Here is a 127,026-nt window from a genome sequence, read left to right on the forward strand (position 1 = left end):
CCCTCTCCACGCTCCTGGAAGCCCAGGTCTCTGGGGAGTTTTATCTGGGATGGTGATAAGGAAAAAATAGGGCTCCGGGAAGAACTGTTAAAACGAACAATTAAGAGTTTTGCACTTCTGATCTGAGACCTGTGTGGATAATAAATAGAACTTACTATAACCAAAAACAAATTTCTTTTTCCAAGTGCAAGTTTCTTGCCTGTTGGGAGAAACTTGTTCTCAGGCAAGACAGGCCCTCACCCGCTCCCACCCCAAGACTGCATTCAGACACAAAACAAAGCTCTCCTTCCAGCCCCGCACACCCGGGACCGTCCACGTTCAGGCAGTCACCCTGCCACCGGCTGCCGGTGCCACACTGACGCGCAGAGACCTGGGGAGCTTCCTGGCTTCTGTCTCCGTCTTCCCAGATGCACTACTTCTATTTTTGCTTTCTTGGTGATTCTCTTTTACCCTCTCAATCTGCCTAGAAGTCACCTAGGGTTTCAGAGGAAAGTACTTTGTGGCACAAAATGCAGTGGAAACTGTATGCGAATCTAGCTTTTTGATCCTATAAAGAGAAGGAAAATCTAAGTTGCTGCCTGCCTGTTTGATTTTTTTGTCTTCTTTCATGTTACTTCAGGACTCCAAAGCATCAGCTACAAATGAGTCTTGTCACAGAACCAATAGAAGACAACTTTCCCTTTAATATGGAAAAGCAAACATACGCACAACAGCTCTTGGTGTTGAACATGCTGCAGGCCTGTGGGAGTCTTTTTACTAGTGGTAGAAATATAAATGGTCCCTGTGATGAGTAATTTAGCAGTAGGTGTCAAAAAAAATCTAACATGTTTTGAACACTCACCAATTCTACTTGGAAAAAAAATTTAATTATACGTTAAAAATGACATGTATACCCCCAAATATGTGCACAATATTTATTAAAGTATTGCTTAAATAGTGAAAGATTCAAAACCATTTGGAAATCCAAAAATGGACTCACTAAATATTTTATGGTGTTTTCTTATAATGAAGGAAGTATGCAATCATTTAAATCTGTTGTTGCAATCATTTAAATACTTAACCACATAAAAATATCACTGACATATTGTAAAGTTCATATTACAAAATAATATTTATAGTATTGTTTTTATAGAAATTTATATTATGTGATATGAATAAAGCAAAGACAAAAAAAGTCCCTTAAAAACTAAAATGTTATTACTAGTATTCCTAGATTATGAGCAATTAAACTTTTTCTCCTTTTTCTAAAATGCTCACAATGCATTTTGTGTCTGTATTGTATATAATTATAACTTTTTAAAAGAAATTCACTGGAGGGCCAGTTACAATATTTTTATTTTTAAAATACCTTTTAGTATTTTGTTCTTCATCACAGTGTTCTCTCCAACATAAAGCCCATAGAAGGCAGCACAGTGCTCAGTTCTACAGACTTCGTTCAAACCTGAAGAGTACACTTCACAGAAATGAAAACCATTTGTTTCACACACCTGTTGTAAACTGGAGGCTAAAGATAACAGCTCCTGCTGAATGCAAAATAAGTTTGCAAAAAACAAAAACAATCTCCTTAAGAAACAAACAAAACCCCCACCATCTACCACATACTCTTTCAGTGAATGTGAAATTCATTTTTTCTAGTTGATTGTCCAGTTTCTCCCCATGATTCTTCCTGTAAAATGATCACTCAAACTGGACATTGATCACTGGCAACATTGAAATCCAAGAATGTAGAAACTGCACAAACCTAAAACCAAACCTGCAAAGGACAACTGAGAAGATGCCAACCAAAGGAACTGCATGCATACAGAAGTGTCATTTCAAAATATAAACTATATATACGTTTTTCTTTAAGATTCTTTATAATGCATGTGTATATATATATGCATGTATGTACACATAAGAAAACGATCATCATTGGAGTGTCTTAGTGAAGTAAGAGGGAGCTCTTACTATATATCATTACATTACTATTAATTAAGTTTAATTTTTGGAAGAATGAACTTCACAGAAAGAAAACCACTTGATGCTGCAAAATGGAAAGACCTAATGAAGCAGCATGTGTGTCTGACCTGAGAGGCAGCGTCTCCGCTCCCTGCTCTGCCTCACCCCTGCGCACCAGCGTTTCCAGGAGAGGAGCTTCTATGCTCCTGGTGACCGACTCTGTGCAGCTACCACCCAGAAGGCCCCCTGATTCCCTGGCTCTGTAGGCCAGGAGGTCTCGAGTTCCCGGGTCCCATGAGACTGTGACAACTGGAAGGGCAGTCCTTGGCAGACACTGCTCCTAGGGCACAATCAAGACCTTAGGCTGAAACACACCCCAGTCTTTCTGAGAAGGAGGCCTGTTCAGCTTGAGGGGTGGGCTCTGGTTTGCAACATTCCCAGGGACCTGCACAGATGCTCCCAAGGAACAGAGACTGGCGAATACAGTCTTCATACTCTGCTTTGCCCCAGATCACAGCATCTTACAGAGAGAAGCTTACACCCTTCTCCAGAACCTTGATTTTTGTGTCTACTGCCAGGGACACCTGTGCTTTTCCTGGCTCTAACGTCGAGCAGGACTTTTGCTTCCAGGTGCCACAGGACTATAACCAGTAGCAAAGAATACTTAAACAGCTACCACCCCCAGGACACAGCAAGAGGCAACAGACCCAGGAGTTCAGTCTTTCCAGGCAGAGGCCTTTTAGCTAATCCTCGTAGCTGCAGTTGGAGGGGCTTCTAATTCAGCACACGTCCAAGGGCTGACTGTAGAGTTTTCCTGATACCTCCGAGGGTGGGCACTCGGCACGCTCACCCTCTGTTGAATGCCAGAGAGCCAGGGAGCTTTGACACATGCCAGGTATCCCAGGTTTTATGTCTACACCTGGTGGTTTTTGCAGCTGCCATTCAGGAGAGGCCCTTTTGTCTTACTCTGCTGGCCGGGGCTTGCATTCCTGGGCCTCACAGGACTGCAACAATCAGAAGGAATGTTCCAAGAAGGTTACACCACTGGTGCCCTACACAGAGAGCAAAATGACAGAGGCCTACTTCCTTGTCCTGAAGCTTCAGCTGTAGAGGCAGCCATACCTGGATCTATGGACAAGCTTGCAGGGGACCTCGGGTGCGGGTGCCATCCCCGTGCTCTCCCTCTGCCTCACGGCAGCTCAACAGGCTCCCCAGAACAGAGCCTGTGCACCCACCTGGAGCTTATCTTCCTGCGGCTCATCAGACTCACCCAGAATGGAGCTTGTGCACCCACCTGGAGCCCCAGCTTTGGCAACTGCAGCCCAAGGAGCAACTCTGGATTGCCTGGCCCCGGGGCCAGCAGGGCTCACACGTGTGGTCACACAGGACCATATATATTTGCATTATTTCAAAGCTGCTACCTGATGGTCTGGCTTCCAGACAGCCTAGTCTAAGTGTTGACCAAAGTCAACACTGAGCAGTCATGGCACACATTCAACTACTTGGAGATATTAAAAATAAAATTGGTTGTGTGGACAGTCACAAAGGTTTGAAAGACACCCAAGGGCATGATTAAATGACAAGGTTCTCCTGCACAAGGCCAACCCTTTAAGACTGGGAAAAGCAGCTGTTCTAATTAATGTGTAGAAACTAACACAGGGAGTCAAGCAAAATGAAGAAGCAGTGGAGTGTACCCTGAGTGAAAGAACAAGATAAAACCTCAGAAAATCACCTTAATGAGACAAACAAGTAAATTACTTGATAGTGAATTCAAAATAATAGTCACACAAATGCTCTCCAAACTTGGGAGAAAAATGGATAAACATAGTGGGAATGTCAACAAAGAGATAGAAAATGTTAGAAAGTTCCAAATATATGTCACAGAACTGAAGAATGCAATAACTAAATGAAAAAAAAAAAAATCACCGGATGGATTCAACAATATACTAGAGGAAGCAGAAGAAAAGATCAGTGAACTCAGAGGCAGGGCAAAGGACCTTATCCAATCAAAGAAGCAAAAAGAAAACAGAATGGAAAGAAACAGTGAAGACAACATCAAGCAAACTAACGTTTGCATTACAGAAGTATCAGAATGAGAAGAGGGAGAAATGAGCAGAAAACTTGTTTAAAAAAACAATGGCTGAAAACTTTCTTAACCTGAACAGAGAAACAGAAATCCAGATCCAAGAAGCCTAGAGATTTTCAAAGAGATTTACCTAAAGAGACCCACACCTAAACACATTATAATTTAAATGCTGAGAACCAAGGGTCAGGGAAGTAAAGAAGCCCATATTTCAAGGCTAAGCAGTCAGTTAATCTCAGAGCCAGAGCCAGGGTCTGAGTCTTCTCCTTTCTAGCTGAGGAACCCTCACCTCTGCCACTGTCTCCTAGATCACATCTCAGAATAGTGACACAGCTACCAGTACCTGGAAATGCTCCCCTCTGCATCACCTAGGCACTTGAGGCTCTTGACTAAGTACTGCTGCCCAGGAGAGAAAATGCAATGACTCAGGGAGCAGGCACATCACAGCTTAGAGTTTGGAGTGCTGAGGAATCTCAGTGAATATAATAACCTCCCTACATACCTTGAGTTACCACGTCATCATTTCAGCATCCAGTTCAGTGACTCATTTCTTTGGGCAATATTATGAACAATGGCTTATAACTTTCTGTTATTTTAAAATCCATCTATTGGTCTCCCCTGGTTGATTTCTCTGTGGCCTTTCACCTCGAGTTTAAAAATAGTATTAAAGGACCTCTCTGGTGTCCCAGTGGATAAGAATCTGCCTGCCAATGCAGGAGACACCGGTTCAATCCCTAGTCTAGGAAGATTCCACATGCTATGGAGCGGCTAAGCCCATGAATCACAACTACAGAGCTGGTACTCTAGAGCCCACAAGCTGTAATTCCTGAAGCCAGGGAGCCTAGAGCCTGTGTTCTGCAGCAAGAGAAGCCACAGCAATGAGAAGCAATGAAGACCCAGCACAGCCATAAATAAAGCTAAAAAGAATTATCTTTAGAAAATCTTATTAGAGACAGATATTCTTATACTTGGACCAATTCCAAGAACTGTGTTTTCCAGAACAGAGGATTAGTAGGGATTGCTTTGGCCTAAGCAGAGCTGAAAGTGCAGTGAAAGTGTTAGTTGCTCAATTGTATCCAATTCTTTTCAACCCCATTGCGACCCCGTGGACTGTAGCCCATCAGTCTCCTCTGTCCATGGGATTCTCCAGGCAAGAATACTGGAGTGGGCTGCCATGCCCTCCTCCAGGGGATCTTTCCAATCCAAGGATCAAACCTGCATCTCCTGCACTGTATGCGGTTTCTTTATCATCTGTACCACCAGGGAAGCCCTATATCTAGAGAAACAGCTCCTGTTATTGGCTGTGCCACTGGCCAGTGGTTTGTCTGTCATCACAGAAGGGAGACATCCAGGATAAATGTTTCAGACCAGCCTCCAGGAGATGGGAGAAGTGGAGGAACGGAGGGAGATACTCCTCTTACACATATTTTCTTCTTGTATGCTCACGGCAGCCTGAGCAGAAAAATGATGATCATCCCCATTTTAGAGAAAAGGAAACAGGGGCTTGGGGAACTCATAATACTGCAAACAGAAAGCCAAGGGTCAGGATCTGCCTCAGCCCACTTAATTCTGATGAGAGCCCACTCTCCAACAGGCCCGGGAGGTCCAGGGCCAGGGTCCATGATACTTTGAGGACCCACAAAAGTAAAATCAGAAGAAACAATAAATAATGGTATGGGTATAACGTTGACTCCAACCAGGACTTTGTCATTGCATCAACACAACCATAAAACAATTTTCCAAGCACTTATATGTAGGGACGCCACAAAGGCCACGGTGCCCTTCATTGCATCTCAGAGGACGCCTGCGCTTAGTCAGAGGAGGCGATGGCCCTGGACCCAGTCCCAGGCCCTAGCAGTTCCTGGGTGCCCAGTCCTGCCTCGTGGCTTCCTCATCATGGTATCATGAGTTCCCCAAGCCCCTGTCTCCTTCTTTTCTCTAACACGGGGATGGTCAACAGTCTTCTGCTCGGGGCTGCTGAGGATAGAAGAAAATACATGTAAGAGGAATAACACCCCCACCTCATCCCTCAACTTCCCCCGCTCCTGGCAGGCTGGTCTGCAGCATTTGTCGTGGATTTCTCCCTTCTATGATGACAGACAAACTGCTGGCTAGTGGCACAGCTGTTAGCGGAAGTTGCCTCTCTAGGTATCAGATCATTTTCCTCCCTCTGCTCTTGTCAGCACATTCAGGGCATCCCTAAAACTTCCCTGTGATGATGTCCACTGCGCCATAGAGGATTTCATGTCTCCCAATTTTTGCACGAACACAAGCTAACCTCCTGTATTTGATAATCCACCTTGAACACGTTTTTAAAAATTAGCTACATAACAGAGTTACTTCAACAATGAGAGACAGAGGAGAAATATATGTCCAATTAGTGGTGAAAATAATCAAGACTGACACATTCTGTAGTATCCTGAGGCCTGTCTTGCTCAGCTATTCATTTGTCATAAATATTTGTGAAAGATTTTCAAGTGGGGAAAAAGTGGGTGAATATATGGTGCAAGTGATTCTTGTTCACACAAATGCAGTTTAATTGAGCCCTTGTTAACAAAGCAATTGATCATTGCCCAAGAGAAGAGCAGTTATAAGACTATTTGCATTGTATACTATTCATTTTATAGTTCCTCATTCCCTCACTATCTAGTTCTTAGAATTCTCCCTTGAACTGGTTGTAACATCTTACTGGTTCCCTTATTTAATTAATGAGTTCAACAAGATCTTTGGTACATGTTCATTTTGTATTGTATGAGAGTCTCATTTTATCTTTTTGTAAAATTATTGACATGTTTCATCAACATTGATGAAATAACTCTTGCCTCCTTTACACAATCTTATCACATTCTGGGAGAAGGAAATGGCACCCCACTCCAGTGTTCTTGCCTGGAAAATCCCATGGACGGAGGAGCCTGGTGGGCTACAGTCCATGGGGTCGCGAAGAGTCGGACACGACTGAGCGACTTCACTCACTCACTCACTCATCACATTCTAACATGGATCAAAGTCTAAAACAAGGTCTTTAAATCATAGGCCCATGATAGGCCTAGACTATCTGAAGGAAGGAAAAGGTGTCAAATTAAAAAAAAAAAAAGTTTTACAAGAGGAACGACCTCATTACGAGACGTCTGGAAACCCTGATTACTGGTTTGAGATCATCAGATACACATACTCTGCTTTGATAAATGTTAAATGTATGTATGTGTGTGTTTGGCTGAACTATGTGAAATTTCTATCTTATGGGTTGAATGGTCAAACATAAGCACATTCACAGCACTCAGTCTCATATCTATGTACACACATAGGTAGTCACAGCACGTATTTATACAGAGTAAAGCCCTGAATGGCAGTGGAATTTCCTGGGCTGACTTAGGAAAAAGCAGAGAACCACATGTCTTTGTGTTTCTCCGTTTCTTTAAGCTCTTATTTCTGAAACTTTCAGTGAAATGTCAAGAGGAGAGGCAGGATAGTATTGTAAGAAGCTTATTAATCCAGGAATTAAAAACTTTCAGTCTAACTCTTGCTTGAAAATGTATTCATTCCATTCGTACACATCACCTTAGAAAAATTGTCTTTGATACTGAAAGATCTTGCAGTTTCTCTGGAGTACCATTTTGATAATCTGTTTTCCCTGACAATCTGGAATGAACAGGAAGTAAAGTAGAGCTAGAGCTTGAAATTCTGCTTTACTTTTGGTTGGTTTGCCTCAGGTTTTGAAGAAGAAGATTCTTCACATGAACTTTTGTTCTGATTGAATTCTTTCTGCCCGAGACGAGAGCAGCAAACACAGACCCTAACAGAGACTCCTTTTAGCAGGGCTTCGGTGTTCTGAGTTTGACGCTCCTGTATTTTCATATGTTTGTATGGCACACTTGCCCCATACAAACCCACACTCGCCCACACCCATCACGGTGAGTGTGCCCCTCAAGATGACAGTGACTCAGGTGACAGGGGAGGACCACGTCCTGCTCATGATACCACAAGTGGCCTTGATTCAGTCATGGCAAAGACTCTCAGAGTCATCTGCACCTTCTCCTCAGCAATGTATGTGACCTTCAAGCACAGACCTTAGAAAAAGGACTAGGTCGAGGGTAAGACAAAAGAGAACGAATAATAAGCACTTTTTTATATAATGGCTTTATTGAGATATTATTCGTATACCATAAAACTCAACCTTTTCAAGTATTATATCCAGTGATTTTAGTGCATTGAAAGGGCTGTGTAATGATAGCCACTCATTTAGAACAAACCTCTCTGACTCATTAGTAGTCACTCCTTGTATTCTCCTCCCCCAGCCCTTGACAACCACCAATCTACTTTCTGTGTCTATGGATTTGCCTATTCTACACATTCTATATAAGTGACTCATACAGTATGTGGACTTTTTTGTCTGACTTCTTTCACTTGCTGTGTTTTCAGGGTCCATCCGTGTTGCAGCATGTATGAGCACTTCATTCCTTTTATGACTGAAAAATGATTCATTGTGCAAATAAACCACATTTTGTTTATCAATTCATCCATTGATGGACATTTGAACTGTTTCCATTCTTCACCTATCATTTTAAAAATGCTACTACTATGAACTTGTATATATAAACTTTTGTGTAGGTGTATGTTTGCATTTCTCTTGAGTATCTATCTAGGAGTGGGATTTCTAGGTCATGTGAGAACTCTGTATTTACTTTTGTGAGGAACTGCCAGCTGTCCTTCTGAATGGCTGCTTCACTTTATATTCCCATAAGTGAGGCAGGAGGGTTCCAGTTTCTCCGCAACCTTGCCCACACTCATTACGATTTGCCTCCTTGATCATAGCAATGCTGACGGGTGTGACGTGCTCTCCCACGGTGGCTTTGATTTCCATTTCCCTGATGGCTAGTGATTTGAGCATCTTTCCATGTCCTTGTTGGTCATTTATATATCTTGTTTGGAGACATGTCTATTCAGATCCACTGTCCAGTTTTTAAAAATTGGGTTAGTTTTCTCTTATCATGAAGTTATAAAAATTCTGTATTTATTGTGAACACAAGTCCCATATAAGACATATGATTTGCGAACAATTTTTTCATTATATGGATGGTTTTTCCACTTTGATGGTGCCTTTTGAAGAACAAAACTTTTAAAATTTGATCAATTCACCTATTTTTTCTTTCTTCACCTGTGATTTGGTATTGTATCTAGGAAGGTTTTGCCTCATTCAAGGATATAAAAATGTACTCCTAGAATTACTTCCAAGAGTGTTATAGTTTTAGCTCTTACATTAAGCTTTTTGACCCAAATGGAGTTAACATTTGTATATAAGGCAGGAGGCCAACATCATTTTTTGGTATGTAGATAACCAGTTCTCTCAACATTATTTGATGAAAAGATTTCTCCTTTAAATTATTTTGGCACCCTTGCTAAAAATCAATCGACCACACAGTGAGGGTTTATTTGCAGACTCTAAGTTCCTTCCATTCATCTCTGTGTTTGTCCTTATGCCAGCACCACATTCTCTTGCTTTCTGCTGTTTTGTCATAAGCTTTTAAATCAGGAAGAATGAGATCCTCTTTCAACTTTGTTCTCATTTTACAAGATTGTTCTGGGTATTCTGTGCCACTTGATTTCCATATGAATTTTCTGCCACAAAGGAAAGCCAGCTGGGATTTTTATAGGCATCACATTGAATCTGTAGATCAATTTGGGGAGTATTTTCATCCTAACAATAGATATTGGGTATTCCAACCCAAGACCATGGAATGTCTTTCCATTAATGTAGGTCTTATTTCATTTTTTGGATGATGTTTTGTAGTTCTCAGTTTCCAGATTTTATATTTCTTGTGTTAAATTTATCCCTAAGCATTTTCTTCTTTTTGAGACTACTATAAATTGAATGATTTTCTTAACTTCATTTTCAGATTGTTAATTACTAGTGTATAAAACCAATTATCTTTTATATATTGATCTTTCACCCTATAATCTTGATGAACTCATTCATTAGCTCTAATATTTTGTTTTGTGACTTACTTAAGATTTCTATGTATAGGATTACGCCATTTGCAAATAAAGATAGTTTTACTTATTTCTTTACAATCTGGATGTCTTTTACTTCTCTTTCTTGTATAGTTGCCCTGCCTTGATCCTCCAGTACAATGCTGAATACAAGTGGTGAGAGTGGTCATTCTTGTCTTGTTTCTAATTTGGGGGGAAAGCATTCAGTCTTTTATTATACAGTGTAATGTTAATTTTGAATTGTTTATAGAAACTCTTTATAACATTGAAAATTTTCTATTATACTCTTAGGTTTTTGGATGCTTTTCTTATGAAATAATGCTGAATTTTTAAAAATTCTTTTTCTTCATCTATTGAGATGACCCTGAAGTTTTGTTATTTTTTTATTATGGTGTATTACACTGATTGCTTTTACAGTGTAAACCAATCTTAGGTTCCTTGGATAAAACTTATTTGAATTAATCCTTTTTATATGTTACTGGACTTAATTTGTTAGTATTTTGTTGAGGACTTTTGTGTTGGTATCCTTGGGGAATTACTGGTCTATAGTTTTGTTTTCTTTTTTTGTGGTGTTTTTTGTACCAGTGCAATACTGGCTTCATGGAATAACTTGGAAAGTTATGGAATAACTTGAAAGTTCCTTCATATTTCGTATTTTGAAAAGTTTGTGAGAAGTTGGAGATAGTTATGCTTTAACACTTGGTAGAATTCATCACTGAATACATCAGAGTCTGTGTGTCCATTTTGGGGAGGTTTTTTAAATCACTAATTCAATCTCTTTGCTTATCACATGTATGTTCAGATTTTGTGTTCCTTCTTCTGTCAGTATTGGTAGTTTGCGTCCAGTGCACATATGTGAAAAGAAAAAGCTTAATTTGAAACCTCTTTCTCTACCTCTCATCTACCTTGTTAATTAGGTTCATCTCCCCTACAGTGACTAGAAAAAAAGAGAAGGGAAACATACTGTTTAAATATTGCAGATTCCTTTAGATTTTGCTGTGGTTTCTCTTCATATACATGGCCTTCTTTTAGCTACTGTTTCTTGTCTTGAAAACTACTCAACTACAGAGAAGCAAAAAAATTGGGGCAGGGGAAGGGGAACCCATGGTGGGCAAGTGACTGCTCCAGTAAGATTTGAGTCTATTTGCCTTAGCCACGTGGGTAAAAAATGGGCACATCGGATTTTACTAATAGGCCAGCCCACACAGGCATTTTAAAGCTATTACAGTGAGTAACTGTTAGAAAAGATGTGATGATTCATAATTTCAGCAGAATTGAGAACATGAAATTCTATATTTCCTTCCTCCTTAGAATTGTCCAGAGGAAGAGAATACTGCTTCTTCTATGAAAGTTAATTGTAAGTTCCTTTCCTTTCTTTCTGAATGAAATGTCACATTTATTGATGGTGAATCACTTTCACAAAGAACTAGGTAAAAGAAGACTACAGTTCTCATATAATATCAAGGTAATTGAGCAAAGAGGCCTTATTAGAAGGAGATGAATTATTTTCCCCTTATTGCACCTTAAAAAACAAAAGCTAACCACTACCACCACCAATAAATACTCCTTGAACTTGTGTTTAAACTGCAGTGAGAATAATTGTGTGTGACCCTAAGATAAATATTCATTTTTAAACTCAATTCTATAGTTTCTCTGACACTTTTTTAAAGCTGCCACTCTTTTACAGTTATAAAAAATAATGTTTACTATGATGTCTAAGTCTTTGAATGAAACTTTCAAATTGATTGTCAGTCTTGTTCCTTTGGCATTCTGATGCCTGTATTAAAATTTTGCCTCATTTATTTACTTATAGACGTTACTTTGAAATCAGTTCAGATTTACAGAAAAGTTGCAAAAATAGCTCAAAGGACCCCCATATTTCCTCCACCAGATAAACCCAGGTGTTAATATTTTACCAATTTATTTTGCCTATGCTCATGTTTTTTAAAAAGCAGTAAACTCTAGGATGGATTATGGAACACAGGTTCTCACTTCATCAAGCAACAATCAACTACCAACAAAATGTAAAGCATTAACAAGAGAGTTTGGCTGCTATTCAGAACTCATCTCCAATTTTCCTAATCAGTCGTTTGTTTTTTTTTTCTTGTTTTCCTTTGTTTGCTTCTTGAACCCTGTTTCCGAAAGTCTGAGAACACATGTTCTCATTCATTTAATACACATCGCAGGACCTGAAAATGTCTGTCCTCAATTATTTCACAACTGAAACTAGAGCAAGTTTCAGCCTGTCAAGCTGACATTGTAAGCTACACACAGGAAGTCCACGTTTATTGTGGAATGTAAACAAGGTGTTATTGTTTCTTGTATTCTACAAAATAAGGCTAATACTCACTTATCAGCATGTAGATCTTAACTCAGATATTAAACAAAATAAAGAGACCTATATTTTCTACCTGACAGTGACAAAGTGATTGTCACAAGAGCTAGAATAACAGTAAAGCAAAGATATTTGATATGTCATAAGATGTTTATTTTCAAGCAACTATATGCTAATAAAAATTCAAATAATAAATTTCTTTTCCTTTAGGTTAAAAAAAAAGATGTCTATCTCCTAGTTTGAGAGAAATAAGGACACTATTTGGAGACCATAATTACTCTTTCTTTTCCATTGTCTTTCTTGTCCATGGACGTTATCTTCACAGAATTAGATTATTCATAATCCTTGGTTCATGACACACTCACCGTTGGTGCATATCTTGTTGCTGTTGTTTAATTGCTAACACATGTGTGACTCTTTGAGACATCATGGATTATACCCCATCAGGCTCCTCCATCCAAGGGATTTTCCAGGCAAGAATACTGGAGGGGTCAACCATTCCCTTCTCGAGGGGATCTTCCCAACCCAAGGATCAAACCTGTATCTCCTACATTGCAGGCGGATTCTTTACCACTAAGCCACCAGGGAAGCCCTGGCCCATATCTGGCTCTCTTTTGTTAACTTACTCATTTATGTACTTTTAATTATGTAAAAACACCCATGGTACCACTACCCATCACCACCAGTACAGAAGCTAGTACTTTGGCAATAGTATAATCCTAGTGTTCTGGCCGTTTTAGGAATGGTGCCACCATCCTAAATTCTTTGTTTATCATTCCCTTGCCTTTCTTTTTAAAGTAAACTTTTTCCTTCCTTCTCTTGATTAGCAGGTCAACTTGTTTTACTTATTTTTGAGTTCTTCCTAGGTTTCACTCAGATATGCCTTTCACATAATTGTGTGTGAGAAAATATTTTTGTTCATCACTGTTGAAGTAATCAGTTCTTCTTTTATTCTTATGACTGGCAAGGGTAGAGGAAAAACCCCATCTCACTGGACGATAAAACCAGAAAGCGCTTCTGTGAGTTGTTCTGTTACTTTGTGTTGGGTCTGCTCATCACACATCAGCTTTGGGCAGCTCCTCCTCCCACAATGAACAGTATCTGTGGCTAGCCAAGCTCAGAGATGGTCAACTCCATGAATTTCCTTTTCAGGAGAGTTTCTATATGATGGCTGACTTTTGAACCCACACTGAGGAAGTTTTAAAGGGAGGCTGATTTGGGGGGCTTTTGTCTGTATCATCCACTGAGGTCAGTGGAGGTTGGCTCAACAGGAGGGAGTGTCACAGAGTTGTGGAAAGAACACTGGCTCCAGAGCCTGGAGATTGAATTGTAGTTTCAGTTCTGCTGCTCACTAGCTGTGTGACCTTGGGCAAATGGTTTTTACCTCTCCAGGCCTCAGCTTCCTCTTCTGTAGAATCAACACTTACATCAGATGATTTCTAAGGGCCCTTTCAGAGAAGGAACCTGGAGAAGGAATGGTAAAGTAAGCTGCCGAGAATCTTGAAGCCCTTCCTTGCAGAGTCAACATTCAGCCCCTTGAGTTTCAACAATGTACCAGGAACACAGGGAAGAATAAAGCGCTGTGGCTCCTGACTCAGGAGTTCAGAGTCTGGCCGCACTGGGAAGTATTGTAAGACGTAGTTTCCAATCTGCGTTACTGAGCAAAGACCTGCTCATGGGCAGGACGTCATGTTAAGACTCTACTGAATGTGAGCAATAGAAGCACACTGGCACTACCTTAATCAAAAGAGGATGCTTATGTTAAGAACACGGGGTATGGACTGCTTCATGAAATCATTAGAATCATTCATAGAAATACAATTTTGGAGCCAGAAAAAGACCAGAGACATCAGCTTGGTTGTGGGGGGCACCCAGGAGACCACCTCTGTCCATCTTTATCTTCAATTTTCCTGTCAGCCAGCTTCTTTCTTCATTTTTCCAGTAGCTGCCACTTGACAGAAAATAGCTTTGACAATCACCCTGTTTTATATGGAAGGAGACAAGCCTATTTCCTCTAGGTCTCAATTCTGAATTCCTAGGAAAGAACTGTGGTGGCCCATTTCCATCCAATCTACTGTGGCCAAACTGGAGTGGGGCTTACGGACGTTATATCACCCAGGCATGCCTTGAGTTCTTCCTCCACAAGGGTAGGATGTGGAGACACACCTGGGAAAGGCCTTCTGGCATCAGCTCTGAGATAGGCCCATGATCAGTGCTGTCACGCACGTCTCCATGGGGCTCCAGCCCAGAATGGGTACTCACTACATGCTTTTTGAATGAATGCACAAATGAATGCTGTCAACTAAAAGTAAAATTTTAAGGAAAGACTTACCAAAAGAGTCTCATTTTTTTGGCTTTAAAATGAAATTAAAAGAATGTCAGCCTAAGAGAGCAAGCCATGTGATTCTGAAATAGAAGTTCCTAAAAGGCGGTGAAACTGGACACTGCACACGTGGAATATTGTATGAATCCATGTAATGGAAAGAAAGGCTGATCACGACCCTTGGGACAAGCATGTATTGTCTTAAAGGCACCAAACAAAAAGGAAGTGGGAATAGAATGACATCATTTCTGAGATTTCAGTGATTTGGAGGTCTTTCTCAAAGCTCGTTACATTCCTTTAAAAATGCAGATACTGAAAAAAGAACAGCCAAGGTAGACAGGGAAGCCTTGCAGCTTGTCTTCTAGTGGTTATGACCTTAAAGCCCAAAGGAAGCCGCAAATGGAGACCTGGGGCACTTTAGAGCTGAAATGAGCCCAACCTGATGTCTCATTCTTTGCCCTAATTTTATAGAAGAGACTCAACTACTGACTGCCAGCTAGTGGCAGTGACCCAGCTTGGTTTTCTAGACAATTAGTCTTTAGCAACCACTGGTGTTATGTGTGCACAGTACTTAACAGCTGTCCTACTACTCAGAGTGAAGAGGAGAACCAAGGGTAAATGCATAAACAAAGGCTGTTATGTTAGCAATTCGGTTGTTGCTGACACAGTCAACAGAAGTCTAGCCCTGACCTGGACATGCTCAGAGCTAAGCATCATGTTTGCATCAAGTTACTTGCTGTGTATTATCTATATTGGTGCTATTACGATGTAGTCAGACACTACTCAAGTGGCTTGGCATTCATACTCATACTTGAGTACTCTCATTCTCCCTGGCCTGTCTAGCAAATGCTTTGTTAAAGCCAGACCTGAGCCCTGTGAACCCCTGTGCAGGTGCTCAAAGAGGGTCATGGGTCAGCATTTATACAGCCAGCCAGCTGGTCAGCATACGAACACACTGTGGTAGGAGAGCTGCAATACTGTATGTTACATTATATTTATTTTTATAGATAGATATAGATGTGTATATAGATGTATGCTTGCATAACATATTTATATGGGTGTATATATTAAATGTAGATAAAGATATAGATACAAAAATATATAGATATACAGCTTGTGACAGGGTACCCTTTCCCCAGAATGTATCTATTTTGTACCCATGGGGCCTTTTAAATGGAAGGAATATTTGGCATTTTATTTTTAAAAATTTAAAGCTAATCACCTTAAACTAATAATTTCAAAGTAACTTGGATCTAAAATTCATTGGGGAAGGAAGCTCATGAGAAATGTCTCAGCATGAGAATGCTACCTGTGTTTTTGAAGGACAATATACCCATTTACAAAGTCGACGTGTTTTCCTCTAGAATACTGAAAGTGTTTGCAAAAAACACATGTCATAGAGAAGCGGTTTCCTTTTGAAATTTTATTTTATTTTGCTCCAACTGAAATTAGTTGACTGATGTGTGAGAAATCTCCCATTAGTGAGATAATTCTGACTCTGATGCTGCCACCACAGGGGAGAAAACTTCTAATTTCTTTCTAGGAGGGAGGGAGCAAGTGCCCAGGACAGAGAATCACTCCCCTGAAGGAATATCATCTATTGGTCAGCTGAATTTGTTGCCTTAAAAATTAATTTTTCAATGCTTAAAAACTGAAACTATTGCTATAATTAGTAGATACAAAACAAAGACTATATTCGTAAGGTAAGCATGGAAAGCAAATTTTATGGAAATGGAAACAAAAGGTGTGGGCCACATCTTTTGAAAGCAGCCCAGAAAATGTTCTATATCTTAGACTGTTGTAAGAGTGTAGACTTGTAAAAGGGCAACTGTATTACATACTTGACTTATGCACATAGTATGTAATTTATGTCATTACATAGTATGTAATTTGTATCTCATTTTAAAAGGCAGAACAAACTAGCAAGCCAGCTAGTGAGGCGTGTAGAGAGCTCCTCTCCACACTTAGGATGAGCTTCAACCAAGCCCATCTCATTTCTGCTCCTGGCTCCAAACCACCCAGGTATACAGCAACTCCACTTTGACAGCTGTCTGAAGGCAATTGGTGGGGTCTGCACTGCTCTTGTTCTACTTTTATTGTAGAGGGGAAATGATTCTTACCCACTCCTGAACTGGTTCCACCCCTCAGGTGACGGAACTTGGAAGGGGACTCTGACCATGTGTGCTGCGGCCCTGCTGCCTCCTTCCTCAGCATGAGGGGCTCACTGCAGGCCCCTGACCCCCCTCCCCATGCCTGCCCCCACCCCTGCCCCTCCTCACTGACTGTCCTGCCCCAAGAGGAGGACTCTGACATTGCCTGGGATTGGAGTGGGGGTCCACTCTTGCCTGCAAACACAAGCTGTTTCTTTATTAATATATCAGCTCCTCTATCTTATTTCTTAATTGGCTCAAGCCTAGCTCCTCTATCTTATTTCTTAATTGGCTCAAGCCTCAGGTGGGAATGAAATGGGCCAATCATCATATTCCTGCAGAGCCCCTGACACTTTTCTTCCAGGTGAAATGAATGAAAAGCTCCCCGCTTCTCTGAAATGAAAGCTGGCATGCTGGATTTGAGCCTTGCTAAAGCCTTGTAGAATTATTACTTAAAAGTACCGGTGTTTAAATATCTTTCATTTTTGAGGAAAATTGAATCCACTATTGTTCCTGATGTTTGAGAATGGGACTATATCACACTCAATTGACAAACAGACACAGAAGCCAGATGTGGGTCAACATGTTGGCTTTGCTACTGGTAAGGCCAGATCAAAAAGATTGGCTTGCACCTAAAGCCCAAATGTTCTTCAAGTTACCACATACCCATAGGCAGAACAGCTGTGGCCTCCCCCCGCAGGGGCAGCACCTGGTTCCTTGGGCTTGCCCCAGGAGGGGACGACAGGTGCATCCTGTGGCCGGGCTGTTTTAAAAAATGTTGAGAGAGAGAAAGAGATGGGTGGGGGCGGGGGGAGGCGAAAGAGCAAGAGCACACCAAGGGGAGGAGAGCAGGGAGAAGAAGAGAACTATGTATGCTGAACTTGATCTGTAATGGGCAGCACCAGCAGTTATCATTGTTGAAGAGTTAGGAAAGGAAAAAGAGCAGAGGGGGAGGGTTCTTTCCAGCACTTCTGAAAAGCTGGGTTGAGGCAGGGATAGGTGGGGACAGGGAGATGTCTCTCTTGATTGATGATTTCAGTAGGTCACTGAGAATGTTACTGTGGGCCAAAACTGAACCTAGGCTTTGCCTAATACTCCTTTGCTCATGTTGCACCAAAAATTGAGAGTCCAATAAGAGTTTTAAATAATGATTAGAAAAGACTGTGCATGCATTTAAATCCTACCTCCAAAATAAATATTCTGCCACCCACACTATGGCCTCGGCAAAAGGGGTCATGAATCCAGATCCGGCCTTGGGCCAGCCTGGGAGCCAGCAAAGACCGCAGGACTGGAGACCAGTGTCCTTCTGTGGGCGTGGAGAGTGTCCCTCTTCTCCTCTATGTGCCTTTTCCCTGCTGCACACCCTGCCAACTCTTTTGATTTGAGGAATTTCCCTTGTTGCTAGTCTCTAACATCAACATTGGTAGTTCACAAGCTGAAAGAAGAATTCCATTCAAATGTTAGAATTCTTTCAGCACTTACCATGTGCTATTCTAGGTGCTAGATATGCTACACTAAATGAAATGGTTTACATTCTAGTACAAGAAAACAGCAGTGACCAAGAGATTAATCCATGGAGATAGTTTTGCTTGTATACATTTGCTTTTTATATGCTTTCATATAAACCAGTACATTAATAAGACATGTTTCATTTACTCTGAAGATATTCATTGAGACAGTTCTTAGAGGAGTAATTATGGTAAAGAGGCATGAGTGACAAATCACAGACACATCTGTGTCTAGCTGTGTCAACACATAAAAGTTGAAAGATTTCATATAATCCAGCTGCTCTTTATAAGCTAGACACACATCTGTGTGTAACACAGATACACACAATTGAGTTATTGGCCATTCAGGCTGTGCAACAAACACTTTCATTTTAAAGTTTACTATGTTTTGGGAAGTATATTAAAACCACAGACTGGTTCCTTTTTAATGATGGACAAGAAAGCTTGAGCTCACATCTCTGCTTTGTTTTATTCAGATAACCAAAAGGGAATAGTAAAAGATTTTGGCCTTTTTTTTTTTTTCCAGATAAGACAAGTTTGAGAGGAAGATGTTTCAAACTTATTTTATAACCAAGTCACTGTATTGATCTCTGTCCAGTGACAGCTGCTTCTTGAAGCCCACTTCCTCCTGCTGCCTATGCCTTTTGCCCTTACTGGCTCTTTATAAACAACAATTTATTTTGTAATCCAAAGAAAAGACACTCGTCATATCACAGCCTGCTGTGAGTATGTAGATTTATAGACTCAACATGGGAGGAGCCTGAGACTCATGAGGTCCAATCTCACTTGCAGCACAGCTGAGAGATGGTCATCTGTCATACGTGCTGCTGCAGGTCCCCAGGGGGCAGCCGCACTTCTGAGGGGGAACGACTATTCCACCGTTGTCTAGATGTGCTTGTTGGGAAGTTCCTCCATATGCTGTGATTAAAATCAATGTCCATGCAGCTTCAGCGTGTGAGTTAACTCAGACCTACGTCCTCTTGAGCACATGGACCCTTCCTAACGTAGCAGAGGGTGCAGATTGGCGCTCTTGGGTGCTCCATTCTTCCTGCACAAGGTTTACCTTTTAGAGTAGTTGCCAACACACACAAGTTGAGGGATTTCATATAATCCAGCTGCTCTTTATAAGCTGGAGAATCAGGTAACCCCAGGTCTTCAGCAAGCTAGAAGAAATGGATAAATTCATAGATAGATTCCTAGAAACATACAATCTTCCAAGACTAAATCATGAAGAATTAGAAAATCTGAATAGACCTTTTATTAGTAACAGAATTGAATGGGTAATTAAAAAACAACTCCCAACACATGAAAGTCCAGGTTCAGATGGCTTCACAGGTAAACTCTACTAAACATTTAAAGAAGAGCTAATACCTATTCTCCCCAAATTATTTAAAAGTGGAAGAAACACTTCCAAGCTCATTTTATGAGGCCAAAATTACCTGGTACTAAAACCAAAGAAACCACACACAAAGAAAATTACAAGCCTATATCCCTGATGAACACAGACACAAAAATTCTCAACAAAATATTAGCAAACTGAACTTCAACAATACTTTAAAAATCATATATGATCATTAAGTTGGATTCATTCCAGGGATGTAAAGATGGTTCAACATTGACAAATCAATCAATGTGATATACCATGTCAAGAAGTTGAAGAATAAAAATCATTTGATCATCTCAATAAATGCAGAAAAAAAGCATTTGACAAAATTCAACATCAGTTTACAATAAACTCTCCAGAAAATGGGTTTAAAGGGAACATACCTCAACATAATAAAAACCATGCATTATAAGCTCTTAGCTAATATCATACTCAATGGTGAAAAGCTGAAAGCATTTCCCCTAAGACCAAGAATAAGAAAAGGATGTTCATTCTTACCACTTTTGTTCTACATAGTATTAGAAATTTTTGCCATAGCAATCACATAAGAAAAATGAATAAAAGGCATCCAAATTGGAAAGGAAGAAGTAAAACCATCATTGTTCACAGATGACATGATACTATACTAATAGAATCCTAAAGATGCCATAAAAAGCTACTTGGACACAACATTGAATTCAGTAAAGCTTCAGGATACAAAATTAATATACAAAAATACACTGTATTTCTGTATGCTAATAATGAACTATAAGAAAGAGAAATTAAGTAAACAATTCTGTTCATAACCACAAAAAAGAATAAAATACCTAGGGATAAATCTGTCTGCCACTTCCACTGTATAATTGTAAGGGATTTGATTTAGATCATACCTGAATGGTCTAGTGGTTTTCCCTACTTTCTTCAATTTAAGTCTGAATTTTGCAATAAGGAGCTCATGATCTGAGCCACAGTCAGCTCCCGGTCTTGTTTTTGCTGACTGTATAGAGCTTCTCCATCTTTGGCTACAAATAATATAGTCAATCTGATTTCGGTATTAACCATCTGTTGTTGTCCATGTGAGAAGTCATCTCTTGTGTTGTTGGATTAGGGTGTTTGCTATGACCAGTGCGTTCTCTTGGCAAAACTCTGCTAACCTTTGCCTGCTTCATTTTGTACTTCAAGGCCAAACTTGCCTGTTACTCCAGGTATCTTTTGACTTCCTAATTTTACATTTCAGCCTCCTATGATGATAAAGGACATCTCTTTGGTGTTAGTTCTAAAAGGCCTTGTAGGTATTCATAGAACCATTCAAATTCAGCTTCTTTGGCATTAGTATTTGAGGCATAGACTTGGATTATTGTGACATTGAATGATTTTCCTTGGAAATGAACAGAGATCATTCTGTCATTTTTGAGATTGCACTCAAGTACTGCATTTCAGACTCTTTTGTTGACTATGAGGGCTACTCCATTTTTCTAAGGGATTCTTGCCCACAGTAGTAGATATAATGGTCATCTGAGTTAAATTCACCCATTTCAGCCCATTTTAGTTCACTGATTCCTAAAATGCTGACGTTCACTCTTGCCACCTTGTGTTGGATCGCTTCCAATTTACCTTGATTCATGGACCTAACATTCCAGGTTCCTATGCAATATTATTCTTTACAGCATCAGACTTTACTTTCATCACCAGTCACATCCACAACTGGGCATTGTTTTTGCTTTGGCTCCATCTCTTCATTCTTTCTGGAGCTATTTCTCCACTCTTCTCCAGTAGTATATTGGGCACCTACCGACCTGGGGAGTTCATCTTTCAGTGTCATATCTTTTTCCCTTTTTCATACTGTTCACGGGGTTCTCAAGGCAAGAATACTGAAGTAGTTTGCCATTCCTTTCTCTAGGGGACCAAGTTTTGTCAGAACTCTCCACCATGACCTTCCATCTTGGGCGGCCCCAAACAGCATGGCTCGCAGTTTCATTCAGTTAGAGAAAGCTGTGATTCATGTCATCAGTTTGGTTAGTTTTCTGTGATTGTGGTTTTCATTCTGTCTGCCCTCTGATGGATAATCATAAGAGGCTTGCCGAAGCTCCCAAGTATCCTTACTATAAAGTTACCCCTCTCTTGTCTTATTCTTCTCTTTGGGAGCAAGCCATCAAGCAGAGCCCATGCTAAAGAAGAGTATGGGGCAGAGAGGAAGAATTAATCTATACTTCCTGGAAGGCCAAGTGTCTACATAAATTTTTTGTCATTCTTCTATGTATATGTAAGATTCTTTTTCTTCTTTCCTTCATTTATTTCTTCAGTTATTCATTCATTCAACCACTTATTTATCTTAGTATGGACTCACAGATATTTATTTTACACTTTGGGTTATAGTCCAATTCTATGTTATTTATTCTGTTGATCAACATACTCCTTTCCTAATTTTGAGCCAGTCAATTGTTCCATGATTGGTTTTAGCTGTAGCTTCTTGACCTGCATACAGGCTTCTCAGGAGGCAGGTAAGGTGTTCTGGTATTCCCATCTCTCAAAGAATTTCCAACAGTTTGTTGTGATCCACACAGTCAAAGGTTGTATTGTGGTCAATGAAGCAGAAGTAGATATTTTTCAGGAATTCCTTTGCTTTTTCTATGATCCAGGAGATGTTGGCAATTAGAATGGAGATAAATAAAATCAAGAACAGAAAAATAGAAAGTCAACAAGATCAAAAATTGTTTTTCAAAAAAAATGACAAAATCAACACACATTTAGCTATACTGACAAAAAAAAGGGGGGGAGAAGACACATATAACTAAAATCAAAAGTGGGGACATGTATTTTACAGAAATAACAAAATTACAAGTGAATACTCTGAACAGTGGTAACCAACAACTTAGATAACCCATACACAAAAATTTAATTCAAAATAGGTCATGACCTAAGTATAAGGGTGAAAATAACACAAATTTTAGAAAGAAAACATAGGAGTAAATCTTTGTAACCTTGAATTTGTTAACGAATCCTCAGATGAGACACCAAAAATGCAAGCAACAAGAGAAAAATAGATAAATTGAATATCAAGCATTTTAAATTTGTACATCAAAGGACATTATCAAGGAAGTAGAAGACACGCTACAGTACGGGAAGAAAATGTTTTCAGATCGATATTTGATAAGGGATAGATATCGGAATATATTAACAACGCCTATGACTCAAAATCACAAGAACTGAAGAACAAATAAAATGAGCAAAAGGCTTGAATAGACATTTTTCCAAAGCAATACGATATAAAGAAATACAACTGTTCATTCAGTTCGGTTAGTTCAGTCACTCAGTCATGTCCAACTCTTTGCAACCCCATGAACTGCAGCACACCAGGTTTCCCTGTCCATCACCAACTCCAGAGCTTGCTCAAACTCATGTCCATCGAGTTGGTGATGCCATCCAACCATCTTATCCTCTGTCTTCCCCTTTTCCTCCTGCCTTCAATCTTTCCCAGCATCAGGGTCTTTTCCAATGAGTCAGTTCTTCACATCAGGTGACCAAAGTATAAAAGCAAATCAAAATTAGATACCACTTCACACCTACCAGGATGACTACAATTTAAAAAATAGAAAATTACAAATTTCAGCAAAAATGTGGAGAAACTAGAACACTTTTACATTGCTGATGGTAATTTATAATGGTTCAGCCATTGTTGAAAACAATTTAGTAGCTCTGCAAAAGGTCAAATATATTATAGAATTACCACATTATCCAGGAATTCCAGCCCTAGGTATACACTCCAAAGAATTGAAAACAGGAACACAGATAATTTATGCCAGTGTTTACTGTAGCATTATTTACAATAGTAAAAAGGTGGAAACCATTCAAGTACCCACCAATACATGAATGGATACATAAAATGTGGTATATACATTCAGTAGAATATTATTTGGGCATAAAAAGAAATAAAGCTCTGATTCATGCTACAACACAGATGTACATTGAAAACCATATGCTAAATGCAATGTCAGACACAAAAGGACCAAAAAAAAATCACATGATTACTCTTATTTGCAGTATCTAGAATAGGCAAATTCACAGAGATAGAAGTAAATTAGAGGTCATCAAGGGCTGAATCAGGGTGGAGAGGCAAAGGGGGTTATAGCTTACTGGGTTCTGTTTGGAGCAATTGAAGAAGCTTGGGAAATAGTGATTATGGTGGAAGAAAATTGTGAATGTAATCAATACCATTGAACTGTACACCTAAAAATGTTTTAAATGACAAATTTTATGTGTATACTTTCCACAATAAAAAAAAAAGGAGAAGAATAAAAAGTGACCTCAAAAAAAATACAGTGGTTAATGTGTCATTTTTCCACTTATAATTCTCAGCTGCTATTTGTAGTAGAGGTTTTAAACAAGCAACACATATTTGCTTATATATGCATATGCAACTAAAGTGTACCTAGGGCTACACACAAAATTTGAGGACATGGGTTGTTCTTTGAAGGGAAGCTGAGTAGAGATGAGAGGAATGCTTTTCATTATATACTATTTTGTTTCTTTGAATTTACTATTTGTTTCATTTAAATACAAGTGGATCACAGTGAAACTATTGAAAGAGACGACTACCTTCTGAGCAGTAAAGCATTAACTTAGCAGGTCTGGGTTATCCAGACTTGTACTTCCCAAAGGAAGGTCCAGCTACTGCTGGCCTCCTGGGAGATAACTTTTAAGCCCCGTCAGTTAAGACTGCCTGAGGCATCACCAAAGGGTTTATGTTGATACTCAGATTAATAGTTGGGGCCTTGAAACATGTGGTAATAGCTTGACCTCTGGAAGGAATGGTCATCTGAATTAAACGCACCCATTCCAGTCCATTTTAGTTCACTGATTCCTAAACTGTCGATGTTCACTCTTGCCATCTCCTGTTTGACCACTTCCAGTTTATCTTGATTCATGGACATAACATTCCAGGTTCCTGTGCAATATTGTTCTTTACAGCACTGGACTTGACTTCCATCACCAGTCACATCCACAACTGGGCATTGTTTTCACTTTGGCTTCGTCTCTTCATTGTTTCTGGAGTTATTTCTCCACTCTTTTCCAGTAGCATATTGGGCACCTACGACCTGGGGAGTTCATCTTTCAATGTCATATCTTTTTGCCTTTTCATACTGTTCATGGGGTTCTCAAGGCAAGAATACTGAAGTGGTTTGCCATTCCCTTTTCCAGTGGACCACATTTTGTCAGAAGTCTCCACCATGACCCATCTGTTTTGGTGACCCTACATGGCATGGCTCATAGTTTCACTGAGTTAGACGAGTTGGGCAAATTTAATTCAGATGATCGTTATATCAACTACTGTGGGCAAGAATCCCTTGGAAGAAATGGAGTAGCCCTCATAGTCAACAAAAGAGTCCAAAATGCAGTACTTGGGTGCAATCTCAAAAATGACAGAATGATCTCTGTTCGTTTCCAAGGCAAACCATTCAATATCACAGTAATCCAAGTCTATGCCCCAACCACTAATGCTGAAGAAGCTGAAGTTGAACAGTTCTATGAAGACCTACAAGACCTTCTAGAACTAACACCAAAAAAAGATGTCCTTTTCATCATAGGGGACTGGAATGCAAAAGTAGGAAGTCAAGAGATACCTGGAGTAACAGGCAAGTTTGGCCTTGGAGTACAAAATGAAGCAGGCAAAGGCTTTTGCCAAAAGAATGCAGTGGTCGTAGCAAACACCCTTATCCAACAACACAAGAGATGACTCCTCACATAGACATCAGTTCAGTTCAGTTGCTCAGTTGTGTCTGAATCTTTGTGACCCCATGGACTGCAGCACTCCAGGCTTTCCTGTCCATCACCAACTCCTGGAGCTTGCTCAAACTCATGTCCATCAAGTCAGTGATGCCATCCAATCATCTTATCCTCTGTCGTCCCCTTCTCCTCCTGCCTTCAATCTTTCCCAGCATCAGGGTCTTTTCCAATGAGTCAGTTCTTCATATCAGGTAGCCAAAGTATTGGAGTTTCAGCTTCAGCATCAGTCCTTCCAATGAATATTCAGGGTTGGTTTCCTTTAGGATGGACTGATCTGATACCCTTGACGTCCACGTGACTCTTTTTGTGACCCCATGGACTATATAGTCCATGGAATTCTCAAGGCCAAAATACTGGAGTGGGTAGCCTTTCCATTCTCCAGGGGATCTTCCCAACTCAGGGATTGAACCCAGGTCTCCCTCATTGCAGGTGGATTCAGCTGAGTCATAAGGGAAGCCTCACATAGACATCACCTGATGGTCAATACTGAAATCAGATTGACTATATTCTTTGCAGCCAAAGATGGAGAAGCTCTATACAGTCAGCAAAAACAAGACTGGGAGCTGACTGTGGCTCAGATCATGAACTCCTTACTGCAAAATTCAGACTTAAATTGAAGAAAGTAGGGAAAACTACTAGACCATTCAGGTATGACCTAAATCAAATCCCTTACAATTATACAGTGGAAGTGACAAATAGATTCAAGGGATTAGATCTGATAGACAGAGTGCCTGAAGAACTATGGATGGAGGTTCATGACATTGTACAGGAGGCGGTGATCAAAACCATCCCCAAGAAAAAGAAATGCAAAAAGGAAAATGGTTGTCTGAGAAGGCCTTACAAATAGCTGAGAAAAGAAGAGAAGTGAAAGGCAAAGAAGAAAAGGAAAGATACATCTATCTGCACGCAGAGTTCCAAAGAATAGCAAAGAGAGATAAGAAAGCCTTCCTCAGCAATCAATGCAAATAAATAGAGGAAAAAATTGAACGGGAAAGACTAGAGATCTCCTCAAGAAAATTAGAGATACCAAGGGAACATTTCACACAAAGATGGGCACAATAAAGGACAGAAACAGTAAGGACCTAACAGAAGCAGAAGAAATTAAGAAGAGGTGGCAAGAATACACAGAAGTACTCTATAAAAAAGATCTTAATGACCCAGAGAGCCACGGTGGTGTGATCACTCACTTAGAGTCAGACATCCTGGAATATGAAGTCAAATGGGCCTTAGGAAGCATCACCATGAACAAAGCTAGTGGAGGTGATGGAATTCCAGTTGAGCTATTTCAAATCCTAAAAGATGATGCTGTTAAAATGCTGCACTCAATATGCCAGCAAATTTGGAAAACTCAGCAGTGGCCACAGGACTGGAAAAGGTCAGTTTTCATTCCAATCCCAAAGAAAGGCAATGCCAAAGAATGTTCAGACTACTGCACAATTGCACTCATCTCACACACTAGCAAAGTAATGCTCAAAATTCTCCAAGTGAGGCTTCAGCAGTATGTGAACCAAGAACTTCCAGATGTTCAAGTTGGATTTAGAAAAGGCAGAGGAACCAGAGATCAAGTTGCCAACATATGTTGGATCATTGAAAAAGCAAGAAGATTCCAGAAAAACATCCACTTTTGCTTTATTTACTATGCCAATGCCTTTGATTCTGTGGATCACAACAAACTGTGGAACATTCTGAAAGAGATGGGGATAGCAGAGCACCTTACCTGCCTCCTGAGAAATCTGTGTGCCCATCAAAAAGCAACAATTAGAACCAGACATGGAACAATGGACTGGTTCCAAATTGGGAAAGGAGTACATCAAGGCTGTATATTGTCACCCTGCTTATTTAGCTTATATGCAGAGTACATCATGTGAGATGCAAGGCTGGATGAAACACAAGCTGGAATCACATTTGCCGGGGGGAAATATCAATAACCTCAGATATGCAGATGACACCACCCTTATGGCAGAAAGCAACAAAGAAATGAAGATTCTCTTGATGAAAGTGAAAGAAGGGAGTGAAAAAGCTGCCTTAAAACTCACCATTCAAAAACGTAAGATCATGGCAACCGGTCCCATCACTTCATGGCAAATAGATGGGGAAACAATGGAAACAGTGACAGTCTTTATCTTTTGGGCTCCAAAATCATTGCAGATGGAATGATTTCATGCAACCATGAAATTTAAAGATGCTTGCTCCTTGAAAGAAAAGCTATGACAATCTAGACAGCATATTAAAAAGCAGAGACATTACTTTGCCGACAAAGGTCTGTCAATCAAGCTATGGTTTTTCCAGTAGTCATTTATGGATGTGAGAGTTGGACATAAAGAAAGCTGAGTGCTGAAGCAATTGATGCTTTTGAACTGTGGTGTTGGAGAAGACTCTTGAGAGTCCCTTGGACTGCAAGGAGATCAAACCAGTCAATCCTAAAGGAAATCAGTCCTGAATATTCATTGGAAGGACTGATGCTGAAGCTGAAACTCTAATACTTTGGCCACCTGATGGAAAAGACCCTGATGCTGAGAAAGATTGAAGGTGGGAGAGAAGGGGATGATAGAGGATGAGCTCGCTGGATGGCATCACCGACTCAATGGACATGAGTTTGAGTAAGCTCCGGAAGTTGGTGATGGACAGGGAAGCCTGGTGTGCTGTAGTCCATGGGGTCGCAAAGAGTCGGACAGGACTGAGAAACTGAACTGAACTGAACTCATCAGCAGTCACTCCCCATTCCTAATTCCTGCTCCCCAGCCTGAGGCAGCCACTAATTTATATTTGATCTGTAGATTTGCCTGTTCTGGACATTTCATGTGAATTGATTCATACACTATTTATCCCTTTATGTCCCTTTATGTCTGATTTCTTTCACTCTATGTAATGTCTTCAAATTGTTTTCTTAATTCCCTTTTTGGATTGTTTATTGCAAATGTATAGAAAAGCAAATTATTTTTGTGTTGATTTTGTATTCTGCAACTTTGTTGAAATTATGTATTAATTTTAACAGTTTTGCTTCTCACTCTCTCTGTATGTATGTGTAAAAATTTTAGCACTTTTGACAAATAAGATCCTATCATCTGTGAATAGATGTTTTACTTCTTCCTTTCTAATTTGATTACTTTTATTCCTTTTCTTGACTAATTGCTACAATTATATTATGAACCAAATGCTCCCCCCCAAATTCATATGTTGAAGCCCTAATCCTTGATCTTCTGATATTTGAGAGGTAATTTGGTCATGAGGGTGGAGTCCTCATGAATGTAATGTATATCCTTATTTTCTACAAAAGGCACAAGAGAGATTCTCTCTCTCTCTCTCTCAGCAATGTGAGGAGGCAATCTGCAAACCAAAAATAGAGCTCTCATCAGGATGCAAACTGCCTTTGATCTTAGATTTCCCAGACTCCAGAACTATGAGAAACAAGTGTCTGTTGTTTAAGCCACCGGATTTATGGTATTCTGCTCTAGCAGCCCAAACTGAAAAGAAAAAAAAATTAAGAAGGCTAGAACTTTCAATACTCTGTTGAATAGAAATGGTAAAAATTAACATTCTGGTCTTGTTTCTGTTTTCAGAGGAAAAGCTCTCAGTATTTCATCACTGAGTGTGAGGTAAGCGGTGCATTTTTCATATATGACCTTTATTATGTTGAGTAGTTTTCTTCTGTTCCTAGTTTGCTGAGTGATCCATGAAAGAGCGCTGGATTTTGTCAAATGCTTTCTCTATGTTATTTGAGATGATCATGTAATTTCCCCACATTGTGTTAATAGGTGTACTGCATGAAGGATATTCATATGCTGAAGCATCTTTGCATTGAAGGAACAAATACCAGTTGTCCATGGTGTATAATCCTTTCAGTATGCTGATGAGATCAGTTTGATTATATTTTCCTGAAGACTTTTGGGTCAATATTCATGAGGGACCTTCATCTGTAGTTTTCTTTTCTTGTAGTGCTCTGTGGCTTAGGTATCAGAGCATTGCTAGCCTCTCCCTGATAGCTCGTTTGGTAAAGAATCTGCCTGCAATGCAGGAAACCCCAGTTTGATTCCTGGGTTGGGAAGATCCCCTAGAGAAGGGAAAGGCTACCCACTCCAGTAATCCCATGCTCTATATAGTCCATGGTGTCGCAGAGAGTCAGACAGGATGAGCCACTTTCACTTTCATTTCGAGTAGGTCTGGAAGCACTCTCTTCTAAATTCTTTGAGTTGAGGAGGACTGGTGTTATTTCTTCTTCAAATGCCATCTGGTCCTGGGCTTTTCTTTGTTGGGAGATTTTTTATTACTGACTCAGGCTTCTCACTAGCTACATCTCTATTCAGATTTTCTATTTCTTCATGATTCAGTCTTGCTCAGTTTTGTGTCTCCGGGTTTTTGTCCATTTCATCTAGGTTATCCAATTTGTTGATGTGCAGCTGTTCATGTGCCCTCTTATATTCTTTGGTATATCTGTAGTTTGGTAGTAATGTCCCCACTTTAACTTCTAATTCTAGTGATTTGAGTCTTTCTTTTTTTATTTACTCCAACTAGCTTCAGGCTTGTCAATTTTGTTGATCTCTTTGAAGAACCAACTTCTGCTTCATTGAATTTCTCTATTGTTTTTCTATTCTCTATTTCATTTATCTCTGTTCTAATCTTTATTATTTCCTTCCTTCTGCTAGCTTTGGGTTTAGTTTGTTCTTCTTTTTCTAGTTCCTTAAAGAATAAATTTAGATTGCTGATTTGAGATCTTTCTTCTTTTTTAATATAAGCATTTATAGTTATAAATTTTACTTTTTGCAGTGCATTCACTGCACCATATCAATTTTGACATGCTATATTTTCATCTTTATGCAATTCTAAGTATTTTCTAATTTCTTTTGTGATTTCTTCTTTGACACATTTCTTATTTAAGACTATACTTTTACATGATTACATATTTGTAAATTTTTTTCTATTTTAGTTCAGTTATTAACTTCTAATTTCAACTTGTGTTTAGAAAAGGCATTGTATGATAGCAATCTTTTAAAATCTATTGAGACTAGTTTGTGGTCTAGTGTATGGTTTATCCTGGAGAATGTGCCATGCGCACTGGAGAAGAATATGTATTCTGTTTTTGTTGTTGTTAGATGAAGTGTTCTGTATACTATGTTTGTTAGATATAGCTGGTTTATTGTGTTGTTCAAGTCTTCTCTTTCCTTATCTCCTATCAGGTTGTTCTATTCATTATTGAAGATAGGAAATGAAATCTCTATTATTGTAGAACTGTCTATATCTCCCTTCAGTTCTGCCAGGTTTTTCCTCATATATATTTTGAGGGTCTGTTATTAGGTGTGTAAATATTTATAATTGTTATATAATCCTGCTGTATTGAAACATTATTATATAGAGATTTTTTTGTTTCTTACAGGCATTTTTGATTCAAGCTTATTTTGAATGATATTAGCATATACTCCCAAGCTCTCTTGGTTTCTATACATAGAATATCTTTTTCCATCTTTTCGCTATAAATCTTTTTATGTCTTTGAATCTAAAGTGAATTCCTTGTAAGCAGCATACAGTTGGATTATTTTTAAAAATTCATCCTGCCAATCTTTGTCTTTCATTTGAGAGTTTGATCCATTTACATTTAAACTATTTACTAATAAGGAGGGACTTGCTTCTGCCGTTTTGCTGTTTATTTCTGTAGGGTTTATTTCTTCTTTGTCCTTCATTTCCTGCATCACTGTATCATTTTGTGTTTGAGTGAAACAGTTTCCTTCCTTTTCCAGTTTCCTTCTGTGCACACACTACAGCTATTTTCTCTGTGGTTACCGTGGGGATCACATTTAATACCCTAAAGGTCTGACATCCTAGTTTGAGGTTGTGCCTGTCTGGGTTTAACACAAAGCAAGCCCTCCGCTCCTGTGCCGCTCTGCTCTGAGCTCCTGCCTGACACCCTTTATTTCAACCTGGGGGGTTTCCTCGTCATTTCTTGCAGTGAGGTCAGATGCTAATAAACACTTCCGCTTTTGTTTATCTGCAAACGTCTCAATCTCTCCCTTATTTCTGAGGAAGAATTTTCCTAAATGTAGAATTCTAAGTTGACAGTTTTCTTCTTTCAGCACATTGATTATCTGAACTCATTGCCTTCTGGTCTCCAAGGTTTCTGGTGAGAACGATGCTAATGTTGTTGGGGGTGCTGGGTGTGTGTGATGAATAACTTCTCTCTTACTTTCAAGAAACTCTCTTTGTTTTTATCTTTCAACAGTTTGAGTATAACTTGCCTCAGTGTGGGTCTCTTTGAATGTATCCTGCTTGGAGTCCACTGGGCTTCTTGGATTTGTAGATTCTTATCTTAGTTCAAGTTTAGGAAGTTTTATATCATTATTTCTTCAAATATCTCTCTGCCCCTTTCTTCTCCTTCTGGGATGATGCCTCTGTTCCTTTTCTTGATGATGTTCCACAGATCCTTTAGCCTCTATTCCCATTTCTTCAACCATTTTTCTTTCTGTTCCTCAGAACTGATAGTTTCAATTGCCCTTTCCTCAAGTCTACTGATTCTTTCTTTTGCCTGCTCAAATCTGCTTTTGAATCCCTTTAATGGATTTTTCATTTCTGTTATGCTTTTCAACTTCAGCATTTGTTTTTGTTCCTTTCATGCTTTCTGTTTCTTTATTGATATTTCTATTTTGCACATACATTGCTTTTCCTGACTTGTCCATGTCTTCCCGTAACCCTTTGAGCGTCTTTAAGAAAGTTGCCCTAAAGTCTTTGTCTAGTAAGACTGGCATTTGGTCTTCCTCAGGAATCATTTCTATCCATGTATTTTGTTTCTCTGCATGGGTCATACTTTCCTGTTTCTTATAATAATGCCTTATAATTTGATGTTGTTGTTGTTGTTGACACCTGGATATTTGAGTCTTATTACATGGTGACTCTGAAAAGTAGATTCTCTCCATTCCCTAAGGCTTGCTGTTTTGTCTTTTTCCTATAAAGAAAAGAAGACAAACTTTTGAAATATTGGGAACACTATATGCTAAGCACTGTAACCTTTATGTGTGACTTTTTATTGCTGAAAACTATTTGCAAAATGGAATGAGATCTTTTCCTTATGTTAAAAAAATGTATAGTGTAATAAATCCTTGACAGTTGCTAGATTATTTTGAGATATTTTCCATTTCCCCAAATTTGCAACTATCTTTGTATCATGGCAGTTGAATTTCTTTGGAGGTCATCTCACAAAGAACAAAGCTTTAACCTGTTTATGGTGATGAGTAGAGTACAACAAACTGTAAATGAAATTTGTGTGCTTATCAGTTGTAAAGCACACATATCAACTAAGCAACTTGGTTCTACACATTGTAAAGCAAAAATGATTCAGATTTGCCTCAGCAAAATTGTACATGACCATGAGTCAAAGACCTTTGACATCTCTCATGTTTAATCTTTAAATCCCATTGTACAAATGTTGACCATAAATAGCATTTATATTTTTTGTTCATTTTAGTTTTGTCTCTCTCCCTCCATTCCTCTGTTCTTACCTCCATTTCTCTTTCTTTCTCTCAAAATAAATAATAATAAAATAATAATCTGAGCTGCTTATTTAGGACAAGTTCTATCATCGTGCTTAATTTAAAAAAGTCATGGCAGCCTTAATAAATATAATAGAATCCTTATATTCTATACATAAAAACAACTACCAAGTTCTTACCATGTGCAAGACACTGAATTGTTTAGATGTCTCTTTGACCTGCATATGCAGTGCAACCACCCAGGGAATCTTTTAAAACTCAGATACCCAGGTCTAGGCTTAGACCTGCTGAACCAAAGGCAGGTAACCAGTGGATTCCTGAGTTCCTAGCTACACCAACCACTTTCATACATATCACTTAATTCTCATAACTGTGTGAGGTTGTATCTTGCCACACACTATGCTCGAGATGACTGACTCTCTTCAGTAAACTGCCCAGGGTTGCAAGGTGTCCTTTTCTTGTTCCTGATCTTAGATAGAAAGCTTTCAGCTTTTCACCACTGAGTATGATGTTAATAGAACTCCCATACAGGTAAACAGTTTTGAGAGGTAAATCAGTCATTCAGTTCAGTTCAGTCGCTCAGTCGTGTCTGACTCTTTGCGACCCCATGAAGAGAGGTAAATAGGTAACTGTAAAGGTTGCCACTTCTGAAATATTAGTGTAACATGTTATTCACATGCTTCATAGTTTTTGTAGCATCATCACTATGCATTTCTAGCACAGAAACTGTAGTTCTCATCAAGTGAGTTAAACGAGATGTAAACATTAGTATAACTTTGAATATATTTCAATGTCATTTGGTAAAACTTCTGGTACTGCATTGTGTTGGCCATCAATATCACATAATAAAACCATGATACAGTCATCTAGTTAGAATTTCAAGTTCAAGTTTCACTCATGTTTACTTTTTTAATGTAACAGACATCACTTGACTAAAGGTTATCCCATAATTAACATTTCTCTAGAATAGTCTTCAAAACACAAGGTTAGATTTCCAGGCATATTTCATCTACACTAAATGTCCCTGATTTCAGGGTCATGATTAATAAGCCCAGGGTACGCATCTGACCTAACATGGGCCAATCAAAGTTTTCTTCCCAGGCAGTTAAAATCTGGAAATGAAAACCCAGATGTTAAGTGTTGCTGGAGGAGAGTTACATTATTGCACTATCTCATGAAAAGTTCACAAATTCCTATTGCTCAGGAATGCTCCTGTTCCTTGGAGACATGCTGGATATTTCTCTCCTGACTATTGGTTGCTTCAATTTTCCTTTGAGTCTGAGATAACTCATTGCTCACTGCCTAATCAAGAACCCTCCCTCACTCTTCTTTGCTTAAACCCCCTAGATATCTCTCATGACTGTTTCATGAGATGACTTATAATTGCTCTAAGGCTTTCCAGACAATGTAGTTTATCTCTACCAGATATTCTATTTTTTATCCTTTTTTGCAACAAAGGTGGCCATTTGACCCCATACTGACCAAAGATATGTAAGAAAGTTTGAAGGAGAGATTCTATAATAATTCTCCCTCTTTTTTATGGCCTTGAAAGCAGACACAGTGCTTGGGACTACAGCAACAGCAGCAAGTCAAAACCCTGAAGATGGTGGAGTAGAAAGATGGAAGAGACTAATTCCTTGATGGACCACCCAAATCCAATCTCACTGTATCCAGACTTCATTTTATTGCAGAGAAATAATTTCTATTTATTTCAGTTGCTATTAGTCATGTTTTCTACTTGCAGCTTCAAAATTTTTGACTGATGCTCTATGGCAGGCAGAATAAATCAAATATGTGCACATCCTAACCTATTGTGAATATGTTGCTTTATACAGCAAAATGCACTTTGCTGCTGTGATTAAGGCTAAAAACTTTGGAATAGATATATTATCCTGACCCAGCCTAAACATGTAAACCCTTCAAAGTGGAAGAACTGAAAGAAGAATGTTTCAGAGAAGCACAATGTGCAAAGGACTGACATTACTACTGCTTTGAAGATGGAAGAAGGAATCCAGTGATCCCCAGAAGAGGAAATGGCCCTTTGCGTACAGCCAGAGGGGCTTCCCTGATGGTTCAGATGGTAAAGAGTCTGCCTGCAATGCAAGAGACCCGGGTTTGATCCCTGGGTCAGGAAGATCCCTTGGAGAAGGAAATGGCAACCCACTCCAGTATTCTTGCCTGGAAAATCCCATGGACAGAGGAGCCTGGCAAGCTACAGTCCACAGGGTCACAAAGAGTCAGACATGACTGAGCGACTTCACTTACAGCCAGAGAGAAAACATGGACATAGGTTTTACAACTGCAAGGACTGAATTCCGCCAACAAACCAATGAGGAGGAAACAGATTCTCCTCTACAGTCTCCAAAAAGGAATGCCTCCTACCAAAACCTTGATTTCAGCCCAGTGCAACCCAAGTCAGACCTCTAACTTATAGAACTGTATAAGTGGTAACTTGTTAAAGCAGCAGGAGATAACTAGTACATACACACAACATCTCAGTAAATTCAATTTATCTCCCCTAGAACTAAAAGAATTTTTGTAATTCAAGAATTTAGATGCATTAAATTAAGCCTGTATAGTCTCTGAGTTAGAAAGAAAATATGCTCTCCCAGTACTCTCGGATATGTGCCCAGTGTAATCATGTTTTTGCTGTTGTCACTGTTAGTCTGTACTCTAAGACAAGGAAATTTCTATGTTGCTTTCTGTTATTCTTCAGAATTATATCTGGAATTGTGGCTCCTCTTTGCTGCTTCCTCCATCAACTTAGATACACTCAGCCAATCAGAAACAAATATTTAGCAGAATTAATTAGAATCACAGTAGATGCCTAGAAATACAAGTGTATGAAATGAAAAACAACAAATTCTAATCTGTGATTATGTTATTCAGCTCAACATATGGATAATTCATTAATATTATTAAAAATAACTTCATTATTTAAAAATGGTTGTTTGAATTCCATGTGGGATTGTTCAGTAGTTATCTCTAATGAAATGCAGAGTAAGCATGCATAATACAGAGTTCACATTGGAATAACAGTTGAGTGCTGGCCCCCTGAAGCCACACCGCCTGATACAAATACCACTCTTTCCACTTACTCAGCACATGATTATACAGAGTTAGTCTCTTTTAAGGCTTCCCAGGTGGTGCTAGTGGTGAAGACCCCACCTAACAGTGCAGGAGACATAAGAGATGCCGGTTCCATCCCTGGATCGGGAAGATTCCCCTGGAGGAGGGAATGGCAGCCCACTCCAGTATTCTTGCCTGGAGGATCCCATGGACAGAAGAGCCAGCAGGCTACAGTGCACAGGGTCGCAGAGAGTTGGACACAATTGAAGCAACTTGGCACTCACACACCCTCTTTTAACTTTAGTTTTTGATCAGTTAAAATGGGAGTACAGTAAGTGAATCATAGACCTGTAGGCATCAAATTAATAACCCATACTAATGCTAAAAAATTATGTATTGTGTATGTAAAAGTAATTTTTTTTTTCTGACAACCCTACCCACACATGATCTACCAAAGATATGCAGAACAATGTGACTCCCTGGGAAGCGGGAGAAGCCCAGTCCTAGAGTGCCAGGCACACTTTCTGAGACTGACACTGAATCAGGATGACAGACATTCCCCTGTTTTGAATCCAAAGACACCAAGCATTAAGGAACAAGACAGAGTTGTCTACCACTGGGAGATGACATATTTACAAATTTTTTAATTTTTCCTGTGAAACTCAAATTTAGCTCTATTTTTATTGCTAAATCTGGTAACCCCATGTTGCAGTCCCTTCCGTCTCCCAGTGGCAGGAGATCCTGGGCAGGACTGTCTTCTGTCCTTCCCCCAAAGATAGAGGGCTTTATTTCTAAACTTTTCCTCAGACACAATGCATGTTCACTGGTGCCCCAGGACTGACAATGTTTCAAAGCTCTCCCCATGACACAGATCTTTAATCACACAAGGAAGGAGGATCTGGATGGGGCTTACGGTTCTCCTGGAGTGGAAGCGGCCCCTCCTCCATGTCCGCACCCCCTCGGGGAGAGGGGGCTCTGTCAGTCTCCTGCCCCTCCCGCCCCCACTGCGCTGATGGCACAGTGGTAGAGTCTGTGCCGGAGCCTGTGGAAGGGCACAGGTGCTCCCCACGTCCTTTGCTGCCTTCCGTTACAAAAAGCAAAGCCCTCAACTACCTGTCCGGCGCCTGACGTCTTTCCTCTGTGTCCCACCACTGGTGGGCAAGCGCTGCTGTCCTCCCACCCTTAAAAGGGCCCACCTTTCCTGGGACTCGGAGCTATTTGGTTAACCTATAACCTCAGGTCTTTGATGGGTTCAAGGAAGTTATAATTGTACAGTTTATCTAGATCTCACTTGTTAGAGTAGGAGAAACACTCCTTGTTTTCTGGATGTTTACAACTCCTTGTCTTTCTGTTTTCATTAGGACATAAAAAAGTACACATTTTATTGTAATAAAGAAAATACAATACTTAGTGCCTTATCTTTCTTATTATCCAACTATATATTAGGGACATTTTTTCACCAACAATGTAACCACACAAAAGCTTCTGCCAAGGGCTTTTAGGATCTCTGAAAGCCATTTCTCTCTCACACACACTTCTTGGCTCCAAGGAGCATATGCTGACCACAGCTAGGGTTGTCAGAACTAACCAAACCACTGAGGTTGAGGTGGATGATAAAATAAGTGACTTCAAATTAAGATCTCATAAAGCCATCCTTGGAGTCTCTTATTTAGAATATATAGGCATTTTTATTATCTTTACAAGTTTCAGTATTGCATAGTTCACTTCCTCATTATGCGTTGCCTCTCTGAGCTGACTAATTTGAAATGTCACACTAGAATGAGACCTACTGCAAGATGTGTATAATTTGCTCTATCCATGGGGTTAAGAGTTGCCTTTATCTGCCCTTTATGCCTACTGTTCTTATCTTTCTTTTTTATAAAGATGCTATTCCTCTGTCTTCTTTAATTTTTCGGCTGTGCTGGGCCTCGCCTGCTGCGTGAGGGCTCTCTCCAGCTGCGGTGAGCGGGCTGCTCACTGCGGCGGCCCCTCTAGTTGCAGAGCGTGGTCTCCAGGCACGAGGGCTCAGCAGGGGCAGCACACAGGCTCAGCCGCCTCGTGGCATGTGGAGTCAGCCTGAATTAGGGATCAAACCCGTACCTCCTGCATTGGCAGGTGGACTCAACCACTGAACCACCAAGGAAGTCCCCTTACTGCTATTTTCTATAACATAATTGGAATATGACTTCTGAGTAGCTCAAGTCATCACACTGGTGTTCAGTTGGAAAACTTGAGACATATCATGTGCACATTTATTCCACCTTCTTTGGGTCACTCTTCTGTTTCATTTCTGTAACTCCACTTGCTATTCCTGGAAGACTCTATTTTATTCAACTTTCACTACTATCTTCCCATCTCCCAAAACCTATTTTAGTACTTTACATAAAATTGGAACAATAGTTTCATGTTTAAAAAAGTATTGAAATAACATGCTTATAACTATGACCTAATTATGGTGGTATTTGCTTATCTCTCAGAACAAAGGTAGGAAAAATAATCACCTTTTAGAGCAACCAAAATATTGTGATTTATGTTACAAGATGCAACAAAATTTAAGTTACACTGGGTTTTCTGTATTTCCTGGTGTAATTTAGCTCTACATTTCCTACCTGGATGACCCAGAGGCGTGTGAAGCTCAGTGCATCAGGCAGCGATCGCCACTCTGCCATCAGCCTCCTTCCTCCTGTGCTCCCCCTGTGAATGGCACCACCCTGTGCGCGTGTCCCCAAGCTAGGAACCTGGGGGCAAACCTTTGGTCTTCAATTCTTCCAGTTTCCTGCATCTAAGAAGTCTTCAAGTCTTATGAATTCTCCCTCCTCCCCTTTCCCCAACCAGGCCCCTTCTCTCCACCTCACTGCCAATCTTTACTGCAGGTTCTCATTACTTGTCACCTGGCAATGGCCTTCTAAGAGATCTCCCATCCTCATTCTCACTTGCTAAAATGATATCCTCCATAAAGCCTTCAAGATGCTCATTTTAAAATCCAAATCCTGCAAAGGGTCCCCAAGTTCTCTGACAAGGAGTCGGCACTTCCTGGCCTGGCATGTGCAGACGTCTCTAAGCTGCCCTGCCCCCCTGCGCTGGTGTCGAGCCTTCTCCACTTTGCCTTCCATGTTGTCGCCTTGCTAAGCCTCCTCAGCTTCCCCGCGTGCCACTGTCTCTCTTGCCAACATGACTTTGTGTCTATAATACCCTCTTTCAGACTGCCCTTCACCCAGGCTTCATCATCTGGCTGATGGCTACCAGGATGCAACTTGGATGGGCCACTCTTGAGCTGGGTAGGCTTGAGGCAGGATGAGCTGTTTGCTCAGCCTCTTGTCTGTAAGAAGGGAGAGTAATGCCAGCCTTTCTGGACTGCTAGGTTGAGCTAGAAATAGAATACAAGGGTCTGGTGGTGAAAACAATAACACACATAACTCATACTATGGTATAAGAAATCTAAGTGCTCTATTCATATTAACTCCATTATTATTCCCATACTCAGTTCAAGAGTCACCTCCTCCATGTAGCCTTTCTTGATTTCTCAAAACTTGATGCCTTGCTGACCATTTTCTATTTGTCCCCCTGAATCCATTCTCACCCTTCTCTGTCCTGCAAAGCCCTGGAGGAGTACATATGTGGAGCAAGTCACTTGGGCTCCTTTGCTGGCCTCCAGGTTGCTTTTTTTAGGTGAGATCACAGAGCCGTTGGAGAGAGAGGCTAGGGTACCTCTCCCCATGGCCTCCCTGACAGAGTCATGGTTCTGCCATGGCTGCTTCCTTCTCTGTATTCGTTTGCTAGAACTGCAGCCATATTGAAGCACCACAGCCTGGACAGGCAACAACTGTCATTCTTTCTAGCAGCAGGACGTCTGGGTCCCACAGTTTTGGAAGCCAGAAGTCCAAGACCGGGGTGTCAGTTGGCTTGGTGCCTTCTGCATCCTCTCTTTGGCCAAGTTCTCCCTGTGTCCTCCCCAGGAAATCATCCCTCTGCGTGTCTGCGTCCTGGTTGCCCCTTCTTACAAGGACTCCAGCCGTGACTGACCTCCCACAGGACGTCATGTTACCTTAATCACCTTTGTACAGACCCCCTCTCCAAACACAGGCACATTCTGAGGTGCTGGGTTGACTTCGACATACACCTGGGGGACACAGCTCAGCCCACAGTACCCCCCACCTTCAGCTCCAGTCAGACGTCCTGGTGTTGCAGCTCCGGCCTTCACTAGGCGTCTGGCGGTCTCCCCTTCAGGCGCAGGTGGGGCAGCGGCTCCCCCGCACTCTCCCCTGATGCCAGCATCTGCTGTGGCCCTCAGCCTGGGTGCACTGTCTCGAGGTAATTCCTCATTGTGGGCGCGTGAGCTATACAACTGGATTCTATCTCCTGCTGGGACACTGATGCGGTGCTACTCCGGGACTTCCCTCGCCCACCCCCAGCACTTAAGTTACAGTATGGCAACTGCTGACCCCCTGTCCATATTCCCTTCAAAACTGCAAGTTCCTCGGGGATAAAAACCATTCGTTTTGAATTTTGTATCTTTGGGTCTGTACAGTAGGTGCTCAAAGTCTGCTGTGCAATTTAACCACTGGCCGATGCTCCCCTGCCAACTTTCCCCTATACCCTCTTGCAGCCTTACTTCTTTAGACCACTAGTACATCATCCCCAGGCTACAGAAACAGCTTCTGAGTGGACCTCACCCTTCCCCATCTCTTTCTCCATCAGTGCTGATGACAGGCTAACCTTCCTAATCAGTGATGCTCAGTGGTGTCCATACTATCCTAACCTACTCTGCCCATCACCACCACCCTCCTTGCAACCCAGAAAAAACTTCTACTGCCAACTTTGTGCTGCTGCTCACGAAACTCTATCCACCTGAAGTGGTTGCCTTCCTTGCCATCAGCTGGAATTTTACCCAGCCTTCTAGGGTGGATGTTCAGGACATCACTGTATCATAAGTACTAGCCCACCCAAACAAGATTAGCTTGGAGTGGGAGCAGGGCTGAAAGGCTAAGCTGTGGTGTGTTACCCTTCTGCTTACTGGTTAGGGGGAAGGTGCGTGAGTCCTGAAGGCTCTGAGCTGTGGTAGGTTACCCTTCTGGTTACGGTAAGGGGGAAGGAAGGTGTGAGAGTATCTGAGGATGGGCTGGATCATGAGGGAAACCTGAAACAGCAGGTGTTTTCTGATACTGCTTATTTGTGTGGTCCTAAGAAAACCATTGTTTATTTTGGTGCCTCAGTTGTCCAGCAACTTAGACAAGAATCTGATGGTCTTCAAAGGCCCTTCAAATTCTGAAATTCAATTTTCTTCAATATACAGAAGATTTGATTTGCTGATTTAGCTCATGATAACCATCTATCTCTTAAGGCCAGATTTCCCTCAAGAAAATGAGAAAAGCTTTCTCTTCAAAGGCTGAATGTTTAGCAAACCTGTATGTTGTATGCCACTTTTATTCATCTGCAGTTTCTGTAGGCCCAGTCTTCTCTTGAGAATGGCACTTCTGAGAATCTCATAAGGTAAAAGGTGGGAGATGGTGAGAGGTCGGAGCCACTAAAATCAGTTTCGTCTTATAAGCAAGAGCACAGTCTTAGGGCTGCCCTTGTTATGTCCAGTCATGAGGGAAATGCATCATTCCATACATTCGAACACTCTTGAAAATAATATTTTATGAACTGAGAGTTCCTGACTGTGGCAATAAGACAAGCCCTAAATAACCAGAACCTCTGTGCTTGAAACGCACATGAGTGCATGTGTTTGACAAAAACTTGCACGTGAATGAATGTGTCTGAAGAGAACTCGCACACGAGTGTATACATTTGAAGAGAACTCGCACATGAGCGTATGTGTCTGATGAGAACTCGCACACGAGTGCATGTGTCTGACGAGAACTTCCTCACGGGTGTATGTGTTTGAAGAGAACTCGCACACGAGTGTATACATTTGAAGACAGCTCTCACACGAGTGTATGTGTCTGACGAGAACTCGCACACGAGTGTATGTGTTTGATGAGAACTCGCACACGAGTGCATGTGTCTGACGAGAACTCGCACACGAGTGCATGTGTCTGACGAGAACTCGCACACGAGTGCATGTGTCTGATGAGAACTTCCTCACAGGTGTATGTGTTTGAAGAGAACTCGCACACGAGTGTATACATTTACGAGAGCTCTCACACGAGTGTATACATTTGAAGAGAGCTCTCACGCGAGTGTATGTGTTTGAAGAGAACTCGCACACGAGTGCATGTGTTTGACGAGAACTCCCACACAAGAAATAGGGAAATGGAAGGACACCTACTTTCACAGAAAAGAAGAGTCAGCTGAGGCAGTTCTGAGCACCTCCTCTAATCTCCTAAAAGCAAGCTTTACAAGCTCAGAGTATATCACATTACATGGAAATCATTTATGTATTAAGTCCCTATTTCCAAATAACTTATGAATGAATGTGAATTAAGGATAGGAGCAGTTTTGTTTTCATTTCTGTATCCTCAGCTTCTGGCACAATATGTAGAACACAGTAGGCTTTCAATAAATGTTGGTCAAATGAATAAAAATGCCACCTCAGTGCTTGGAAACAGGGCTGCAGAAGACACGTAAGACCGTGTTCCCTGCAGAGCAGTGACTGGGCTGAGCGACAGATAGCAAGCAGTGAGGGGGTTTGAGAGGAGAAAGAAGGCTAGGAATGAAAACACTTCTGTACCCAAACCCCCTGCTTTATGAAAATCTAACCACTTTTAGGAGTCTATTTCCCTCGAAATAAATACTCATTCTAGCATTGCGATCGCTTCGATTTAATATTTTAAGGAAAATCTATTATGCTTTCATGGTTGCTCTGAGATAGTTTCTATGGAAAATACTCAAATTGAACCTAACACAACTATTGATTTGTTTCAGGAAAAGATCAATATGTATTTTTCTTTAGGGAGAAATACTAACATTGACTTTTCTTTAACCAATACTTCCCTTCTGGCAAGTGCCAGCTGCCAGTGATGAGGGCAGAGGAGAGACCAGTGCCTGCGGAGCACAAGCAGCTGGAAAGCGCCAGACGCCCCTGCAGTGGAGGAAACGGGTGCCTTTCCGATGTGGCACACCTGGAGCCATTTGTGGACAAACAGGAAGCCATTTGTAAACAATTTAAACCAACTGCTTAAACAACAATTAAGTGTTGTCTCTCATTTAAAGCCAATGTATATTTTCCCAAACACACCACAGATCAAGGGTCACCAATTGTCCCAAGGCCAAGGAGTAAAGTGCTCCCAGGACGCAGGACATCCTATTCCAGAAAGGAGACCCTGGGCAGACTGGACAAGAGGGTCCACTCATGAAAGACACTCTATATTGAGTGCAAGGACCAAACTTCCCCTCTTCTTTATGTGACAACTAAACATTTTATAAATAAGAAAATGTTTAAAACTAAAAGGAATAGAAAATGACTGATACAAACTAAAACCAAGTATTTCTTTAGAAAATAGGTAAAGAGGGCTAAGGGATTATTACCTCCACTCTGTGAAACTTTATGCAATAACTAGAAGTGAGCACAGTCTGTTGCAAGGTGGTTCTGCCTACCACAGAGGCGGCACTTCACCACCAAGCCTATCACAACCAGACGTACAATTCTGGTGATCAGAACAACACTTGTACTGACTCTGAAGTTCTAGAGTTGCTATTACTCAAGGAAAAAACCACACACGTACCTTTATAACAGAAAGAAACTTCATACATGGCTTGAATAAAATAACCACAAAGCAGAGAGCTTCCTGCCCCATTGGCTTGGTTGTTATGACTGCAATGAAAATAGTGAGATTTTAAAAGCAAAAGTTCACCTTATATTGTATGTTTTTATTATATTCAATAGTTTGTAATAGCCTGTAATGAAAAATAATCTGAAATTTTGTGTATACATATATATATATATGTAACTGAATCACTTTGCTGTATACCTGAAACCAACACAATATTGTAAATTCTATATTTCAAAAAACCATTCACGTTTTTGAAAGTACTGAATTGAGGGAAGATGTCCACAGATTGCACTGTCTTATGGGTCAGTTACCTGTGTCTCTAACAGACAGAGCATTTGTCCTTGGGCTGCCCTGCAGAACTGTGACCAGTGGGAGGGGGACTGCCGTTCAAAAGTCACAAAGTTTTCTCCGTTTAGAGACAGAGATCTCATATCCCCTTCAAAACTGTGCCCTTGGTAGGGTTAAAGCACCATCACGGATGCTTTAATTACAAGAGTGGTAAAATAAGCACTCCCTTGTACTTTGGAGCAGAATGGGAGAGAAACGGACGTCAGCATAAAGTCAAGTACAAGTGTTTTTAGATGGAGAGCTGCTCCAGCCTGTACAGTGTGCAAGCTGTGTGTTGGTGAGCCAGGGCGTGCATGGCCACAGGCCGCCTGCCCTCGTTCAGGGGTTACTGGATGTGAGAGAAACACTGCCTCACTTCCTGTTAACCAAGCACGTCTGTCTGCAGCAGCCCTATGCTCCCTGCGGCAGCTGCTCCCGTGCGAGTGGCTGCGTCTGCAATCTGGAGTGGGAGCCCTGCCCAGAAAGGGCGAGCAGGTATGATGGGGCTGCTGAAGGCTGCAGGTGGCAGCACTGGGAGGTGTGGGCTTCGAGCAGCAACATGCCACGCTGACTGGAACTGTCTTGTCTGGGTGGAAGCAGGCAGTCTCCTGCAGACCAAGAGGTGGTCAGTGAGAAGAGACAAGTGCCTTGTTTTGACTAGGAAAGAAAATGATCCTGGTCTGTCATCCAGCCCGAGAAGCGCTTTATGTATAATGGTCTTTCCGTAATGCACAGGGCTTTAAAGGTGAATCACTAATCAAAAGAGTGACAAATATTAATAAACTGTCAACAGAGTGTTGAACAGTGACACCATTATGTAATACGAAATGGACTTCCCCCTCACAATAAGTGAAATTTCTCTTGGGACATTCCATCCTCTGAGGAAACCCCCTTCTCCCTCCAGCCCCCTACCCAGACACCTTTTAATGTCTTCAGATCCGTTCAATTTCTGTTTCACATAAAAGGGGAAGAAAACAAACAAACAAAGCTGACCAACCTGAGCTCTTCAGTAGGAAAGAACTGTACAGTAACACTTAGCAGATGGGGGTCAGTTTCTCTGAAGCAGCCCTTTCCATCTTCTGTCACTTTGGGCTGCCCCAACCCCCAAAGGCATTTGAAGAAGCAGAAGTGTGCCTCCAAGAGGGCAGCTGGATGCGTAGGTGTGGTAAGTGCAGACAGACGGGATCCTCTGACTAGGGAGACTTAGGGACTATCCCTTTCCACTGGATTGCAGTCATGTGGTCGCTCTGAATAGATTTTATGAGGATTTGGAGACCATGAAAATAGAACTACAGACAGTGCAACCCTCTGTGTGCCCGGATGAGTTAGAAGGAAAAGCAAGGCCCAAGCTGTCAAACATAGGTAAAAAAGACAATTATTCAACTAAATCTAAACAGACACTAGTTGTTCAGATTTTGTCAGATACTTTGGGCTAAGATCATCAACTGTGAAGACTTTTTTTTTTTTTTTCACCATGAAAAGTTTTAAAGGACCTGTTTGTTGTCTCAGGTAGACCATCCAGATAGAAGGAAATGCAAACCATCCCAGACAAAAAAAAAAAAGAACCACAGTGAACCAGTAAGATGATGTTCACAAACCAGGAAGGCTTCCTAACAAGGCTCAGAGGACAAAGGACACCAAGGGCAGAACTGCAGACTGGACTGGGCTCTGCCAACCACAGCTATGGCTGCAAATCAAGAGGAAGACCACAGCAACTCTCAAGACACCGCGGGAAATGCCTCCCCCTGCCTTCATCTCCCTCCTTTGCCTCCCCCCTTCTGCCTCTTTCTCTCCAGTAGACACTGCAGCGACTTCAAAAGGACTTCAGTCACTCCTAGATCACAGCCATCCCACTTGGAAACTGCGCTGCTGTAGAAAAGGCCCACCAGGCAGATACAGCATTGACAGAGCAGCTGACAAGTAAAGGGATGACTTATTTGTGAACCTCACAGCTGGATAAATGCAACAACCTCCCAGTTGTGTTTTCTCTCTTTGGTCAACAAATATCTAAAAGCTTCCCAACACAGCAGGGCTTATTTCAGGTGCTGGATACTAAGATTGAGGACAACTTGTCCCTGCTCTCATGAAGCCTGCAATTTTGGAAATTAGATGTATGCGCACAGGCATACATGCTATGAGTATAGGCTGACAACACTGTCACCTTCCTCCAGTGTTAAGAACCTGGGCTCTGTCTTACACCCCCTTGCCTGACGCTCTGCTCTATAACTTGCCGAACAGCTCCATTCCTCCACAGCTGACCGTCCTCTGCCAACTCTGTTGGACTCCACATGTCAACAGACTCCCAACTATATGCGTGCCAGGGTCTCTCCATTTACCTCTCCCAGACTCTCTATCACATCTCTCTGCCCTGCTTACCTACTTGGGTAGTAATTCCTCTTGCTGTCTTCCCCTGACACCACCCTCTCCAGACGTCAGTGCTCTGAGATCTGAGGTCTCCAAACTTCTTAAGTGGAAGGAGGAAACCAAGTTCATATTCAGGAGAGTGTGTGGAGGGCTGGAAATCAGTGGCCTTTTAAAGGCTGAGGTCATTGAAGGGCCCATCCTCATGGTCAAGCAGTCAACTGGATGCCCACTCTCTTTCTAGACAGTTGGAGAAGCAGAGAAAATGTTTTGTTTTTCCTTCAGTAGTTATAGACTCCACTTCCTTTTACTTCTGTCCACAATTTATTAGGTTCTAGCTTTTAAATAAAAAACTTTCAGTCATGTTTTGTCTAATTAGCTCTTCATTTTAACTTCTTGTTCCTAATTTGCTCTAATCTGACAGTGTGGCCTGAGGCCTCTGCGGAGGGCTGACATTATCTATTAGTGAGTATTTAAGTGGTTATCAGTGGGAGAAACAGACGGAAAGAGACGCTGATAAAGACATTTCATCCCTAAAAGATATCCCTGTAACCCCACTGCACCGAGGGTAGAGGCCGGAGGCACACCTGTTCTCTGGGGCTGGAGACTCTTCCGACAAGCATCTGAGGGAGCGGGCCGCTGGCACACAGGAGTAGAGGCCAGGGACACTGCTAAACATTGCACGGCGCACAGGCCAACCCCACAAGAAAAAAAAAGATGTAGACCCAAATGTCAGCAGTGCCGAGGCTGAGACACTCTGGACCACAGCATCTTCAAAACGCCAAGGAACATTACTTAACTACTTCCCGCTTGTGCCAAGGTTTATCTCAATTCTCTGAACTGTCAGTAACACCCCAAAGGGCTCGGCCGGCTCTAATGGCTGAACTTCTGCTTGTGGCCTTTTGCCCAACCCCACCTTAAAGTTCAAAGTGATTGCTCACTAAACACACCATCGGCTGGTTACCCTGAACCACATGTGCATGTCTCTGGCTGGCCCACATGACCAGTAGCCGTTCCACATTATGCACACATGAAACATGTTTGGGAGCTGCTGCCAAAACCTGTGATGCTGGTTGTGCTGAGAGACAGGGACATAGCAGGAAGACAAGTAAAAGTAAAAATCTTATGTGGCATGAAATTCCACTAGGCTTATGATGCCTTAACAATTTTATTAATAAGAGAGAACACAAATGAACAAATTCTACCTTAAATGTGACAAAAGCCAGCTTCTTCTAGGAGTCTTTGTCTCTCCCTTCTTTCCATTATTAGGGGCTATAAGGAATGAAGGAAGAAGACAGGATGGAGCCTGGAAATGGCATGGCACCAGCTCAGCATGAGTTGAACCTGAAAATCTCTCAAGTGGTCTATGAAAATGAAGAGAGAACCAGGACCTGTCAAAATGGATCAGACTTTCTCTTTTCCTTTTCTTTAGCTTGAATTGCAAGACAATGGCAATTACTGGGTGGGGTCAGGTTAAAGGAGAAGGTGGATGCAGTACAGGGAGACTGTCTTATGGAAAATCTTCCCCAACACACACACACACACACACACACACACACACACACACACACACATTGTCTGACTCTTCTGACTTCTGATGCTAATGCTTTCACCTTTTCTCATTTGACCAAAAAGTAGAATTTGAAATGCACTCTGGGCATGTGAGTCTTGTGGGGCCATAATGAATGTAGGCCAGAGTGCCACTTCTGACTGTTAGGAGGCAGCCAGAGCTGGTTCTGAGCTTAAGAGAGATTGTTAAGCAGCTGAGCTGAGCTAGAAAAATAAATTTATGAGAAATGAATAAGAGAAAGAAAATGTTCCAAGTGAACGGCAGAAGGAAAATTGGGTGTGGTCTGTCATTTATGGGCAAAATACTAACTTATGAATTGTTTGTGATTTCACAAGTTCATCTGACTACTAGAAGCAACAATAGCACAGTAGAGAAGGAAAATAAAAGTCATTCATTGATTTCTGGGTAGGATCTTTGCAAATTTTCAGGAGAAAAATTAAAAAAAAAAAAAACAGTTCAGAAAAGTTGATCATCTTGCCCAATGTCACCCGGAGATTCAGGATCAGAGGTTGGTCTTGGGATGTCCCCAGGCAGTCCAGTAACCATGCTGTACTGTCTACACAAGTAAGAAAGGTGCAGAGCAGAGGAGGAGCTGCCCAGGTGACTGGGAGGTCAGAGCGAAAAGGGGACGTCAAGGCAGGAGGGAAGGGACACTCCAGAAGCAAGGGGCAGGGAGGCTGCTGTCTGGTCTGGGTGTCATCCTACCCACGAGCGACAAGTTGGGAGTACGCTGAGGGGGCATTTCCCACACACGGGGCTCTGGTAACTGCTGCGGCCCAGAAGACTTCAACAAGGAGGGAAACGACTAAGATGGAGTCTGCAAGTTCTTTTCAAAATGTCAGCATTCCTTAGACTCACACGACTGTTTTCTCGGCCCTCTGGAATTTGTTAATTTATTCAACAAATATTTACTGAGCACCTGTTTTGTGCCAGGCACTGTTCCTGGCCATATGAATAAAACAGACCCTTAAAAGACAGGCCCTTTTCCTCTGGAGGGTGTTCTAGTGAGATATAGAAAAATAAACAAATAAATATGAGAGTGTCTAATCACATTAAGTGCTATGAAGAAAACTGCACAGGGTAATATGAGAGTGACTGGAGGATCTCCTTTTGGTCGTTAGGAAAACCTCTTTAAGGAGGCGGTATTTGAGCTGAGACCTCGAAGAGAAGAGCCGGTGACAGAGTGAGACAGCTGGTTAGAGAGCACAGCCCATGCAAAGGCTCAAGGACAAGGTCAAGTGATCATGAGACCAAGGGTGGCAGGTTCAAGGAAACACAGAATGTCTGTGTGGCTGTGACTCCGGGAAGAAGGAGGAGCAGATGAAATGAGGTCATCAGGGTGAGCTCAGCCAAACCAGAGTGATGCATCTGTCCATTTAACAATTATCAAGCATCCACTACGTGCAGGGCATTGCTGAGGATATAAAAAAGAAAGGTGAAACTCCTGGTTCAAGGGTTCTGTCTGCAGGGAAGAAATCAGGATTTAGCAGGGGTGCAGAATACTTACACAATTGTGTTAGAGAGTATTCCACTCCAGGCAGAACCACGATGTGGACATTACCATGGTGCTTAGCAGGGGAAGGGGCTTTCCAGAAGCACTTGAATCAACACACCCATGCACCTACTCGAGCCAGTTTATAATGTGAAGAAGGGAAGGCACTAGCCGTCCAAAGTCACGGTATGAGGTCTCAGATCCGGACATCTGCTCCGCTGGGGTCGGGAGGTGAGGTCATCCCAGAGATGAGTCACCGAGCCCACCTTTCGCCACCGGGTGAGCCTTCTCGGTCTTCGTGGGTGGGGCAGGGCCGTAGGAATCCCCCCACCCGGCCTAAATCCGGCGCACTCAGAAAACCCAGACAGGGGAGCTGCCAAGACCAAGGCTCTGATTAGCACCTGATTCACCCAAGCAGTCAAGGCAGGGCGGTGACTGCTGGTAACAGGCCCCCGGTCTCCCCGGGGAAAGGCCTGCGGGAGTTTTGGTGACCGTGATCCCAGGGGAGCCTCCGTGACACGCTCCACCGGGTAGGGGCGCGCCTGCGTGACCACCGGCCCCGCCCAGACTCGGAACGCGCACGGCTGCGGCTGGGGCGCGCGTGCGCCCTGGCCCGGGCCTCCGAGGAGCCCCAGTCCCCTGGCCGGCCGCCCGGGAGCCGTAATTCCGGAGGCCGCAAGACCCCAGGAGTCTTGTCCCTGTATCCGCCCGCCACCGCCCCCACTAGACAAATCCCTTTGCCCTGGCCCAGCCTCCAAGGAGTCGTGTTCACAAGTCCGGGGGACGGGCGTGACAGGCGCCCAGCTCACTGGGGGGCGGGGGGGGGGGGGGAACGTCGCGAACCCCTTCCCACAGGGGCGCCGGCGCCTCTGCCTGGCGGTCGGGAAGTCCGGGGGCGGAGGGCAGGCAGGAGCGGAGCGGTTTGACCGGCCGGGCGGCCGCGGGCCCCGCCGTTGGTCCGCGGGAGGGCGATCCTCCCAGTCCGCCGGAGCGCGCTCCTCCCCGCCCGCCCCACATGCCCTGACTGCGCCTGCCGCCGCGCCCCGGGCTCCAGACCGCGCGGCCGCCATGGGGAATGGGATGAACAAGGTAACGTGCCCCCGCGCCTCCCTCTGCTTCCACCCCAAGCCTCCCTGCGCGGGGCTTTTGCGGCGAGGGGCGCCCTACGCGCCTGGGCCCGGAGGGCGGGGGCCGCGAGCCTGCGCCGAGAGGCAGGGCCGCGCTTCCGCCCGGGCGGCGCTCGACCTGTGCGCGGGGCTGAGCCGGGAGTGCTGTGGTTTCTCCCTTCTCCCCCCCACCCCCCTCTCCCCCCGCCCCGCTTCACCCCCAACTCAGCTCTTTGAAGCATCACCGCCCACATCATTACTAAACAGGAGGAGATAAGTGTCTCCTCTTCCGTAATGTCTTCTTCCCAGATTTTTTACCGTGTGCGAATAACTTTTTCTTATGGACAGAAAAGTTGACAGAGGCCTAAATCCTGGGGTGCTTGTAACTGCCCGGGTGTGGGTTACAGATTCGGAGCTGCTTTATCGAGGTCGTGCGGCTGCTCCCCGCCTCTGCTCAGCCTTTCCCTGCCGCCCTCCCTGCCCAAACCCCTCCCTGCTGTGCCTTTTTTGCGGGAAAGGGGATCGGACTCCAGCTGCCTGGGGCAAACACTGCGAAGGATTTTGTGATCTGGTACTGCACGGCTTAAAGAAAAGAATACAGAACTTTTTTTAAACTGCCCTCATGGAAAACAGTGTCTGTTCTCGGGTCTTTGAAGCCGTCCTGTACCAGAGGGTGGACTCTGTCCTCTTCTCCCCGCGCACCCCACTCACCCAGGGTCCGTGCAGGTTCAGCTGTCCTGCTGCGTGGGTCCACGCCGGCTCACGGGCCCCGGGTCCCTTCAGTGTCCGCGGCCGAGGCAGGCAGTGAGGCTGCAGGGAGTATCCCGTGTACCTGCCTCACTGCCCACCTGCCACGTTCACCGTGTCTTTGAGACTCAGTTTGTAAAGGGGTGAGTGTGGGGTTTAGGCCCGCATACCCGAGGTTTTTGTTAACCAGGGTCATATTCCTTGCGAGGGCTTTTTGGGGGGAAGGCGGGTGACAGTAATCAAGTTTGGAAAGAGACTGTTTTTTCCTTGGGTAAATACTTGCATTATGTCTCCATTAGCACTAGAATCCATCTGCACCACGAACTTTTTTTTTTTTAAGTGAAGGCAGAACCTTGAAGGGTCTTCTGCGAGGAGGTGGGCTCTGTTTGCCTTCCCATTAGTTGTGGTTATGCCTCAGGTTTATTTTGGTGTTTTTCCTAGTTTTCTCCACTTGAGGTGTTTACTCGCCACCTTTTTCAGCATTTAATTTGTAGTATTTTTCTATTAAAACTGAAAGAACATACTTAGGGATACAGATCATTGCCTAAGTGTTCAAAATTATTTTCAGATTTTTAGCCAAAGCTGTCATATTCATACATGATTTTTACCTTTCAACGAAAGCAGTATGTTTCTTATTAATGTTATTATCATAATCATCTTGTACTGTAAGTAGAACCAGTATCTCCAAGGTAGAGATGGGGAAACATGGGTAGAGATTTAGAGACACCATTAAATCAGTGAGTTTTTATTGCATGCTTACTATTAGCCAGGTGCTAGTTGGGGGGGGCCAAGGGAGGGTGCAGTGGTAAATGACACAGACAGGTCTTTCATGAAACCTTCAATAGAGACCAGCAGTTGCCCAATAGAAATATAATGTGAGCTATATGTGTAATTTAGAATTTTCCAGTAGCCACATTAGAAAAGTAAAAATAATTTTAATAATATATCTTATTTAACTGGAATATATTGTGAATATTGTCATTTCAACATTTAAATAATAGATAAAATCACTGTTTTGTATTTATATATTTTGTACTAAGTCTTCAAAGTCCGGTGTATGGTTGATACTTAAATGACATCTCATTTGGGATTAGCCACATTTTAAGTACTCAGAGTCACTGTGGCTAATGGCTACTGTATTGCATAACAGCGTGTGTGTGTCTGTGTGTGTGTGTGTGTATGTGTGTGTGTGTGTGTGTATGTGTGTGTGCACACGTGCCTGTGCATGTGTGTGTGATTTGAGAGAGAGAACAAACACACGGTCAGGAGGAGTGGAGGCCCCAGAGGATAGAGAATCAGAAGTAGATGTGATGAGCACAGCCTGGAAGCAGTGTTCAGTGCAGGCTGAGGATCACATGGAGTAAAGACGTTTAAGCTGAGTTCTGAAGAACTGTTCAAAGTTGCAAGATTGTTTAGTGGCAAAATAGATTGCTGGAAGCCAGAAATTAAAAACCTTAACTAGAACTTGTTCATGTATTATTGTGTGACTTGGAACTAGGCTTCATTTCTTCTGTAAGAAAAAGAATGGTTGATTTGCAGATCTAGTGGAAGTAGTATAAGGTGCTAGTCATAGAAATGCCTTCCTAAGAACATTTATAGATTAAAAGCGCAGTGCCCTTGGAACTGAAAACTTAATTTGCAACGTGTGTGTGGGTCCTGAGGTGCCTGGCACAAGATTTATTTCCCATCTCACAAAAATCGGTCATCCTTGGCCAAAGAGAACTTATGAACCAAACAACGCAGATCCTGTTCTCATTGTTTTGAATACAGCAGTTTTTATTTCTGATCCATGTTCCTGTGGAGGGTCTTCTTATCAACACGTGCCAGTCTCCTATGTGGCAGAATACTGTGCCCATGTCAGCTAGGTGTACATAGCATTCTACACAGCTCTAGAGGGGAAGGGGAAGAGGTGTTTGCATTCTGGGCAATTAAAGATGATGAGGAGACAGGAAAGAGTACAGCAGTTGTTGACTTTTTTTTTGAATCTCATATGATGTGCCTGCAGTTTATCACTGTAGCCCTAGGAGGTCAGTCTGCCTTATCTGACTGTCTGTGCAGATTGGGAAATGGACACTCAGATTAAGTGGCATGACTAAGGTCCTAAAGCTAGGAGGTGGCGGAACTGGTTTTGAACCCAGCTGCCACTGATTTTGATGATAGTAGAAGTCTTTACTTTAAACTAGAACACCAGTTTATTCCAAGTGATTTCTAAAGACGCTGGAAAATAACCTGAAAAGAGCTCCCCAGAGTCCCAAATTAGTTGTAAAATAGGAAAAAGCCATCTCCTGTCTTCCTTCATGTTTGATATTGATAAAGAGGAGAGGGGAAGGTCAGGCAACTAAGACTGGCCAAGGTGTGTGCCAAGTCCTGTTTTGAACTTTACCATGTAGGATAACTCTTCGAACCCCCAGACCGCCATTCCATCCCTCGGCGTTTACAAGTGCCCAGGCCAGAGCCACCCACTGGGTGAGTGGCCGAGCCTGGACTCGAGGCCCAGTGGCCTGGCTCTTTTCTTCATACCGACTGCCTAGCTGTGCTGCTCAAGGCCAGTCTGACAGGTACCTCAAGTAGGATCAGGTCAAACTCAACAGGTTGCTGCAAGCAAATGTGTTTCTGTGGAACCTTTGAGAATTCCTAGTTGAGTTCAAGCTCTCCAGGGTCTGACCACAACATCTTTTGGGGAAGGACCTGTAAAGAAAAGTCCTCATTCTCATCTTATTAGTCTTAAGTATGATAATAACTGATTAAAACCAACAATCATATCTGGCTAAGCATCATACTAGAGAAATGTGCACGTTTTTATCTTGTCAGCCAGAACCAATGACCTAACAGTGGGCTGGAGCATTGCCATCCCGGGGCAGCTTGTGAGGACCAGGTTTGGCTCAGTTCATCAGTCCTGTTCAGGGACCTCTTTCTTCCTCACTGCCCTGTTTTCCCTGAAAGCAGCCTACCTGGTAGAAATGATGCTACCCTAGTCTTTCATGGGAGACTTGCTCTTGGCAGTGGGAGGCAGATCCTTCCCTGAGTGCATTGCCTTGCTGTGAGAAGTGCACTGTTGTGAAAGAAAGGGGCAGAGCTGTCAGAAAGCCTGATTTGGGGTGTCCACCACTCTGCTGTTGCACGGATGTGTTCTTGAACGAGTCACTCAGTGTTCCTAAGCAGCAGTTTCTTTATTGCCCTTGATTCGTAGGGATGGTGGTTTGCTCTGCTAGTAACGTTATTTGTTCTAAAATGACTACAATGTTACCTTCCCCAATTACTACCCAGATTCTTGTAGAAACAGATGAGAATGTACTAGAAGACATTTTCACAAACTGCAACATACAGATTGTTGTTGTTGTTTAGTTGCTAAGTCATGTCCTACTCTTTGTGACCCCGTGGACTGTAGCCCACCAGGTTCCTCTGTCCATGGGATTTCCCAGGCAAGAATACTGGAATGGGTTGCCATTTCCTGGGAGCAGTCATCTCAAATGAGATCTGAGTGACAGGCAGCCATCCTGGTAGACCATGGGGTGTCCACACCCTCAGGAGAGGAAAGGACTTACTCCTTTAGCGCCTGGGACGTTCTCACATGGCACATACAGACTTGCTTTGATCTGTCCTTACTTCTCACCATGGGGTGATGACTTCACTCCCCCTGTGTTCTCTATTCTGGCTCGAGTCCAAACTCTCCATGAAGTCACTGATCAGCCACTTTGTCCTCATGAGCCAGGAGGAGCCTGAACCTGATGGGACATTGTTTCATTCCATTTTCTCTTCCTTTTTCCTTAGTCATTACCAGCAGCAATTATATTGGGGAAATCTACCAGTCATATTTAGAGTTTTAAGTTTGAGTTGAGGTTGATTGATGTAGACATTTAAATATTTATGGGCTTTTTATTCTCCTTGAAAACAAAAATGTAGTTTCTCTCCCTGTCAATGGCCAGTTCTCCAGCTTTCCTGGATCTTGTTTTATAACTCTTTATGGAAGAAACTACAGAAATTGGGATTGAGCAATTGGCTCAGATGTTAAAGAATCTGCCTGCAATGCAGGAGACCTGGGTTTGATCCCTGGGTTGGGAAGATCCCCTGGAGGAGGGCATGGCAACCCACTCCAATATTCTTGCCTGGAGAATCCCCATGGACAGAGGAGACTGGCAGGCTATAGCCCATGGGGTCACAAAGAGTCAGACACAACTGAGCAACTTAGCATGCAGTTTGGTTTCTGTTTCTAGCCCTTGAAACTGTAATTTATTCTTCCGGTCTGGAAAATGGAGTTGAAAGTTTACTCACACAACTCTGTCCTCTCTTTACAATTAAAATATTTAAATGCATATAAAATGTGCAGCTTGCCTGGTTTTGAGTGAGTTGCCTCCCTGATGTTGGTGAGGTCAGACCTCTCCCCTTGCCGGCACTTGGCCCTGGGGTCTCTTCTGGGCGCTGATCTCCTTCAACTGCCCTCCCCCCCCCACGCCTGCCAGCACAGTTGGCACAGTGTTGCTGGCCTCAACCTTCCCAGAGCAGAAAGGGGCAAAGCGGGATCTCTCAGGCCTCACCCACAGTGGTTTTCCATCTCTCTCTTCTTTGCCTGGCCCCTCCCACCTGGCTCATGTTGTTCATTCATTCATTGAAGAGACATTTGCCTAAGTAGTGATCTGCCGATCATGCAGCAACCACTCAGGTTTAGAGAAACGCATTAACAGATACGATGCAGGCAGCGTATAGGGGTGATAGTCATTTATCACAATATTTAAGGTTTTTAAAAATATACAGTTGACTGTATTCGAAGATGGCGATGTTTCCCATGAAACCTAGATGCTGGAGCTGGGGAGCCTGACTTGCGTCTCTGCATCGTCACCTCGGCGGGTGTGGGGCGGAGGCTAAAGGCATCAGAACCTCCATCCCCGAAGGACAGCTCTTGTTGAGGTATCAAATTTCCCAGAGCTATTTGGAGCCCTGGGAAGAATTTAATCTGGAGTCCCACTGTCAACTTGGCACCTTGAAGGCAGGTTCAGGAACCCTTTGGGGGACAGATCCAGAGGTAGAGGGTTCTCTAAGAAGCTGTGTCAGTAGATCAGATGGGAGCTGGACAAAGGCCTGCACCGTGGTTTCCAGAGGAGCAGACTGGTTGGGATTCCAGGGAGGCGTGGAAGCCAGTGCTGACCGAGGCAGGAGTGACGCCCGGAGGAGGGCGGACTCTCCTGGTGGTCCCTGCAGCGCCGGGGGGCTGCTCTCCCAGGTGGGCAGGGCTTTGCTGCCCTGTGACCTGCTTGAAGATTTGTGGAGTTTATTTACATTTGTGCATTTTTCTGGGTTGAAAGGCCTACATCAGGATGCCTAGTTGTAAGCAATGGAATCCAAATGTGTCTGCTTGAGGTGGAACAGGGCGGAAGGCCGGGAGGGCTGGAGAACCAGATTCAGGCAACTCTGCCCGGACCAGATCCCAAGACTGGTCTGGGGAGAGCATTTCTGCAGCTGCCCCACGGCGCTGCCGCTGCTGCCACTGCCAGTGGGCTCTGCGGGTTCCGCCAGCCCTGGGCCCCCGCTACCAGGCAGGGTGCTGGCGGGTGCTGTGCTGTCTCTGCTCCAGCCCGGAGCAGCTGTGGAGGCCTGCCGTTGCTGTAGCAGAGAGCTGGTGGGCTGGGGGCTGGTGCTGCGTACCAGGCTCCAAAGTGGGGGCTTCCAAGTCTTGGAAACCAGCAAACAGCTGTCAGTTGCAGGGTTTGTAACTCTCGAGCAGACCCATGAGACGAAGGGCCCCAAGCAGCGAGGGTCTCTTCCCTCTCTAGTGAGAATACTGGGAGCAGAGCAGGCGATATTCTGAGGTGGAACTGGTCAGGGACCCTGGGAAAATAGGGCTGTCTGGCTTGATGGAGGCTGAAGCGAGGTGGGGCCCTTCAGAGGCAGGAGGCCGTGAGGGAAGTTTCCGTTTTGGCCTCCATTTTCTTTGGAAAGGGTTTGCCATCGAACATTTTGATCTAGAAGAGGACCCAACGAGAATGTGACTTTCAGAGGTGAATTTGATGAAATAGATAAGTTCAGTGGCTACTTCTGCAGCCTATGAGGTTCCAGACGGGTCCTTGGCCCCACAGCCAAGGGCCAAGGGCTGCGATGGGGCTGGGGGTAGTGGACTACAAGGGGCTGAGCGTCGGGAGGAGAGCTCCAAGGGGCTCGTTCAGGAGCCGTAGAGCCGTGGCTTGAGGGTAGTGGAGCCCAGAGGTGAGTTATTCACACACCCCTGTTTCTTCTATTTAAAGATAATATGAAGCATATTTGGTTTTGTTTAGTAGAGAAGATGGTAGAAGTACAAAGAAGAGAAGGAAAAATGGGTCGTAAAATCTTTTCCCCAAATAGCCCACTTGAATTTCTGAAGAAACTAAATGGAAGTAATGTGTGTGCACTATATGGAAACATGTTCTTCCTGACCTCCAGACCCCAGCGCCCCATCAGGGTGAGCACCAAGAAAGGCACTCCTTCATACTCATTTTGATGTTTCTGAGAATCAGTAAATACAAATACTTTCTTCTAACAGCCCCACACACCTAGCATCTCAGTGGCATTTGACCTGGAGCCCTGGACACCTGTAGGGTTTCCCGTCTCTGCACCCTCCATGTCACCTCCTCCGCACCTGCTCCCAGAAGAGACCCATCTCTCGCAGGGCTGGCCGTCTCCACCACTCCCCTGCCCATCCTCCTGTCTCCCGGCCCACTCCTCTGGGCCCCAGAGTGGTCACGGTGCCTCCTCCTTTCTGGGCGAGGGGCTCAGAAAGGGAAGGGGACATTGGCAGGGCCATGTCTCTTGGTCATACTGCATCCCCAGTGCCCAGAGGATGTCCATGTGTGACCGGAGCTCAGTAAACCGTCCATCTACTAGAGCCCTTCTGCTACTCTGGAGAGGCAGACCCGCTCTGTGACCATGGTGCAGTCTGTCATAACTGTCAGCTGTGTGAATTGGGAGACTTTCGTGGTCAATGTTATGAAAGAAAAATAATTTCAACACATTAAAAATGACAGTGAAGATTTTATTCAAGACATTACAAGTGAGAGATGGGGTTCCACTCCCAGGAAAACGGGGACAGGTGAGTGGATGGAAAATCACTGACGGAACTTGGTTAGATGCCAAGGGTGGAGGAAGAGGAGCTTGGCTGATACTAAGAGCGGGTGGATGCTTGACAACTGGCTTAGCAGGATTCTTTAAGTGTGGCCAAGGACCAGGCCTGCAGAGGAGACTCAGAGGAGCCTGAGCCACGCTGTCAGGGAGGCTGTCTTTGTCGCCATCAGGGAAAAGAACTGCGCTGGTTTTGCCCTCAGATGTCTCAGGACAGACCCTGGGGGGCTGGAGACGGTAATGACAAAGCCCTGCACAGGCAAGAGCTGCAAGGGAATGCAGTTTGAGCCATCTCCTGGATGAGCTTGCGTTGTTCTTCCATTTTAGAACAGGAATCATGAACTATCTGTTCTAGTCCACCCTTGCTCCCAGGAGAATTCCACAGACTGTTTCAGGAGAGACATGTTGAGTGTTTGATCTCCTTGGCAATGGATGCCAGGGTTTCCTCTGAGATAGTTTTGTATTTCCTGGCTCCTGGGCGAACCCTGCCTGCCTCAGTCTGTGACTTCAGGCGGCAACAGACCCAGGCCCTCAGTGCCCTAGGGTACTTTCCAAGCCAGCTTTGGCTCTTAGGGTGTTGAGTCAGCCAGAGTGACCACAGGGCCTGGTGCCCACGTCCCTTCTGGGTTTTGCCTCTTGTTCTAGAGTGATTATTAACAGAATCTCTTTTCACTCATGAGTGTCCCATCTTGGTCAATTAGTCCCATGGTTCCCAGCACAGATGCTGAGCCTGCGTCCTGGTAGGTCCCTGCAGTCACTTTTTAGCAGGCAGCTGGTTGTCAGGAAGATGCTCAAAAGAACACACCCCTGGAGGACATTACTGCTCTTGCTTTCGGCTTTCTTACCAGGAGTGGAGAGAAGAGGGAGTGCAAAGCAGACGGGCCGAGAGGAGTGTTTGGTGGTGGCTGATGGGGGTGTCGCCAGGGCATGGGGCTTGCAGTGAGTTGTCACCATTGCCAGCGTGCTGTGTGCACTTGGAAACCACATCGGCAGTGTAGCTTCCCGGGAGATGTCCGCGTTTGGATTTCAGAGTTTCCATACAGAGTCCTGCACGGCAGAGGTTGGCTTCATATTCTGCTAAGCAGGGGGTACCTGTGACCTGAAGTCACCCAATCTCATCTCAGATCTACTGAATCTCTTTGTGGGGCATGGGGCTTTCCAGAAATCTGATTCTGGCTTGAGAACGTTAGAAGAAGTAGACGTTTTGGAGTAAATGTGTGTTCTTCTTGCGTGTTTAGACAGTTCATTCACTCATTTAGCAGCTCTCTACTGAATGGTCTTCGTGGGCCAATCCCTGGACTGGGCGCTGGGTCTGCAGCCCAGCAGCGGGGAGTGCCCTCCAGCTGGTGATGCATCATATGAGGGGAGCACAGAGGATGGGGGCACTGAGCAGGAGCCCCCCAGACGTGGGGGTAGGGCTCAGGGCAGGCCTGAAGGATGGGGAGCAGGAGGGGAGGGACAGCAGGTGCTGGAGCCCGGAGAGGAGGGACTGGGGGACAGGAGGCAGGACGGGAGGAGGGGCTGTGGAGACTCTGATTTGGGGCTGGACTCAGAATGCGGTGAGCACTGTGAGGCCTGGAGACAAGGAGACCTTTTGGTCTGTCTGGGAAAGTGCTGGGAGGCGGGTGTGGTGGGCACAGGCCTCTGTGTCGAATGCCATCAGACTGAAATCTGTAACACTCCTGTCTGGTCTGTCTCCCCATAGATCCTGCCTGGCCTGTATATTGGCAACTTCAAAGGTGAGTTCTCTTTTTTCATTATTGTGGTAGAATATGCAAACTATTAAATATGCCATTTTAACCTTTGTTCAGTGGCAATTGAGCAGCATTAAGTACATTCTCGCTATTGTGCAGCCATCACCACTACCCATCCCCAGAACGCTTTCATTTCCAGCTGAGTCTCTACTCCCACTAGACACTACTTCCTGTCCTGCACCCCAGCCCTTGGAAACCACCTTCCTGCTTTTTGTCTTCTGAGTCTGACTGCTCCAGGGACCTCGTGTGAGCAGGCTCATGTGGCGTTAGTCCTTTTGGGACTGGTTTACTTCATGGAGCTTAATGTCGTTCTTTCGTTGTTGTACCTTGTGTCATAATTTCCTTCCTTTTAAAGACTGAAGAATATTGTGTGGATGAGCCACATTGTGTTTACCCGTTATCTGTGGATGGACACGGGTGTCTTTTGCCAATGGTGAGCTTGCTTTTTTAAAGCTTAGCTTTAGGCTCTCACACGTGGAGTCGAGGTGTGGACTCAGTCTCTGCAGTCTGGTCAGGACACGACCACCACCGGTAGCCTTGTCCTTGTACCCGACGCCTTGGCCAGTGGCTCGAACAGTGGTGTAGAGCCCTGCAGGGCCCACCTTGACCTCTGACCTTCATTTACCTGTACACACATGTTGGAGTTTTATTATCAAAAGAGGATGGCTAAAAGGCACATTTAGCAGTCATATAACTTGTTTATCATCTTTATCACTTTTATTTTCTAGTTAGTAATAAATTTTCAGAGACCTATTTTTTTAGTCACCTGGGGAAAATAAGTGGCAGTTTCATCTCTAGCCAATTATTCTTATCACACATTTCTCTGCAGCTTCTTTGATATTTACTGATATGCTATTAGCTATTGACTTTTCATTTTTAGCTTATTTGTCTCAAAATGCTCTGTAGTTGCAAAGGTGAGTAGAAAGCCACAGAGCAAAGTGCGCAGGGAGGGGAGGGGAGAGGGGCTGGCCCCAGCCCGTGTGGGGGAGGGCAGGTGTGCTCTCTCTCGTGGACTGGCCTGACGCAGGCAGAAACGAGCCTGTTATGCTGGTGGAGAGTCCCTCCTCACCACGCCTCCCTTCCTGGACACACGCGCTGGAACACACTCCAGTCTCTTTCTGGTTGTGTAAATCTGCGAGTTCAGGCTCACATTGACTCTTAAAACGGTCTCTGACTTCTCTGCGCTGAAGTTCACGTCCTCTTCCCTGCTGGGCTCGAAGGGCAGCTAACTGGCCTTAAAGACAATAATGAGCACGCTGGACTGACAGCCGCGCATCGCTGCCAGAAGGTGTTAAAAATAGTCCTGGAGTTCCTGAATTAGTAAGCTCTTTTGTTCTGAGAAAGCAGCGAGTGCTTTGTGGCAGGCAGGCGAGTTGGGCTGGAATGCACGAACATCTTTATGGTTCTTTAATGAGTTATTATTAATGGTTTTGTGGGGAGAGGGGAATGTCTTTGAGTTTGGAAAGAATATGGAATTTAGGATAAGTTCTTGGATGTAGAATTGCTGGGTGAATAGTTTCACAAATCAAAAACTGTAATAAAAACCAACCAAACCAACCAGTACTTCTGCCAACAGTTCCAGCACACTTGGAGATGGCAGACCTTGGTTTGAGCAGCGGAGGACTGAGTTCTCCTAAGACTCCCTGCTCAGGGATAGCGTGTGCACGTGCTTGTGAGTGAGCTGAAGACCCCAAGGCCGGTTCCAGCTGCGTGCATGCTCCTACCATAGTGCCAGTAGCTGTAGACAGCCATCCACCAGTCGCTTGTCCTGAAGAATAAATGCCGTCATCACTAGTGCACTGACACGTGTGGACAGAGCACATTCTCATGGGAAGAGTGATCCCAAGGTGTGTGTGTGTGGATGGCGCTGCCGCAGGATAGAAAGGCCTGGACTGGATGGGACTGTGAGGAGTGGAAGGAGCAGAGGCGCTGCCAGGAGTCACTTCTGTGCTCTTAAGGGCCAAGCAGTCGGCTTTTCCGATTTGTGGTACCAAGTGTGGTTATATTCAAAACAAAGTAATTTTGACTTCAAACCACCTTTTTTCTTGTTGTTTACCTTAATCTGTGTTACAAATGTATATTAATGGGGTGATGAAAATATTCTAAATTTAGGTTGTGTTGATGGTTGGACAATTCTGAATATACTTAAAACCATTGAATTGTGTACTTTAAAGGGGTGAATTATCTCAGTAACACTTTTTTTTCCACTTTATTTTTTTAGTAGAAGGATAATTGCTTTACAGAATTTTGTTGTTTTTGGTCATACATCAACAAGAATCAGTCTCCTGATTCTTGGTATCCCCTCCCTCCTGGACCTCCCTTCCGTCTTCCTCTCCATCCCACCCCTCTAGGTTGTCACAGAGCCCCTGTTCGGGTTTCCTGAGCCATACAGCAGATTCCCGTTGGCTGTCTATTTTACATAAGGTTGTGTAAGTTTCTACCTTACTCTCTCCATACATCTCTCCCTCTCCGCCACCCGCCCCCCGTGTCTTTAGGTCTGTTCTCTATGTCTGTTAATCCACTGCTGTTCTATCTCAGTAATGCTGTTTTTTTAAAAAAGGAAAAACGTATATTTAAACAGTTTATTTAATTTAAACAGTATATTTAAACAATTATTATGGACATGAGTTTGAGCAAACTCAGGGAGATAGTGATGGACAGAGAAGCCTGGTGTGCTGCAGTTCATTGGGTCCCAGAGAGTCGGACACGACTTAGCAACTGAACAACAGCAGCAAAACAATTATTGATTTTCCAACTGCATTCCGGGGTGGAGTCAGAATCTGGAAGGTCCTGGCCCACAGTGTCCCCCCAACTGTGCAAACCCTCCCCACACCCCTCCCAGCCCGGTGGCTCTGAACGCCTCTCCTGCTGGCTCCTCACCTCCCTCGTCTGGGAGCCCATTGCTGCAGCTTGACTGTTTCACTGCTTGTCTAAAATATACAGCCTAGTGGGGATTGGAAAATCACATTTGAGTTAAAACGTGGGGGATGCCTGTCTGTGGACCCTAATAAGTCCAGTTCCTGCCAAGTTCAAAGCTCACCTAGATCACAACTTGGGGTAGTTGGGGCCTGGGTGACTGGATGAGTCCCCATGTAGTGGATTGAGAGGCTGTTTGAGGTGGTTGGAGCAATTAAGAAAATCAAAATAAAGCCAACGTTTTTATATTACTTTTAAAGGTTATTTTCCTTACTTTAAAAGTGGTATATGCTTATTGCAGAATGTTTTAGAACGGTGCTTCTTTGTTTCTACTTTTATTCACTAAAGCTTATTTGGAATGTGGCCCTGCCATAGACCTTGAACTAAGTTGGAGCCCAGGAATCTGCCTTTTAAAAATAATCTGGGTAGTTCTTAGGCATGTTGAACTTTTACAGCCATCTGTATTGAATACACACACACACGCACACACACACACAAATGATAAAGAAAAAACTTAACACATAATTCTGTCTCTTCACGATGATCACTGTCTACGCTGATTCCTTATAGCAATTGTCCCCACTGTGTTTGTTGTCTTTATGTGTTTTTACAAGTTGAGTTCATATTGTATTTATAGTTTGGTGCCTTCTCCCCCTTTCCCCTGTTTAATCCTGTATCCCAAGCATTTTCTCATGGCGCTAATATTCTCCAGAAACAGTGATCAGACATTCGGTTTTCAATCATCTTACCCTGTATCACTTTAGAAAACCTGTCCCAGGGGAATGGACCTCCTTCTTTTCTGCTGCACCCTGTTCTGTAGATTAGCAGAAGTTCCAGCTTGAGGGGATTTGGGTGACTTTCTTCTCTGGGTGGGTTCATAGGAAGGGAATATAATTTGGTATCTCCTTAGTTTCATATGCAGATAATTTAATAGCCACGTGACTTATGAACTACTTTGTTTGGACTTTCCAGAAAGTATCCATTTTTAGTTTAGCGTAAGTGGATGCAGTTGTTGTAAACCACATCATACCTGCATCTGGTCCCATTCCCTGCTGTTTTGACATCAGGGTCGATTAGTCTCTGGCAGGTTCCTGTATCTTAGACAGAAGATTGTTTTGTATTTAATTTTAACTTAGATTACTAATCATTAAGAGGTAATTAAAAATATTTGAAATATCATTCTTTTTCCACGTTTCATGTGAAAATCTAACCTGAGGGTCTGCAACTTAACAAGCGTCAGCTACAACATGACTTAGTGGTTCATTTCCTTTAAACAGCAATAATCATCATTATAATATTTATCAAACTACATACTTTTCAAGTTTTATATGACCACTTTGTATCAAAAGACGTGTCAGTCAGAAATAAACTGTTACCCGCAGAATACCTAAAAGCAATAACTCTAGATTCCCTTTGTTGTTCAGTTGCTAAGTTGTATCCCGCTTTTGCAACCCCATGGACTGCAGCATACCAGGCTTCCCTGTCCTTCATTATCACCAGGAATTTGCTCAAACTTATGTCCATTGAGACAGTGATGCCATCCAGCCATCTCTGTTGTCCCCTTCTCCTCCTGCCCTCAATCTTTCCCAGTATCAGGGTCTTTTCCAATGAGTTGGCTCTTCATGTATCAGGTGGCCAAAGTATTGGAGCTTCAGCTTCAGCATCAGTCCTTCCAATGAATATTCAGGGTTGGTTTCCTTTAGGATTGATTGGTTTGATCTCCTTGTAGTCCAAGGGACTCTCAAGAGTCTTCTCAAGAACCACAATTCAGTTACGAATTTTTAAGAAAGAAATATGCAAGTAATTTTGTGCTTTTTCCTAAAGGAGTAATTCACTTGCAAAAAATACTAAAAAGTCCCCCTTTTCTGTGACAGATGCCAGAGATGCAGAGCAATTGAGCAAGAACAAGGTGACGCACATTCTATCTGTGCACGACAGCGCCAGGCCGATGCTGGAGGTGAGGGTGCTGGTCTGTGCTCCCGTCTGTGCTGTGCTCCTGGGGGCAGGCGGGGGGGGGGGGGGGGGTCAGGCAGTGTGTGGTCGTGCTCCTGGGGGCAGGCGGGGGGGGGGGGGGGGTCAGGCAGTGTGTGCTCGGCAGCGGCTCCTATCCTGGCTGCGCGGGGCCTGTGCTTGGCCATGCCTGTGCCTGGCCCTCTGGCTGGGCTGGGCCGGCAGGGGGGCCCTGGTTCTCACCATCCTCTTGTTGTGTCACTGCCTTGACTTTCTTGGCTGAATGCCAAAGAACAAACACTTCTGTTTCCCTTTAGATTTTAAGGACATTTAAAACCCATTTTTATTCCTTTCAAAATTACCCCCCTGTTTTAGAATCCCAAAGAATTCAGGCTGCTCCTTTCCTGACTTTTTTCCATTTGAGCTCAATTATCTATCATTTGCATTTCAGGAAACAAAGCCTCTGAGGATAAATTGTCCCTAGAAATTTTCTAGTGCTTCTCTCTGTAGACGGTCAGTGAAGAAGCTGTTGTTGTGTTTCAGGTTTTAAAGTAAATAGGATGTGTCTGCCTGTACAGTGATTCCAAAAACATCTTCAATTTTACCCTAATGGATGGTTTGAGCTGTTGGCTGGGAGCACAGTCTCTCTCTATTAGCCTTGGCAGAGCCCAAGCTACCTCTTTTCAGAAAATAGTGTGAATATGGTTGTGAAATGTGTGTGTGTGTTTCTATTTCAGGGTGGGGTATTGGAAAGGGAGGTGTGGCTCATTCTGAAAGAATCCTCATTCAAGCAGTTTTCACTTAAGTTCATATTACACAAGAGTAGGTAATATATTCTTATTTCAAAGTTATCAGTTTTACTTGGCCATTAGAGCTGCTGGATTTCAGTCAGTGTCCAAAAAGATGAGAACTTAGAATAATAAGCAATTCAACTGGCCTCACCATCAGAGGCCCCCAGGAGGTGAACAGACTTGAACTCCTTTCTCCAGATCTGAGCTCACGATTCCCTCTGGTTTATCTCATGGTTTTGTTAAGGTGCTGTCATCTGTGTTGCAGTGTGGTTTTGTTGGAAACAACAACAAAGCATCATTTTTTGGAGGCTGACATCTCCTTTGAAAATAGTTACTCCATTTTCCATGTATCAACAATAGTTCGTTAAAACACACGGCCAAGTTTGTTAGAACACATGGCCTAGGTGACAAGTTAAATGTAATCTGGTCATGACTGACTTCCTCTTCAATCATAAGATGAGACTTGAGGTTTCCTTCATTTTAATAAACTGCATCGATGTCCTGCCCACCCTCACCCTCCAGGCTGCCTCACGGCATTGTACCCCGCTGCCCACAGCACACCGTCATGTAGGAAGGCAGCTGGGAGTCTGTGCCACCGCCACTTCTGCCCAGAGAACTGGCCTTCAAGTCTAGGAGGAAAGAGCCCCGCCCTCGCCTTTCCCACCTCCCCACTTTACACGCAGGAGCAAGGGCTGGAGGGCTGGCAAGTGGAGCGATTGCAACCTGGTATAAACAGAACACTGTTGATGTAAAAGTCTCAGTGTTCTGGGCAAACTGTGTTCCCTCACCAGCTGTGACTGCGTATCCTCTTTATTCCCTGTGAGAAATAAGGGACCCTGTGCCTTTTCCCCACGAGACTGCCTCTTTCATTTTTAGATGTCTGTTTCAGGCTTTGGGTGCTGTTATTATCTCACTCAATAAGTACTTTCCTGTGATTTCATGTTTATTTCAAGTTAGATCTCTGTTTTATAGCATAACATAGTTTATCGCTGTCCTTATTTTATTCATTTTTAACTTCACAAGTGATTCATGAGTATGTTCTTATTTTAAACATTAAAGCAATAGATTCTCTGATTGCACAAGTGGGGAAAACAGAGGCATTAAAGTGATGTGAGTGGGCATGCTCACCTTCAGGGAAGGGACAGAGGGAGTCCTCCGGGGTTCTGGGAGTTCCAGACCTTTGCTGAGCCCTCTGCCTGATGCATAAATGTAGTCATCTGCCTGATGCATAAATGTAGTCATCTCTCTTAAATTTCAAACTCAGTTCCAGAAGCCATAATCTCACCAGGCTGAGATGAGTCTGGGAAGTTATCTCCGTGTTGTGCTGGTCCTGACCCTGGGGAGGGGACCAGGGGAGCAGGACCTGGATGGGGTGAGAGGGAAGAGCATGTGCAGCACTGACAGCCAGCCTGGCGAGGGTAAGGGGGCATAGAGCACAGGAGACGACAGAGCCGCCACCTCCTTCCCTTTCTGGGGTCTTCAAAGCCAAGAGGGTTTATGGAATGCACCCCACCTTTCTCTGGGCAGACCCGGGGTGGGGCAGGCTAGACGTGGAGAGGCAGTTACTGTTTAAAATTGAGAGGTTTTGGTCCTGTCACATCCTAGTGGAAGTCCTAGGGATCTAGAGACTCTGCCTGGGGGAGTGCCAAGTCATGCCTCCTGGCAGTGCCCTGCCTGCCAGGGACCACCTGCTCATCACTAGCACCCGGGAGCCCAGTCCGCACGATGGCAGCGTCCTGGCTGCTGTGGTGTAACCGGACCCGGGGCCTCGCACGTCACCTCTAGCAAGTGGCAGAGCTGGGGAGGGTCCATTGCCTCGTGGCTTTATTTCAAATAGGAGTTAAGCCCAAACCGTAATTATAACATTGAAGGAGGAACATCCCTTCCTCTGATTCCACATTGAGGGCCGGGCAGGGGAGCTGCTTCTGCTGAAAACGTTTCCTTTTTTGTGAGCTGGGTCTTCATCACCTACTGGTTGCTCCAGATTTGAGGGGGTGGTGAAAACTGCTGTCACAAAGACAGTGCTCTTTCAGAAAATCAGAAAGCCCATGTTGTTTGTAGGGGCTGAGGAAGTAATATTGAGCAATGAAAGGTTTCTCCCTTCCCCTGAGAAAAAAACCAGAGGTCTGTCTTTCTAATGTAAGAATTTCAGAGTTTGTTTCATTTTTCATGTTGGTATTTAACCAGAGCACCTGCAGGAAACAACTATTTTTCACTATTAACAAAAATACTTTTAAAGTATTTTCATTCCTTCACTGGGCTAATGACACAAAAGAATTTAATTTTAAAGTGATTTCTATTTTCAGATTAAATAGAAAAAAATAGTTTGCATACATATATTCACAACAGGGCATTGTGTGCACACCAGATAGGTATTTTGAGCTTGAGTTCAGCTTGGATATTCTTCCCATTTTGAGTTGTGGCTTATATTTTAAACCATTTATGCATTTGTTTTTGTTTTCAAGAATAGGATGTTTTCATAGGCCAGCATTTATTCCTGGTGATTCTGTTTTATATTTCCTTTAACATGAAAGACATTTTCTTGAGGTGTCCAGGCTCAGAATTTAACGCAGTTGGTTCTGTTTGCAGCTGACCACTTCTGCTGGCTCTGATCCTTCCTGTGTCTGTGTGTCTCCCAGAGACACCCAGTCTGTGTGGACAGTGGTCCTGAGTGCTGAGGGCTCCTGGGATGGCCTGGCCCCCTGCCACGTGTCCGTCTGGGGGCCCGCTCTGCCTCTCACCCTCAGAAGCTTTGCTGCCTTCCCAAATGCAAATAAGCCCCATCCAAGGTATGCAGTGGCATTTGAAGTTTAAGAGACTTTCTTCTGTGTCCACGTCTCTCTCTCTCCCTCCTCTTGCCCCCTGCCCCAAATCCTCCCGTCCCTGAGAGCTGGGCTCAGCTCTTGGTCTGAGAAGGACACGCCAGTGCCCGCCAGCCTCAGGCCTGCTGCCCTTTCCCTGTAATATCTGTGGGCATCAAATGACTAAGATCTGCCCTCCTGAGCTGGTCCAAGGCCGCTGCGGGCAGTGGGTTTCTTGGTCTCCCCAGCATGCAGCCCGGCTCTGGCTCTGCATGTGCTTCTGACGGTCTCTGCACCGCATGCTTTTCAGCTTCACCACGAGGTGAGAAGCCACGTCTCTGGGGGTCTGTGACTGACTTCAGGGTATGGAAGAAGAATGGTCTTACTGGCCATAGCGCTCTGTGAGGTCAGAGGTCAGGTGGTGCAGGGCCACCTCCCCGGGCACCCGCACTGTCAGGAACCCCATGTGCAGATGCCCAGCACGCACGCTTGGTGTGGCCTGCAGGCCAGAAGAGCCTGTTGCTAAGTTCCCGCCACCGAGTGACGCTCCTGCAACTCTGACTGGTCTCAATGGTCTTTCGGCTGCCTTTGGTCTGCATTCGAAGCCTGTTCCTACAAGGACAGGAGAGTCTAAGATACGAACAGGGGGTGATTAATTAAAAGAAGACTTCCCACAGCCACGGCAGGTGAGGTGGGGACAGAGTTCGCTGGGACCTCATCTCAGGCCTGCTTGGAGGCAGACCATGGGAAGCTGAGAGGACTTCCCAGGCTCCAGGCCTGCATTCTGATTCACAGGGAGACCTGTGCCCCCTTGTCTTCCTCAGAGGTTTCCTAGGCAGATCCAGCTCTGCCCTCCTCCCAAGCTGGTGACCTTGTCAGCTTGGGTCTTAGGACCCTGAGCCCCCTCCTGTCCACGGCCTTCAAGTCACGGGAATTGTTGCCACGAGGAAGAGCCTGCTGGACACTACACACCTCGTCCCGGCACAGGGGTGTGGGCAGGAGGCTCCCTGCAGTTCTGCTTGTAATCAGGAAACTGGAGCCGACCCGCACACCCAGCAGAAAGGCCCTGGTCAGTGGTGATGCCTCTGTAGAAAAGAAATACTCTGCAGCCACTGAAAAAGAAGAGGGGGGCTTACACGTATGCACAGGAAACAGTTAACTTTTAAGCAAAAGAAGCAAGTTGTAGAATAATATCCACACTATGATCCCATTTATGTAAATTATACATTAATAATGTACTCCTGTATGTACAAATATGGGGCTTCCCAGGTGGCGCTAGTAGTTAAGAACCCGGCTACCAGTGCAGGAGACTTGGGTTCAATCCCTGGGTCTGGAAGATCCCCTAGAGAAAGGAAATGGCAACCCTCTTCAGTATTCTTGCCTGGAGAATCCCATGGACAGAGGAGCCTGGCGGGCTACAGTCCCTAGGGTCACAAAGAGTCGGACACGACTGAGTGACTTAGCATGCACACATGTACACGTATGTGTGTAAAGGCACAGATAAGAGTTTGCGAGGACCATGTCATACTCCTAGGATTGGCAAAGGGGAGTCAGTTAAGAGGGTGGGAACACAGAGTGTCACGTTTTTCTTACTTATTTTCCTCAATGGGGGGATCTTTACAGTATCTTTTTGGATGGAGGGATCATGAAAGGAAGATAAGCAGGTGGCCACCTCTTGGAGTCTAGAGCAGTGACGGGCAGGCTGCACTTAGGTGTCTAGGCATGGCTGGGCCGGGCTCTGTATGTGGTGACAGGGCTCCCCATGGATTCACATGTAAATGTATGACCTCAGACACACCCTGTGCTCGTCACCTGTGGCCAGTGCCCACAGAGTGCCTCTCTCAGCCGTCCTGATCTTCTGGTGGGGGGACAGCCCGTGACACACCTTCTGACTATATACATTTCATTTTCAGCATCAGTTGTGTTTTTCCTCTGATTGTTTCAGTTGAGTAAGTTTATGCCCTTTTAGAGCTCGCAGATCCCTGGTAATACAGGTTGGAGACTGGGCAAGAAATCCTGATTGGAGTGGCTGGCGTGGGTGAGTTCTGTCACTGCACTGGTGTTACCAACCACCACACTCTCGTCACTGCTGATGAGGCTCAGGGCCTTGGGCAGCTACTCAGTGTCGGACCTGGGCAATTCTCGGCTTGACAGTTGTCGCCATCTCTCCACTAAAGTCTTTGAGTATCAGTGGCACGTCCTGTACCAAAGGTTTGCAGCTTTCATGTGTTGAGGTAAATTTGTTTGAAGCCAACCCCAGACTTAAATAGAAATGACTCAAATAGAAATGATTATGGTAGGTATCGAAAACTGTCTAGTAATCTCTCTTTCTTAAATCCAGCTGTGTCTGAGTTCCGTGTGTGGGGGCAGTCAAGTGCAAAGAAGGCGCCCCCCCGCCACCACGCCCGTCCCTGGCTGCTGGCCTTCTGTGTCAAGTGGAGGTCTAGAGCTGGAATTCCAGCTCAAATGGGCCAGAGGGGCAGAAATTGTCGAGGGTTCATTGGTTCTAGAGAGGAAAGCAGCCTTCTCATCTCTGAGTGAGAGAGCTGTGCTCACTGCCTGGCTCCCTGGAGCCCCTGCCCTTCAGCTGTGGGTGGTCTCTCGACTTCACACAGTCACTGATCAGCCTCTCCACTCAACTCAAGACTTTGGCACAGCACTATCCTTCCTAGAGTTTCCTCTCAAGTCCCAGTTTCATGAGTGTTTCTTGTTGAGCCCCCTGTGTGCTCAGGTCCTCAGGTTTGTGCCAAGCGCTTCTCCTCGTGTGGGGGTGGGGGGTGCTCCTAGGTTGGACCCCTCCCAGTCCCCAGTGGGGCATATGACAGAGATAGGATCTGCCGGGACTCGCAAACCAAGGTCTCAGGAGAGGTGAGGACCATGTCCTCTCCCCGCTGCTCTAGCTGGAACAGCAGCCTGGATGCACTGTGACAGGACACCAGGGTGCTAGCTGGTCTGTTCGTGAAGAGCCTCGCTCCGTGGGCTGGAGGTTGGGAAGACTCTATGAAGAGGAGTGATGAGGCAGCCTGGCAGGATGGGTATATCCGGTTCGGGGAGAGGTGTGTCTCAAGTGGGACCAGCCCTTCCTGGATGGTCAGGAAGGGGGAAATGAGCCCTGGGGCCATAGGACACGTGTGGATGGTGGCTGGGTACCCAGTGGCTAGGGTGGTCAGCACGCTGGGACGAGGGTGGTGCCATCTTCAGTTCTCTTTTTGGCTAAATTGGGCGTTATTCCTTCAGATTCAGCAAATGCTGGTTGAGTGCATCCCTTGTAGCAGGAATTGGGTATAAAATACAGTGAGAAGTAAGGTGTGGCCCAGCACCAAGAGATAGGCATGGAAACCCTAAAACCGTGCAGATTCGTGCTTTCGCCGCAGAGCTCAGGGGCTGGGGCCACCTCCCTGCCGGGTCCTGCAGGCCTCGCCACGGGGCCAGCACCATGGGGCGACCCTGGAGGATGAGGGGGGCAGCGCATGCAGGGCCCCAGGTGTGCAGGCACAGGCGGGCTCCAGAACTCCAGAGGGCTCAGAGGGCTCCCTGACCAGGTCTGCAGGGAACCAGGCTGGAGGGGCCACAGGGACGGTCAGGGGAAGTTGCGTCTGTCAAGCTGAGGAGTCTGGGCTTCATCTTATGTGAAGCAGTCAGCAAAGGTTCACGAACAAAGTCAGGTGAGACACTCACGTTTCCTCCCCAGGAGGTGGGAGACGGTAGAGCTGAAGGACTCAGCAATAGGACAGAGGCATGCTGCAGTTGCGCTCATGCCTGAGGTTGATGGAGCACATGCTCTTGTCTGAGAAAGGCCACAGCCTGAGGGGGACTCACTTTCGTAGGGCCTCACTGTCAGCATGTTTCTGGGTCCAGGTCAGGACAGCGCCGCAGACCAGTGGGAACTCCGCGTGTTGTGGAGGCCGGCGGCGGGCCCATGGGTGTTGGGAGTGTTGCAGGCTCCTTGGGAGAAGGGCCTTCAACTCTATAGTCAGAAGTTTGAATGAGCAGTTAAAGGTGGTTAGTTGGTTAAGACCCAAAGCAGAGTTAAACGGCTCTATGGGGGCCGTTGTTGTTTTTAGCCACAGGAAAAATACTGATTTAAATGTAGCCTGGTTTACTGAAGACTGGTTTAAGCAAATTTGCTATGTGCAGGTGCTCCTGTCATTCATTCTTAAGTAGGCACTGCCCATGGGCCCTGCGCCTGCCAGGCCTGCAAGAGAAACAGGCCCTCCTGGCCCGAAGCTTGAGGGAAGCAGTGGCCCCAGACAGTAGCCTGGCCTCGCTGTGGCTGAGGTCCTGCCATCCCCTCTCCTGGGATGGTTCGGAGCCTGCGTGTGCCCCGAGGCAGAGGCTGGTGTCGGGCCCCAGGTCTGGATTGAGAAACTGTTTCTCTCCTTTCAGTTGTCACAAGGAGCACAGATGTCGTTTCAACATTCATAGCCAGGCAGGGCATCTCCACCAGCTCTGCCGTCTTGTCCAAGGGAAGACCTGTGACTGCGTGGTGAGGGGGCGGCAAGCCGTGGCCGCTGCAGCCCTGGCTGCTGGCGTGGACGTGGTGCGTCTGGGTCTGAGTGGGAGCCTCCTTCTCTGGAGGGCCAGCTGTGGACCTTGTCCCAACCACAGGAACCATGGCTGGAGCCTGAGAAAGGAGAGGCCGTCCTGTGTTGCTCCCCTAGCTGGAGGGATGCTCCCCTCACCCGTGTGGTTACCTGGGATCCAGGGCAGCAGAGTGGAGCCCGGACTTCAGCTTTGGCCTTCTGGTCTGGGGAATTGTCCTTAACCCAAGACATTTAGAGGTCATTCCAAACTGTGCTGGCCCTCAGAGTAGTTGGGGCCTGGTGATGGTGGGCCTGGTCCAACCTGAATTTACCTGTTCAACCAGACCAGCCACTCAGCCTTCAGGTGGAAGGCACACCCAGATCCACAGATGGACCCAAATTGACTGAAGTCAGGCTGCGTTCATACAGACACTCTGACTCACGCTCCCGACGTGTGCTCCTGAACTGACCCCTCCCCACGCTCCTGCTGCAGCCCCTGTACTCGCTGGGGCTTCGTGATCAGTGCTTTCCACCAAGCATCTTTAGGTCCTGCCCACCCCAGGGACCGCTGGCCTCCCCACACGGTTCTCCCCTCTGTGCCCACTGTGAGAGGATGCAGCTGTCAACATAAAAATAGCCGTCAGATTGCTTTCAGTGGCAGCTGGTGGGGAGGCAGGGAGGCCTTGGTGAAGACTGCCCCACGCTGATCAGCCTTAGAGCTGAGTGAGGAAGAAGCCCCCGGTCCTGTTGGGGGCTGGGCACCCACACTGCACTACGACCTATGCGCCAGGGAGCTCAGTGGTCTCTGACCCCCACACGCACCTCCCTCGGAGCGAGAGGATGCACTTCCTGATGCCCAAGGGAGGCGGGAGTCACAGGCTCACGTTTGGTGTCCTGATCCGACCCCACCCCCGCAGGACTGGCCAGCTGCCAGGCTGGGGACAGTGCCTTGCTCAGGGCTCGTGTTTGCTAACCCTTTTGAGGGTCTAATCCCACTTGGAGGACACGACATCATGCCCGAGGGACCTGGAATGCTGCTTGGGAAAAGCTGCTCAAGTTCTGAGGCTTGGTAATGCGCCGGAGGACGAGTGGTAGCCTGCAGGAAGGTCTCGTCCCATCGCGAGGGGTGGAGTCTAGACTCAAGTGCTTGGTTACCTGTGAAAGGAGCACAGACAGCGTCCCAAACGCTCTGCTCCTCCCTGAGGCAGGAGCCAGCACCTTCCTTCCTGCAAAAGGTGAGGATGGTGGGCCTCGTATAGTCCAGGTGGCTGGCACATGATCCTCCAGGCACCGGGAACCTCTCTGCAGCCTGGTCTGTGCTGACAACACATGCCTTGTTCTTCAACACCTCCAGCCATTCAGTGTGTCACACATTGAATCTCATCTCCTTGTTTAAAAGAGTACTGTGTTGGAAGGAAATTCCTTGGCCCCTCTCTCTAGGGAGCAAGGAGTGGGGCTGAGCACAAGCAGTGGCTTAGAGTCAGGCGATCCCGCCTTGTCCCCATGTCTCCCTCATGAGAGACAAGCTCCCGATCATCATGTGACTTTGGGAAGCATCTGCGTCTGAGCAGGGCTCGGCGCACGTCTGTCAAGGGCCAGGTGGTGAATGTGTCAGGGCGCTCTCTGCCTCCCCTCTCAGCCGTGTCATGACAGGAGCCCCAGGCAACATGTAGATGGCAGGTAAGGCTATGTCACAATGCACACGGACCTGTGTGTCACCTCCAGTCCTCGTGGCTAGGTGGCAGGGTTTGCAGCCAAGCACACCTCCTTGAGAGAGCCTGCGTGTTCCTGGAGCCTGTGTTAGGCCTGAAGCTTGGGGCTACTGCATCCTCAGTGCAAAGCACACCTGAAAAGTCCTGAGCACCCGGCCTGCCTCCACTGCCGGGATGGCTTTCCATGGTTAGTTGGTCTGGCCCCCACATCCCGCGGAGCCATTCAAAGCACGCAGGACACACACACGGAGTCTGTTGGGCTGCCCGGCCAGGGCTGTGCATCTTGTCGGCTACAGGGGCGCTGGCTCCCTGGACACGGGCTCTCTCAGGGCACGCGGGAGTTTAAGATTCTAAAACTGGATCCCTTCCCTTCTTTTAGTGGCCCCTTACTGATGATGGCTAGAGAGAGAGGAGCTAGGCTGCAACACGAACTGAGTGAGGACCCAGCTCTGACGGGGACGGTCTGACAGGGAGCCCAACCCTCGCAGGCCAACACTGTCCTGTCCTGGTGGCAGTTAGGGCCGTCTCCAGAGTCTGCCTAGGGCAGGGAGATGAGGCAGGGTGGGCTTTCTGAGGAAGCATCCACGCCCCCAGACTCCTGAAGGAGAGAAGGACCCATGGGACCTGGGGAGCACAGGACCCTGAGACCCAGGCAGCCAGGCGGTGGGCTAGGCGAGCTGTTGGTGGATGGGGGAGGGGGGGTTGTGGGGGGGTTGGTGTTGTGATAGAACACAGGGCTTGGGAGGGTCTTCTTCACTTTGCTGATGGGCTGTTTGACCAGCCGAGATGCAGAGTTAGATGAAGCTCCACCTTTGCATCTTTTACAGGCGGACTGTCCACTGCCCATCACTCCCAGAGAGTGCTTCATCCACGGTGACTTTCAGCGTGGTCGTGTAGCATTAGCGCCCGTTAGTGACCCTGTAGAATTGCTCGGTTTGGGGAGATTTTGCCTAAACTGCTCCATTTTCATGAGTCATGTCAGGCACACCCCCAGCAGGAAGAACTCGGAAGAGGGTTGGGTGGTGTGGCTGGTGTGGCCTCCCCATCGCCCACCCATGAGGCCCAAGGGGCTTGGACACACTGACTGTGCCCACTTTAGCAAAAGGAGTTTGAGCAAAAATAAGCACTTGGGCTCTCCATCTGTGGACGTGACCAGTCAAATGCATGTCGTCTTTTGACTAACCTGAAAGAAGCCAACAGGTGCTGGAGGGCTCTCATTTGCATTTTTTTCTCACAAAATCAAACTGAAGGCTAAATCTTGTCTCTCCACTCTGACCTTCCCACCCCTCCCCACCCACTGGGCACCACAGAGTTCTTGGAAGATGTTATTTGTGGTAGAGTTTCCTAAATTTAGCCGGTGCAGAAGAATCAGTGGCCAACGGGGACGTTAAGAAAATGCATCGTCAGTTTAGAGCCTGGACTTAAGCCGTGTTATGTGAAGCTAAGGGAGGACTGTCTTCTGCGTGGTTTTCTACAGTAGTTTCTTTGAGACTTTTGCTGGGGTATCAGCAACTAAACAGAGAGGTGGTGGGACCCCCACCCTCTGGACCTTCCCTGTTCAGTGTTTTATGCTGATATCCAGATGCATTCTCTCTGTGGATATAGCTTGTACTTTTCCCCCTTAAAACGCTTAAACTGAGGAGAAATACTAATCAACTTGCCGGGACTTGGGTCTGGCTTTCACGTATATGAGTGATCTGGGCATCCACGTGGGCTTTCTCCACAGTGAGACTCTGCCAAGGTGGGGGGCCGGTGAGCAGTAACAGACCGCAAGGCTGTCAAACCTGGCCCATTTGTCTGTAAGCAATTTCAGGTCAGCAGTTGGGTCTGTGACCTTTAAGAGTGCGCCAGACTGCTTTTTTCAGGGTTTGCCTACCTTTAGATTTATATAAAAGTTCAGAAGCTGTCAAATTCATAGAGAAAGTAGAAGGTTCTGAGGGGCTGAGGCGGGGTGGGAGTTAGTGTTTAGTGGGGCAAGTTTCTTTTTGGGAAGATGAAAATGTTCTAGAGACGGATGGCGGGAATGTGAATGTGAACACATGTAATGCCAGTGAGCTGTGCACTTGAAATGGTTAATCCTGTGTTATGTATACCACAGCTGGAGAGCATGAGTGTCCCAAGGAGACAGACTTTTTAAAATTAGCGGGCTTGTTTCTGATCAGGTGTGAGACAGTTCAAACTGAATTCTTTTTAACTTTGTTTCTTTTCTGGAGTCAGCGTTTTGGGAGTGTGGTGAAACTAGCTCTCCTTGGGGTCTCAGCTTATTTTCTTAGTCTCTGCAGTGCAGCCCTGGTCTTTTCAGGGGACCCCCGTGCACACCCGTTCTGCTGCTGACACTGAATGGGAGAAATGGGAAAATGAGGCTTCTAATAATGTCATTTTGCCTGTATTTCCCGATATCTGCCCCATAGGAGCCCCTTCGCCTCCCACTGACGTTTCCTCGTACCTTATAGGTAGGCACAAAGGAGTTGTGTTCTCTAAGGGGTCTCTGTTAGCCTTCCTGGGAGAGAGAAGACAGCTCTGCAGGGCTGAACTTTCCTTTGAAAAGTAAAATGTCAGCAAGGTTCTTCAGAAGACTCTTACTTATGATGTTTCAGAAAGAAAAAAGCAGTGACTTTTAGAAATTGTACTTGAAACAAGCGAGAGTTTGATCCCTTTACGAGTCCTGAAATCAGACCCTTGGCCCTGCTTTTCAAGTACTTGCCTATGTATCATTTTAAGTGTCATCTTTAGTTTCAGGCCCCAAGAAAGGTGAAAACCCTACTCTTGGTGGTTACTGTGCTTGTTGAAACAGAAAACTGAAAAGTATTAGAACCTTTGAGAATATAGAGTTAGAAAGCTGTAACATTTTGTTCAAGAAGAGCCTCTGGAATGCTTTCTGAACTTTCTTCTCAGTCAAGTGCTAACTCCTGCTTCTTTTAAAACCTAACACAGAAGCCTAATCCAAAAAGCTGTCCTTGGTGATCCCGCCTCACTCTTCCTTCTTCCCTGTATTTCCCTACATTTGTGTCACACTAACTGATGTCACTTGGTATTTAGAATATTCAGCACATGTTTTTTGCCCTTTCCTCCCTCTGGTTCCCATTTCGTCAGTATTGATGCCATTCTCAGGACATGGGAGGACATTCAAGGTGTCATGGAGCCCAAAGAAATCTGTGTTCTGTCTTTGCACTTCAGGGCCAGCTTTCTACACTGTAGAGAGTCTGTAACTTGACATTTATCAGTTCCATAAAAGCTTAATGTTAATTGTCTTTCCACCAATCACTTTTTGGAAATACTGAATTTTTATTTATTTAGTAAGAATTTTATTTCAAAAAAGATAATTGATTTTAGGGTTTTTAAAATAATAGGGGTAATATGAGGGAGGAAATGCCACCTAACAAATGCTATAGTAATGTAAACATTGGTGCTATTTGTATTACTTACGAATTTTTCAGATTGCTATAGAATTTTGCCCTACAATAAGATATCTTCTTTTTTGCTAAACTTTCCATAGCTTAGCTAAACACACCATGGCCCTTATTCCTGTCTCTGCGAACTCCAGCACTACAGAATGGGCCTTTGTTTAGGTCCAAGCAGATGAAGAATCTATTTCACATTATCCTGAAACATTTGCAGAGCCTGTCCTCTAATACTGGATAATCTCAAGTGTGTCCAGCTTTCTTGTTAGTGCTGAGGCCCTTCACGCTGCCAGCAACCTAGCTGTTTTCTGAATTAGTAATTAACTGAACTGTACACGTGTGCAGGCATCACAAGCCTTCTTTCAGGCACCTCATGTTCTGCAGTCTGGCCTCTAAGGAGATGCTTTGTGCTTTGTTAATGACTAAGCCAGGATAAGTAGACATCCTGGGTGGTGAGCAACTGAGCTTTTTTGGCAATTTTGACTCCTTTCTTCATTGCATTTGCATAGTTTGTCCCCTTCCTATTGTAGGTCACGGTGAGCCGCTGGGGCAGGCAGGCTGGAGGCTGACACCTGGAGCATGTGTGTGTGGTGTGCCTCCTGCGTGGTGTGGCTCTAGTTATCGTGGTCCCCAGAATAAGGCCTGCATTTCACAATAGCTTTCTTCCCTTCTACTATGCTTATAATATGGTCTTCGTGTTAACTGGTCTTCACCGTGTTCTCATCATTCACCAGACATTAGGAAGGACCTGCTGTGTGCCAGGCATCGCTCCAGGGAAGGCTATTATTGTTGTTATTGTCTTTGAGAGAACAAAATCTCATACTTCATATTTTCTGTGCCTTTCTTTGAAGCAGAGGGTCTCCAGATTGATGGCCAGGGGCTACTTGTTCCTCCTCAGATGCGTCACAGACAGAATGCTATAGTGGCCACACGCCCGTCCCAGCTGGCCCAGCTGAGGGCCCCGCGGGGACAGGAGCAGTCTCCTCAGCCTCTGTGGGCCCAGAGGGGGCGCCCCTGGCCATCTTGCCTTGTTTTCTCCTGCCGTGTGGGGCTGGCCCCTTTCCCTCTGTGCCTCGGGCACCACCATGGGAAAGGAGACCGCGACAGAGAACCCCAAAGAAGTAGAGTGCGTTCGGCACACTACACCGGTGTCGAGCGTGGACGCCAGCCGTGGGCCGAGAGCTGTTCACCTACCTTCTTCTCTTCCTCCCCTCCATTTCTCTCTCTTCGCCAGACACGTGGGCTTGGCTGGCCCTGGATTCTGCTGGAATCGAGGGGCTGTTGGTTGGAATGTGTAGCAGCAGTTGTTGCCCCAGGGAGGTACCCTCCGCGTGTGGCTGGGTGGCCAGCTGCTCAGAGCAGCGGTGCCAGGAGCACGGCAAGTGGAGGCTCTGGAGGACCGGTCGGCAGGGAGCAGGGGACGCATGTGGGAGGGGAGCATCTCACAGGCTTCTGGGCCCAGTCCACAGCCAACCCTCACTCGGGAGCAAAAGACAAAAGAGTGAGTGAGTCATTTCAATGGAGAATTATGAGCTGATCAGCAAGTGTATCTACACCACGGCTTGTGCAGCCTCGGTGAGGGAAGGTGTGAAATGACTCTTCCAATAGTATCGTTTCCTTTTCCCTTTTCCTTCTCTTTAAATCGGAGCTCTCAGACCTCAGTGGTCAAGAGTTGCGTTAGAACTTCAGGCAGCTGCCTCGCTTTTTGCAGTCGAACAGAGGAGCCCAGGGAGAGGGGACAAGGAGAGGGGGCAGAGAGAGGCAGGAGACAGTGGACAACGAGGAGAAGCTTGAGTGGGCATGGCGGGGGTGGGGGTGGGCAACCTGTACTCACGTTCTTTCCCGTAGCTGACCTTGCGTTTCCCCTTCGCCTATGAGGCGTTTGGCCCCAAGTGATGTGCTGCTCTGTGGATGAGTAGCTATAAAACTCATCTTCTTTAAAATCCAGAGGGATCTTAGTTGGAAGATGTAATGATTGACTCAAAACTAAAAATATGTATGTGAGAGAGAGAGAGAGAGAGATAAGCAGGAAAAATGTTGTTTCTGGCCTCTCTAATGGTGGGAGACAGGCAGGGGAATTGTGTCCCTTAACCCTGGTGACTCATTTGAAAAGACCCTGATGCTGGGAAAGATTGAAGATGGGAGGAGAAGGGGACAACAGAAGATGAGATGGTTGGATGGCATCACTGACTCAATGGACATGAATTTGAGTAAATTCCGGGAGTTGGTAATGGACAGGGAGGCCTGACATGCTGTTGTCCATGTGTCCATGGGGTCACAAAGAGTCGGACACGACTGAGCGACTGAACTGAACCCTGGTCTTAGTTACAGACAACAGTTTCCACTCTGAGCCATGTCAGCAGAAGGGGGCCTTTTAAGGAGTCCAGGCTTGTGGTCTCCTCAGAAGAGCTGGACAGACAGGCTGTCTTCTGAAGCTCCAGGGACAACATGCAGACCACAGTACATAACTGCCCATTGTGACCCGCTGCCACGTCCACCCCGCACTCCCCGCCCAGGCCGCCCCCTGCACCTGCTGAACAGGTGCTCTTCGCCTGTTTGACTCTTCCCATGTCCTGTTTCCGAATCAGCCTTGAGCAGGTGTGTCAGATGATGAAACCAGATCCCAGGTCTGCACCCCAACAGCAGAAGTTGAGAAACAGTCAAGGTAGCTTCCGTGTTGGAGTGTGGGATCTATAGCACAAAGGACCATGTGCTCCTTACAAGACAGCACTAGCAAATACAACACCAAAGTTCCTAATCATGTGAGCTGACGCTACGATTTCAGTGTCCCAACTGCAAAAAAATGCAAATAATGTAGAAATAACACTTTTATGGCTTCAAGTGCTGAGGTTGCTGTGGTTGTCTGTACCCTGGTTCCACATATTTCTCCTCCGTTTACACTCAGGTTGGTTATTTTTCTGGTCTGTTCCCCCCACTGGTTTTCTGTGACATGGTGGCTGTATTCTGTTTGATTAGGCTATCACGAAAGAATGGTTTAAAAGTGGTTTATTCATTAATAAGTCTTCATGGAGCAATATTGCTTTGCAAAGTTTGCTGAGATTTCTGGACTCTACTTTGACCTGACACTGTAGAGTTTTGGAACTGTACCTTAAGTCCCTTTAAAGAAGAGGTTTTAATAAAATTCGAGTTCAGCATGATTTTTATAGCACAAATTTGCATAAACATTTTTATAGATTTTTATAGTGAACAATATGAAGTTCATTTTTTTCAAACTGAGTCATTCTTGTAAAAAAAATTAGCTTGGGATATAAACTTTGACTGTTCTGAAAAACAAGCAAAATCATTTCCACTGTGTGAAGGTCCAAGTACTTCTTCAGTGGACATATTACTCTCCCTGTCCTGGGACTGACACATAGCATGTCATCATGACAAGGCTTCTGTTCTCAGTGCTTCCTTTCTAGCCATTCAGGGTCTTAAATGAAATAGGTTAAAAAGTAGAGAATATGAATGCACATTGGAGGTGACAGTTTTGAAGCTCAGTATGTGGACACTTACCGAGAAGTACTGTGATTATTCTGCTTTTTGTGTGCACACGGTCATGGAAAGTAACCAGGAACCTTGATTAAAGAGTTTCCCCCCAGTTCCTTGGCAACAAAGGATGAGTGAAAAACTTCTCCTTTTTATTTTTTATTTTTTGACCTGAGTAAATAGTTCCTTTAAATATTTTTCTCCACAGAGTATCATCTTTTTATTTTATATACTTTTTTATCATTCCACAGGGGGTTAAATACCTGTGCATTCCAGCAGCGGATTCACCATCTCAAAACCTGTAAGTTGTTTTCTTTCTGTATTATTTGGACATGTTAAAGGGAAAGGACTTGCAGTCACCAGAGCAGAGGGACCTTGGTGCCTGGCAGCTGCCCTGCTGGGAACAGGAGGCCCTCCAGGTCTGTGCTCCAGGTGGCTGGTCCTTCAACTGAGTGGCTCTGGCGGTGTGTGTGTGTGAGGGACTGATCTTGTAAAGGGTCTCAGACCATGCTTTAGCATGTTCACCTTTCCCTGTAAACTGTTGAATTTTGTGGAGCAGAAACAGAACATGAGCCACAAATGCAAGCTACACATGTAATTTTAAATTTTCTAGGTGCCACATTAAAAAGTAAGAAAGAGAGAGGTCAGAACAATTTTAATAATATGTTGTATTTAACTTGGTATACCCAGAAGTACTACCAATGCAACATGTGCTCAGCATTTTAAGGATGAGATATTTGCATCATTTTATTCAAACTAAGTCTTCAAAACCTGGGGTGCTGTTTACACTCACAGCACCTTCCGTCTAGACCAGCTCTGTCTCAATGTCCAGCAGTCCCACGTGGCCAGTGGCTACCCCAGGGGCCAGAGTACTTGGGGAGCTTGTCTGAGTTGAGAGACCAGGCTTTTCTGGTTAGGAAGGCCCTGCCCTCTCTCTCCCACAGCTGGAAGCATCTCCGTCCAAGGAGAGAGTCATAATCGCTCTCTTTTCTAGATCCCCACAGTTGCACGAGGTCCGTGGGACTGGGCTTGGGTGGATGGGGGACAGGGATTGAAGACCCACGAGGTAACAGCTGTGACGCCACCCTGCTCGGTGTCTGGAGGTGATGTGGACCAGTTGACTTTTTCCTGAGCCTGGATTTGAGCCAGACAGCTGAGAGGCTCAGGAGCTGAGGACATGGCTGTCCCAAGCATCCATCGACCAACTTGTTTCACTGCCTGTTTTCAGTCAGATACAAGGACCCTCCCAGATGACACATAGCCATGTTTCAGCAGGAAGAGCTTCTGTAGTTTGAGGATTTGGGAGTCCAAGAGCTTGTCAGCATTCATCTTTCATGGCTCTCAAGCTCTATTGCCTACAAGTCCTATATTACAGAAATGCAGACCATAAAAATCTTACCCCCTAAAGGTTGTCCACTGCTGAATATCAGCCAGCCTTAGTTTTCCACTGCTGGAGAGCAGAGGCATCTTAGGTTATGCAAGAATTTTGTGAGATCCTACCTGTTCGGAGAAAAGGGGAGCATAGTCAGATAGGCTGATGTGGGGAAGACCGGGGGTTTGGGGCAGGGTGGGTGGTGCAGGTCGGACCAGGAAGGGGCAGGGGAGCCTGGCCGAGAGGCAGCAGTTCCCACCCAAGGTCGTGTTTCCACACTGACTCTCCATGTTAGGAAAAGTCCATCTTTAAGATTGAAGATGATAGGGGAAAGACTTTACAGGGTCACTAGGAAAACAGTAGTAGCCTGGATATGGGAGGAGAAGTATCAGAGAACTTCCTTGGTTACTAGTCGTGTCGAGAAACAGAAGTGGTTGGAGGGCATGGTGTGTACGGAAGGAAGTGAGCCACTGCCTTTCTCTCGAGACCACAGCAATCTTCTGCCCATGTTTTGGTGGCTATTTTTAGAATGGTTGCTCTGGTCTTATCTCAAACCGAGATTCTGACATGCTGTTGAACTTGTCAATACCTTATTGGCATTCTCACTGTTTGGAGGAGTCTGATTGCCGCACCCTCTGGGCATTTGTAGTCAGGGCGGATGGCCGCTGTGCTTGGACCACCCTGCCCACCAGGACTCTCCAGCTTTAGTGCTTTGGAGAGGGCAGCACTGGGCTTGATGTCCAGGGGTGAGGACCCTGACCCTGCCCTGTGCGGACATTAGAAATCTCAGGTTCAAGGCCACCTCCATCGCCTTGGGCAGGTCGTTCTCAGGCCCCTGAGCCCTAGTTCTCTCCTCTGCAAAGGCCTGCCTTTAGCGTTTGTGGAGAGGAGGCCATGTGTGGAAGTCTTCTCTGTGACCTCCAAGCACTTTTGAAAACAAGAGTGTGTTTTTGTTCAGAGTGCATTGGTGTGGCCTGAGAGTCACAGGAAGGGCCAATCTGGTACTCAGGAGGATGTGCCCCCGGGAAGGACGGGGACTGAGCCTGCCATAGCCTGTCCCCTGACTTCTGGCGTCTCCTGGGTCTGCTTCTTCTGGCAAAACCAGCCCAGCGACAGTCAACCTGGGCCTCTAGGACTAGCTTATAAGATTTGAACTAGTTCTCTCCTGTCCCAAACATGTACAGAGGTCTTGTAAGATGTGTGATTTGCCTTATTTTAACCCTTTGCTTGTATCTGGATGAGAGGGTGGTCGGCAGGTGGGTGCTGCAGTTGGAAAAGGGGTCCAGACCATAATTCATCAGAGATGGGGTTATGCTCATAGGCTCGTAGGCATGTGGGTGAGTCTTTGGGGAAATGTTTATTTTTGATGCATTAGTAACAGCAGAGCTTACACACAAGTAAGACTTTGGGTGCATAAGTGTCCATGACTCTGTAAACGTGTCTTGCTTTAGTGAAATACTATGAAGATAGTGAAGCTTGGAATTTGAGTGTAGTTCATATGTTAAGAGACAGCCTATGAAACACCTTGAGTTTCTCTTTGCTCGTTACAGGTGTTTCATTGGAAAGCACAGCCTGCAGTTTAATGGTGAGCGTGAGTGCACGATACAGCTAGTCTACTAACGCTGACAGGCAGGGCCCTCGACTGTGTGACCTCCTCCTGTGCTCGTTACTCACCAGACAGGGCAGCGTGTGCAGGCTGACTGTAAGCCCTCAGCTTCTGTACCCCCATTCAGTATAGACAGTCAGGACACACAGCCTCCTCGGGCTCTGGGACCCGGCTAGAACCAGGGTCCTTGAGGTGAGCAGTTTTCTTCTTGGTGCCTAAGAGTTCTTATATTTAGGGACAAAGTACATTCTAGAAAACTGTATTGCTTATTCATTTAAACAGACTTAAAAAGTTGTTTCCAACTTAGGATTTAAGGTTAGTATCCTAAATCTTTACCCACACATCCCTGTAGGAATTCTTCTTGCTACTTACATCAGCCAGAAGCCATGACCTTTGGAGAATAACTGCTTTCAGTCACTGCAGAGGCTCCAGAAAGGTCAGTTTTCTGGCTTGGCCATCTCCTCACAAACTCCCCCTCTGATCTTCCAGGAACTTAAATTGCAGAAACCTGGTTTGAGATGACAGTTAACACATCAGAATTTTAGCTCGGTTCCCCCAACCACCCTGCCTCACAAAGTCAGGAAACGTGAAAGTTCAGGGTCTCATAGTGGCGACAACCCCGATCCAGGCCAGTGTGTTCTGCTTGATTTGCAGAATTATAGGCATCGTAGGCTTTGTCTGAGACACACACACCTCTTACCAGTGGCTGACGTGCAGTGGTTGAACTGAGGCTTCTGGAAATGTTTGCTTTTGCTTTCTCTGTGTGCTTCCTCAGGCGAGTCATTGTAACCTCATTCTCTCCTCTGCGAAATGTCTATCTCACACAATTTCTGTAGCTTTAGGTGAGGTGGTGAAAGTGTTTACAGACCCTAAGTATCTCCAAAGAATTAGCTTCCATTTTCTGCTTATTCAGGAAAGGAGTGTTCACATGTCTTGAGAGTGAGTGGTTGGAGGTATTGCTGCTTATTCATTCTTGTTTTAATATTTTTCAAATTGTTGCCTGTATTTAGACACCATAAGAGGAAGGTTATCATTTTGTCTTCTCTGAGGAGCTGGCAGGTTTGCATCTTCACAGCAGAGCCTTGATGACAACAGAGGCTTGAGAGCCAAGCAGGGTCTAAATTTCTTGGGGTTTTTGTGGGGAGAAGAGGCGTCAGCGATGCAGAGAGCTTGAAGTAAACAGCAGTAGACCCTCCTTGCCTCTCCCACCTCCTGTCTTTTTGTGTGTGTTTTCTTTAGTTTAGCTCAGCTCATGTTTCTTGTACTTCCAGCTCTCTTTTTCTCTCATTTACATTTTACTTTAATGTTAAAAAGCAGTTTTGCAAGATTAGAGGTAGGTGGGCCCTGGAGTACTGTCCTACTTCCAGACAGAAATGCACATACATAACTCCTGAGGACTTTGTAGCAGAAAGGAGAAATGTGTAGAAAATGTGTGTTGCTTTCTTTGTAAGATTTCACCTATTCAATGTAAAAACTTAGTTTTTAGTCTTAGACTATGTTTCTTGCTTTTGGTGGGTGAAACTGTGAAATGAAGAGGTGGTAGGTGGTAGAGAGGGTTTTTTGTTTAATTCTTTTTAAAATGACCTTATCTGGCACAATGAAATGTACACTACACATGCTTCCCCTGACTTTTCTTTTTTTTTCCCCCTGACTTTTCTTAAGTGTTGACAGTGCAGGAAATGTAGGACTTGGGGAATCCTTGACAGAAGCGTGTTGAAGGCCATGAGGTCTGCCGGGTGGGGAAATGTCTCTGTCCTGCTCACCTCTGCTGCGGTGAGAGCTGCACGGTCAGTGTGGGGCCCCAGGGGTGGAGCCGGGGGCTGGACAGCTTTACAGGAGGAAGAGCTAACTGATCTGAGCCACCCCCAGAGCCAGTGCCCAGGAGAACACGCCACCCATGCGCTTTGTTTTCAACATCTTTTCTGAGGAAAAACCCCTGAGGATGCTGGCCTTTCCTGGGCTTTTTCTCCTTTGCTTTTCTATATACATACTGCACACACTTGTACACACACTTGTACACACGTGTACACACACTTGTACAGACACATGTACACATACTGTGCACACATGTTTGAACTCTGATGAGGGTCAGGAGAAGCAGCCTGGTCTGTCTGCTGGCTTTGGGGGAGCCCAGCTGCCCGCATGGTGCTGGGCCAGACCTCCCCCAAGCAGAGTCCTTCCCGCCACAGACCCCTCAGTGCGGACCACAGCCCGCACATCCTGCCATCTTGGAGTAAGAAGTGATTGTTCAGGTTCAGAGGATGCACATGGCATGGCATGGCATGGCTGTGCTGGACCCATCTTCCTGACCTTCCTGAAGGTCAGGGAGACCCTGCTGGCTCTGCTCTTGGCCTCTGGGTGGGTGCCCTGGCCGTGAGGAGGGCCAGCACTGACCGCAGAGGAGGAGCTGGGGGTGCTGGCCACTGCCGGGCTGTTTGCCAGCCCCACGGAGGACAGCGCTCGCCAGGCCCACACGTCTGCTGCACTGACAGAGCTGCACACTCACGTGGGCGTGCTTCCTGTGGACGCACCCTGCCGGCTGTCCCCCGACAGAGCGCGCGCCACGTCTCTGCGTGGAAGTAAAGGCACAACGCGGAGACCAGGAATAGGGAACCTGCCGCCTGTGGGGGTGTGCTTCCATCTGGGCTTCTGCTTTGATCTGGGGTTGAGCAACAGAGGCCTGAGCCCCGGGGGTTTCCCGCGATGGGGGAGGGGCTGCAGTGACCAGGCCTGGGCTCCCGTCATGAGCTTCCCTGGAAATGACCCACCCTGGGGGCCCTGAGAATGCCTGCCTCCTGGCTTTCCTCGGAAGAGGTGCTTCTAGGAATGTCTGTCTGGCGCGGCCTTGTTGCCCGGTCCTGTCCATGAGTCAGGTTTCACGGCGAGGCTTGGAGCAGGCCCTCCGTCAGCGTCCTGACTCTCCTGCCCTCATCCCGACACGGTGGTGGGCAGGAGCTGTCTGTGGGCTTTTCCTGGACTTAACGCCTGATGCGGACAGAAGTGATGGAGGAAAGGCCGGTGGGACCCTCCTCTCGCTTCCTTGTCTGGGGCCCCTCACACGCTTGCTCTGGGCTCAGGTCAGTCTGCACGTCACCCTGCTGATCACACCCCCGCCCTAGGGGTCCAGGAAGGGAGCTCAGCTGTCATCTGTGCAAGACGTCGGTGACCTCACAGGGCCGACACATCCCCAGGACAAGTCCCTGGCCTGGCGTAGACTTCGCGGTGTATTCTGAGGCCACCCATGTCCTTCACAAGCTCAGGCTACTATGTCTCGCCTCCTGACTGCCTCTTCCTTTGCTGGTAGGAGGTCCATCCCATCCATGGAGGACCACAGAGCATGGACTGCAGTGTGGCGCGTCCTCTTGGGAACCCTGTGTGGTTGCCTTGCCACTGTGTGGCCGGCCTGAGGGACAGAGGTGACTGCCCTCAGCCGCCAGCTAAGGCTGGCATGAGCCTGGGGTCTGGGCACACGGCCCGGCTGCTGGCCTGTCTGCAGGGGAGACCATGGTAGGCGGAGCCGCTCCTCGGCCACAGGAGGGTCTCAGTGTCCTTAAACTGTTGCACTTGTTGATGTCAGGTAGATGGTGCCTGGCTGTAAATAGCAGGATTGACAGTGTTTTAAGTTATAAAGACATTGATTTACTTCACTCCCTGCCTAAGATGCCCAGGGCAAGTGCTCCAGGTCTGGGCAGTAGCTCCCAGAGCCCCCGTTGCACCCTGAGGCCTGTCGTCTGTGGTCACAGGGCAGCTGGCCCAGCTTTGGGCACCAGCTGGCCACCCAGTGCCCTGCAGGAAGCCTGGGGCAGAGACCCTCCTTTTGTCAGGAAAGGAGCCCTCCTGGAGTCCAGCCCCAGCCTCCCCTCTGCTTCTCTGTGGCTGGAACTGCAGGGAAGAAGGGAGCTTCTGACAGCCTGGAGGGGTGGGGACGGATGAGCCTCCGCCAGCCACCGCCCCCCCCCAAGCCTCCTCGGCCCTTCCTTGCCCCCAGCCTCGGCACTTCCCATCAGAAGAGCTCATGCTCAAGGCGAGTTTTACCTGAGATAAGTGATGGACGCACCCCGCCCTGGACGCTGTGCTCAGCGCTGGGCAGCCTGACCCCTGGGGCCACCGCACTCCTCCCTGCCCTTTGCCCGGCCTCTGCTCCAAGGTCTCTGCATGTCGGGGTCGCTGCAGTGTCTTCCCTTGCCTGTCTTACACCATGTCGGTTTAGGGGTGGCGCTTTAGTACCCGGGGTCGCCGTGTGCACCCACATTGGGAGCATGTGTGCCCAGGGAGGTCAGCAGAAACACCCCCACCTCACCCTGCCTTGTGGTCTAGCTGGGTCTCCACTCAGAGTCTGGAGTCTGTGGGTGGGACCCTGGCCCCTCCGCACACGGCAGCCTCAGGCCGTGTGAGAGATGCCTGCCCCAAAGTCCTCTGTGCCTGCTGCCCGGATCCAGGACACTCGGCTTGCTCAGTTGCTTCTGCAGTCCACGCCTGGCTGAGTCTGTGTGCCCCACCTGAACCCCCTGTTCCTCTGGGGTTCGTTCACCCGGTCAGCCTTCATGGAACCGCAGACCTATGTGTGGCTGCGAACCACGTTCTGTGCATCTCTGAATCTCTCCAAGCTTGGCAGAGTCCCTGCTGCACGCGCAGTGCTCAGTAGGTGGTGTGCTTTCAGCCCATGGGCAAAATCCACTTCAAGGCAGGAGACTTGGGAAAGCACAGGCTCTGTAGTTCCCCTGAGAGTTTTCCTCGACTCGCTGCACGGTCTGGACGACACTGCTGGGCGTGAACCAGGGGCGGGAAAAGAGGGCTGCTGAAAAGTGAAAGTGAAAATGGCTCAGTCATGTCCGACTCTCATGACTCCATGGACTGTAGCCCACCAGGCTCCTCTGTTCATGGAATTCTCCAGGCAAGAACACTGGAGTGGGTTGCCATTTCCTTCTCCAGGGGATCTTCCTGACCCAGGGATTGAACCTGGGTCTCTGCATTGCAGGCAGATTCTTTACCATCTGAGCCACCAGGGAAGCCATAAAGCTAAGGGTCAGGAGAAAAGATTTCGGTCTCATGGTCACGCGGGACCTCAGAGTCTGCGAAGCCCAATGTTGTGTGTTTCTCTGTCCCGGCCTGTGAAGCCCGGTTCCCACTTCCCAGTGAGGCTAAGGGAAGGCAGGTGACGTTCCCACAGTCACACATTCGGTCAGGCCCCTCAGGCTTGGGGGCTGCAGTTCCCCTGCCCTCAGGGGACTCCTGCCCTCAGGACCTCCCCCCAGACGGTCATACATGAACTGGGGAGTCCACACTGGGTGGGTACCTCCCTCACCTGGGGGGGGGGGATCACTGTGCTGCTGGGTGTTGAGGGGCCCAGACTGACCGTGGGGCTGGGCCAGACCTGCCCCCAAACATCCGTGTGGCCCCTGCATGTTTCGGGGGTTCCTTGCAGAGAACTTCCAAAAATCCCAGTGGATGGGCCGTCCCCTCCCGGCCTCAGCACTGTGGGTCAGATTCAAAGCCCTGGACAGTGACTGGGGTCTGGACCTGTGGACTCAAGACCTTTTCAAGAAACCTCAGCGGGTTTTTCTTTTCCTCATACGTTGAGTAAAGTAGAGAGATGTCACTTCTCTCTTTTTTCCTCCCCACAGGACACGACATTTCAAAGAAAGTATTAGATTCATCCATGAGTGCCGCCTCCAGGGCGAGGGCTGCCTGGTTCACTGGTACGTGTGTCCCTGCCTGACGGCGAGGGCCTGCTCTGCGCTGCTCAGGGTCTCCCTGAGCGTCCAGCACCCACCCACCTGACCCCGGCCACGTGTCAGCCATGGTTGATTTTTGTGCAAAGAGAGCCAAACAGTTGTTCCTTCCTTGTCACTTAGCATTTTCATTTTCTCAGTTAGGTTTTTGCAGAGACTGTCAAGGTTGCTGGAAAAAAGGAGCCCCTTTTCCAGCCTCTCCCAACATCCTTTCAGAGCTTGGCTTTGCTCGGTAGTCATTCGAAGCTCTTGTTTTTTGCTGGGGAGTTTGGGCTGCATATGTGGGTGTTTAGCATTGTGTTACTGTCACACCAGAACAACCATCTCTCCTCCATTTACAGATTGGGGCTTTTATGTGTTTGGAGCTTGTACTTGGCTCTAAGCAGAGATGAACAGACTTTTAGAATTCAGCAGGTCTATGCATTCACACACCATATGTGTGGTATAAACACATACCTGTGTACACGTTCTGTGGCGAAGGCTTCTGCTGGGCACAGACCCCAAGGACAGTGCCCCCGCCTGACACAGCCAAGCGCTCAGGGGCTGCGGGCCCTCGTTGCATCACTGCCTAGTGCTTATGCCGAAGACATGGCTAACAGTGACAACATAAGCTGATATTCATAATGGTGACACATCTGGGGGACCAGAGGCCAGTGTTCTGGGACAGAAGCCTGCTGTCATTAAAGCACGGATCAAACAGGCCCCCTCATTCCTGAATGAAGTTCTGGGTTCACGAGAGAATCTCAAGTCATTTGAGTTCCCCCAAGGAAGCTGCTGTTGCAGGGAAGGCTCTGCGGAGACGCACGGCCTGCCTCTGGGGGTGTTGCTGCCCCACAGTGGGATGAGGGGCCCACCATGTGGACCAGGGGAGCCTCACAGAACCCCCGGTCGGGCAGAGGGCACTGGGGAGACTGCCTGTTTTAACGGTGTTCTGCAGTTTTATGCACTTGCAACAGTGAATTTTCATTTTAAAAGAGCAGGGCGTGGAATAAACACAAAGTCCAGGTTTGTGAGGTTTGCTCGCATTTGCTCCAGCACTCTCTGCAGTGCAGCCAATGCTGTTTTGGGGGGTGAGCATCTCCCCAGCTGCACCCCAAGAGGATGTGAGCTTTTTAAAAGATTTATCAGTATTTCTGATACACAGCCCAAGGGAAGAACCACTACTTGAAAGTGGTTTTTATTGTTATTTATATTTGAATAAGTGCAGGGCTGATATTCTAGGAATTTGTGTTTCATTTGGTTGTGTCAATCTGAAGATAAGCTTTTCTAAAAATGAGAAATTTGCTAAACTTCCCCATCTTAAACCGTTGCTGAGCACTCCAAGTCTGACGTAGCACAACCTCTCTGTGACCGCCTTAATTTGCATGTACATTTAAAACTGGTCCCCTTATTCAGCCTGCTGGAGAAAACTGGCCTTTATCACCTGCAGAGCGTCCCCGCCCCCACACCCCAGAGCACGTGGAGTGTGCCATACAGGCACTCTGCTTGGGTCTGTGGAGGATATCAGAGAATGTTGGGTAAGGGCATCTGTATTTAATGAGTTTTTTAAATGATAGACTTGACCCTTATGTACCTAAGAAAGTGTTAGTCACTCAGTCATGTCCGACTCTTGGCGGTCTTATGACTGTTGCCCACAAGGCTCCTCTGTCCATGGGATTTTCCAGGCAAGAATATTGGAGTAGGTTGCCATGTCCTCCTCCAGGGGATCTTCCCGACTCAGGGACCGAACCCGGGTCTCTTCCATTGCAGACAGATTCTTCACTGTCTGAGCCACCAGGGAAGAGGCACCTAAGATCAGACTCTAAAAGTGTGAAGCCGTCCGAATGGCTGGGGGTGTGCCTGACTGACTGCTGGGCTCCTGGACCCGTCAAGTTCCCAGATGTCCTGTCCCTACTTTTCTGTCCAGGGGACGGGGACTATCTGAAGGGGGGGTCAGGAGAAAGAGAATCAGCACACGAAGTGCCTGCAGCCATAGCCAGTAGAAAACCAATCAAGACTGAGGCCGTGTGGGTGAGGAGTGCCCCAGACCCTAGTGTGGGAAAGTGGAGAGAGCTGGTATGCTTCTGAGGACCCACTGGCTAGCTGTCTACTCACAACCGAGCACAGGCGGCTTCCTAAATGAGTCCCCTGACTGCCCCTTTGCTGTGTGGCTCTCAACCTGCAGCCTGGCGGGCGTCTCCAGGAGCGTGACCCTGGTGGTCGCTTATATCATGACGGTCACCGACTTCGGCTGGGAGGACGCCCTGCACACCGTGCGCGCAGGCAGGTCGTGTGCGAACCCCAACCTGGGCTTCCAGAGGCAGCTGCAAGAGTTTGAGGAGCTCCAGGTCCACCAGGTAACTGTGCTCCACCTTCCCCCACAGGCCGGCTGGCTCACGGGCTCCCTCCAGCCCCTCGCAGCCATTCTGCCTTCCACAGGCCCCCAGTTAGCTTCTGCTTCTCTGCCTGGGGGTCAAGTGCAGTCATCTTGATCAGACTGGCTTTCACGTCCTCCGGCCAAAGCCTGGAAGAAGTCATTCTGTCGCGCGGCGCCCACTGGCTGCCTCAGCGCTGACTGAGGCCACCTACGGGCCCCGCACCGCTGGGTGAGGGCCGTGGGCGGGCTGGGTGAGGGCGCGGAGGTCTGGCCGCGCCGTGTGACGCCCCGCGGGTCTCACTTCCCCAGTTTCGCCAGTGGCTGCGGGAGGAGTATGGAGAAAGCCCGCTGCGGGACGCCGAGGAGGCCAGGAGCATTCTGGGTAAATACAAGGAGCGGGGGCGTGCGGAGCCCCCGCCGGGCGCGCGGCGCTGGGCCGGCCTCCGAGGCCCGCCCCCGCTGGCCTACGGCAGCTACACCCCGGAGACTTAGCCCGTGCCTCGGACGCCCACCTTCCGGCTTCTAGTCGCTGCCTGACCTGAGGACCGGAAGGGGGTGTCCAGTGGATCCAGGCTCCTCTCGAGACCCCCCCAGCCGCCCCTCCCCCCAGCTTCTGTGCCGCCAGACACAGCTGCCTGTCATGCGCACGGCTGAGCCGGGGTGTGTGTGACAGAGGTGAGTGTGTGTGCGACACGGGTGTGGCGCGTGTGTGATAAGGTGTGGGGGCGTGACACAGGTGTGGGCTGAGACACTGTACACAGGTGTGGGGCATGTGTGTGTGACAGGCACGTTTGCATACAGGTGTGGGTGTGACACGGGTGTGTGTGTGCATGGATGTGTGCGACACGGGTGTGGCACGTGTGTGATAAGGTGTGGGGGCGTGACACAGGTGTGGGCTGAGACACTGTACACAGATGTGGGGCATGTGTGTGTGACAGGCACGTTTGCACACAGGTGTGGGTGTGACACGGGTGTGTGTGTGCATGGGTGTGTGCGTGTTGGGGTGTCATCATGAAGGCCACACTGCCCAGACTGATCTCGTGGCCTCTCCCCGTCTGAGACCCACTGGGCGGTGTTGGGAGGTGACTGTAGAGAGGCTCCTCCAGAGCAGCCTGGGCCTGCGAGCAGACGGCGGGGAGACCCCTGTGGCTGTGGGGGCAGCCTCCTGAGGGTGGTTCTTGGGTGTGGAGGGGTGAGCAGGCCCCCCTCCTGCCCGCCCTGCTCAGCCCTGCCCTTCTCGGAGTCCCGCTGGGCCCCGTCCGCCTGCACTGGTGGTGTGTGGGGAGCACCCCAGACGCCCGCCCTCAGCTCCCGTCCAGCTCCTCCCTCCTGGCCTGCTGCCGTGCTCTTCCTGGGGCTCTTCACAAGGCATGCATGCACCTTTGGGATTTAGGAAGAAAGAGCAGTTACCAGGCACTGTCATGGGTTTATGAATATGTTTAAATGCCTGTGAACTCTTTAAGCACCTCTGTCTGCTGTCGATGTAAGATGATCTCAGCTACCTCATTAAATGGTTTCTGAAAAGCTGTTTTTCATTTTTCCGGTTATCTCTGCAGCCTTGTGCTGAAAGTGTGTGGTCACAGTTGCTTTGGAAGCCAGAGGGAGAGGAGTGCATCTCTGGGCTGCTCAAAGCTTCTGACTCAGGCTTTGGGAGTGCCTGGTGGCGGGTGACTGTGACATCGGGCTGTGCTGGCTGTGCTGGGGGAGACCCACAGTGTGGCCCTGGGTGTGGCCCTTTGTATCGACCCATGTGGTTTAAGCACTCAGAGCTATCCGAAAAAACATACTCGGCCTCTCCCTAACAAGCTTTCTCTGAACCCTGCCACAGAAGGAACCCTGAGTAAGAACAGCTTTCCCTGCATGCAAAGGGTGGGCCCAGATGAACCCCTGGGGCCCCACACGTGTGCAGAGGGCAGGCCCTGTGAGACCCTGGGGTCCCGCACTGCAGAGGGCAAGCCCAGATGAACCCTGGGTGCCCCACACATGTGCAAACCCCAGCTGGACAGCGGGGAACGGAAGCATGGCTGCGAGTTCCCCACCAATAGCTGAGACAGTTTGCTCTAAAGTAATTTTTCCCTTAAACCAAAAAGGAATGTGAATATGTGAACAGAAGTATTTAGGAATCCGCGTGAACGCTTCAGTGTCTGCAAAGTGTGAATGCCCAGATGCATTCTTGCACCTGAAATGCTATTTCAATGCTTGTCACCTGTGACATTCTTTCTCCACAGCCGCCCCAGGCATTCTGAAATCCTGGTCCTTTCTCAGAAGACCATAATGCACCTGAAACAATGCCAGAGTTTAGGTGCTGCCAGAAGAAAAGCAACCAGAGTTCAGTTTAAGTGTCCAGACCTGATGTGTGAACGTGCACTTGTGTTGCTCCATGTTGAGAGCTATGCACCCTCTTTGACAAGAGAACGATTTTGACCTAATTCCTTCTTTGCTGGAAGCTGTGCTGCTCCCAGGCTGTCTCAGGGCCCTGCCGGGCGCACCCTGCTCCTCGGGACTGTCTCCTGGGCTGTGTTTCATCCAGGGTGTGTGGCCCTCGCCACGTGCACAAGTGCATGTTGATAAAGGGGTTGTGAGGCCCCATGTACCTCCCCGTCCTCAGCCTGGGCGTGGGGCCCACATGCTTCTGCCATGGACACCACGAGGCGGGTTTGGGGGCTGCTCTGCTGTATTTTAAGGCCACTGCCCTCCTCCAGAAGGAGGTGTACTGACAACAGGAGACGAGAACTCCCATCCCCGAGACAGTGGGTGCCCTGTGAGCAGAGGGAAATCAGAGAGGGGGTGCCCCGGGCTCCCCAGGGACTTCTCCTCATTCCAAGCTCGGCTTCAACCCCAGAATGTTAACTGGTGTGGACAGCAGTTTAAGACAGTTTCCCAGTGTTTTCTCCTCTAACTCGCGGCGGGTGGGGGCGTAGGGGTTGGGTGAGGGAGGAAGGAAATGGGACTTTTGCTTAAAAGAGAGGTTTGGCTGAAGGGAAGGAGCCGAGGGCTCGTTGGCTGCGGGAGGCTTGGCCAGTGTCCTGAGTGTCCAGTGCCGGCGCGCTCCTGCCACGGGCTCAGAGAGCACCCTGTGCCAGAGCAGGCCTGAAGGGTGTGGGATGATGCGTGTTAACATGCTGATTCTGACTCCACAGGCCTGCCTGGGGAATGCACAAGTAGTCCGTGTGTAGGTGCTGGGTCTCAAGGCATGAGGGTCCCCCAGGAACCACCTGTGGGGAAGTGCAGGGGCAGAGCCTCGGAAGACCCAGGCTGAGCACAGGGCCTGAGGAAACAGCACCAGGGAAGTAGGCTCCTGCTGGGACCCCACTGTTTGTGGCACCAACGGCAGCCACCTGGTAACTGCTGCTCTGCAGGTCGCACACTGCCCCCGAGAAACGTGTAAACCACAGAGCAGGTATTTCATTCACTGGAGGCTCAGAGAGGCCAAGGGACACACCAGAAACTACGGATGTTAGTGTGCTTTGCCTGCACCTGGCCTTCTAGTCCCAAGTCAGCGTCAGGGTGAGAGGGAAGAGGGAGCAGTGCCCCGACCTTTGGTCTCAGGCTTGTGAAGCTGACCCCAGGCCCCGCGGGAGCCGGCCCCGCCGCTGTGTACACTCTGTCCGAGTGCAGCTTCCCACCTGCTCCCCCAGCCTCTTGGGGGTGGTTTGGGGCATGGTGGGTGGTAGTCAGTTCCTGTCCTCACCGAAAGATCACGGACATTTCCATTGGGATGGTATTGACCACACTTAGATGTTAGAGGTAGAGGCCCTTCCCCATCGAAGCCCAGATGGGTGTTTAGTTTACATGGACGGGGACGGTGACCCACCTGCCTCAAGGCGGAGCAGGCCGTGGCCCTGGCAACTTCCTTAGGCTCCCTTTTCTATGATTTCCTCCAAACGAAGGTCTGTCCAGCCTGGTCTTGGAATCGTGGCCAATGGTGGAGGAGACCTGCGCTGCTTCTCTTTGTTCGATCACTTGCTGGTTCACGTGAGAAATGCTTGTTCATCCCAGCAGGCGCTCTGGGACCCAGGCAGGATGCACAGACCCGCCCTGAGTCTCAGAAATGCTGGTTGGTGGTGACAGTTGGGAAGTCAGCCATGAGCACTAGAGTGGGTGCTCCTGGGTCTACGTTTGGGGAGGAAACAGGCCATCCCAGTGCGGGGTAAGGGCCGTGTCCTGGGAAGGCGTCCCAGAGACAGAGGCTGAAGCCGAGTGCGGGAGTTGCTGCATGCGGGGAGGGGCGTCTGGCGGGGCCGGCACGTGTGCAGGAGCGAGGGCACAGCCACTGTGTGCCCGGGGCGAGCGTGCCGTGCACGGCAGGGAGGGGCAGACAGAGCTGCAGCAGCAGGCTCGGGCCCTCCATCTGCTCGGTGCTGCCATGCAGCGACTGGTTGGTTCGACCATCCCGGGAGCTGGGGGGCTGGGCCCAGCGTGGAGCCTGGCAAACGTGTGGACGCCATCCTGCGGACGTGGCGAGGGGCTTGCCAGGCGTTCTGGGTGAGCAGGCACTGTGATGGGTGTGGGGGAGGGTAGACGGGCCACGGTGGGGGCCGCGCAGGGGGCCGCCATCATGGCTGTCCAGGTGATCGTCGCAGCCTAGGGCATGGCTGTGTGTGGAGATGAACAGGCCCAAGGGAGCGAGGGGGCTTGGGGAGGCTGGAGGTGGGCAGCTGCTCCAGGGCTGGGCCCCCGGGGCTTGCTCCCTGGCGCTGGCTCCCTGGGTCGGCCTCTTCCAGCAGTGGGCTCTACCTCGTCGAAGACAGACTGAACGGGGCTGCCAGCCTGAGGGGTCGGCGGGGCTGCCCCCGCTGGGACCCAGCTTTGCAGCCGAGGTGCTCAGGTCTGTCCACGAACCCGGAACTAACTCCCAGGAGCTAGACTTGTGATGATTAACGTCCAATTTAGATATCCAATTTGTTAATTTATTGTGAAAGAGAAAATACTAGGTTAATAAAGACTAATTTGACCCCTAACCAAGTTGTCTTTCTTTACCAGATTTGGGGAGCCAGTGTGCTGTGCACCTTACCTGACACAATGTTCTAAGTCAGATATGTCTCAATAAAGCTGAGAAAAAAGAGGAAAGCATCTTGTGAACTGGTCCTGAGGCATCACCCTGCCCTCCTGACGTGGGGCTGAGGTCTGGGTGCGGGGGTGGTGGTCCTGACAGATGCTGTTGCTGTGGCGCCCCGGAGCAGCTGCCCAGCCTCCACCACGGAGGTCTCCGTCTGGCCCTGGCAGCCACCCCGGTGTGCGCCCTCCGCCCACACTGGCTCTCTCAGGGTGTCTTTGTTAATCAGGCTTCTCCCTGGCAACGGTTCCTGCAGGACTTTATGGAGTGCTGGCTCCCCAGGTCTGTCCCAGCAGGGACTCCCACTTCCAACTTTGGGGCTGCTCCTGTTGCTGCTGCTTCGAGACAGCCCGTGAATCCCAGTGTCTGTGCCCTGCTGTGTCGTGTTGTTAAAGTTCAGAGGACTCCTCAGCCCTCATGGGAGTCACATGTGCAAAGCCAAGGGGCATGTCGAGCCCAGGTAGCTTGGGCAGCAAGTGGGATTCAGAGCTGTTCACGACCTGCCGCCCTGCACACCAGCGTCTAGTCTTGAAAACAGGGAAACATTAACACACAAAATCCTGTGATCCCACGTTAGGTGACCCCTCCCATGCTGACACTGAGTTATTAATAATTTTATCAAGAATGTGCTTTCAACATGCCTGTATTTATAGATGTGTTTAACAAGAAATCACCAAGACCTTGGAGGGAAGTTCCTCTTCCCTTTCCTTTTTATTGCCCAGAGGAAGGGAGAAAAAAAACAACAACAGTGGTCTCTGACTTGTCCCTGAGGCTTGAGAATGTTCACTGTCCCTTCTGAGGATGTACCGGGGTCTCCTTGGGCTGTCAGGGGCTTGAACGCAGGGATGCCAGCTGCATTTCAGGGGTACACTTGCCTTCTCGTTTCCTCCCAGCTGCAGCGACGGGCTGTGACAGTTCGGCCAGGAGCGGGGTTAGCATTCTCTCCTGCCCCCGAGGCCCCCACCTCGACAAGGGCTGCAGGGCTGGGCTGGGCTCGCTGGCCACAGCTGAACACTTGCAAGTCTAGGGGATTTTAGCTCCAGGTGAGGCCGATTACAAGGAGATAGCCGTCCACAATTCCCTTTCCTGAAGCCTCTGGTTCAGTTTGAGAGGATGTGAGGGGCAGCATCGACTGGTGAAGGAGCCAGGCTGCCAGTGTGCTGATGGGGCCTGAGAGCGACCTTCGTACCAGGCCTGTTTAGGAGACCCAGGCATGGTGGGGGCTGAATCTGGGTGAGCAGCCCCTCCCGGGGTGGCGGGATGGTTTCTGGAGACAGTGCGGGTCACGCCAGGTGCCGTTGGTGAGCTGGACTCAGGCAGGCGCGCCACTCGGGCGCTCTGTGCACACAGCCAGGCGCTTCCCTCAGAGTCCACTCGCCCCCAGATGCGGCCAGGCCGGCACAAAGAGGAACCATGCTCCCTGGTGAGCGGGCCTGCTCTGTCCTCCGCCAGTCACTCTGGGTTTCCCCAGGGCACTGATGGCAGCCTCTTTAGAACATAAGAATCAAAAGGCCTCCATGTGTGCCCCAGAGAAATGTCACCTTCTGCTTTGCAAAGGGTGCGCCCTTCACGGCCAGAGGCTGCGGGCACCCAGCTTCCTCAGAAGGGCGTCCAGAGAGGCCCCTCCTGCGGGACGTTCCGTTCCCCCGGCGTGTGTGCCGCGCTCGGGCAGTGACAGGCCAGCAGGCAGGAAGGCGTGAGGCCAGTTCCCTCTCGGGGGCACAGGGGGTCTCCTGGCTCCCACAGCACAGCATCCCCTCCTGCCATGTCCAATGCCGGGAGCTCGGAGCTGCGGGTCCCAATGTGTAGCTGGGGTGGTGGTGGCGTGGGGCAGGGTGGGTGCGGCCTGGGCTGGAAACCAAGCGGCCGGTGGGGTCCTGGAGTCTCTGAAACAGCTGGGGAAGCCGCGAGAAGGCAGCTCCCTCCCAAGGGGAGCCTCTCCGCGGGGAGCCTGGTGTGAAGGAAGCACCCCGGGAGAGCTGGGTGGGGCTGGCCGTTGCCCTGCTGCTCTAGGGACCCCCTTGTGCACCCCGCCTCCCATCTGGAGGACAGGATGGTCAGCAGTCACTGAGCACTTCGTGTGTGATGTTTCCCTGAAGTCACACCCTCTCAGCAGTCTCCTCACATGGATTTTACTATTATCCCCAGTTTTCGGATGAAGAGGCCAGATTCTAGAGAACTTGAGTGTTGCCCAGTCTCAGGTCAGAAAGTGGCCGTGTGAACCCTGGAGCCCTGCAGCCTGACCAGCCACTCCAAGGTCGCCTCCCTCTGAATACCAGCGTCCCTGCAGGCGCAGGCATTCCTGCAGGTGTGCTCTTAGGAAGCCGTGTGAGGAGCAGCCAGAGCCTGGTGAGACCTGGGGTGTCCAGAAGTACAGAGGGCTGTGTCCCGTCCTGACTCCCAACCCCGAAGCGCAGCCGGCTGGCAGGGCGTCCTGCTCTCTGTGGGCCCGACTCTGTCCCACCAGCCGGGCCCTCCGCAGGGAGGGGTGGAGACCCCATGACAGGACGGAGGACACGCCCCCGGCTTCCAAGAAGTGTGAGTGTGGGCAGCTGGTGCTGAAAGTGGGTCCCAGAGAGAGGAGCCCGGTCGCCTGCACGCTCTGCCCCAGAAGCGTGGTGTCGGGAACCAGCCTGTGACTCACCGCCCTCATCTTTAAAAACTGTCCCTGAAGTGTCTGTGCCTCCCGGTCGGCCCCCGACCTGCACTTTCCCACAGCCCACCTGGGCAAGTGACCCCTCTGAGGGAAAGCCAGCGGACTCAGGGCTCACCTGACGTCTGCCCCACGAAGGTGGGGCAGGGCCCCGGTCAGGCCCCGGTGCCCACCTGCGCAGGTGCCCGGGACTGCCTGGGGGAGGGGAGGGGAGGGGTGCGGCTTGGCATCCCTGCCTTCAATGGCCTTTCAGTTGAGCTGGGGACGGGAGGCAGTCGCTCCAGAATGTTCTGTGAACAAACACTGCACTTAGAAGCACAAGTGCAGGCCAAGAGGGCCCCCTGTGCAGGGTATGCTGGCTGTGGATGGAAACCGGGGGAGGCGGCAGTCAAGAGCATGCAGGGCGGGGTGGAGGGACATGGGCGCAGGCACAGCTGGGTGACCTGGAGGCATGGGGCCCTGGCTGTGACTCGCGGGCAGGGTGGGCTGGAGGCGGGGACAAGAGCCGTTGTGCGGGTGGGTGTCCCATGGGACGCCCACAGGCCCTTCCCAAAGACCATCCACCAGGCAGGGTGGCACGCGCAGGTAGGTCACCTTGACGTGGTGCCAGGCAGGGCTGGTGTGGCTTCCCCAGAGCAGAAAGCGTCAGGTGCCAGAGGTGATTGGCAGGGCAGCCCCTGCAGACAGAGGGCTGTCGGGCCGCAGAGGCTCGGGTGGGGGACGCCCAGGAGGGAGGGTGGGGCACCCTGGGGTCACCCGGTGCCGAGGTGTGACCCTGCGGAGGGACCTCTGCACAAAGTGTGTCCCCGTCAGGGCTGCCGAGACTCCTCACCCAAACTCCAGGCTCCAGTCCAGGAGCTTCCAGGCCGCATGGTCACTGGGTGCTCCTGGCGACCCAAGTGCCCGCCCCGCCCCCAGCACCGGGACTTGGGGGCTGGGGTCCTTGTGCCCCTGCCGCTCCCGCTGGAGGGGGAGACACACCAGCTACAGAGCACTGATGACAAATGCCTCATAGTAATAAAGAACCATAGTTCATCTGTCTTTTGTTAGCACCAAGAGCCAGCAATCTTAAACCATACAAGTGCTAAAATATTCCTCCTCCCAAATTTCTGTGGTTCATCTAAATCTCAGTAACCACTGTGTGTGCTGTAGTTTTAATAATATAATGGCAACCTCAGACATGGTCATTTTAAATACACACCCTTTAATTAGCAGTGTCTCCTACATGGACGTGAACGTGGAAGACTTCCCACTGACAGCAGCCCTGGCACAGAAAGAATAAGACAGAGAATACGTTAGTCTTAGTTCTGCCCTTTTCTCTTTCAGTAAATTCAGAAAAGGGCTTCCCTAGGGGCTCAGACAGTAAGGAATCCGCCTGCAATGTGGGAGACCTGGGTTCAATTCCTGGGTTGGGAAGATCCCCTGGAGGCAGGAATGGCAACCCACTCCAGTACTCTTGCCTGGAGAACCCTGTAGACAGAGGAGCCTGGTGGGCTACAGTCCATGGGGTCGCAAAAAGTCGGACATGGCTGAGCCACTTCGCATTCAGGAAGACTTGGGATCCGAGCCCCGTGGGGGCAGTTTGGTCTCTAACATGTAGAGTAGATTTGAAATAATCAAGGGTAGCCCCTCTGTACATTTACCGGCCTAAACAACATTGGGACTGGGGCGTATTTGAAAGCCAGCAGAATTGGTCCCAAAGAAGCATAGGACCGCTGTGCTCAGTCGTGTCCGCCTCTTTGCGACCCCGTGGACTCTAGCCCACCAGGCTCTGCTGCCCATAGGATTCTCCAGAGAGGAACACTGGAGTGGGTTGCCATGCCTTCCTCCAGAGAATCTTCCCGACCCAGGAATGGAACCCAGGTCTCCCACACTGCAGGCGGATTCCTTACTGTCTGAGCGACCAGGAGAGAAGCATGGACTTGCTGTTAATGGGATTTGACATCACATGGGATTCCTGTGCATCTCTCCCAATCTTATCTTTTAACACTTTTACTATTTGTTACTTAACATGAAACAACATTTTCAAAATTAAAGCAAAAGTGGTCTGTGATCAACAATGAGTAACGATAGGCTGAAAATCTGACATGAAGAGAAATTTAGCTTTCACACAATCATCGACAAATTTGCAAAAGTTAAGGCTTTAAAACAAATTGTAATTACTCATTAATGTGACAGACCGGCACAAAGATATATATGCATTTTCCCATTTTTCAAAATACATTTTTATCGCAATTGAAAGTGTTAGTCCATGACTTTTTCTATCCTTTTTACTGTGACATTTACTTTAATTTTGTTCCCATTTACTTATTGGCATGATAATAAATATAAAATTCAATAAGAAGGTTTTTACACCACGTGTTTCTCTTCTGTCCCATTTTTTGTTGTTGTTGTTTCACTTCGTGGCCATTCCTGGCTGTCACGTGGAGACTCCTGGTCGTCTCTGCCATGTGGACCAGTACTCCCAGGGAAATCCCGAGGCCCTGAGGCTGTCAGTGTACTGCGGCCTGTGTGCATGGGGCTGGAGCCATTCTGATCTGTCACTTTCATGTTTCCTGACAACTGGGACGTGGCCAATGTGCTTCCATTTCATTCTCTGTAGAGGCTCCAGTGAAAAGACTGAATAGTCTGACTTTTCCCATGTCTATTTTTTCTGGTCCTTTCTTCAAAGAGAATTGAAGGGTACTGTTGCTCTCTGAGGCCCCTGGAGAGAAAGCTGTTTCCTGCGCAGTGTTCTCCTGTGGTGTCCCTTCCACTCAGAAACTCATGTACAAACACGTACATTTCACAAGAGACTCAGGTACAAACACGTACATTTCACAAGAGGCTTGGGTACAAAAGCGTCCATTTCACAAGAGGCTCAGGTACAAACATTAACGTTTCACAAGAGACTCAGGTACAAAACATACATTTCACAAGAGGCTCAGGTACAAAAACGTGCATTTCACAAGAGGCTCAGGTACAAAAGCATTCATTTCACAAGAGGCTCAGGTACAAAAACGTACATTTCACAAGAGGCTCAGGTACAAAAGCATTCATTTCACAAGAGGCTCAGGTACAAAAACATACATTTCACAAAAGACTCAGGTACAAACACATACATTTCACAAGAGACTCAGGTACAAACATGTAAGTTTCACAAGAGACTCAGGTACAAACACATGCATTTCACAAGAGGCTCAGGTACAAAAATGTGCATTTCACAAGAGACTCAGGTACAAAAACGTGCATTTCACAAGAGGTTCAGGTACAAATACATACGTCTCACAAGAGGCTCAAGTACAAAAACGTGCATTTCACAAGAGACTCAGGTACAAAAACGTGCATTTCACAAGAGACTCAGGTACAAAAACGTGCATTTCACAGGAGACTCAGGTACAAACACGTGCATTTCACAAGCGGCTCAGGTACAAACACGTGTATTTCACAAGAGACTCAAGTACAAACATGTACGTTTCACAAGAGACTCAAGTACAAACAGGTGCATTTCACAAGAGGTGAACAGAGGCTGAAAGGCCCCCTCTCTCCCAGTGCATTTCAGAGACTCGGATATATAATCATTCTACAGACATACAACTTACTATCTCCTCTATTGCAAAAATCACAATGCCTTTCTGCTTGCTGTTGGCACCTAATTTAAGTTTTTGTGAGGCTTTGATGAATACCAGCCATAAAGCATGCCTTTCCTGGGACTTCCCTGGTGATCCAGAAGTAAATATCTTTCAAAAAATTTAAAAAGCATGCCTTTCCTGTGTCAGAAATTACCAAGTGCATTTCTTCTTTTTTTTTAATTGAAGTTTAGTTGATTTACAATATTGTGTTGGTTTCAAGTGTACAGCAGAGTGACTCAATTTTATATATTGATGCTTTAAAAATTTTATTTTCCATTATAGGTTATTACAAGATATTGAGTAGAGTTCCATGTGCTATTTGGTAAATCCTTGTCCCTCACCAGTGCGTTTCTAGGCCTTGCCTAGGCCAAGGGACCCTCAGCTCCTAGGGGGCAGGGCCTGGCCCATAGCAGGAGCTTGAGTCCGCCCCCTCTCCCACCCCTCCCAGCCCCTCCTTGGGCACCCCTCGGGCCAGCAAGCCCCCAGGCCTGGCTCCTGCCCACCTTGTTCCCAGACCCCAGGGCACAGTCTGTGATTCCCCCTGCTCCTGGAGTGTGGGCTGAGCCATCGTCGGAGGACAGGAGCCCCCGCTCCTGCCCGCCTGCCCGCCCAGTCCCAGAACAGTGCTCAGGGCCTTGTTTGGCATGCAGTTAGCACCATGGGAACTGCAGGAATCTGAGCAGGACCCGGCTCAGCCCACCCGGAGTGTCAAGCCCTCCATGTGCCCACATCATTCGTTTCTGAGCCCTTTCTTTAAGAAATAAATACATAAAAGTCAAATGTTTTGAGAATTGAATCTTAGCCTCTTTCTTTTTATCAAGGCCTCACCATTAGCACCTGAATCTTGTTTTATTTTGCTTCTCAAGCTGAAAATATACTTCTGCTGACATGTTTATATCTTCTCTGTATGTAAGTTAATCAGTCAAAACCACTAGTGGCCCCACTGTGCTCACAGCCCTGGGCCAGGCCCTTGCCCAGCCAAGCCCATGGGTCCGCCGAGGGCACAGGTTGCTCTGCACACAGAAAGGCCTGTTCCAGGGTCTCCTCCGGGATTCCACCTGAGCCGGAGCCCAGCTCCACCTCTCTGACTACAGATGCGTTCCTGTGGCTGGGATTTTTAACACAGCTACGCATTTCTCACAATATCACTGACCTTCGTCTGTCACCTTTCACTCCGATCCATGCGCTTGCTATCTGATAGCCCCGTTCTGTTTCCTGGATTTCTTAATTCACTGCCTTTCTCACAATTTATGTTCATTTCTCAGAAGAGGGTGATGCTGATTGTTTGCTGTGAAACTAGCTCTGGACAAAGTTCACAGAACCAGTTGAAACGGTTGCCTAAAGCCATGTTTCTTCTCTCGAGAAGCATGGCTGGTCCTGGCACTGCACACCTTTCTGAAACAGACTCGGGACGACGTCGGCGGCGGGAATATTGAGTGTGCCCCAGGCTCAGCGCGAGGTGCTCTGCGGCGTTACTGCGTGCAGACCTGCCTGCTTTATGCCCGCACCCCTTTTCTCCAGGTTTCTCGGGAAGAAGTCCACACTCTAGGTCTTCTCTCCAACAAGTTCTTCCTGAGACTATGAAAATTTATCCACCCTCTGCAAATGAAAGGCATCTACAGTGGCATTCAGAAAATTACTTTGGCTTGGTCAATTCTATAATGCTTCACAAAATGCTCCCACGCAGAGAGCACCTTCAGGTGCATTTACTTGTTTTCCCAACAGAGCCAGTTAGTGTCCCGCACCAGTGCTCAGCTGACCTGGAACTCAGGTCCAACTCGTAGTCCAGTGCTCTTTGCTCTACACCACGTCAGAACCAACAGGCTCTCCGTGTGAGCAAAACAAAGATAACCGCCAAAATAATTTGGGCACAAAGGTCGAAGCAGTGTTGTCATGTGACACAACCAGGTCCCAGCAGATTGATTTATGATTTAATAAAGCGGAATTGAATCACAGAATCACAGGCCGCAGTTACCTGGTCTCCACATGATCCACTCACACAGGAAAGTGTCATTCTTCGAGGAAGGTGGCTCTGAAACTGTCTTGAGGCTTGTAGACTGGAGCTGGTTGTCAAAGATCCACTGACGAGGCCCAGAGAAGCAGTGGGCAGCAGGGCAGCAGGTAGAGAGGGGTATGCCGGGGGCACCTGCTGGAAGAACCGAGACAGAGGCGCAGACGATAAGCTAAAGGGGAGCGGCAGCGGCAGCAGGCAGGTGGCCCGAGAAGCGGGCAGACAGGGAGGAGGGAAGTTGGTCTGGGGGAGGGACGGACCAGGAGCAGGGCCCACGGTCCTGGGGACTGGCCGGGAAGAGTGCAGTGTGCTGCATGCTGGACAGGTCAGCGTGAGTCACACATTCTCCAGCACAACTCTAGACCAGTGGGAGCTCTTCGGTCTACACCGAGTCATCAGACGTACCTCAGCATAACTTTAAGACCAGAGTCTCGGTCTCCTCTTGTACAAAATTCTTTTACCCTAGAACTTAAAAAAAATAGGTCTGAGGTCCATGGAAAAGAATTGACTTTTTCAAGAGAAATTTGAGTAGGAAAGGAAACCATGGGGCAGTTGAAAAGTAGTTACAACAACCGATCTAAAGAGGCAACTGTAAATATTTTCATGGATGATGGTTAAGTATGGTGGTGACTACATCTATGACTCTCTTAGCTAGAATAAACCTAGTTGAGTTGTTGAACCAGTAACCCTGCCTCCCACTTTTTTTTCTGTAAGTTTAAAACTTGAAGCGTAGAAAGCCGAGTCACCACTGTATTCTTAACTTAGCTTGCATCACTTGGGCAGTGAGGACCATGTTGCTCACTCTGGTCATGACGCTTGACAACTGTCAATATTTGGAAAGAGAACTTTAAAAATTACTCCTGAAGCTTATCTTTATGTATCTGTCAAAAAGAGGTAGGGAAGAAAACCCTGACTTTGGATCTACTCTAGCAATGTCACCTTTTCCCCCAATGTTTTAGAATATGCTAATTTTTAACAGGTGTTTGTTGCCCAGATCCTGCTCAGCAAAACACTACTGTAAAGTTGTGCATATTTCACAGAATATGCGTGAGACATCCTCTGTCTTTTACTGCCCGTTGTTGTGGCTGATCAGCAAGTCAGAGAGAACGTTCTACATGACACTTTCTAGGAAACCAGTGGGATTTAACTGGTAGGTCAGCATCCTTCCTGCCCTCAGCTCACTTCAGAGGTTGGGCCTAATCAGAATTATTGATCACTCAGTTGCTTTTCCTGAGATGTTGGCAGGCGTTGTTGGGTGAACCTCCTCCTAGCACCTTCCACTGAGGCTGGTGTGAGTTCCCATGTCCTCAGTTTGCTGGCCTTCAAGCAGGGACAAGACTTCTCAGAATTTCACTGTCTTGTAACATATCAGATGCAGACTCATTAAAACAGAAAGTTATCTTTTTGCCTGAGAGGCCTTGGAGAAAATTTAAATTGTTGAAATTGAAATCATCTCTTCTTTTCCACAAAGTCCCCACAGCTTCCAGCAAAAGGAGGTGGGGGGTGAATTCGCTACCAACACCTTTATCCAAAACTTGGCCACAGTGAGGTCTTGGGATAATTTACCCGACAGCCTCCATTTCTAACCCACTGTTCACTTTTCACAGGTCCATTAGAGCTGAAGATTCTAGAAATGTCAAGTGCTGCCTCACAGAGGGTTGAATATGTATTGGGTATTTATAGTAGGTAATTATAACTTCATCAGGAAGGCTCCAAACCCCTGGGAATAACCGGGATTCCAGGTAAGGGAGAGTATTTCTGTTCCCCAAAAAGAGGCCCCAGAATTGTTTGACTAGCAACAGTAGCTGTTGTTTAACACACAGCAAAGGAGATAGGCTTCTTTTTTCTTTTTTTACTGTGGCAGAGGTTTGAGTCTGCCATGGGGGATTCTGGGGGGTTTCAAGCCTTTTTCCCCTTTGCATCTCATGTCACAGTAGGCATGCTCCATCATGAATGGTCCCCACCTCACCACGAAGAATGCACAAGGTCCTACAGGGCAGACCCCGTGGGCCGCCTGTCTTCTTCCTGGCCAGGTTGGACATGGGTGACCATGCGTACACACTGTTTTCCATAGAAAGACACACATAAGCACTGACTACACAGCCCGTTGGGTTGCATCAGGTGCTAACAGACGGTGCAGCTGTTTGACCGGCAAAAACATCTTGCTTGGTCTAACGGTCACTGTGGTCAGCAGCATGCTGGGGTCTGGCCTTGGTTTGGGGAGACCACGGCCCAGACTCCAGGGAAGTCCCTGGGATGGGGCTGCCCATCCTTCTGCAGTGCGTTTACCCTCCTATTGGGTTTTTTTTTTTCCACTTTTTTAAAAACAGCTTTATTGAGGTCAAATTTACATACTATAAACGTCACTTGTCTGGAGTGTTCATCTCAGTGAGGTTGAGAACCCTGACCTGGCCATGCAGCTGTCACCGTAAACCAGATGCACCGTGTTTCCACCAGCCCATGGCCCTCCCACCCACCCCGACGCCCACCCATGCACTGTCGTTCCCTGTAAACTGCCTTGCAGAATGTGTCATATAAACAGGACCTCTGGGTCTGGTGTCCTTCCTGGCATACAGTTTTTGAGAGTCATACATGGTGTAGCATGTGCTGGTATTTCTTCCCTTTTTATTGAACAGACATTGTTTTAGTTTTGTTTGTCTTGCTTTTTACCAGAGTTAAGGATTCATCCATGGTTCTGCACTGGGCTGTCTGGGGGCATTGTGTTGTCACGTGTGGAGGCAGGCTGCTCCCAGCATCTGGTGGAGAGGCTGGCGATGCTGATAAACAAGCCCAGCAGCAAACGTGACCTGTGCCCACACGCCAGCGGTGCTGAAGCTGAGACTCCCTGGGTTGGGCCTCAGGAAACATCCTCTGACCCTCAAAGCACATGTTCAAAGCCAAGTGTCACCTGAGGGACTCTTCCTTTGTGTGTACCACATATCATTGATGTTCTGTTTGTCTAATTTATATGTATGTTTAAAATATAAACTCATTTGCAAAATTGATACTATTTTTTACCATTTTGGAAAATTTTGCAATCTCCAAAAATATTATTCAACAGGTTGCATTGTCCACCAGGGAGAAAGAGGAGGAAGAGGAGTAGATAGTTCTTGTTTCCTGGTTGATGTCTCAGTAGAACTTGGTTCTGGAAATTTATTGACAGAAAAGGGACAAATGGCATGGCTTGTACAGCTTAAATTCTAGGAGCTGCAAGAATCGTTGGGGGCTTATAATAAAGGAATTTAATAAAGGACATTAAGCTTACTTAGGAAAACATTGCACCATAATTTTTGTGGCATAACAGTGTTATGTACTCTGGTTATAATTTTCCACTTCATCTCCAGACCTTTGAATCTCAATGTTATTCTTAACATTAATGAATAAAGTTTACAGGTGGCAGGAGTTAGAAGAAACAGATCCAAAAAACAAAACTGAAGACGTTTTTATCACCCAGCCTAACACCTCTCTTGAGAAAAAAGAAATCAACCAGAATTAAAATATTTTGTTTTACCTGAGACTAGGGTCCTTGCTTGACTTTTCCTCTCAAGTGGTTGAGGTACCAAGAGGTGGGATTGTCTCTTGGTTCCTTTGAGCTTTGTGTGGTGATGAGTAAGAAACAAAGTTCTCTGGAACTTAGTAATGCAAGAGGAGACTGAAGTGCTGTGAGTGGAAAAGCCGTCCCCAGCAGGGGCACCTCAGGGGATCCGGCAAATAAACAGTGTGTTCCTGCTGCCCTGGGTGGCTTCTCGCTCAGACCACTCCTGTGTCCCCACGGGCGAGGCAGGGCGCAGGGCAGGCTGAGCGGGGTCTCCTTGCAGCTTGCCTGCTTTCTGACCTCCCGTATCGCCCCTGGGTCTTATCAGCTCCTCCTGCCTTCATGTCAGAACTACGTGGTGGAGGTAAACGGAGGGCAAATGCAAACATACGTGTGCAGGTGCGGACACGTGTGTGCAGATGGGCGCCTGCATGTACAGCCACGTGACACATGCCACACAACATGCACACACACAACACACGTGGGCACGGCACAGAGGCACCACACAGTCCTCAGAATGACCATACGCACTTTGGAGACACATTCGTCACCCCCAGGTAGCTATTTTGTGTCTGTGTTACAGTTGAGGACACAGGCTCAGAGAGGTTGAGTAATTTGAACAGGGCCACACAGCTGTTAAGTAGTTGAGATTAGAACGAAGTTTTCTCTAAATCCAAATTCCAAAAAGAAAAGTAGTACTAAAAGAGATCTGGCCCTTAAAATCTGTACCCAACAAAAACAGACCAGGTGATGACAAGCATTTGTATCTCCCGGTTCTGGAGGCAGAAGTCCAGGGTCAAGGTGTCAGTAGCAGACACGGAGTCTGGGGAGGCCCCTTCCCAGTTCACAGATCTCCATCCTCCTTTGTGGTCAAGGCAGCTGTCTGGGTCACCTCTGCGGGGACGCCAATCCCATTCCCGAGGCTCCACCCCCAAGGCCCAACCTCCTAACACCTTCACCTCGGGGGCCAGGGCTGCAGACACGAATGCCTGTGGCACCGACCCTTCAAACAACCGTTCTGGGGAGCTCACCCGTGGCACCAACTTCCTATCAAGTTAGTACTGCACGTTCCTAACCTGGAAAGGCCACGGACAAAAGGCTTGTGTTCAGAGCTAGGAGGCTCTGCCATTTCTGTTGGCTTGCTCTTCACTCCTGCCACCTTCAGTCACAGTTTCCTGCTAATAGTTCTCTGGGGGCCTGTCTGCTCAAATCCACATACGGGGCCCTGCAGTGCCCATGCTGGTCACCTCTAGGAGGGGCCACTGTCGCTCTCTAGGCTAAGCAAGGAGTCGGCTCATTTGTTTAAACTTTGCGTTAAAACAAACAGAAGTTCTGGCATACCCCTTTGGAGATCTGCTAAGAACACACAGCTGGCCCTGCGGTGCCCCGGCCCCTAGAAGAGAGCTGTGCTGACACAGGCTGACTCTGCGAGAAGGCGTTTGGGCAGGAGTCACCTTCCCCTCAAAGACTGAAGGGGCCAAGTGACAAACCTCCGGTGGAGCTGAGCCTCCGAGCTCCCTCCAGTCTGCGGGGCGGGGTGCTCAGGCAGCTTTCCAGACTCTCGCATGTGCCCCACGGAGTATGAGCTGTGAAGTGACGCCTCTAGGGGGGCCGGGGGGAGATTCGGGGTGTAAAGTCTGCTTTCTGTGCTCTCACCTCCTGGAGTGAGTCGGGAGCCAGGCTGATGGAACAGCATGTGTGCCCTGTGAGTTTGCCTCACACCCCCAGCGCTGGGAACCCAGGAGTCCGCCAGGAGCCCTGAGTACCACCCTCAAACAGAGGGGGGGGTTCTCACAATAATAAAGATACAAGTAAAAGTGCTTCATTGTAGGCGAATTCAACAGTCACGCTCAGGACAGTGTGTCCCCCTCCACCTCGCTCCTGGGGCTGCTCGCCCCTAGCTCCGGACCCCCCAGCTCTGGATGCCCCCAGCTCCTGGAAGCCCCCAAGCTCTGGACGCCGCCCCAGGCTCTGGACACCCCGTGGTTCTGGATGCCCCCGGCTCTGGATGCCCGCAGCTCTGGACACCCACCACCACCACACCCCCACCTGCCCCGTGGGCTTGTGTGCCCCCACGAGCGTGCAGAGGAGCCCTGACGACCTGTTGCCTGTGCGCCCTTGTGGCCCTGCTCCCTGATGTTCCAGGACACAGCTGTCCTGAGTCCTGGCTGCTCTGACAGCTCTCAGTTCTGCAGGGTGACTTATGTCTCCTGGATTCTGTTACCTTACCAGCTACTTTTAGAAATATGAGGTGCTTGATTCCTAGTTTCCGGCTCCCCAGGCTGGCAGAAGCTGGAACTGCCTAAAAGCCTGACTCCTTCTATGGCCCACATGCGGGCAGTGGCTCCAGAGCAATCTGCAGGCAAGGGTCGGGGGCGAGGGGCGAGGGTGGGGGTGGGCTGGGAGTCAGGGGTGGGGGCTGGGGGGCACCTCTGCCAGGGATGGACGCGGAGGCCTTGCTCCAGGAGGTGTGGATTGGGCACAACTGTGGTTGTGAAATGAGTCTCAGAAACAGAGGCAAGGTTCAAGCCCCGCCACCCCGAGGTCTGTTTCCAGCAAGATGACCTGCTGTGGGGTCTGGCAGTGGGGAAAGTGGGGGAAACTACCCAGGAACCCGAGATGCATGGGGCCAGAAACCCAGCGGCTTGAGGAAGAGAGGGAGGAGCCCCGGCCCCTCCCACCTCCAGGCAAATGCACCTCCTGTGAGCAGCCAGCAGATAGGAGCGTCCCACCCATGGATAACAAGTGTTGGGTCCTAATCTATGGAACAAAGTAAGCGTCTGTGAGTCCACAGTGACGGATATAAACACATAAATAGATAAACAACAACAAATGTGAAAGAAACAAAAAAGGGGCCAAATCACCAACAGGCAAACCTTACAGTAAAAGACATCACAGGAAAGATTTGCTCATTGACACAAGTCACTGGACTTTGAGAGAAAAATAGGGTGTTTTCGTAGTCTCTTATGAAAGATACCTCTTATGATAAGACAGGCAACTTATCCCTCCCCAGAGATTGATCAGTTAGAAAGAAAGAAACTAACCGCACGGTCCTTACCGTGGTGAGCACCCACAGCGTGGTGATCGGTGAGGAAGTCCAGTCTCCAGGAAGAAGATACACCTCGAGGTGATGCTCGCGATGGGCCACGCACATCTCTGTGGGATTCCTGCTGAAAGGCATCCCCTCAGCCACTCCGCACTGAGGAAATGCCAGACAAGTCCTCACGCTGACACTTTCCACAAGATCATGAGCCCTAGGGCGTGAAAGACAAGAAAATGTTGAGAAACCATAGAAAAGTTCTCATGACCTTCTCTCCTAAAAAACAAACAGATGATGAGGGTTGAGATGCAGAGAAGCTCATAAGATTGGCCTGAGCTTGGCGTCACCTGGAAGCCTTGCCAGTCCAGTGCAATGTGGCCCCAAAGTCTCTGTCGGGATGAAATGAGGCATGAGAGAAAAGCACCTGAGTGTGGCAGATGGAGATGGACAGTTAAGGTAGTACAAACTCAGATGTCTTTTTTTTATTATTATTAATTTAATCTCATTTGAAAAACTGTCTGAATTCTCGAATTCTTGCTGCCCGCCCGAGAACTTGCTTTATGTAGAGCACTATTGTAAGTCTTTGGAAAAAGAAAAGAATTAGAAAACAGGATCCTTACCCTCAGAACCTAGGGGAAAATAAGGCATTACAAGACAAAGACACAAATCAAAGATTAGAATATGCTTGTAATCATTGACCACACACTCCCCTCACCTACAGCACTTGCCAACTCTAGTCTTTAGCCTCTAAATTGCAAGTGGTTTCGGGGGATTGAATTACTTTATTTATTTATATTTTCGGCAGCGCTCGGTCATTGCTGCTGGGTGCGGGCTGTCTCCAGACCTGCAGAGCAGAGTTCTCATTGTGGGGGCCTCTCTCATCGTGCAGCATGTGCTCTGGGGCGTGTGGACTTCAGTATGTGCAGAGCACAGGCTCAGAAGTTCTGGCACACTGGGGGCTCAGTTGCCCCAGGGTGTGTGGGATCCTCCCAGATCAGGGGTCAAACCTGTGTCTCCTGCATTGGCAGGTGGATTCTTAACCACTGGGCCACCAGGGAAGCCCTAAAGTGCAATTGTTTGAAGATGGGTGTCAATCCGTCAGTGCCTGGTCTCACAGCCTAGGGAGTGACTTGCGTATTGTTAAAGGTACTCAGAAATATTTGTTCCATGAATAAAATGTCTTACAATTTCTAAAAATGCTTATAATGAGTGGATAAAGAAATGTGTTATATACATACAGGGGAATTGTTCGACAACATGGACGGACCTTGATGGAGGGTGTTGTACTCGGCGAGGTGGGCAGATGCTGAACCTGGGGCGGAGGGCAGACGCAGCACAGACCCTGTGTGGCCTCACTTGTGTGCAGGAGGTGGGCAGATGCTGAACCTGGGGTGGAGGGCAGACGCAGCACAGACCCTGTGTGGCCTCACTTGTGTGCAGAATCTCCAGCCGCTGCACTCAGAGCAGAGGGGAGAAGAGTGGCAGAGGGGCTGGAGGAGGAGAGCGGGTGATGCTCAGAGAGCACCGTCAGCCGCAGGCACCAGGCTGAACACGCACAGGTCCTGGAAGTCAGTGCTGAGCCTGGTGCCTGCAGCTGACGGCACCGTGGCGCACTCACCCTTGGCTGAGATGACTGACTTGTGCGAAGTATTCTTGCCGCAAAGTAACAACAACAATAGTAGTGGCAATAGTAATGATAACAAGGATGGGAGGAGACTCTGGGAGGTGATGGATGTGTGTGACCTGATCGCGTCCCAGACGACAGTTATCCCCAAACTCAAGTTATACACATTAAGTAGGTACAGCTTTCCACATGTCATTCATACCTCAATATAGCAGTTCACAATTTAAATACATAATTAATTGACTTTTAGAAAACATGCACATGGACATTAGATGAGCTCTGAGGTGGAACTCCTGCCAAGCAAAGGGACAGCGCGTTAAAGGTGAGCAGGACAGACAGGACCAGTCCAGGAAGAAGTCAAGAGCTGTGGGTGAATACTCGAATTCAGGCTGCAAGGAGACTATTCTGGGATGGAGGGAGACCTGCCTTTTTCCACAGAAGACACAGCACTCAGTCAAGAGGAGCTGGGGGTGATGGAGGTGAGAGGCATCAGTGAGGTTCGAGCTTCTGGTTGAAGAGAATAGAATAGGCCACTGGGTCCAAGGTTATGAGGGTGATTGTATCAGGAAGATGAATACCTCTGAAGTATTTGGTCAGGTGATCAGGGTTGATTCAAGAGTACTATGAGGCCAGGAGATGCTGAGAAGCAGGAAAGGAATTCAGTTAGATGCCAGTGGAAGATGAAAGAGATGAAGACAGAGCAGGAGCTCTCTGAAGACCAGACCCGAGCCCATTGTGGAGAAGGGGCTGGTCGTTCTCTGCAGAGGAGCTGAGAGGCCCCGAGACTCAGAAAAGGGAAGGGGCCATTGGATTTCTGCCAGGAGAATGTCCTTGGTGGTTTATTAATAAAAGGAGCTTCTTCATGGTGAAGACCAGAGAACCAAAGGTCAACTGAGGACGTATCGGGAGCAGCAGGCAGCCGGGTCACATCTCTGTGCGCTCAGTCACTCAGTGTCCGACTCTGCGACCCGTGGACCGCAGCCCTCCAGGCTCCTCAGTCCATGGGATTCTCCAGGCAAGAATACTGCAGTGGGTAGCCTTTCCCTCCTCCAGGGGATCTTCCCGACCCAGGGATCGAACCCAAATCTCTATTGTCTCCTGTACTGGCAAGTAGGTTCTTTACCACTAGCGCCACCTGGGAAACCCAGTAAATCTCTGTATTTCCACCGAAATACCCAACGCGTCCAGAAGACCATCCTGGAATTCTGACAGTGGAATTCTACGTTTCCCTACCAAGAGCTTCAGTCCAAGCCAGACTTCAAACAACCCAGAAAAACACACTAGCGTGAAGATGCATAACTTGCATCAAAGAAGTTGGAGGAGAAATTTTACAGGAAGAAGGAGGGGAAAATGGGGCTGGCATAGACTGAGGGGCTACAGAAACATGAGGGGCAGAAGGTAGCATCAAGTTGGGAGCGTCTGGTGTGTGTGTGCACCACCCCGCCCTCACGTGCCGACCTCCAGGTGACTGGCCCGGACAGTGACGAGAGAGGAGGCCAACTGTCTCTGACCTGAAGGTCTGTCTGAACCAGGGCTGCTCCTGTGCTGTGGTTTCCATGCTGGTCGTGCCGGGCTCCACTCACAGGAGGCAGGAGGCTGAGGGCCTCTGTGTCCCGCTCATCTGTTGACACGGGTGCCCCTAGCACCCCCTGATCTCAAGGGTTCATCCCTAAGGGGAGTCCTAGCACCTACCCCATCCCCACCTGCTCTTTGTGGGCAGCAGGGAAGCAGCACTGATAGCCCTGTGTGGCAGCTGCAGACCAGAGGTGAGGCTGGCCCCCTGACCCAAACCCTGATCCAAAGGTTCACCTTGCGGAGACCTCTGACCTCCCCACATGGGGAGACCACGTGGGGACAGTCATAGGAGCAGGTCCCTGACCACACACAGCCCAGCTCCCCACTTCCAGGGTGGGGCTGCATCACAGTTCAGGCTCGGTCTGGGAGAAGAGCCTCCACAGAGCTGCTGCCTCCTCGGGGCACCCCTGACTTTCCCCCCCACCCTCTCCTTCCTGCCACTCCAGCACGTGTCTGCTCAGAGCGGGCCTGGCCCAGGCTTTCCTTCTGGGACCCCGAGCCTTGAAGGAAGTCCCCTTGGGTGGCTCCCATCAGGGCCATCCCAAAGCTGTGCCAGGAAACCTCCTGGAAGGGAAGTGACCAGACCACATTGGGGAGCGTGTCCCTCCTGACCTCCACTGCCCAGCCTGAGCACTCTGGGGACCCACCTTGCCGGAGAGGCTGGGGTCCCCCCACCTCACTGCCCACCAGGGCCTGTCTGCCTGCCCGAAGGCTTCTGAGGAGGACTCCACTGCTCTTCAGAGGGCAGTCCACCCCAACGGTCCTGATCCCGCATCTGGCTCCCATCCTCCACCCTGAACATGTTCACCCTCCGAGCCTGAGTCTCGGCACCCCCAGGCCCAGCAGCGCCCCGTCTTCCGCCCGCTGAGCTGGTTCCTCTCATCCCTAGTCCCTCACTGCTAAGTGGCCTTCCTGACCCCTGGTCCCCTTCTCCCAGCTGTGTCCAAAGTGAGTGGTCCTGGGACCCCAGAGACAAGTGGATGGAAATGCAGTTTTCTGGGCCCAGTGGCCAAGTCTACACCCTGGACCCCAGTGACGCTGGACAGCCAGGATCCTGCCCACATGGTGCAGGTCCCACGGCTTCCCCCACTGAGGCTTTCGCGGGCTTCCTGCTGGGTCTCGAGCCCTTCCTGGCCCTTTCTCCCCAAGTACCCCTTCGCCCAGACGGTGCTCTCCCACAGAGTCTCAGCTCGAACGTCCTTCCCTTCCTGACACTGATGCCCTCAAGGTCCAGGTCAAACACCATCTTTGTGACGCTGAGTTCCCTCAGTGCCACCCCCTTCCTGTCGGCCTGACCAGATTTCCTTGGGGGCAGGCGGTGCCTCGGGGTGCGGGGGGCTCCTGCGGGCCGTTCTCCTGGCTTCCTAGGAGCCTGGCCCCAGGACCCCAAGAATCTCAGAAGATCTCTGCAGAGACCCAAGGTATGACTCCAGCCTGAAAGGGAGAGTAGGGTCCTTACTTCCAATTTTGGGACCCTGCTTCTACAAGTCCTGCCTCCCACAAGAGGGGGACCACAGCAGAATCTTACCGAGAGAGGGGACCTTGCAGTCGCAGGACTGTCCACTGCTGCAAGGGGTGGACCATCCCTGCCCCCGGGGAGGAGGGTGGGACCTGGACAGGTGCTCGGGCCTGGGTCACGGGGGCACCTGCTTCTACTTCCCCGAGACCTGGTCACACAGTGAGGGACGCAGGCTGTGGCAAAGCCGGGGCCTGAGGTTCTGTGCTGTAGGTCGAGACGCGTGGACAACAGGACAGAAACCTCGGGATGGACAGACGGAAGGACATGGGTAGGTGCATGGGGCCTCCTCACAAAGGACTGAAGCGTCCACCCACGGAGACCTGTGTGTGATTTCCAGGGTCTCAAGAATAAGCTTTTTTTTCCTGAGCATTATCCAGTTAGCTAACAGAAAAAAAACCGCACCGACTGTTTTTTTCCATACACACTCATCAACTGGGTGCTTTAATTTGAGAAGCAAAGGAAACAATTAAAGACTTTGCTGATGGACCCTGAACTTGATTTTCAAAAAGAAGAAATTTTGAAGGAATTGGGAAATTCCATTGAACTTTTTTTTAGTAAACTTTTAAGAAGGATTTTTAATTTATAAAGACGGAGGCAGAGAAGAATGGATTAGGACTTTTGTTATAGATGCTACAAAAAGAAGTCAAGAAATAACAAAAATGTATCCCCCAGAGGGATGACATATTAATTTATAAAATAAAAACTGGTATAAATCACAAACTGGCAAAATGCAAAATGTTATGCCTCCCAAAGATTCTATGCGGGTCGCCCAGAACGAACACCTCAGAGAAAAACCTATAAGAATCCATTCATCACCTGTGAGCATCAGGGATGCTGGTGACACTTTCTTCAAGACACAAGCAAAGGGCACGAGCCAAAGAAGTGTGATTAGGGTGTGCACAGCACTGCTCCTCTGAGGCCTCACTTCTGTACAAGCTGGTTCCTTTTTACACTAGACAGACAATATCAACCAAAAACAGAACAGAATTCAGTGAGCAGAAAGGAACACTCAAGTTCATGGGTTTATTCAAAGTGCACTGCCTACTGGCTTTGAATGATGATTTTGCAAAGAGTTGAAGAACAACATTTAGAAGAGAAAGGGATTTTCTGAAGGGAGTTTCAAAACAAATTTCAGTTTAAACGGGGTGAAGGACACAGGCTGCTTCAGTAACCCATGAGAGCCTCCTGGACTCAGGGTACCTAGGAGGAGCTGCGGGGGTCAGACAGGTTCCCAGAGCGCTGGGGGACCACACACGGCAGAGGGGACAGAAGGGGGGACAGCCGGACACTGACAGAGTCAGCAGGGGGAGAGCGCGCGCCCCCTGGAGACCTCGGCCCTTCCTGCAGAGCCGTCCCGGCTGCTGACGTCGGGGCCATGGCGGGGTAAGCCTTATGAAGGACGACCACCACAAGCTCTCGAGAAAGCTGGACGCTTCTCCATGTCCGGCACGCCCCTGTCACTCCCCAGGGGCCACGAGCACCCTGCTTGCCTTGTCTCCCTGGCCACACAGACCGTTCAGACCTTTGAAGGCTGCAAGTCCAGCACCTGGACGGGACTCTGGGAGGCGCCTCCGGCCAGCCCTCTGCTCCCGCCATGGTCTCTGGACAAAGGCGAGCCAGGCAGCATGTGCTCTGACATGGGAGGCACATGAGGGCAGGGGGACACCAGAGCGGTGGGCAGCTTTGTCCCTCAGGACCAGCGAGCCGGGGGATGGGAGCGTTGGGGCCAGTTCCTGGGGGCCTCGCAGAAAGGCCGCTGATGGCTCAGAGGCCAGGGGGCTGTGGCAAGCTGCGTGGCCTCACGGACCAGCAGGTCCTGTTGACATCAGTGCCCCGACCCCACTCACGAGTGTCCACCTCTCAGATGGAGTCCTAACACCTGTCTCACTTCCCCACTGGCAGGTGGATGGGGAACGCTGCCACCCTGCCACACCCGGAGCTTGGAAGGGGCAGAGCAGTGTGGTCCGTGGGGTCCTGCTGCGCATCTTCTGAGGGGAGACCGAGGCCTGGCTCCACTCAGAGCCCAGAATCCACACAGCACTTCCCAGGGCATCTGCTCCCACAGCCCAGGGGCGGGGCGGGCTCAGTTGGTGACCTGCGTCCTCAGACGGGGTCGGACTGGGCCCCTCACACTTCTGAAACAGGGTGAAACATTTGCGTTCATAAATGAAGACCTTAGAACATTAAAAAGAAAATACGCTCAGATTTTTTAAGCTAAACATATGTGGAGAGTAGCTGAAAGAAACTTTTTTAGTATCCAAATTAAGGTTAGCAACTCATGCTAAAATCAGTTAATGGGTACAAAGCCTCTAAACAGCTGCACGTCAGAGGCTGTCTAAAGCCTAAAGCACAGAGCAAACAGGAGCCAACTATCTCCAGGGTGACCTGGACGAGGCTGCTTCCCAGCCGGGGGCGCCCCCCGATCCCGGCCCCACTGCCAGCCCCCCCGAGTTCCCACACCGTCGCCCTCGGTTCCCCTGCTAGGACCTCAGGGAGGGGCTCCAGCCCTCCACCAGACGCAGGGGAACCGGCCTGGCACAGCCCACAGGGCATCGGTGAGGGTGAGGGGCGTGCGGGGTCCCTGAGAGGAGCCCATGGTGGGAGGCACAGGTGAGGGTGAGGGGCGTGCGGGGTCCCTGAGCACAGCCCATGGGGGCACAGGTGAGGATGAGGGGCATGTGGGGCCCCTGAGAGAGCCCATGGAGGGCACAGGTGAGGATGAGGGATGTGCGGGGTCCCTGAGAGGAGCCCATGGTGGGGGCACAGGTGAGGATGAGGGGCATGTGGGGCCCCTGAGAGAGCCCATGGAGGGCACAGATGAGGATGAGGGATGTGCGGGGTCCCTGAGAGGAGCCCATGGTGGGGGCACAGGTGAGGATGAGGGGCGTGCGGGGTCCCTGAGCGGAGCCCATGGGGGGCATTGGTGAGGGTGAGGGGCGTGCGGGGTCCCTGAGCAGAGCCCATGGAGGGCACAGGTGAGGATGAGGGGCATGCAGGGTCCCTGAGAGGAGCCCATGGTGGGGGGCACCGGTGAGGATGAGGGGGCATGCAGGGTCCCTGAGCGGAGCCCATGGGGGGCACAGGTGAGGATGAGGGGCATGCAGGGTCCCTGAGAGGAGCCCATGGGGGGCACTGGTGAGGGTGAGGGGTGTGCGGGGTCCCTGAGAGGAACCCATAGTGGGGGGCACAGGTGAGGATGAGGGGGCATGCGGGACCCCTGAGCAGAGCCCATGGTGGGGGGCACAGGTGAGGATGAGGGGCGTGCAGGGTCCCTGAGCGGAGCCCATGGGGGGCACAGGTGAGGATGAGGGGCATGCAGGGTCCCTGAGCGGAGCCCATGGGGGGCACAGGTGAGGATGAGGGGCATGCAGGGTCCCTGAGCGGAGCCCATGGGGGGCACTGGTGAGGGTGAGGGGCGTGCGGGGTCCCTGAGAGGAACCCGTAGTGGGGGGCACAGGTGAGGATGAGGGGCATGCAGGGTCCCTGAGCAGAGCCCATGGTGGGGGGCACAGGTGAGGATGAGGGGCATGCGGGGTCCCTGAGCGGAGCCCATGGGGGGCACTGGTGAGGGTGAGGGGCGTGCGGGGTCCCTGAGAGGAACCCGTAGTGGGGGGCACAGGTGAGGATGAGGGGGCATGCGGGACCCCTGAGCAGAGCCCATGGTGGGGGGCACAGGTGAGGATGAGGGGCATGCAGGGTCCCTGAGCGGAGCCCATGGGGGGCACTGGTGAGGGTGAGGGGCGTGCGGGGTCCCTGAGAGGAACCCGTAGTGGGGGGCACAGGTGAGGATGAGGGGCATGCAGGGTCCCTGAGCAGAGCCCATGGTGGGGGGCACAGGTGAGGATGAGGGGCATGCAGGGTCCCTGAGCGGAGCCCATGGGGGGCCACAGGTGAGGATGAGGGGCATGCGGGGTCCCTGAGCGCAGCCCAACCACCAGCCTGTCCTGGATGCTCTGAGCAGGCAGGAGCGCCCCTTCCTACCGAGGCTACTGCTCCCCCGTTGGGAATCGATGTGGACAACATGCACCCCTCAGACTCGGCCCCGTTCTCCTCCAGGCTGGCCACTGGGGTCAGGTTCCTAGACAGCCCGCCCGGGGTGAGGAGGACCCCAGCCCTGCCTGGCGGAGGCACTGGCAGGATGTAGGCCAGTGCTCCTGGATGGGCTCTGAGGGCACCAGGCGTCTGGTGCGGGGACCTTCAACTAAGACAGATGGGACTGAACCCCCAGCAAGGCCCCAGAGATGCCGGCCGGCCACGTGCGGGAAGGAGGCGAGAGCGACAGCCCCACGCAGGGGGCGGCGGCGGGAGCAGGGCAGGACCCGTAGGAAGTCTTCACCACTGGCTGCCCAGGCGGCTCAGGGGGCCAGGGTGGGGGTAACCAGGGGGAGCAGGGTGATCACCCCCAGAAACCGTGTCGGGGAGGTGTGCTCCCAGAGTCCTCTCCACCCCGAAACCTGCTGCCTCCACCCCCAATCTCTGGGCCTGGAAATGCCTCATTTCAGCTCCAGCTCTCTGCATCCAGCCACTTGCTGCCCTCCTCTGACTGCCCTCCACACACCCTGGACCGAGAGCCCCTGCTCTCTCTAGGCCCCTGGGTTCCTGCCTCACCCAGGCCCTCTTGCTTTCCATGGAGAGTCCTCATCTCCCACCAAGGGTGCAGGGGCTGTGGTGAGACGATGCTCAGAGAACCAGCACCATCTCTACGTTGTGTGAGCAGGAACGTCTGGGTGCATGCAGCTTGCTTGGCCTGAATTCTCAGAGAGAAGATGACCACGTGTGAATAAGAGGCAGCCTGAGTGGTTCCAAGCCCCTGGGACTGGGGGTACTGGGTGCCGGGGAAGAGCCCCCGGCAGGACCTGCAAGGCTCAGGAGTGACACTTCTTATGTGTCAAGTGACAGCCTGCCCCACAGGGTCCAGCTGGAAGGGGTAAGCTTGAGAATAACTCAGCTGCAAACAGGAGGAACTGGCTTTTCACCTAGTGCTTCAACTTTCATAAAGTTGCCCAAAGTCTTTGCAAACCATTTGCCTTTTCATTGGTTTGGTGAAGGGAGCTGGCAGAATCACACAGTTCCTTGTTCAAGCCACGTCACTGCTGATGTAGAGTCAGGAAGACACATCACAGGAGGCTTCTCAGAATACTGGCAAGAAGAGGAGACAAAAGGGAACAGCTGTTTATACAGTCTTTGATTCTGTGACTTTCTGTCACATAATTGATTAAAATCACAAACCCAGTTTCCTATGTGCCTGGCAGGGGATTGTTCTCTGTGCCTGTGGACAACAGGGTCCCCAGCCAGGCCTGGGCTCTGGGGATGCTCCAGGCTGTTCTGTTTCATTGAAGAAACTCAGGCCACTAAATTAAGTGGAAAAGTGTATACAGTCCTGCGTGATAAAAGACCAGCTTCAGGGGTACTGTTGATATTGCCAAGTGATTCGTCACATTAGAAAGTCCAGCTCAGTTCCTTTAGACTGGGTGTGTGGTGGCAACAGCGTTTAAGGTTCATGTCTTTTCCATCCAAAGTGTTCCATCGCAACTCCTGTCCTGTGCAAATGGTTGATGAGGTTAGACTTCCCAGAGGATGAAATATTCATGAGCAGGATGCTCTGAGTGTGGAACAGAGCTGTACAGAGAAGAATGAAGTGGAGACCAGAGGTTAGGTCAGTGGCTTGAAGAAAAGGCAGTTTTTCTTACTCTGAACTCACTGTAAACTGGAAGGCCACTGGTTCTAAGAGCAGAGGAGGAAACAGCTGTTCACGGTTTGGAGAAGTTTCCCTGGTCCCTGCGCCCAGCCTCTGCAGCAGCGGGAGGGCTGCCTCTCCTCTCTCACTGGAGGGGGGCCTGGCTGCCCTGGGAGTGCTGCCTGCCGCAGACAGACCCACCTCGGAGCCGTCTCCACCGCAGCCGAGGCCCTGCAGGCTGTGAGGATGGACATGGCGGAGCAGAGCCTCGGGGGGTCTCGGCGGGCCGTCTCTCTCTCCTCACCTGGGCATGGCCTGGGTGCTGCCTGCCCTGCCCCCGGGGCAGCGTCAGCTGGAGATCAAGTGAGAAAAAGTCTATGCGGTTTCCCTGGATGTTGACGCATAAGTGACCAGAGTCTCAACGGGTTGAACACGGGGTGTGTCAGGTCTGGGTTCCCGCAGAACTCTGGGAGACAGGAAAGCCACGCGCACCACTGACCTCGGAAGGGGAAACCTCAGTCAGTTCAGACCTCAGGAGTCTGAGCCAGGGCCGCTGCCTCCGTGCCCGAGCGTTGAGCTGTTAATGTCACCACATAGTAACATTACTGTCTAAAGAATCCAGCCCCATGCCGTCACAGAGCACCGCGACACCTTGCTGTCTACTTCACAGACAGTCTGCTACTCAAATGCTGTAACGCACGCGCACAGCCTCAGCAGAGGGTCGGAGCGTGCGGTGTGGGGCACTCTAGAGGTCCTATTGGTGCTGCTGTAGCAGAGTGCACTGCGTGTCACTGCACTGCACACAGCGGATGCTGCCGGTCAGTGCAGCTCATTGCTCAGCCGTCTCCAACTCTCTGTGACCCCATGGACTGCATCATGCCAGGCTTCCCTGTCCATCACCAAATGCTGTAACGCACGCGCACAGCCTCAGCAGAGGGTCGGAACGTGCGGTGTGGGGCACTCTAGAGGTCCTATTGGTGCTGCTGTAGCAGAGTGCACTGCGTGTTACTGCCCTGCACACAGCGGATGCTGCCAGTCAGTGCAGCTCAGTCGCTCAGCCGCGTCCAACTCTCTGTGATCCCATGGACTGCACCTTGCCAGGCTTCCCTGTCCATCACCAACTCAGGGGCTTCCTCGATAGCTTAGTTGGTAAAGAATCTGCCAGGCAAAGGCGACCCTGGTTCAATTCCTGGGTTGGGAAGATCCCCTGGAGAAGGGAAAGACTACTCACTCCAGTATTCTGGCCTTGAGAATTCCATGGCTTACTATATATTACTAACAATACAATAATAACATAAAAATACTGTCATATAGGATGCCATGGTCACAGGTAATAATTAGCAATGCATATACAAACAGCCAAAGAGTGTTAGAGGAGATATTTATCTTAAATTAACTACATCATAACAACCAAACATTTTTAATATTTTCCTGGATTTTTATAAGTTCCTAAAACCGCTACCCTATAGACATTTTCAGTGATATACATAGTTGCACTGTTTTTATTTCTTATTTTTCAGTTGCTCTGTTTTTAATACATTGTCACTCCCTGCTTGGGCTTCCCTGGTGGCTCAGTGGTAAAGAATCCACCGGCCGTGCAGGAGATGTGGGTTCCATCCCCAGGAAGACCCCCTGGAGAAGGAAATGGCAACCCACTCCAGTATTCTTGCCTGGAGAATCCCATGGACGTGAGGAGCCTGGCGGGCTACAGTCCACGGGGTCACAAAGAGTCAGACACGACTGAGCAACTAAACAACAGTTCCTTTCTTGAAAAATAAATTAGTGAGAAAATAGTTTTATCCAAAATAAGATTTTTTTTTGTATCTAGTATGGGGTTTTTCTAAAATACTTTTCTTGCATGTGAATGTATAATTTTAAAAGATTGATTTCTAAATTACTGAATTTAGGTAAATTCAATTTTTCTAATGGTTTCTTTACGATAAATGTGAAGTGAAAATTGAGCTCCTGTGTTCAGACTGGGCTCTGTCTACCACAGCACTTGGCCATCTGGGCAAGTGGCCGAAATAAACAACCTCCTCACAGAACTCTCTGATGGGCTCTGTTTTGGATACACGTTCAACTAACTGATTTCCTACTTGATTTCACCTGTTCACAGGTTGCGCCATTTGAAGGTCTTCTCTGAGGGGCACTCTGAGCTCCTCCAATGTGTGGGGGAGGGTCAGTCTAAACCTTCTGTCCCTTCTGCTTGAACCGTGACTAAGACGGAAAACTCTGCAGTGAGCAGCGAGGTGGCAAGGCCAAGCCCTCCCTCCCACCTCCTGGGGCAGTGAGGACTTCGAGAGTTCAGTGATTAAAACACACACGATTCTCTGTATCCACCTCATCATAACAGAGAAAATACCACTTCTGGTAGATCAATACGACAAATGAGTAAACCAGAAGATGGCGTTGAAGGTTTGCAATCACATTTTAAAACAAGGCGAAGTGGTTTTCAACGTCTGAAAGTGCATGAGTGAGGGGAACGGTGAGACAACTAAGTCCGGGCAGAGGACATGTGTGTGAAAGCGCAGAAAGCTCTAGTTGTGGCTGTCTTTGTTCTCAGCAATCCCCCTTCTGCTGCTGGTGAGCACACTGGGGAAAGCAATCCGCTGACTAAAGCTCAAGGCAGCTGGGAGGCAGCCACGTCCACTTTGTTGGCTGAGGTATCCAAGTGCTGAGCTCAGCTCCTGACAGGTAGAGGGGGCCCCCAAAATATCTGTTGAATGAATGAATCCATGAAAGAAGAAAGGAAGGAAAACCACTGTGACCAGAATTTTCTTTGAAAAATACCCTGTTGTTTACTACATAGACTCTGATAGTGGAAAACTTACTTGAGTGAATAAAAACATAGCATCCTGTTAATTTCTGAGAAAGTCGTTGGTTTGAGGAAAAGCTTACCCACTCTGCACCTCGTGGCTGTTTTGCTCTAGGCCGAGCTTGGTTGTTTCTTTGGGTGGGAGACAGTGGCCCAACATTTAAAAGAAAAACTGAGAAATAAGTGAAATCAAAAGCTTTTCAAAAGTTGCGAGTTGACCTAGGGTGGTGGTGGTCTAAAATCATATAGAAACCAGTGATCTGACGGTTTACCTGAAATCGGTAACTACACAAACATGCTGAAGCATTCAAGATGCTGGGGGTGGGGGGGGTGGGGGGGTCGTTAGATCTTGGAACATTAAGTAAAATCCCTCTGTTTAAATATCGCTCTTATTCTGGCCATTTAAACCCCCACTTGTAAATTGTTTCTCCCACGTTGCAGTTAAAACTATGCCACTTAGAGGAGGACTTGGACGCTTTTTCCAGTTCTTTCCTGCGGCCACAACTAAAGCTCTGGGGGTGCTGTCTCAGTCACTGAAGTCCTCCAGTTGTGCCGACCAGCAGGATGCGAGCATTTCAAGCGCAGACAGCGTGTGAGCGCAGTTTATAGCTCAAGGTATCTGGGCCATTTCCTTTTTTCTTTTCAATGAGTGTGATGTTCTCTAAACACGGCGGAGGAGCGGGGCTCCCGGTGACAGTCAAGGGTGCCCCCCACCCACCCACGGTCATTCGACACGGACAGTCCTCTGTCTTTGGTTACGAACTCTGCAAGCCCAGTCCCCTTCGCACCAGATTCCCGCTCCTGCACGCCCCCACTTCCCGCCCTGACAGCGCCCGCGTAGCTGAGCCACTGCTCAGCGGTCCCCGCGCGGAGGCGAGGTCCCCTCGCGCCTTGCCCTCGGCAGGAAACCGCCCGAGTGAGGTTCCCCTGGCCCGTGCGCCCGACTCGAGGTGCGTCCCCAGCGCCGCCCGGCCCCGCACCCCCGGCTCTCCGTCCGCAGCCCGCTACCCCATCCCGCGCACCCAGCTCCCTGCCCAGAGCCCCCTGACCAACCCTGCGCCCCAGCTGGGAGCTGGCGCTCTGCCAG

The 127,026-nt window shown here is 48.0% G+C and overlaps 1 protein-coding gene and 3 long non-coding RNA genes across 18 annotated transcripts; 2 read left to right on the top strand and 2 right to left on the bottom strand.

The window, feature by feature from the left end:
• Positions 1-18,775: 18,775 nt before the first annotated feature.
• LOC139034024 (uncharacterized) lies at positions 18,776-50,013 on the bottom strand. Of its 2 annotated transcripts, XR_011486491.1 has the most exons (4): positions 49,497-50,013; positions 46,435-46,659; positions 43,684-43,772; positions 18,776-22,689 (listed from the first exon to the last, which is right to left on the bottom strand). It is a non-coding gene; the product is annotated as an uncharacterized lncRNA (long non-coding RNA). The 2 variants fall into 2 exon arrangements; XR_011486490.1 differs by lacking the exon at positions 46,435-46,659.
• A 61-nt stretch (positions 50,014-50,074) lies between these two features.
• DUSP22 (dual specificity phosphatase 22) lies at positions 50,075-97,784 on the top strand. Of its 12 annotated transcripts, none has more exons than XM_020884219.2 (8): positions 50,075-50,570; positions 60,126-60,159; positions 64,965-65,047; positions 82,009-82,058; positions 90,360-90,434; positions 92,632-92,803; positions 93,133-93,205; positions 95,052-97,784. In XM_020884219.2, exons 1-8 carry the CDS (start codon positions 50,550-50,552, stop codon positions 95,096-95,098), a joined length of 555 nt encoding a protein of 184 aa, XP_020739878.1. In that variant the 5' UTR covers positions 50,075-50,549; the 3' UTR covers positions 95,099-97,784. The 12 variants fall into 12 exon arrangements, with proteins under 12 accessions (XP_020739878.1, XP_070320253.1, XP_070320259.1 ...); XM_070464158.1 differs by lacking the exons at positions 64,965-65,047; positions 95,052-97,784 and adding exons at positions 84,680-84,714; positions 86,398-86,522 and having other exon boundaries at positions 50,076-50,570; positions 93,133-94,347; XM_070464156.1 differs by lacking the exons at positions 64,965-65,047; positions 95,052-97,784 and adding exons at positions 85,088-85,171; positions 86,398-86,522 and having other exon boundaries at positions 50,076-50,570; positions 93,133-94,347.
• A 3,476-nt stretch (positions 97,785-101,260) lies between these two features.
• LOC110131514 (uncharacterized) lies at positions 101,261-109,669 on the top strand. 3 transcript variants are annotated; one of them, XR_002312205.2, is made up of 3 exons: positions 101,261-106,264; positions 107,134-107,304; positions 107,762-109,669. It is a non-coding gene; the product is annotated as an uncharacterized lncRNA (long non-coding RNA). The 3 variants fall into 3 exon arrangements; XR_011486488.1 differs by lacking the exon at positions 101,261-106,264 and having other exon boundaries at positions 106,375-107,304; positions 107,762-107,896; positions 108,828-109,669; XR_011486487.1 differs by lacking the exon at positions 101,261-106,264 and having other exon boundaries at positions 106,375-107,304.
• On the bottom strand, positions 101,717-106,431 carry LOC139034023 (uncharacterized). The gene is made up of 2 exons (XR_011486489.1): positions 106,119-106,431; positions 101,717-101,796 (listed from the first exon to the last, which is right to left on the bottom strand). It is a non-coding gene; the product is annotated as an uncharacterized lncRNA (long non-coding RNA).
• Positions 109,670-127,026: the final 17,357 nt, after the last annotated feature.

The sequence above is a fragment of the Odocoileus virginianus genome, unplaced genomic scaffold (assembly GCF_023699985.2).
Source record: "Odocoileus virginianus isolate 20LAN1187 ecotype Illinois unplaced genomic scaffold, Ovbor_1.2 Unplaced_Contig_19, whole genome shotgun sequence".
NCBI classification, from domain to species: Eukaryota; Metazoa; Chordata; class Mammalia; order Artiodactyla; family Cervidae; genus Odocoileus; species Odocoileus virginianus.

Coding starts and splice junctions, on each gene's coding strand:
- DUSP22 (XM_070464152.1), top strand. CDS start 50,550: ATGGGGAATGGGATGAACAAG. Junction 82,059..90,359: donor GATTCACCATCTCAAAACCT/GTAAGTTGTTTT, acceptor TCCTCCCCACAG/GACACGACATTTCAAAGAAA. Junction 92,804..93,132: donor AGGAGCTCCAGGTCCACCAG/GTAACTGTGCTC, acceptor TCACTTCCCCAG/TTTCGCCAGTGGCTGCGGGA.